Below are 139,402 nucleotides of genomic sequence, written 5' to 3'. Positions count from 1 at the left end.
TCATACGTCTGTAAGAGGAAATTTGTTCTTTATGATAATAAAAGATTTGTAAAATGGGTGTACAATTGAAAGTAAGATTCTGAGAAATTTTGTTTTCTATCAGCAGAAGCCAAAATAAATTACCTTATCAAAAATTAAATATTTCCAAAAATAAGGAGAAAAATTAAAAATTATCTTTGCTAAACGGAAGAATAATATGAAAAATGTCAGACACTCATAAGGCACTGTAATCCTTTTACTTTCTAATTCATCCTCTAACAATAAACTTTCTCCATTCTTCACGTTAATCCTTTATTTCATTAGATTTGTCACTGAAAGCATTTTCAAAATAACCACATAACGTAAGAAAGTGATATGAATAGATGTTCTCAAAAACTTCGTATCTTTAGACCTATGAATTACGCCACAATAATATTATTAAAATTTATGATTCAACTTTCATATAAATAGTGTCTGTTTGCGGCTTAAGTCCTTGTTATAAATTCAGCTTCTGTAGAATTTCAACATTAATTACCAGTAATGTCTATTTCATATATATTAGTCAAACTAAGTCATGAAAACAAAGTGGAAAAACTTCACATTAAAAGAACATATATTAAAAAATGTCAATTAAATCATTTTTCATTGCATCCTTTTGGTCTGATTTAATATCACATTTACGTACTTTATTTTACATAATTAGCCAAGTTAATTCTGTAATAATCAACTTAATTTTCCCATATACATAAAGCTATTTATTATTGTTAACAGCTCTAGTTTCAATTTTATACATTGATCAACGTTTTAAATAAAATAAATTGTCAACTGAAATTTTTCAAAGAACTTTTGTTCAACAACAATTTTCAAGCAAAATTTTTAAAACGACGAAAATTAATTTTCTCTGCAGTCATGGCATAAAAGCAAATCATTTTTTTTTTCAATAAAATATGAAACTCAAAGCTCTCATCTCTCTAAATACTTTTGTTCAAAACTTTAAAAATCCTATTTATGGAATTTTTATTAACAGGAAAAAATTAATTTTTTAATAAAATACTCCATTATTTTACTATTAATTTTTCTTAAAATAAATTATTTGCTCTTAGAATACTTGAATTGTAAAAATCCAAATAACACAAGGAAGTTAAATGAAATAAATGAATACGACATTTGTACTCGTATTTATATTACATAATTTGATTATAGCAAAAAAACTAGACTCACTTGTTCACCCTGACAGGTGCTTCCAAAAAGGATTTTCTGGAAGTATAGGCATGTTCTTACTCTTCAGGTGAAGAAAATGTGCTAGCCTCATACAGCAAAGCCATTCAACCACGCGCCATTTTCCCCGTGTGAAACGAACGTCCAGGCCAATTTCCTTTAGAAAGTCCTCCACGATATAAACGTTAAGCAGAAAGCCTTTGTATGCTTCGTCATAATCAAATAGACTAATGAATCACGCGTCGATAAAGGAACCAGGAACGAAATGCAAGCGTTCCCCCATAAATACAAGTCAACCTATTTTTATATAAGTTGTTTATAAATCGAAAGAGCATGGCTTGTTGACTAAAAAATCATTATACTAGAAATCATTACACTAGAAACGCAAAATAAAATTTAAAGAAAGTTGCGCACGTTATCAAACATATCAAAACTTATCACAAAAGTAAAATTTTGAGCTCAACTGTCGCTAAAACTTTTAATAAAATACATCAAAATAATGCAAGTTTTGGAAGAACGATCCCTAATGCATTAGTACCTCTGCATGTGGCCATTCTAAAATGCGCCCAATTTGATACATGTTCTGTTAGAACGCAAAATATCTGCTTAGTATATGATATTTGTTTCGAATACGACTAGAATTCGATGAGTCACAACCGCGCGCACTTCCAGTACCACTGAGAGCTTTTGAGACTTGTTAAGGTGGTCTACTACAGCAGCATTACAATACTAAAAATTTGTTTACACGCAGAATCGCTAATTAAGAAACTATATTGCGTGAAATTTGGCAGAAATATAAAGCAATAGGTCAGTTTTGGAATCAAAATGTTAGAATCAGGTTTGGAATGAAATTTACTTAAATATTATATTTTAAAAAAATTAGTTTGAAATACGTAATTTTAATGTGTAGTTTGGAAAGCCATCAATAGATGGCGCTACGAGTTAAAATTTAACATTGTAATCTTATTTCTGCAAAAATTCACGAAGTAATTGATTTTGATATCAGTTATAAATCATATTTTTTTCTAAATAATATTTAGAAGCGTTTCATATATTCCTTTATACACAGTTTTCACTAAACATTGTCAGCTGTCAGCAGAATGACGTTTACGGCAACCCTATTGCATTGCTATTCCGCACTCGTTTTGTTTACATTTATTTGTACTGTGGTCAGTTTGCAAAAAATATGCGAAAATATCAAGGACGACCGAAAAAACATCCTGGTTTTAATAAAAGATCCAGAATTCAGCGTAAACGTCGAGCTCAAGAAAAAAATATGAAATTAAATTCCCGAGATGTGGAAGATTCCGAACAAGCGGATGTTTTCGAAAGGTGAGAAATAATTTATTCTTTATATCGACTACCTCGTGTTTATGATTTCGTAGTAAGTTAATTCCGAAGTAAAATATGCGTATTTTTTTTTTATTGAAGGTCAGAAATTATTGATACGACTGCATCTGTGTCAAAGGAGAATCATTGCCCGGATGATTTTTTTACAAAGTAAGTTTTTTTTTTTTTTTTTTTGTATGTGTGTGTGTATGAGGGGATGCTAATAATTGTTCAATTCTGTTATAACAATTTATTCCTCCATTCACACTAAATTGTTGGGAAATATTGAAAGGGTAAATTCCAATTCACAAGGAATTGCTGAAATAATTGAATCTTTTCAAAAGTATGAGCATGTTCTTGCAATCTAAATTGAATTCACCATCATTACATGTATTATTGGAAATTTTATAGTCATATGTTTGCTACGAAATGCTTTGTCAGTTACCTATGGTATATTTTTACAGGTGTATGCACATTTATTCATGTGCTCGCTGTTCAACTTGCTTTTTTTTATTATGTCATTTACTTGGATGTTAAAACTTTCTTTTAGCGTTGGAACATTTTATGATCATTTAGTAAAATTTATATATAAATATATATTATTGCTTGTTTATTTATGGTTCTGTGTATTTGTCATGTATGCATGTTGCGAAGTGTAGGTTTTGAAAAATATGTCACAAATGGTAAATTCCACCAAAAGCTGAATTGAATTGATATTGGGATGCAGGTAATTAGAAAATATCTGCCGTGTATTTTGAGCGTAAACCAAACTAGTGCCAAGAATGGGACCAATACGCTCAGGCTTGCTTAGAATTTTTGCCTTTGTCCAAATTGAATTATCTCCAGTATAAAGGGAGTGAATGCTTTCTCTGTATAACAATAAAATATCTGTCTGATCAAAAATCTACCAATAAGAAACTTTTCATATGTTATGTGACAGACTTTCTGCAAACAGAAGTCCTCAGCTCTGTTCTTGTACATGTTTTTTAATTGTGGTTCAGATGTGTACTTCTCAAAGGAATTCTTCTCATAGGAAGATTATCTGAACATTTAAAAACTATATTCTGCTTTTAGGGGCCTAATATTTTAGGCCCCTAATATTAATATTGAAATTTCTAAAATGTTGAAAAATATGTCATCTGGATTCTGTGCAAAAAAATATAATCCCTTTTTCATTTCTGCATTTGCAATTCCTGCATTTTCTTTATTCCTACATTTTTTAATTGGAAGGAATTTCATTCGCAGAGCCCTCTAATTTATTCTTACAAATCATGTAGTAATGTACCATTTTAGATAGATATAAATAACACATTTTGTAATTTTTCTAAACTATACAGCATGATATAATAGCTACACAGGGTATGGCGAAACAGTATACAGCAATATCTGTCGCACTGTCTGAGATGGGTGGTAGTCATACATAGCTTAATGCTTAAATTTGTTATGTGTTATTTATTTATTCATGTTTTTTTTTTATTATTATTATTATTATGTTATAGCAGTTTATTTCTTTCATTCTTAGGTCCGGAAGTGAAAAATTTGACTTTTCTACGCCAGAAGTTACAGCTAATGTTCCTAAGACAAACCAGGCTTTCCTGAGGTAAGTTGGTTTATTTCTAAAATAGATATTAGCTGTGCATGATATTGAAACTCTTACAGCGACTTAATTATGGTTAACTAATTATGTATTAATTTAGAAGTCAAGCAACCAAAATCAGCATTATATTTTCAAATAGTGAATATTTCAAAATATGATGCTGATTTTTGTTGGTTGACTCTCAAATTAATACTTGGTCGGTGTGTTATTGTATCTTAAATAAACTAATTATGGTTCTTTTCTTCTCAGTTCTGATCTGGACATTTCAGTTATTGACTCTGACGTAGAAGGTAGAAATACAAGCTCTCTTTTGGGGTAAATATGTATTTCTCTATGCCAAAATTAAAATGTCATCATTTATGTTTTTCTTTTATGGTGTTACATTATGTTGTTTACATACTGATAGCTATTAAAACTGTTAAATATAATATTGTAGCTATCAAAAAGAGAGGGATGAATTTGATTTGTACCAAATTTGGGCGTTTTGCATGAAAGAACTTGAAAATAAAAGATTTTTTTAAAAATATATTCATTGAAATCAGTGAAATTTTCAGACGGGACACTGAAGCAAATGAAAATATTTTGGGGTTTGATTCTTTTGATGGGAGCCTCATCAATAAGCCTACTATCTTTTTTAAATATTGCTTCTTTTTCATTGTTTTCATGATGTTTTATGTTCCCTTCATGAAAGAGATTTTTAATAATTTAAATTTTGTTAATAAAATATAACAAAATGAAATCTGTGATTATGTGGCTATTATTTTTTCCATATATATTTATTTGAGGAAAACCAAAAATTTTATTATTTTACAGAATTTTTAAGAAAAATATAAGGATAAAATTTTTTAAATAATTCTGATTACTACCTTTGCTTTCCTCTCGTAATGTGCCTCAAATTAGAGCAATTAGACAACAAATTTAAGTCGTGATCTTTCTTTTCCAAGTTTTTTTTTAGGCTTAGGAGTATAAATTGCTTATCCCCACAAGACAGTGCATCTTCTTAGTATGCCATCCTAAGGCTCCGTTCACATGATGGTATAAATGTCATAGACGCATAATCATAAGGCACAAAATGTGGGAGTTCCATTCACACCTGCGAGAGAGGGTCTAAGCCATAGCCAATTAGAGAAGCTAAATTTGTGAATGCATGTATGTGTCTACAGCTTTCTCTCTCAATAGGCTTTATGTATATGCTCTGATTGGTTGACTGTTATATCAAGTCGGCACAAAGTTGAAAACTTCAAGCTTAATGCCCAAACTAGTTTTTGTGACACAGCAAGGTCTGAATACGAAGCGTTGTTAGTTGGGAATTATGACATTTATACAACGGCTTGAATAGAGCTTTAGAAAGCCATTTGGTAACTGAGTTATCCACCATGAAAGAGTTATTCTTGCCCCTCTGAATTCAGTGTTTACTGGAACACGAACATTTTATACTCAGGTGTAGAGGCCCTTCATGTGAAACCTCCGGCACACAAAGTACTGACTAATATTGCACGAGCAAATGACACTGCGAGCATGGAAGCAGCAGTTGTGAAGATGACTCATCTTCTTGTAGTAATATACTGGTAATCCAGTGTATTATTATTGTTAATTTATTTGCTATCTGTTGCCTAAATTTTTCTAAACCTAATTGCGAATGGGCTGCCTGCATGGGCGTTTTCATGGTTTTCCCCGTGTATAATGTGTATATGAGCCATTTCCCTTAGAAAGTCCTCCATGAAAGCATCCCTCCTCTTAGGAAGATCAAGTGCTTTGCTGTCATCAAATAAGCCAAATTTAAACCTAATTTGTAATATTTATATATATTAATTATATATATGTATATATATTGTGTGTATATATATATATATATATATGTCATAATAAAAACACAAGGAAAAGACGGAACACTGTAGATGCGTGATGAGACCCATATTGAAGAAGATTTTGATTGCGCAGTATGCTAGTAATGCTAACTTGGTAATATCTAAAGAACTTGGCAGTCGAAGCAGTTTTAATTCCATTTTTATTTCCAATTGATATTTGTGGCCACAATCACTTGGCACTAGTCGTGCCTTTCCACACAAGATTTGCATTTTTATATATTGTTAAGATAGAAAGCAAGCCAGCGAAATTACATCTTAGCAGAGCAGAGGGCAAAAGCTGAAGTGCGTAGTTATGAAAGATGGAAGTACGTGAAGAGAAAAGTTTTGGTTTACAATTCGGTGATTGGTTGTTAAGAGGCATCTGGTATTAACGGTTACGTAAGATCGCATGATTAATTTGAATGACGCAATGCAGATAAGTTATTACGATTTTAGAATAGAGAGGAAGAATTAATGTTTATAGTTATATTATAATTCTGATTCATATATTTTTATCTTACGTATATATATATATATATATTTTAGCTTGGAGTCTGAGCCTCTTCAGGAGGACCTTAATGATGAATTTCTGTGTCCTGATTCACCTTTAATTATCGAAAGGGAAGATCGACGAAAGGCAAATCCATTACTATCTGGCAGAACAATTTGCAATATGTCTTTTGTAATAGTGCAGGCTAGGACATTAGAGCGTATCATATATAATGATAACGTTTCAACTAAAGCATTAAAGTATGGCTTGGCTAACGAAGCAGTAGCCTTAAATCAATACAAGGAAAAGCATATGGGAAAAAACATCAGACGTTGTGGCCTTTTTATTGATCCTAAATATCCCTTTCTTTGTACTTCGCCAGATGGATTGATAGACGAAGATGGATTACTTGAAATAAAATGTCCTTATACAGCCAGATTCTCAGCAGACTTGTCAGACTTTTTCAGCAAGCCTAATTCTGTTGGTCTTCGGATGGATGCTGATAATAATCTTTATTTACCGAAAAGCCACAAATATTATTTTCAAATTCAAGGGCAGTTAGCCATAACAGAGAGGAATTGGTGTGATTTATATATATGGTGCAGAGAAGATGCAATCACATTAAGAATACCCGAAGACAAAACTTTCTGGATCAGTTTAGTTCCAAAACTCGAAAAATTTTACGTGAATTGTATTCTTCCTGAGCTTGTTGATCCAAGAGCACCAAGAAAAATGTCTCTTAGAGAACCGAAGTATATTGTTGATGCTAGAGCACAGAATGAGAAACAAAAACAGGCCACTGCTTCTGTAAAACAAACACAAGAAAAAAGAGAAATTGAAATTTCAGAAGCAGATAAAATTATTTCATTTCCTAGAAAGAATGCAGGAGAGAAAAGAATCAGGAAACCAAAAATTATTTTTGATTTGTAATCAGTAACAAGCCAAGCCAGCACACCGTAACATTTTCTATGTCTGAATAAAAACTATGCCTGCAACAAAGCATTATGATTAAATCCATACTTAATTAGAATATTACCCCATTTCTCTAAAAAAATATGTTCAAAAAGTCTCTGCTTTCAGTAATAGATACGTCTGATCAATTCTGCCATAATTCTGTAATCAATACTTGAAGCTAGAATCTCCTGTGCTGCACTACCATTGCATCTCTTTTCTGAATGTTTCATCATCCACTTCTCATTTAGTTCACGGAGCAGGGAAGCCTAAAACTTACTTACTTACCCAGCCTGACATGTACACTGACAACGATGCAACCCAGGAGAATCAAGATAGATTCTGCTACACCAAACAAGTGGCTTGCATTAATCCTATCACAATTCAGGACTCCTGATTCAGCTGGAAGGACATCCATACAATGATATTTGAGAAGAAGATATACAAAATTGAGTATCGTGGAAAGATGATTGCTTATATCTTGAACGTGGATGATCCACTTGTCTACAAAACTCATAACCATGCTAAAAAATAAGGACATCAAATTTCAGTGCATCCTGCTCTCACAAGAGAGAAAGGTGATCATTAGAAGCCTTCACAGCTCCACATGTTAATGCTGCCTCATGTTGCATAATATAATAATACACACACTGGCCAATCAATAAGAAACCTTTCAGATTTTCATCTGAATGCATGCTAGGGATGAAATATCCAAATTTTTTCTATGATGTGGATTATACTTGGTTAAAATGCTAGTATAAGTAAGGTGTAAGAGTGCTTTTCATGATGAATGAAGTAAAATGGGGAAAAAAAGGCGGCAGATCGTTCACCATTTGAAAAAGGGGCTTATTGTTGGTGCACATTTAGTGGGGGCATCGATTTCGAATCCTTCTCTAAAAAATGTAACTGCAGTTCGAGCATAGTTTTCAAAGACAGTGATCGGCGGTATCTCCGATGAATTGTACGGCAGAACACGGATTCAACTATCACAAATCGTCAACCAAGGCTCTTCCCAACAAATTTCAGCTAGAACTATGCGCAGCGAATTGCAGAGGGATAGGAATGCATAGTTTTGGTGCCTGTAAGAAAATCGCTCAGTTCTGCCGACATGCAAGACTTCATTTTCAGTGGTGTCGAGAAAAGACACTGGACATCTGAGGATTGGAAATGGGTAATGTGGTGGGATATTACATTATGTATTACATATTAAACATAAGTTATGGGTTACCTCATAACTACAGAAGGTTCCTGTTTGCTGCCGGAAAAGGTTGAAGTAATCTGCAATGTAAATTACCGACAATACATAGCTTTGTTCATTTATGGGCATGATAAAATTTTATCGATGCTTTTTGAAAAATGCTGCACAAACTCAAGGAGTCATACACGAAATGTTAAAGGGCGATAAAAAAAGATCATTGTAAAGTTCCATGCACAGATGAAGGTGTTTAGTGTATTTAATTATGGCAAAGCACACTAGGGCTATCTGCCTAAGAGGAGGGATGCCTTCGTGGAGGACTTTCTAAGGGAAACTGGCTCATATACACGTTACACATGGGGAAAACCACGAAAACGCCCATGCAGCCAGTCCGTTCGCGGGATTCGAACCTCGGACCGAACTACCAGTGTTCAGCGATTTTACCGCTCGGCCGCTGGTAGGCCTGCACAGATGAAGGAATTCACCAGTTTGAGAAGTGCAAATCTGATTTAGTCAATGGTGCCCTTTTGTGTTTCCCAATGGATTACTCTTTGTGTGCAGATGCATCAGACTTTCCTATAGGATCAGTATTGCAGCAATTGGAAGAACAAGAACAAGACTGAAAACCTATTGTGTTCTACTCTAAAACATTAAATAATGCACAGAAGGTTTATAGTACCTATGACAGAGAAGTCTTAGGAATATATCTTTCTGTCAAGCATTTTAAACATGTATCGGAAGGACGCAAATTCATCATACTTACTGATCACAATTCACTGTTGGATTTAAGGACTAATGTTTTGTATATTTTGCTATACTTCATCATTCCTCTGACATCATCTTCTAAATATTAGTAAATATATATCTGCATTAGTGATAATCAGCTGTGAGCACATAGTGCACCATCTTCAACTCATTTGGGTATAAACTATGCTAGTGATTATAATGTCCTTGCTTTTTCCCATATGCCATATGTTGCATGAAATTTTGTTATATGAATCTAGCTTCCTGTGAGGAATTTCTGTGATCTTTCTAGTATGTATGGTCAAGAATTAGGCTTGTGATATACTGTCATGATTTTGCCCACATGTTCCCTGAATATACTACCATTTCCTTAGGAAGACTTCCAAGAAGAATACTGTTGTGAGTTCTAAGCCTAACTATGGTTTGGAACTGTTTAAAATGAATTATTGGGATTCTGCACATGTAATGTGGATGCAATTCTATTTCCATTTAGAAGATTTTCTGCAAAGGCAATGCTTTAGCTGTGAGATAATTCTGTTTTGGAAATAAAACTGATATTTATTTAGATTTGTGGTATTTATAAGGCAGTTTATCAATAGCAGGTAGCATCTTGCCTCTTTGCTTTGATCAGGGCCTGTGCAACCAGTGGTAGTCAAAATTTTTAGAATTCAGAGAATAGTGCATAGCAAAATTTTATAATTTAGCAGAGGGCACTGAGCAGCAGAATTTAGAGGCAAAAAAATGTTCAGAACTTACGAAGACATCAGCCAGCAGAATTTAGGATATGCAGAGATTGCACTGAGTGGCAATAGTGTCATATGTTATATTTGCTATCTGCATTATTAATTTGTGAAACAATTTCAGCTGTTTGAAAATGCATTTTTCTGTTAGAAATTTGTATTTCTTGCAATTTCTTTTTTTGGGGGGGGGTCGAGAATATGGTGTTAAAAATATTTTATCATTTTCTTTTTTCTCTTTTTTTTCAGGTGAAAATTTTGTGCATGATTTGGCTTTCATTGAGACGTCTATGGGTCAGGAGTTACTAAGGAAGAGAAACTTAATGCAGGTTGAAGCATGCAGTGTCAAATATATAAGGAATATAAAAGATGCTGTATATTAGTATAAGTTTGAATATCCATAATAAAAAAATTTCTTGAAAATTGTGTTTTTTCTGCGAGTTATTAAAATTGGAAATAATTAATTACAATAGTTATGAAAATTTTCGAAAATAAAAATACAAGTAGTATTTAAAAAGTACTGCAAAACTCATTTTTAAGTAGAAAAATTATTCTCAGATGAAATTCTTTCGATTATGCAAAAGGACTTTTTTAGTATTTGAAAGGTTCATTTGAACCCAACAACTGAAACTAACGTCTCCCCAGTTTATTGATACCAACCATTTTGTTGGTATCAATGAACCCACTACTTTCTAAAAGCATTTCTGTCAATTACTAAGGGCTAATGAACAGGTGTTGAATTCTCAAGATGAATGTTGCCGAAACAGAAAAAAGTGTACTTCAGAACATTCTGCAGTAGCTCAAACAAAGTCACGGACCTCATCTATACTGTAGTCAGGGAGAAATTATTCCCCTTCCTTTTCTTTCAAAAGCTGAGTTTCCAAACGCACAACGGGAGGCCGTTGCTAAAAGCTGTGGAACCAGTTTTATAGCTATTTTTAGCAACTTGTGAGCTGTTTTTCAGATAACACAGTAAATCTCGGGGAGGGGGAATTTGAAATCATGATCACTGCCGGTACGGCAGAATTTAGGTACAGCAAAATTGTAAAATTCAGCGAAGCATCATGCAATAAAATTTTAGAATTTTGTGGGAAGGGCACTTGACAACAGAATTTATTGCGTACAAAGTCAGCAAAATGCATAGCGCCGTACCTGATTCATGATACAGCAGTATTCATTACCAATAGCAAACTTGTTTGAGGATAAGTTCGAAAAAATGTTTTCTAGTTGTTACCTAAAATCGGTAAACAATAATCTTTGAAAGATTATTCGATTATATCGTTACTAATATGGTAAAAATTTGAAAAGCAATCAGAAGCCGTATCTCTAGGGTCTTCACGTCACGATTTATTTTTATTTGTTCGAATATGATATTTATATCTCTCTTCCTACAAGTATGTATCTTCGTACGTATAAAGTATCAAAAATAATAAAAGTAATTAATAAATTTTCTCTAGTTGCCCTGAAAACTACATCTGAATATAAAGCTAAGAAAGACATCAGTAAATTGCTGTTGTTATTTGCTGATCATAATGGTAATCAACCGAACATGATCACATATACCATCTTCAAAACTTTGATTTTTATCAAGCTTCATATAAATACTAGGTTTTTGTTAGTCGCGTAATTTGACATCCTAAATTTAAGATGACAGATGAAATAATGACTAGTTCTGAATTAGCTCATTCAGGAAGTAAAATTTTCTCCTTCCCGTCAATATAGCATATTTATAGCTCCCAATGATGGCGATCACTAACTAAATATGTTATGGATTAGAACCCTATTGCACTCCATAAGTTTTTCTTTATTCGCTTTATGTGCATGCATGCTTGGTTGTGGAAGAAATTAAAAAGCCCCCCCTTTTTTTTTTACTTAGGTTATTCGAATGTATACGCCAGACATTTATTTGTTGAACTGTAATTATAATTTGGAACGTGGTGGTAGAGCTGTTGGAGCCGAACCGAACGTCAGTTTGTTTAGAATTATAGAGTTTGATTACGCCAAAGCAGGTGAATTTGGAAAACACCAAAATCGGTCATGCATCCAACTCGTTATCGAGGCTTGAACTCCGGATGAACTACCAGTGTTCGGCGGCTCGTTTGCTAGAATTGCGTTAGGCTCTTTGAATGTAGCAAAGCCACGAGGGTTACCTTCTTAAGATGGTAGGCCTTCGTGGAGTCATTTTCTGAAGGCTTAGATTAGGTTATTATGGCAAAGCACAGTAGGATGCCTTCATGTTGAACTTTCTTAGAGAAATTGACAACCCATACACGTTACACATACAGAAAATTATGAAAACGTCCATGCAGCCGGCCCGTTAGCCTTGATTCGAATCCAGGTCGAAACTACCAGTGTTCAGCGATTTAATTCCTCTACCGCGGGAGGGCCTAATTGCTGAAGGGAACTGGCTTGTATTCATGTTACACACGGGGAAAACAAACAATGCAACCAGCTGATTCGTCTTGCATCGAACCCAAACCAGTTCGAACTTCCAGTATTCAGTAGTTTTAACCACTCGGCCACTGGTGGCGTGTGGTAGGAGCCACAGATAATGTACTGAGTAGCAAAAATCCCTAATAGTGGCCCTGGTTACTAGTAGGATTGTAAGTATATTGGTAATCATCCAATATACAGCAAGGAAATTTCGGAGCTTAATTGTAAAGTCAAATGCGACACTCCGATAAACGTGGTATATGTAGAGATGGAAAAATTTATTATTTAAAATACTTGTATTTATTAGTAAACATTTTATAAAATTTATTCTTAATTTAGCGTTTAAGAATTCTAAGAGAGTTATCTGAGTATTTTTTCCTCCTTTGGTAATCCAATAAAATTGAGTAAATTTATGTTCTGTAATATCTTTGCGTGTTATATACATAGTTTTTTTTTTTTTTTTTTTTTTTTTCTTTCAAAGTTAGACAAGTTTACACAAACAATACAGGTCGAAAAGGCCCGGTGAGCCTGTCGGCAGCGTCGCAAAGCGTAATTTGACTAACGAAAAGATCATGCTTTGGATCTGGTGAGATTGCCGTGGTATTATCCATAAAAATGAATCTCTCCATTAGTCGCACTATGCATCACATAAACGTCAGCTGTGCGCCGCATGAGCTGACTCAAGCAGATAAGGTCAGACGTGTTCGAGCCTGTACTATTCTTCTCGAATATCAACGCAAAGTTAAAGTTCTGGACCAGATAGTCACTTGTGTTGAAAAATAAATTTATTTCAACAACATAGGCCAAAATTTAGTTGATCTGCGCCCGTGAGTCCGTCGGCAGCATCGTAAAGCGTAATTTGACTAACAAAAAGATCATTCTTTTGTATTTGGTGGGATTGCCGTGGTATTAATCACAAATAGTATATGGAAAAAGGTAAAACCCTTGACAGTAAAGGATACAACGAGATGCTAGTGCATGTTGACGCTGCTATCAAGGAAAAGAGTCGAATTGAGTTCCGGCGCAGAAAGGTAACGTTCCATCAAGATACGTGTCTGCCACCATACGTGTCTGCATTCACCGGCTGGCCTCTGTACGGACTCGAAAGGGATTTTTCACCACATCCACCATATAACCCCGACATCGCACGTTCGGACTTTCAGCTACATCTTGCTGATCCTATCTTCACTTCTGCACAAGACGTCCGAAATGAGGTTGACCTGTGTTTGAACTCGGGCCACCAAGTTTCCGAGCCGAAGGTTTTGAAAAACTACCAAAAAATTGGCAGAAAAGCATAGATTTTTGGTAGTGATTACTATCCGCACTAAAGGTACTGACTGCTTTTTTTTCATAACTTTATGAAGAACGTTCGTGCTTAAAATTTTCGTTACAACCATTAAATTCTGTAATTTATGAATTCCTTCCCACTTCTCATGTATTTATCAACTGTTCTTTATGAACCTGATATTCCTACAATTATCAGCTGTACTTTATAAATCTGATATGTAGAAACGCAATTTGATTTTATGCATTTCAGTATCAAGTGAAATCTTTAAACTAATCGTTCATTATAACACTTTATGTTGTTTTCATTCAAAGCTGAACTCAGATAATGTGCCGAGGTTGAACTACCAGTAATAGGCGACTTTAGCGCTCGCCCGCTAGAATTTAGAGAGGAACTGAGTGCTAGAATTGGGTTAGGCTCTTTGAATATAGCAAAGCCACGAGGTGGCAGATAGCAGATGCTTTCGTGGAGGAAGTTTCTGAAGGCTTAGTTTAGTTTATAGCAAAGCTCCCCATACACGTTACACACGGGGAAGATTATGAAAACGCCCATGTAGCCAGCCCGTTCGCCTTGATTCGAGCCCAGGTCGGAATTATCAGTGTTCAGCGATTTAACCGCTCGGCCGCGGGTGAGCCTAATTGCTGAAGGAAACTGGGTCGTATTCATGTTGCACAACAGGAAAACAAACCATGCAGCCAGCTGGTTCGCCTGGGATCGAACCGAAACCAGGTCGAACTTCCAGTAATCAATATTCTTAACCACTCAGCCACTGGCGGCGCGTGGCAGAAGTAAGAGCCACGGATATTATAGTGAGCATTATAGTGATAAGATATTGTAGTGAGCAGCAAAAACCTCTAATACTGGCTCTGGTTACTAGTAGAATTATATATTGGTAATAATCCAATCTACAGCAATGAAATTTCGGAGCATAATTGTGAAGTTAAATACGACACCCCGATAAACGTGATAAAGATGAAAAATTTTTTAAAAAAGGAAACTTACTATGCAAATACATGTATTCATTAGTAAACATTTTATAAAATTTATTCTTAATTTAGCGTTTATGAATTCTCAGAGAATTATCTCATCGAATTATTTTTTTCTCCTCTGGTAATCCAATATAATTGAGTAAATGTGCTGTTAATATCTTTGCCTGTTATGTACATAGTTTTTTTTTTTTTTTTTTTTTTTTTTTTTCCGTTCAAAGTTAGATAAAACTGAACGTACGTTACACTGAAATTACTTTGTCTAGAAAGTAAGCGCTTGAGTAGAAACGGATGTTGGGTTTTATTTTTAGAAGACATGAGATCGCTTTCTGTAAAGTAATGTTATAAAATTTTGAATTTGAAATAATCGTACTTCGTTTTTAGTAGCGCAGAATGATAAAGATTTAATGAGAATATCGCAAAGCATCTTTTTAGAGACGCTGTTATAATTTTGCTATTTTATTTTTTTATGGTAGGTCAAGGAAAAAGGCAGGCTGCTAAATACGGTAACAGCACATTACTCTGTTTCATATATAGCGAATCCGCTCTGAAATGAGGCACGAAGCGGTAAAGTAGCTGAACACCAGTATTTCGGTCCGAGTTTCGAATTCCGCGAAGGGACTGGTTGCGCTTTCGTGGTTTTACCCTGTGTAACGTGTCTAGGAGCCAATTTCCCTTAGAAAGTCTTCCACGAAGGCATCCTTTCCCTTAGGCAGATAGATCGTACCGGTGTTTATGTTATCAACAGTACTGGTTATTTTTAAAAATGATCATCCTAGAAAGGTGATTGCCAAAAAGTATTCACTTCGCATATTTATACGTTATGCATGAATATACTCTTTTTAGTCAATCTAATATATATAAATTACTAATGCTTTAAAAAAATTCAATTTTCAATATTCTGTTTCCTATTTGTTCCTGTTCAATGAAACAGATTCATACACAGCAAATCCAAATGCATCGCTACAGGAAGATGATAAACCAGCACAGTACGTAATTACAGTTACATCCGGAAAAGAGTAGATATACATATAAATACATAATATATATATATATACGGTATACAACGATATACAATATATATATATATATATATATGTCATATTAAAATAAAACTTGGCAGTAGAAGCGATTTTAATTCCATTTTTATTTCCAATTGATATTTGTGGCCACAATCACTTGGCACTCTAGTCGTGCCTTTCCACAGAAGATTTACATTTTTGATATTGTTGAGATAGAAAGCAAGCCAGCGAAGTTACATCTTAGCACAGTAGAGGGAAAAAGCTTAAGTGCGTAGTTATGAAAGATAGAAGCACGCGAAGAGAAAAGTTTTGGTTTACAATTCGGTGATTGGTCGTCAAGAGGCATCTGGTATTAACGGTTACGTAAGATCGCATGATTAATTTGAATGACGCAATGCAGATAAGTTATTACGATTTTAGAATAGAGAGGAAGAATTTATGTTTATAGTTATATTATAATTCTGATTCATACATTTTTATCTTACATATATATATTATCGTTTTTTAGGATGTATCTATAATATGTATCATTTTACTTTATTAAAATATAATATTCAATTTTGTAATTTAGGAATTTCTTCTCCCTTATCATGTATTATCAGCTTGTACTTTATAAACCTGATACCCCTTCAATTATCAGCTGTATTTTATAAACCTGAAACATAGAAACGCAATTTGATTTTATGCATTTCAGTATCAAGTGAAATATTAAAACTGATTGTTCATTATAACACTTTATGTATTCATTCAAAGCGGATCTCAGATAATGTGCCGCAAATTATTTCCACACTAAGTTTTTTGTGCAAATAATACGTCCTGCTAGTGTTTTTGTAATAAAATGCATGTTATTAATTGATTTCGAATTTTCGTTGCATCTTGATATTGCTGCCAAAAGATATTCAATCAACAATAGTATCTTTTACTACGTTTATGTGTGTGGATACAAAGACATTTCTCCGTGTACTAGAAAAATTTGATAATGATTTATCCACTTTTGAAGTAAAAAAATAATAGTTAGGAGTGTTATACGATTTTATAATACAAGTAAAAAATATATATAAAGCTCTGGAAAGTGCTAACACATATTTATGGAATATTATGGATGGTAATTTATGAAATATTATGGATGGATGAGTAAATGGAATATTATGTGCGTGCTATATATGTATACACATATCATCAAGTATAAAATCATTTATATATAATTTTTATGTCGCGATGAAATTTGTTTTCTTCCGCAAAATAACGGCAAATTATGAAACATTACGCAACATTGAAAAGCGTGATGAACAAATTTTGCGAAAAGAAATAGCGACTGCTGCACATATCTCACAGATATCTTTCATTCAACACAAAAGTGAAAAAGTTCTATTCCTGTTCAAAACATACTCTGCAGTCTGAGTCATAGACGGAAGAAATGACAGCAGGTCTTTTGTTCAACTGAGGGGATGTGTTTAAGTGTTTTATGGCTTACTCACTTTCCCGCCAAACGAGTACAGAGGAAGGAAGCGTCGTTGCCATAGTAACCAGGCTGTAGGTAGTCTTACAGATTTGAGTCTTTATCGCTCAACGTTCGTAGCGCCATCTGTTATTAAAAATCGACATGAGAAAGGGGTATTAAACGCTCTTAAGCTTTCGAGACAATGCTGCGACTGTTCATGACCATCAGTACCCCTGATTCTGCCTTTAGCCTCCGTGGTGAAGGTGGCTCTTCCTCTACTCTCATGGCGAGCCATGATCCTAAGTCGAACCATGATGTTCTTCCTCCGGACAAATGCTTTCCCAATCGGAGTGCGCCTAATGACGATTACACTGAATATGGACCCTCTGACTATGATGACGGACTCAACTATGAAGCACAATTTGATCAACTAAATACGGAAATTCGGGTATTGGACTCAAAAATTGAAACGACCAAGGAGACGAAAAAGCAATTCGATGCCGCCAGGCTCCGGATACATATACCGAAGTTTTTGCAAAAATGCTTCGAGAAGACAATTTACAGAAGGATTACCTCATAGGTAAGCGAAATCTTTTAATTTCTCAATCTGCTAAATCCTCCCCTTCTAATTCGGCCAGTAATGTTAACTTGCAACACTTAAAAAGAAAACAACTAGATAACTCTGATTTCTCTGATGATAATTTATCTCAATCATAATAATCAAAATGATGGATTCATTAAACCCACTCGCGTAGCGAAAATTGGTAAAAAAGAGCATGCAGCAAAAAATTCCATAACCACAAGTAATAAATTTAATGTCTTAAACGCAGATAATACCAAAAACAACTCAGATAACGAAAATATTCAAAACAGTAATCCTAAAGATCTTGAGGAAAAAACACCAACACCACCTAAGGAAAAATCTGTACCACCTGTCATGATAAAACCCCAAGCAACATCAAACAAAATGTCTATTTAAAGCAACTCGCCAATCAGTCATTCACCAAATTCGAAGTTAGCGGAGAATTTCTTAAAGTTTTTCCAAACACCTCTGACGACCACAGAACACTCACCACTTATCTTAAAAATCACTCAGTTGAACATTATCTCATCAACACACAACAGAAGAAACCAATCAAAGTTGTAATTCGAGGACTACCTATCGACATGGACACCACTGAAATTAGTGACATTTTAACAGAACAAGGTCACAAAGTAGTTCAAATGACACGATTACGCACACGCCAACCCATGCCATTATTCCAAGCACAATTTCTTCCGACACCCGACTTTGACTCTATCTATAATATCACTCACTTCTCATTATTCATACTCGAAATTCAAAGATACATAAATGAAAACCTCATTCCACAGGGCCACAACTGTCAAAATGGCACCACTCCTCAGAAAATCGTTTTCTATCCCCACGCTGCGTTAAGTGCGCAGGAGACCACAAAACTCCACTCTACCCTAAAAACGGTTTCCTAGAAAATCCCATCTGTGTAAATTGCAGTAATTCTCATCCCGCATCTTATCGCGGTTGTTTAAAGTTCCCTGAACCAAAAAATCCAAGCGCTAATCAACAAAAAAAAAAAAAAAAATCTTACTCAGAAGTAATGCTAAGTAAACCACAAAATCATAAGTCGCAGCAGCCAGAAACTAATTTAAGTCAGTCTAACCCTACTCCCACCATATCCAAGCCAAGCCATACTCCTCCTTGGCTCAAGACTACTCTGATTTCTTCCCAGTTTCAAGATCTCCTGGAATGGTCGATAGATGGCGCCAGGTATGCTGCTCTTCCTAAGCTCTCTACCCAGCTAAGCCTCAGGACTTACTCGGCACTCAATTTAGAACTCTTGTCAACAACATTGACTTGCCCGATCACATTAATCTTGGACTTGCATTTTATTTTTCCAGTGCTTTACTCGTCAACTTTCGAAAAAGAGAAAAACGCTGCTCTACTGGGATAGGTTTTTAACCGGGTGCCCATTTCACTGAACCTTCCGTTCACCGAGGCCGAGGCAGTAGCTCTGTTGCTACTATTCAGTAAACAACCTGCGCTAAAACTCTGAATTTTCAAATGCTTTTGTATTGTTTCGGTTAATTTTTTTGTAAATTCATTGGCGATGAGTTTTGGGAAAGTAAATGAGTAGAGTCGATAATGAAAAAATGTTATCAGGATCACAATGAAAGTGAGAAAAGAGGTTGTTGAAATGTATGAAGATAACATGCGTACCAAGGTCTTGGCTACTATATACTGTGTACCACCATGGTGTCTACGATTTCGGAAAACAGACATTGTTCAATCGACAATGTAGTGAAGAGTGTGAAATCGGTTACCAAACAAAGATCAAACAAGCTAGAGCGTTTTGAAAAATTACGGTTAGCAGAAAAATAATTATGTGTCACGTGTATTGCTTCATTCAAATACAGTACGTATTTCACCCACTACATTTGTATTTTAGTATTAAACAGAGTTCTAATAGTAATAAGATTTTTCTAATAATAACAGGCTAATTATTCACCTTTATTTCTTGCTTGAAAGGTTCGTTTGGTACACATCTAAGGGTCTGGTACGAATTGATGACATATACCGAAGTATCACTGCATTATACTACTATCTCTGCTCCTGAATTTTAGAAATTCCTTAGGAAATTATTTCAAGACATAAAAATAAGCATTTAATGGAAATTTCTCCTCTACAATATAAGAAATGTGGGCACATAAAGAATTTTAATTTTAAAAAACTAATTTTAAATAAAAAAAGACTTTGATGTCGAAGGCACGTACTCTCTGTTATAAAACAACTGTAGTATTCAATGATGTCCGGGATTTAGGCAGAGTTAAAAAGCTTAATCTAGGAGGATGCAGGTAGTTTTTTCGAAATCTCAGGTATACAGTGATTCTTCTCTTGTTTTGGTTCAAGGTTGACTTGTGCAAAGTTCTACCAAGCTCGAATAAAACTGTAGATTTTATTTAGATAGAAAACAAACAATATTTTTTTCGCAAGGCTTTAGTGTACACAAAGGTTTTTGTTTGTCGATCCGAAGCGTAAACAAACCAACTATCCAGAATGCGAACTTTTGATCAAGTTTGTCTCAATCAAGCCATTTTTCAAAGGCCAGTGATGCATGGCTAAGTTACTTAGTACTTCCAAGTTAATACCAGCTACAGGAAGTGACCCAGTGCCTCGTTGATTACCATAGCAAATGCGAGCCAGATGGGAAACTGCGATCGCTTGAAAACGAATGGTATATTTGAATCTCCGGATATCAATAGAAAGCGAGGAATGAATACAACTTCAACTGTGGCATATCTTTTGGTGACTTTTATGGCCTCTATGACGTTCGATAATATATTCTTTATGGTGAAACCTTTTCCATTGGGCAGCTTTGGCGAGTCAATGCTATAGAATAATAATCTGGCAGCGGATCCTTTATTTCAAGTCAATTTGCGTGGCGACATTCCTAGAGGCTCAAGACCATTTTTTAACCTTACCACAACAGGTTGTATTCTTGAGACTTGTAAATCTTTTAAAACATAGTTTAAATCACTACATTTAAAACAATAAATCAATGATAATTTGAAAATAATTACTTGTACAGAAAAAAATGTAAACAATAGTTTTAAACTGTATTTAAAAAACAAAATATTAAAATTAATATTTATAATACAGTTAAGAAAAGTATTAAAATAGTACTTTTAATTATATTATAAAAAAATTTATGAATGCATAGTTATCATATGATTAACAATTCATTAATGTGTGTATGTGATTATGGCAAAGCCTCGAGGGCTATCTGCCTAAAAGGAAGGATGCCTTCGTGGAGGATTTTCTAAGGGAAACTAGCTTGTATACACGATACACATGAGGAAAATCATAATTCATTAATAAGTTATCTCATTATTTATTGTAATTAGAAGGGTACATATTTTTAAAGTAATGTTTAAAAAAATTATTGTCATCGGTGGGGTTTTTAAGGCAATTTCTATTTGAAAAAGGAATGTACTTTTACGTGATCCTCCCATTATAGAGGGATGATTGCATAAGGGAGATGGCACATGTGTAGGATTTTCCAAAGAAATCTGTCTTAAAGAACAGGTAATATTATGTGGGAAGTATTCTTCAAAAGATGCTACATTAAGGATCTACACGGAGAACATTCTAAAGGAATTTGGCCTAAAAATGAAATGTCATTTTAAAGAGTATTTTATTACTTATATATGAGATAGCTCGATATTGTTCATTACACAAGTAGGCATAAAGCAAAACTTTAGTTCAGTCCTCAAGGAATGACAGGATATAGTAGTTCTTGATAGCACAGTGTAACAGCTTTAAATATTATTAAAATTTTGTAGTTTAAAATAAATAATTTAATTAGATGAACATTAAGGCATATGTGAATCGCAGTGTTTGAAACGCAGGCTCGAGTGCCACGTGCGACTCTTGCACGAAGAATGTAATTTATTTTTAAATGTCAATAAAATTAAAATGCTTTATTTTTTTTTTTTTTTAGTATGTCGCCCTTTTGAGTGCTAAATAAAGTTTTTTAGTATTAGTTCATCACTGAACGCAATATTAGCGATACCAGATTATTACTTCCTGTTAATATTGAATTGTCTTGTTTTATTTCCGTATTGGATATTATTTTTAATATTCATTTTAGTTGTCCAGACAGTAGATAGATATATTGCACTATGTTTTTATTCTTATTTTAGTCACAATTAATGTGGTAGAGAGTATGAACTTCATATAATTTAAATATTTCATTTTTGAGGTATAACGTATTTAACAGAGTACATTTAATTCCATGATTCCTGTTTTCACTAATTAAAGCAATTGATTTGAGCTATTTTGAGGAAGTGTAAAGAACACAGTGTTCGTTAATTTTAAACATAGAAACAATGTCTTATTTAGGAAGAGCTCGTTAGGAAGATTTGCAAAATCTTACTGCTGAACTGGGAGTTCATGTGACCGCAGATTTGAAAATAGTAGAGCAAACCCACAACTGCATCATTTTGGAAAGATAAAAATAAATATTTAAACCTTCAACATTTTTCAGAACAGAAATTTACACAATTGCTTTAATACTTCATTGCAGCTTGAATGCAGCGACCTGTAGCAAAACAAGCTCAGTATTTATTTATTTATTACGAAAAACAAGCGAAAGACTTGTTTTCCACTTCTTGAAAATAATGCCAGAATTTAAACGAAAAATAATTTTAACTATAAAAGACTTAAGGTTGTTCAGTGATGTTTAGTATAGTAATAAATAATAAGGATACAAAACTTGGAATTTAAGAAAAGTGTTTAATATTCACAATCAGTATCGTCAATAGAGGAAAAGAATAGGTTGGAACTTACAATTCTTTTTTTCTTTTCTGAAGTGTGAGATAAATTTTTGCGTGTCTTTTGCTGTAATTTTCGGGAATCTCGTAATATTTTGTTAATTCTACTGCAAGAAAATTATTAAATCTTTAAACATTTACAGATTGTTTTACAAGGCTTGTCTTGCATTTTGCCTATAATTCTTGGTAATCTACACCCCGCTTTTCCATTTTGGTGTTGAACATTCACAATCATTTATTGTTGATTATGAAGCTAGGCACAAACATTACGAAACACTTGATGAGGGGGATCCTGCATTTAGATTAATTAACTTGTCAGTTGCAGATGAGGTAAAATTATGTTGCTTCCAGCAAATAAAATACATTACTCATTAGAAGTCCATACACACTATCGTTAAAATGGTCAGCCTGTCATCAATGGGGAGAGTTTGAAGAAAGAAAGAAAAACAAAATTCCATTCTCTTCATCAAATGACTTAGAATGTTCCCTTAAACATTAAAAGGAATATTTTTTCACTTTTCGTTTTTGAATGGCATGTGAATCAAAGCCAGCAGATATTTACCAAACTGAAAACTTATTTCTCAGTTTTCGAATTTTTTTCCATCTTCAGGCTCGTGATTCAATGATTTGATAAATTAAGATATGAGGAAGAAAATAGAACACTGAAATTAAACTCTAAAAAAACTGGTAAAGATAAAATTACTAAAAATCATTCAAAGATGAATTTATAACGCTTCGAAATATATTTGTATGTATCGCATTTCAAGATATTTTCATAGCATAAGAGTTTTTCCTTTAATATTGCATAAAAGATAGTATTTAATTCTTCAACTCTTGCCATTAAGATACAAAAAATTGCAATCTGTATATTTACAAAATATAAAAAGTGATACTTATTTAAGAAACAAATTAAAATTGGCAGAATAAATTGATTTTGGGGGATTATTGTGTTATGCCTTGGCGAGCATAAAGGTGTACTAATATATGAGCGAAAAAGAATATTTAAATATTTTACTTTTCAACGCATTCTCATAGCCTAAATTTCCATGATGAAATACAAGCTTCAGATTTTGGATTTTTAATATCTTTGGTTACAAAATGGTATATAGTGGTTTTACTCAAGAATTAAGCCTCGTCGCACGAGTTCTCCATACGTCTTATTAGAATGTTGTCTTCGTCAATTTTCAATTTTTCTCTGAAAGATGTGGGTAGTAAATATACTTCTTTTTGAGGAACCAGATAATTTTACTATAAAACTACTTTTATTTACATCAAAATGTGATTTTTCACCTATTAAATGAATATTTTCAATATTATTTACCTATTTAGTGCATTTTAAATTGTGTAACGTATATATATATATGTAAGATAAAATTGTATGAATCAGAATTATAATATAACTATAAACATAAATTCTTCCTCTCTATTCTAAAATCATAATAACCTATCTGCATTGCGTCATTCAAATTAATCATGCGATCTTACGTAACCGTTAATACCAGATGCCTCTTGACAACCAATCACCGAATTGTAAACCAAAACTTTTCTCTTTGCCGTGCTTCCATCTTTCATAACGACGCACTTCAGCTCTTGCTCGCTACTGTGCTAAGATGTAATTTCGCTGGCTTGCTTTCTATCTCAACAATATCAAAAATGTAAATCTTCTGTGGAAAGGCACGACTAGAGTGTCAAGTGATTGTGGCCACAAATATCAATTGGAAATAAAAATGGAATTAAAATCGCTTCTACTGCAAAGTTTTATTTACGAAGTCAACACATTAGCTTACGACGCAATCAGATTACTTCCTCTTCAATATAGGATAACTACGCATCTACAGTGTTCCGTTTTTCCTTTGCTTTTATTATGACATATATATTGTGCAACACTAGTTTTATCCTGTTAAATCATTTTCTCCCCTAATTTTATTGAAGAGTGCATTCTGGTACCAGAATTTAGGAATTTCGCTTTTACAATATCGAAACTTAATTCACTAAAGTGCCTTTATATCAGATATATTTTATTTTCAAAATTAATTATTTTCCCAGGCTAAAGGATAAATTAAAGGAAATTAATCGGTGAATCTTTAGATTATGATAACTTGGCGATTTTTTGGCGAAAATTTGGCCACCAAGCCTGCTACAGCAACCTGCTAGTTTTGTTTTGGACGCCATTTTGTTTTCACGAAGTAAAGGTATGTTTTCTTTTTTTACTCAACATTTTTTCCAACAATCTGCTAGCCGAATTACTCTTATACTAGAACCTTTATGGAATAAAAATGCTTAACCATGACGAAGATTAGGTGCGAAATTGGGAGAAAGTGCAGAATCGCAAACTGCTTGCCGCGTTTTTAAGAATTGCACATACACGGTATGTACACGTCAACCTATTTTCACTTTAAAAAAAATATCTCAGAATTGCACAAAAATGGCATTGCGCACACTCTTGACTTTTATCTATGTACACATCGACCTATTTTCACTTAAAAAGTCAAAGAAAATTGACAAAAATCCAATTCTTCTTACTGTTGTAAAAAGCGCCGAACAAATAAGTGGGCGATTCTGCTTTTTAGCAGCGAAATTGTTTCCAAGAATTGCTAAAATCAAGATCGGAATTTTCCGGAAAATGTCACATCACATGTCTCATGATCTCTCATTTCTCTGAGACAAAATAATCTGTGATTCGAACTGTGTACTTCTCAGATTATTGCTAAAGCCCTAGCTAGTAACCTTTATCGCCTTACAAAAATGTCGTCAAACTACCTGTTACCATATTCTAAAGATTAGCCAATTAATCCCTTCAAACGAATACTTGCAGACATATGCACAATTTAAAGAACCTTAAATTGCTTCACTAAAAATCATAATCATGTTTTATAATTTCAAGCTACAATTTAAAAATATACTTAAATGATTCACGACTTATTTTTTAACTTTTACTGGCATAAAAGGTATAATTTTTACAGATTTTGGAACTGCCAATATATCTCGGATCTTTCAAATCTCATTTTAATATAAACTTAAGTACATTTATAAAAGGACTATTTGAAGACAACTCTGCTTTGGAAAGTTTACATAGCTCTAAAGAACAATTTTCATCATGCAGCGTTTTTAAATTTAAAAAAAAAAAAATGTATGCTTACAGGTATCAAAAACAATGCTTAAAAACTGAAATCTATATATCAAAAAATATTTCAAATTCATCTCCTGTTAAAGAACTTAAAGTCTATTGTAATATTTTGTAAATATTTGTGTTTATTTGGCTTTGTATAAGTTTCATGCATTATATTATCTATTTAGTACATTTTATGCCCCGATTTTGTTTAATCGAGTTTCTAACAACTTACTCGTCTGTAAATTTTTATTTCATGTTTAATATTTTAGATGCTTTAATTTTGAATCAGCCGATGTTTGAATTGTAAAGAGAACTTAATTAGAAGAGGAATTATCGGCAAAAGCCCTTCTACATGTGTTCACGATCCTTTTTTTACCGCCAGGTTGGTAATTATTTGGCTATTTTCTCGCCAGCTTGGTAAGATCCAGATAGTCTCTAATTCTGAATCGATTGAATTGCATAAATCTAGCTTGATTAGAACTGGAATTATTAGAAAAAATCCTCTTACATGTGTTCGAGACAATTATTTACACGAGGCTGGTAATATTTGGTGATTTTCGAACCAACCTGGCAACATCCTGAAACTAACTGTTCAAACAATTTCAAAGCCTTAGAATGTATTTAGACAGTATTTAGTATTTGGTAGATTAGTTTAGTATTTAGAGATTTCTAAATAATGGCTGTCTTGGAGCTTTTACTTGTTAAAGGAAAATCCGCCATTCTGTCTCTGTTCCTTGAATTATTTCTAGAGTTTAATTTCCATTCGCATTGTTCAAGATGTTATATTTTAGCATCCTCACTAACAGATTGTTATTAAAGTATTAGCTATATCATTAATAGACATATAACATAAACTTAAAACTTTTATTAAAAATATAGACATTTTCCTAAAACTTTCACATTTTGTAGCATTCTAATAAATTTAATATTTGACCTAGGTCAATTGTCTTCACAAATCCTTAAGTATGATCTTAGCATTTTAGGTAAACCTAATGCTGCAATACCTGCAGGTAGCTGAAAGTTCCTATGCAATACATCTCTTACTTTGCATCGAGCCAAATGCTTTAAGTTCCTGGGTTTCGTCCGGTAAGAATCCACTTGTAAAATACAATCCCTATATGAACCACATAATTGCAAAAAACTTCTACTAAAAGAAAAACCACATATCTCAAGCAAAGTAGCGTACATTTCTTCGATGGTAATGTAAGGATCCGGAATGGAATTCCAGACTAGCTCTAGACATTCAGCAAATCTGTCGAAAGCACCTGGGATGGCCTGCCCACTATAAATTACTGCAAATATTTGAAGAACAAGAATAGACCGCCTTCGTCCCCAGTGTCCTTGTTGTGAGAGATAATTATTGACACAGCAGTAGTGTACAGTTACTGATTCTGCATTGCTGACCCTAAAAGTAGAAACATAATTAAAATACGAAAAAAATGTATTCGTAATTGTAACACATTTTTAATTAGTTAAAGAAGAAAGCTCATAATTAGAAATGTTGAGTACGTTAAATTGAATTAGTCTTAACTGAACTGAAATTAGCTAAACTGGCGGACGTTAAGTTACTTGTAAAGGAAAGTTAATTGTTATACTTAAGTAGTGTGATTATTCTAGATGGTAACTTTTTGTGTTAGGAATGTTTGAAGACCTAGTCATTTTGACAAAATCTACCAGCGCATATTATAAAATGCCATCCTTCAAAATTGGAGGATTAGCTTCTATAACACCAAGTGTTCGCATATTTTCATATAATAATGGTAAGAGTTTTTTTCAAAACAAAACCTGCTTTATACAGACGAAAGCACAGAACATGACAAGTTGACAGTTTCAAAAAGAAGAGCACGTTTGTGATTTTATTTCTATGAAGACAGAATTAGTGAAATATTTTGAAAACTTTCATGATATATGTATTATAATTAAAGATTCGCAATTCGCTTTCTTTCAAGAATTTGTTTTTTTAAACGCGGAAGTTTTACAATAAGAGTAAATATGGTATGAAACAGCCCACAAATATACGTTGGGAAATAAATGTGATATAAGTTTAAAATAACTCATTACGGTACCTCACAGAAACCTACAGAGTGAGTTTAAAGCCATTCAAAAACAAACACTAGGGAAAAGAGAAAAAGGCTATTTCCGGATAATCCTTAATGCTTATCTAAATCCCGAGTAAATAAATTTCCACTTATACTTAAGGCTCATCTAAATAACCAACAGTTCATAATCCAATTAGTACTAATTGTTACCTTTTGACCTAGGAATAGCCTTTTAAAATTTATTTTTGCATATGGAAAGAAATTTTTGTTAAATTTCTTATCGTTGACTCAACTCTACACAGTTAACTGAAGCGTGGAAGTCTATTCGTCACTAAACGAAGAAGGTTACCATGCTTTAGTCTGAAAAATGTATACTGCGCATGCGTGAAGCCTTTTCCACTTGTTTACAGCATGACGCTTCTCAAGTATTATAAAGTCTCACAGCACTAACTTGTGAGTTCCTCAAAATTTTGATAGCGAATGCTTGCTTCTCCATGCCCCTCATCATCTAATACCAAACCTTTCAATACCAACGATAAGGTAGAAAGCATCGCTAAGTAATGTCCCGATTAAGGTGGCTCCCACATACACAGAAATAGTTTATTAAAGACTAGTGTTAACTTTTTTATAAGTCGAATTATTTTATCAGGAAATATCTGATAAGTCAAACCTTTTTCCCTAATGGCCTTGAAATTATCTTATTTATTTTTCTGTCTCAGTAACACAGATATCCTTAAACTACTTTGAATGACAGTCATAACTCCACTCAACATCCATCTAAATGGTGAAGGCATGGTGATCAGACGGCTGATAAATTGGCTAAAAAGAGTAGCCTTACGGATATACCAAATCTTAGTGCTCTTTCTTAGGCAGAACCTTCTTCTAGGTTGAAGTCGAAATCACCTCATTCTGGAGAGCTGGCCTTGATCATGGACTGCTACACTTGCTAACAGCCTGGTGCCGTGCCCCAAGTGCATCTCTTCACATCGCATATTCACACAAGCACTGGCTGTCTTAAAGATGAAATTTACTCTAATCAAGATTTAATTCTGAATATCTCAGGTCTCAAGAACTCATGGAGTTGATCTGATTGACAAACAAGTAAGATAAGCCTCAAAAGCATAACGAAAATCTTCGTACGATTTCCACCTTACCCATATCTCAGCACAATTCGGCAAGTAGAAATTTCGATTGATTGCAATTCTTGTTAATTTACTCATCCCGAATTTACATAAGAAAATATTTGGAATTAATATAGCCCCCTAGAAAAAGACAAATTTAATTCACAAACCCTAAGTGTGTATTTTAGTTTAAAACTGGATAAAAACTGAAATCTTATTTTCCGTGTAGATTTTCAATACAAAAATTTACCGAAAGGCAAGAGAGGAGACACAGGTCTCTCTATTTTAAAAACTAATTTTTTTCTTGCAAAAGCGGAGAAGTGACAAGAGTTTCATATCAAAAGTAATAACCTGAGATAAGCGAATAGTTCATTATTTTTCAATTTTAGGAAAATATTGATGGAACCATTCAGTCTATCGAAGAAAACAATGATGAAACGTGATAAACTATGGTATTAGAATTCTGAAAGCATCAGTAAGACTATATCGGAATTAATAATCATTAACTAAAAATATCCGTTTCTGTAAATGTGGATAGATTCAATTAAATCCAATTTATCATATGAAGAAGCCATATGAATCATTTTTGCAATAGTGAATTTGCAATTTGTTAAAACTCTGATTAAGTGTGCAGCTATAATTAACTTTAGAAGATCTGTTCAATTTAAAACCCTTATCACATACGATATTTGTTGCCGAAACAAAACATTTGGTGGAACAGTTCTGAGAAACGCTCTTTGGCGAAATAGGGTTACCATCTTCACTTGGTAAACAGGCTGAAAGCCAAACAACAATCAGTTATCGCTCAGATTGGCGAAAGAGACGTTTTCTTTCAAGTGACGTTTGCTTCATCGTGTTGTTTTGTATCGCTCACACTCTTTTCCTTTTAAACTTTATTGTTAGTAATGGAAGATAATAAAAAGGTGATTGCTATCATGTTAATCACTTTGAACTCCAATCTGGCTCTTCAAGTAACAGATAAACACACTTCTGTTTATAGCAATCAATTACATCAGTAATAGCCAAATTCTGTATACACTAAGAATAGTTTAAAACGTGTGCTGGATAAGTCTATTTATCAGACATTATTTATGTGTATTTTCTGTTGTCTGCATTCCAATGAAAATTTGATGGATCACTGAAAAATTTGTGACCTAGTGAAAGCATTTTCTTGACTAACTTTATGGCTCATAATTACTATTCTGTCCATTCAAACAAACAGACTAAAAAAAAAAAAAAAAAAAAAGAAGAAGAAAAGCAGATTCTATTCAGCAAAATGAAGATCAAATAAAGCATATGAATACATGAGCAATCAAACATGTGCGAGATGTTTACTGTCCCATAGAACACTCGGTAATATACCTAAAACACACTAATTATACCGACTCTAGAAATTAGGTGGTGCACATCATGAGTTTGTTTTGTGTGATTACGGCAAAGCCTCGAGGTATATCTGCCTAACAGGAGGGATCCCTTTAAAGAAGATTTTTTAAAACTGACTCGTATACCAGTTACAAATGGGGAAAACCAAGAAAACGCCCATGTAGCCAGCCCGTTCGCGGCATTCTAACCTGAGACGGAACTACCAGGATTCAACGACGTTTCGGCCACTAGTAGGCCCGTGCACTTAATTGGAAAGTACAATTCATTATGTAAACAGACATGAAGATGATAATCAGTTGTGCACTGTTTTAAGTAATCAAATGTTATAAATGCATAGCTGTTACATTTCTTATTATTTATTAGTCCTGTTTATATTACATAGATCATACATATGATATAATTATAAATTAATTTAATAACAAAATGTGTACAATCTTTAGTACTCAAATGCTCATCAATTATTTTTCAACTGATTATTACATATCCATAATAATAGGAAAGAACTGATGACTACAGTTGCTGCCAATTACATGATCGTTATATGAATTAAAAGTGATTCAAATAAACTTTTTGGCAATGTTCATTTTTGTATTCATACATACATATATATACACATCTAATAAGTCATATATTTACATACAGAATAGAGAGATGCGATGGTTTAGAAGTTGTTAATATATATTTATTAGTATTAATGTAGAGTTTTAGTTTGGTTTATTTTAATTACGGAAAAGCACACTAGGGCTATATGCCTAAGGGGAGGGATGCCTTCGTAGAGGACTTTCTAAGGAAAACTGGCTCGTATACACGTTACACATGGGGAAAACCCCGAAAACGCCCATGCAGCCAGCTCGTTTGCGGGATTCGAAACTCGGAACGAACTACCAGTGTTCAGCGACTTTAACGCTCGGCCGCTGGTGGGACTATTAATGTAGAGAATAAGATTTATATTAATGAATGTATATACAAATGTTTTTCATCATGCATAATAATAAATCCATAAATTTCCAATGTTTCAATATGTAGCATTTACAATTAAAGTAATTATAATGCAAAATAATGTAATATTTATAATGCAAAAAGTATTTTATTAATAACAGGAAAATAATTGACAAATTTAATCAGTATTCTCATTATTACATAAGCTATGCTTTTCTTTTTTTATGCATCTTTTATGCTGTTTAAAATGTGTCACTGATTATGCAATTAACAATTTAAAAAAAGTAATTAGGAGAAAAGCCGCTCATATACAAACGGATTTTAAAAAATTATTCAACTTAAATTTAAGAAATAAAATTCTATTATATAACAGTGATAATACACGATCAGCACGAAATACGACAAATTTGGCGAACTTTTGGCGCCGAAAAATTTGTAAACAAATCCGAACTGCAAAAGAACGTCGTAAAATACTGTCGACTCTGAAATTTCCACAATTATATATTTAATGAATGTATAAACATTTTAAAAATGACTCAGGCGATTATATTTCAACAAAACAGCAATAATTAAATCGGCCTCTATTTCCACCGTCCATGACTTCACAGTGAGAGCCATCGCCATATTGAAAGTTACCCGTGATCCTTCAGAAGCAGAACTTTCGTCTGATTGGTTTAACGTTCAAGGAACACGTCTCCAGCCGGAACATTTTCGGACAAGTTTTAAAATGTTGCTCGTAGCCGGGACATGTTCCTCCTAGCTAGACGAAACATTTCTCGGAAGCCTCCCGCTTAAAGCAGTGCTACTAGAATCTCGTTTCTCGGAATTGTCCCGGGTAAGCGCGCGCGTCCCTAGAAGTGATAGCCACTTTAGCTTATTTCATTTGCTCAATGTTTAGCAAACCACACAGAAAAGACAGGCTATGAATTTCCTAAGAATTAAATTCAGAGATGGGATTTAAGAATCCAACAACGAATTTAACTGATAAAGGAGAAAAAGTTGAGCTTCTGAAGAATCCGAGCGATTTTGTAACTGATGTAAGGATGACATGAGTTATCGATACGGTTATTGTGGTTACTTCTAATAGCGGAAAGTCTTTTTTGATGGCAAAAGAGCATTTGTTAAAGGATTTATAAATGACTAAGTTAGTTTAGATTATTTGAATACGGCTAAGTACGCGAGTGTTATATACGTAAGGAAAGGGATGCCTTCGTGGAGGTCTTTCGAACGAAAAGTGTTGTTGTTACTGATCTTAACTGGTTATCCATTAGGCTAGATCAAGTCTACTAAGAACCGTCAATAAATCCAAAGCGAAAGTGGGTTTTTTCAATAGGTCCTCTTTTACAAGTTCGAAACAGATGAGATGCTCAGGAGTGAAATTATCAGTATTACATTTCCCACAGAAAAGTAGATCTTATTTCCCTGGTCTTTAAGACACTTCAGGTGTTCACTGAAGAAGCCTCGTCAAAGTAGTCTGCTGAGCATGATTAGGATAGATATTTTAAAAACTCAGCTCTAAAATTTTAAGCACCTGACAGCCTCGCTGTATAGGCTGATATGTCACCTGGCTTAGGTTTGTCTTTCCTTTCCACTAAATGTTGGTACGCTATTTCGCTAGCGGTGCTCGCATTCTCGTCCGAAAGCTTTTTCACGTTAACCAATAGGAAACAATTTTGCTCACTATGTTCTGCTGTGTAAATGTTACTTAATTTGATTAAAATTAATTTTAGTAACTGATTAGTTCTGTTAATCTTTCTTAACTTAATGGTGAATCTGAATTAACTCATGTGTGAATATTTTTTATAAATTCTTAAAAACCTGTCACTTTTAAGTTTTTCAATACTACATTTTAAAATATTTTTTGCACATGACGTCGTATGTATAACCACAAAATATAACCTGAAGTTAGAACATTTCAGTAGTTTGTTTTCTATGTACAAGTAAGTTGTTTTTATTAATTTAACATTTCATCAATGATTTATTAACACATTAAATATTGAATTGGTCCTAGGAACCAACCTTAAAAACTAAGCAACATAGACTTGCCCTTTAACATGTTGGTTATTGTGATAACATTAGTGTAAACCATTGTAAAACAATAAATGAATGTTAATTATGTAACTAAATGCAGACTTATCCTCAGATACCTCCAGTATTCAGATTCTCTGAATTATCACTGGATTTCTATATTTCAGTAGGAGCTATTGTTAGTACAATTTTGCCTAAGGAAAAATACACGAAAGAGAGATTTCTAAAATCAGGTTATTTTTAAGGGAAACATTTTTTTTTTTTTTTTTTTTTTTTTTTTTCCCCTAAATTTTACGATGTTTACAGTACATGAAATAATAAGGACCCAGAGCATATCAAATATAAAGCACCAAGCATTTTCAAATATACATAAAGAGAAAAAATTTCACAATACAATATTACCAATGTTTAAATAAAGGTGATTCGCTGTCGAAAGAGCAAATTGAATAGGATATAAAGCTACTGTATTTGTTTTAGAAATTCAAATATAAATTAGTCGCGATAAATATTTGACTTATCACCACTGCAGTATATTAAATATTAATCATATCAGCATACCACAAAATAACCAAAACGAAACCTAAGAAGAGTTACCATAATATTTTGTGTATCTAAAAAATAAACACTGTCTTGTTTACCAGTGTTGCACAAAAATTGTGTTTGACGAACGGAAAATGACGGCAAAAGTCCCTACACAGCGACCCGTTCCGATTGGTTGAACTGCTCCGTTTCATGGTGGGGTTCGCTCGTCACTTTTCAACACGCTTGACAGCATCAATTCTGTCTTCTTAGCGTTACTTTAAGCTGAATCGAATCCCACAGGTACCATAGAGAAGAAACTTTTGTATCAAAGATGGCTTTAAAAAACCCATTAAATATTGCATTATTCTCAGAAAGGAATATAAGGCTTTTGCTGTCAAACACCTCTTAGTGGGAGGACATCAAAAGAAGCTCATTATGTTATCACCGTAAAAGTACGATCAAGATTTTGCCCAAGCCGCAAACAAAAGAATGCTTCCCCCTCCCTGTCCTTTGCCTCTGTGGAAAGACCTTACTTTACGAATGTTAGTGCTTTGTCATTTATCCTATTCACCTAATTGTAACCCAGAATTTGCCAGTTATAAAATAATTTACCAAAAAAATGCGTATGCAGAGATACGATATCTGGTTAGAGAATGAAAATCAGGTGAAAAATCACAGGTGGCACATGGCCAAAACACAATAAAACAAGTTACTGTCAAGTTTACAAATTCGAGTACCTACTCGAGAGTCCTGTAAATGGTTTCTGTCTTCTGCGCTTAGCTGTTGAGATTTATCTTTCTTTATATCTTTGACACGAGTAATCTTGCATTTCTGATATCAAAGTGAAAGTTTCCTCATCAATGAATTGTAATACTTTGCCGTTCAGAATAAAGTGGAGGTACTATTCCGTTTTGAGGACCGTAAAAAATCGCCTAATGTTGATGCCAGCCAGTGCTGCCAAAAATAATTCCGGCAACCCTTAACGCAAGAAAGGAAGTATAATAGTAAATAACTATTTAAGATTGTTGTTTTAATTTAGGTGAAAGGTTAATTTCATGTAATACTTTTTTATTATTATAATTTATATAAAAAAGTTAAACATAACTGAATGGAAGCATAAGAGTAAATAACTGTTTTAGATCATTATTATAATTTAGTATATAAAAATTGCCAAACATAACTGAATGGATGCCTGCATCGCTTTTTCGCTACCGAGTTATCGTTAAAGCATAATTTCATCTCGTTGGTTGTTCAAACATAATTTTCTATAATGAATGATGCCTTTTCTTTGAAAAAATTCTATTGCAGACTTTTCCACATGGACAGTTCTCAAACTAAATCCATAGGATATCAAAAAGGATTTAAAAATTCAACTAGTATTTCAATGGTGTCTTAAGAAATATAGAGCTATCTAAACTTACACAATTTGAAATCAGCGCGTACGCTAGATTTGGCGCGCTGGTAAATGGGTGCGTTTGCTAGATTTGGCGCTTTTGTGCATACAATTTCGTTGCACATACAATTTTTTTACGGTCCTCAAAACGGAATAGCACCAAATTAGATTTTAGAATTTTATGTTTTGCGGTGTTGAACATTTAATTGTAATGGAGATATTTAGTCCAATACTAACTTGATATGTTAAAATGTCTGTGACAGTGATTTGTAATATTCTGTCATCCAGAATAATGAGGGTTTGTATCTTGTGTTACAGATTTAAGCATTTAATTCTAAGAATTTCCATGACAATGATTTGTAATTAATATTTTACCATTGAGAATAATAATATGAATTTTATGTTTTACAGAATTGAGCATTTAATTCTAGTAGAGATATTTAAGCCAACAATCTAATAAAGCAGTTTGTTAACATTTTTCTAACAATGGTTTGTAACATTCTAGTGTTCAGAACAATGCTGATTTTTAGAACTTTATGTTTTACAGTATACGAGAACTAAATATATAACTCGGTTTAATCCTAGTATTCGGTGCACACGGGATTTGGCGACTTTATGATGAGCAGTAAAAACGGGACATATACGATGAGTAGTAAACGGGTCATTCAAAAGAATATATATAGTTATACATAGTATAATACTATGTATATAGTGTATATACACACATAGTATATAGTGTATAGTCTATATACATAGACGTTCTTTAGATCATTTTTGGTGTTGGCGATAATTTTCAAAATCGCGCCAAGGCTGCACCGTATACTAGGATTTTACCTATAACTCTAATGGAGATATTTAGGTCAAAAATGTAATAACACAATACGTTAAAATTATCTGAAATAAATAATATTTATACTTGAAGATATGCTTTACAAAACAGTAACTTATTTTGGCGTGAATTTTCAGCCAAATTAAGGCTGCTATTTTACCTAATTTTAAATTTTACATTGGTGTGTTTCTCTTCCAAATAAAATATATCTCTTAAGTGAGTTACGTGAATTAAAAAAAATTATATACTTTAAAAACTTTTACCGAAAATACTTATTTTGAAAACAGAAGTACACTGTTATATGATAGGTTTAAAATAATGCATTTGATTTAACGGTTGCTAATAGACAACGTTGGCGCAAATGTAGTTTTGTAGAGCATTACTTTGGCGCATGTTGCCAAGTAACGGTATAGTTTATTTAATTATAGAAAAGCATTTTCGGTCTATCTGCCTAAGGGAATGGATGCCTTCGTGGAAGACTTTCTAAAGAAACTGGCTCCTATAAACGTTACAAATAGGGAAAAGCCACGAAACATTTATGCAATCAACCCGTTTACGGGATTCGAACCTCGGACCTAACTACCAGTATTCAATCGGTAGTGGTTTTCCATAGACAAACACTGAAAATGCTTTACTCTTTTTCCCAATAAGCGGTCAAATTATAAAAATACTAATTATGATTAACATCAAAGCTTCATAATTTATAGGCAATAAAGTTAACAGTTTGTTATATAAACTTTTTTTACTTTCATCGGTATTTTTAAATACTGAATATATATGTACACATGGTCGATCCTCTTAGTACGAAAAATCAGCGGAAACTAGAGCCACCAAATTTTGAGCACACGAAATGCTCCACACTAACATATGCATCTCGAACCCTGAATTTTGAATTTCGATTTGTTTTTCATGTATTTCACGTTCTGTGAGAATTTAATGAATTTTTAATTAAAAAACTCAGAATTGAAAGAAATATATGTCAACACATTGCTTTTAATCGTAGCGTAATAAATAATTATTTTCAAATTTATCACAAAACTCAGCAATTTAAAAGAGATGTATTAAAATATTTTTATCTTTAAAGGACGACTGTGTTACCATTCGGCAAAGCGTAAGGTGTTTGATCTTTCTTTGAGATTTAATCTATCTGTTATTGATCAACAACTGTGAGATTTAAAACTAATAAATGCAGTTCTCCATCTCCATTATTATTAACTGCTAGCTGTAACCATGAAATTAATTCAGGCTGACTCATTAAAATCCTTAGATAATTTTCTCTTTTTTTTTTTTTTTTTTTTTTTTTGTAATAATTATTTTAAGCGGATAGTCATTGGGACATAAACGTAAACTAAACAATTTAAGAAGAAATAAATAAAATTGTTTTAGTTTATTTATTTAGTTATGACAAAGCACTCGATGGCTATTTGCCTGAGAAGAGAGCGGTCTTCTTGGAGGTCTTTCTAAGGAAAACTGTCCAATAAAACTGGAAATAACAAATTTGACGAGACTAATTTAATGCTAGAATAAAATTTTTCTTCAAAGCAGATTCCTGAATGTGAAAAACGTAAAAAAAATTTTATTCAAACAGCTTTGTTTTCGGTGGAGGGATTGCAGTTTATATATGTTTTTATTGCTCCCTCCTCAACTCTTCTAAATTAGATTCAAAATAATTTACTTATCATCCAGCATTAATATTGAAATTTGCCTTAATTCCATTATGTTTTAGGAATTAGTAATATCTTTATACAGAACTGCCTGATATTTTTAATCTATGCAATTCGGTTGATACAGAAGAAACAAATACAACAGCGATTGAAGCGCCTTACATGGGCTGAATTTTACGGAATTTTTTGTGATAGAAAATACAAAATTGTTTTATTGAGATCATAAATTGATCTTTAAAAATTTACTCCATTTAATCTACGCAACCTCGCCAAGTTATTTCCACCAGTGCCTGTGAAGTAAAAGCAATGAACGCTGGTAGTTTGCTTTCAGATCCCAAAAAAGCGCTGCTTAATGAGGTTTTCATGTTTTTTTCCCCTGTGCAATAGTCAGTTTCCCTCAGAAAGTCCTTCACAAAACCCTTCCTAATCATTAACAAATGTATTATTTTAGGGCTCTTGTTTCCAAATCTAACATTTTCGAAATGCAGCCACTCTAGTAAAAAACTTGTAAGGATAGAGTTAGAATGCATTTTGTTAATAAAATGCATTTGTTTATTAATTTAAACGCTAATTATAATATTATTAAAATGTACTTACACTACAAATGTCTACAAACAGATAGTCTGAATTTATTTATTTAATAATTGTCTATTTTTTATCATGGAAATTTTTATTTTCCTTGGACTTTCGTTCTTTGTGTAATATAAGTCCAAAATATCTAACCCACAAAACTTGGAGATAGAAATTCGCAATTGAACTCCAGTTTGAAAACTTACAGCTGATTCTATGTTTTGAAAAAAGTACACTGTCCTTTAATATTAGTGGCTAAATTTCTACAAACAATCCAACAAAATATTAAATGAAATTTTTCATCATCATAGGTGAATGTTTTTGATAAACTTTAGCATCATTTTAAAATATCGGAAAGGCCCAAAACAATGCTGCACTGCGCAATCATGACATTTCTCATGTATACGTATTTTAACAGCAAATTTACTCTGGTTTTGTAGCTTCTTATTAGTATTGTGGCTTTCTAGGTCAGCATGGTCTTTAGCAAGTTGTTGCGCATTGCTTACGTATGAATGCAATTTATAATATTTCTGGTTGCGAATAATTTCTGCTATACAATTTACACTTAAATGATCGAATTGTTTACGCTTTAATTACATTAGTGTTTGTTTATTAAAAACTGATGTACATTTACAGAAAATAAATTGTTGCTATAATTGCGTTTGGATTGCAATTCGCAAATTGCAATTTTTATTTAATTCGTTACGTATAGATAGTAAAACATTGTTTTGATCATTTCTTCACTATACATCCCACTTATGCAATAAATTTAATCCAATACACGCTAGTTGGCATGTAGAATGTGCATTTTTTCATACAACACAAATATGCAATGTAAAGCACCTTCATACCATAGGATAATTTTCAGAATTTCCCAAATTCATACATCTCTTTTCGCTTGGAATTTCCCAAATTCCGCTCGCAATTTCCAAGAATTGAATTTATTCCATCTATTTAGTCTTCTTAAATTATTCTCATTGGCAGAAAGAGTGCATGTTATTTTGTGTGAACTTTTGCAAAAGTGTGAATTAATATTCTGAGAGGAAATCAGGAGCTAATGGTTTGGTTTGTTTGATTACGGCAAAGCCTCGATCGAAGGCTATCTGCCTAAGAGAAGGGATGCCTTCGTAGAGGATATTTTAAGGGTTTGGTTTGGTTTGCTTTATTAGATTACGGCAAAGCATTCGAGGGCTATCTGCTTTAAGGCAGGGATGCCTTCATGGAGGACTTTTTAAGGGAAACTGGCTCGTATACATGTTACGCATGGGGAAAACCACGAAAACACTCATGCAGCCAGCCTGTTCGCAGGATTCGAACCTCGAATCGAACTATCAGTGTTCAGCGACGTTACCACTCGGCCGGATATGTTAAGGGAAACTGGCTCGTATACGCGTTACGCATTAGGAAAACCACGAAAACGCTCATGCTGCCAGCCCGTCCGTATTCAAGCCTCGAACCGAACTACTAGTGTTCAGCGACTTTAACCGCTTAGCCGCTGGTGAGCCTCAGGAGCTAATAAATATTATATAAATGAATAACACTAGTAATTGTATAGGCTTGTGCAAAGTAGATTCTGTATGTTATTTATTTCTTTTTTATATTATTTCGTGCCAATAATAGATATCTGAGGCTTGGAGAATAGTATACTGAAATCTCGGAAGACTACAAATTGAGTTCTTTTGCCACGTATTATTTCTTTTCGTATTTTTATTTGCTAATACATAGCGTTTTAATATATGATTATATATGATTTTAGTAGCATGTATTTTTAAATAAGAAAACTCAAATACATTTTGCTCGAAATACTAATAGTACAACACTGAAAATTATTTTTTGTTGTAAAGGCATACGTGAAGCATAAAAAATTTTATTGTTAGGGAAAAAGCTCGTAATTTCACAATACTATTCAGGCTTTATATAATTATTTATACTACTTTTGTATAAAACTTCTTTTCCGTTTTTCTTAAACTTTTACATTATATACCTGCTTTATTATACTTAATTCATCTCCTTAGTATGAAATCTCACATTCTGGAATGACTATCGTAAATAGTGACTTTTAACTGGCATTCTATTTAAAATTTTTATAGTGGGATCCTACAAATGCAAAAGTAAAATTATACTATTCGGTATAATTTTACTTTTCAAATAAACTTTACTGAAATGACTAGCATCTAGTTTAAAATATCTTGGCGAATCTTTTTTGACGCCAAGATCGGCGCTAGGAAGGCACAAATTCAAGATGGTTCCGCTACACAAAACCAAAATAAGAAGTCAAAGAATTGCACAAACTCGGTGTCATGTACACATCGATCTATTTTCACTTAAAAATATGAAAGAATTGCACAAACTAGGCATTGCGCACTGCTTTAACTTTGCCCATGTACACATCGATCTATTTTCAGACAAATTTTAATAATCATATCAATTAATTTATATAAAAAAATCAGGAAGCTAAAACAAAGTTAAAACTATCATGGGAACCAGAAATAGGGATTCATTGCCAAAAGTGAACAAAATTTTTCGCTAATCGAAGGGGCACCCAATCCTACACTAGAGCTTGTAAATTTAATGCGCAAAATTCCTGTACTTTCAAGTCATATCTTGCAGCTGTTCCTCTAACATAAATTTTCTTTCTTTGCTTTTTGAATGTGTAACATAAACTAACCAAGAATTATTATTTGAAATTAAAAACGGGGTTGAAATCTTTTTGTTTGGTAAATAATCAATCATTTAGGCGCCGATTTACATTCAAATTGCAGACTTTTCATATTATTTAAACAATTAATTTACTATTTTCGTCAAAACTCGATTTCAGATTTGATACTATACTAATTCTAATAAAGCATACAAGTAAATATTTATAATGATAATATAATGTTAAAAAAAAAAAAAAAAAAAAAAAAAAAAGAGAGAGAGAGAGAGAGAGAGCGAGAGAGAGAAAGAGAAACCACTCATCTCTTATTTTCTTAGTGCATAAAAAAGGAAAACTAATATGAGTACTTACAAAAAATACTGAAGCATTGTAGTAAAATTATTCATTTGCCTCTTTGATGGTGCAGTAAGCTGAAATCCGTATTTAAGAAGCATTTTTAAGCTATTCAGCCTGCCATAGATGAGTGAAGTCAAAACAGGAGGATGATCGAAAGTCGTTTCTTGATGGCAAGTTGCCGTATACCAACCCCACCAATCAAAGTGGCATTTCATGGACAGCTGTAAAATGTAATCTGTTCGAAAAGTCAAATTATCTCCAATTAGCACATACTCCTTCGTCGCAGTACGAACACAAACTGTATTTAGCAAGTCTGCAACAATATCATCATCCTGGCAGTTCCAGTAGTAAAGGATGTTTACTACCATGTGGTATATCCGAGTCGCATGAGAAACTAAATTACATATTCCAACCCTTCTGCACAAATGTAAATAATTACTAATAGAACTTTTATCAAATATGAATATCGTACGCATCAACATTAATTTCTCAGCTTCTTTGAGAAAATCCAATAGATTCTGCTGCCTGGAATTCAAAACATCTCTGGCAAGGAATATTTGTGCACGTCTCTCGTCAAAAAATCCAGTGGGAAATTCCATTGCTGAATACTGACATACTCTTGACCACTACTACAGCAGCCTACCATAAATGAGTTATCTTAAAGGCAACAGACCTACTGAGCATGTTCTTCTTCCATATCAAGAACATCTTTAGCAAGTTCAGGGTGAGGGCGCTGACAATGGAACTAATTGAATGTTTGACACCACAACGTGAGGTTGATTATCTCCGGCAGAATTTCCCACTTCTTTTCAATCCTAAAACTTTCAGGCTGTTAGGTTTACTGCTTCCGGGAATATCAAGATGGACAAATGACATGGTCTTATTGTAGGAACTTTTCAGTTTTTCCCAGGCTTACCCTTTTGCACGGTTCTTACAGAGAATCACGTTCCACAGAATGACACATTTATTTAAATGAGAGAGTATACTTTCGTCATTTACAATAAAAAGCCAATCATATTTAATTCTTAGAAAAAAATGAATAATTTCTGTTTCGTTTTTCTGGCCGACTAGATATTTAATATAACTGTATCCTTGGATCCCCAACACATCATGATATTTGTTGCGTGTAAATTTTTCACCATATCAGTTTAAAGGTTAACTTTAGCACATGAACCTGAATCCTCATAAATATTAAAAAAATTATAACATCCTTTAAGTGATTCAACGTAAAATGCCATTTCTAGGTTAATATCCCATTCCGGTCTAAAATTCCTTTCGGGTTAATAATTCAGAATGGAACTTTTTTCCTTTATTGGTTCACTTAATAAATTATCTTATCTGACTGTTATAAATTTAGTAAAACCTCAAATAGAATGTTTTATAATTCTAAAAATATAAAAATATTACAAAAGCTATTAAAGACATGCAAATAAAAATACTTATCTCTTTAATACTGACTCAATATTCAGCAACTAGGAGCTCCAATAATACTAAATAACCTCTTTGGATAAGAAAGCATGCACTTTTAGAATCATTGTATCAACTGTATTTTTTCTTCTAGAAAAATCCAGTCATTTCAAACGATTTTTAATTAGTGAAATATAACGGTACGAGATCATAGCTCGAACACAGAAATATCATTATTAATTTTATTTGTTACCAACATAATAGCCAAATGTTTTCAAACTTTTCATAAGTAATTTTTATAAAGATTGAAACAATATTGTTTTCTTAGTCATATCAAAACTGCGCCCAAAGGTGTGGCAGCTAGGATCCCTAACCATTATACCGATTAGGACAGCTTACGTGTTTATTTATTATTATTATTTACGTGTTCCGCCCTAAGGCACTACATGGAAGGGAGAGATGCTTTGTAGAGGACTTTCTAACAGAAACGTTTCGTATTAACACATTACACAGGGGGGAAAACCATGAAGACGCTTATGCAGCCAGTCCGTTCGAACCTCCGACCGAACTACCAGCGTTCACCGTATATTCCTTAGGAATGAATTTCTTGGAAACAATTCCTTACCTATCAAAAGTAGTTCATCAAGAAGTTGGTACCTGTGATATTAGAGTTTCCCCTAGTTTCAACATCAAAGTTTTCTTCTGTTGGGAGTGTTGGTGATTTTACTTGTTTTCTAATCCTGGTAAAACGGCTGAATGCATGGGTGTTTTCGTCGCTTTGCCTTGCGTGATGCAAGTATGAGATAGTTTCCTTTAGAAAGCCCTCCGCGAAGACATTCTTCCCCTTAGTCAAACAGCTCTTGTGTGTTTTGTTATACTCAACTAAGTATTTACTAACTGCGTTTACTCTGGTCTGCTAGCACAAAATGCAGAAATTCCAAAAAATACTTAAGTAAAATGGATACAGTTTCTGCTAGATCAAAACTTATTTCACTCCTTGCTTTAAGTACGCGGAGAAGCTGAATATAATAAATTAGACCAATATGTGAGAGCTGATTTCAGCAAAAAGAGGCAAATGATTTAATTGAGGAAATGCTCTTAAACGACATTGAGAACTTTTTTAATTATTTTTGCATCACGCCTCATCAGTTCGATGAATTTAAAGCCCTTCTTGAATCCCTTATTCAAAAACAGAACACTAGTTTTCCTCAAAATGTTTCGGAAAAGCATCGTATGGGGATAAAAAAAATATGTCCCAGAAAAGATCGTTGTATATGCCTAATTTATTATATTTTAGAATTTTATTGAACGATAATTAAAATTTCTTAATTGCGTATTTTGATTTTAGAGACTGAGGTTTTTATAAAGAAAGACACTAAATTTTTTAGGTTATCTATGTAGTAATTTCCTTAATAAAACTGGTTTAATTGATGTAATAAAAGATTATATTTTTATATAACGTGTAGAGTCATTAGGTGTTTTATGCTTGAGTAGTGAAAAATATGCAATGTTCTCCCCGGAATTCGAACCTTGGACTTCTCGAATACGTGCCGAGTATGTTTCCAAGTACACCACGAAGGTATGCGGAAATGCCTTATATATTCCCCCTTTTTTAACGGGCGACTAGGGATTAGGGGCCTCAATAACTAATCCTGGTGGTAATGAATTATCGTCCATTACCACCACAGTTCGGGCGCCACTTATAAAGTCATTAGGACTTTTTGAAGCATGAGACGTGAAAAATGTGCATTGCCCTCGTCGGGACTCAAATCTTGGACCTCTGGAATACGCGTCGAGTAGACTTCCAATTATACTACGAAGGCATGCGGAGAGAAGGGAGAAAATACCTTATAAATGTATGTAAGATTTGAAGGCTTACCAAATATCGAACATTAAAAAAAGAAGCAAGTTAAAAAAAAATAGCCAAATAAAGAAGAAAAATTTCTAAAAACTTTTAAAATATATTTTCTGCCTTATGTACATATTTTTTAACACTTAAATGTAACTGTAATCACTTCAATTAGTCATTCATGTATTAGCGAAGAGTTGCTGTCTAGCTTTATTTTATAAAGTCACTTTTGTAGAAAACTCATTGAAGTAACTACATTTTGTGTAGTATTTCTTTCTGTTTTGAAAACCTAATTCCACAATTAGTAAATTTGTTAGTGCTCACTCAATTAGTAAGTTTACTAGTGTTCTTTAAACTAATGAAAAATTATTATCAAGTTTAAATCTTTGTTAAAATTTGTGTGGAGAATGGCCACTTGAGAAAAACAAACATAGAGCTTTTAAAATGTCCAGAAATATTTCATAAAATCAAGTTCAATTTAAGGTTGAATTTTGCCTTTATTTAAATGCGATATATTAGCAAGCTTCTGTTAAATATTTGCATAGTCACCTGTAGTAACGGCAACCGCCGGCAATAAAAGGAGGTGCTTTCCTTAGTGGCACCGCAGTTCCTTTTAGTTTGAGCCAGAATAGACCTGCCCGGGAAGAAGCCAGGGGATGAGAGATTCCGGTTTCCGCCCTGTTTCCGGTTCCCGTCCGGTTTCCGCCCTGTTTCCGGTTCCCGTCTTGTTGCGGATCCAGTCCTGTTCCGGTTCCCGTCTTGTTCCAGTCCAGTTCCGGTCCTGATCCAGTCCTATTCCAGTTCCAGCCGTGGCCGTTTAAGTCCAAAATACGTAGGAGCGGATGTCTGAATTCAGTGAAAGGGAGATATACGCCGAAAGGGCTAGATGGATTCTGTCTTTTAAAGGAAAGTGTTCTTCACCGTGCCGGCATAGCTGTTACTTTAAAGCACTTTGAATGTTTTCCACCCAAGATGTTAAGTTTTTGTTTGTGATGTTAAGTTTTCATCAGTGTTGAAGTTTCAGTTAAATAAACCTTTAAGTTTTAGACAAGGTTTTTGTGTTCTTCAGAAAATTTTAGATTCGAAGTCAGATACAGCACATAGGATTATTATCGGAAAAATCAACATTTGGCATCAAGCGACAGGATATTGTCTGCAAGGTAAGCGACTTTTTTACTTTTGAATCATGGAAGCTTTAAAATTAGCAAGAACTCAGTATAGAAGACTATTCAGTAAAGCTTGTAATGAATTTGACAATGAAGAAACTAAATTTAATCAGGAAGAAAAATTAATTAAAATAAAAGTTATTTCCGAGAAAGCTAAAGTTTTGTTTGATACTGAAATGAAAATACGAGAATTAATGTTTAAAGAAATTACAGATGAGACTTTACTTATTAAGGAAATAGATGAATCTGAATTCTATTTTGATAGGTGGAGACTTCTGGAAAGTAAAGTAAAAGATCTTACTTCTGGAACCCCGAATGTAACTTTAATTGATCCGTCCTTTATTCAGAATAAAATGTTACATTATCCGAAGATTAAATTGCCTATCTTTGACGGCAACGTGAAGAAATGGCTAGGATTTTGGGGGCAATTCCAAAAGATTGGTAAAGATCCTACATTAGATAATAATGATAAATTTGCTTATTTAGCACAGGCTATGGAGAAGAATTCTCCTGCAGAGGAAATAGTTAAAAGCTTTCCGCCAACTGGCGATAGTTACAAGAGCGCAATCGAAGCATTGCAAACGCGTTTTGGTAACAAAGAATTACTAACGGAGATTTATATTCGTGATTTGCTAACCCTTGTTATTCAAAAACAAGGTACACACTCTTTGCGGAAACTATACGATGAACTGGAATCTAATCTAAGAGCCTTGGAGATATTGGGAATAACTAGAGGCAAATATTGCGCGATATTATATCCATTGGTAGAATCAGCATTGCCGAATGAAGTCTTAAAAACGTGGGAGAGACTTAGGTTTTCGCGTAAAGGATCAGAAAGTTTAACCGGCGAAAACGCCCAGTTAAGAGAAAGGGAATCTGACCTTGAGCGCCTTTTATCTTTCTTGCGCGGTGAAGTTGAAAGTGAGGAAAGAATTTCTTTAGCAGCTAAATCTTTCAATGTTTTCGATCGATTGGCTCACGGTAATAAGAAAGGGAATTCGGGTTTAAAGATAAGAGAACCTCGCTTAAAACCTACGGCAGCTGAACTGTTTACTTCTTCTAATGAAGTTAGAAAAGGCTGCATATTTTGTTCCAGTATAAATCATGGTTCTGCGGAATGTTTTCAGGCGCGTAACTTATCGTTGTCAGAAAGAGAAGTTTTGGTCCAAAGGACACGCTCTTGTTATCTGTGTCTGAAATCTGGACATTCTGTCAGGAGGTGTAGATTAAAAACAGTTTGTTTTACATGCGGCAAAAGGCATCATATTTTTCTATGTAAGGGCCATTCACAAATGAGTGAGACAAGGGCAACGGAACAGCCTCCAAATCAGGCTGAAACACTCGCCAACATTTCTTCAAGGTCTCCTAAAGTTTTGCTGCAAACAATAAGAGTAATAATTAAAGGAGATAAAAAATCTCGTTCGGCTCGAGCTATAATTGATACTGGTTCTCAAAGGTCGTATATTCTACAAAACGCAGCTCAAGATATGGGTTACAGGTATACGGTAAAGGAATACCTTAGCCACGCATTATTTGGCGGTACGACGACCAGTTTGTGTGAACATAAAGTTTACAAAATTCATTTATCTAGTACGTCTGGCTCGTACAGTTGTAATTTTGATGCGTTAAGTCAGCCTGTTATTTGTAATAATATACCTTCTATTGGAAAAGGAATATGGCTTAAAGAGCTTGCTGACTGTGGAATAAGTTTAACAGATCGTTTAGAAGGACCTATAGAAATTTTAATAGGAGCCGATGTTGCAGGACGATTATTAACGGGGAATCGTAAACAAATTTCAAACGGTCTTGTAGCTATTGAGACAAAGTTAGGATGGACGGTTATGGGAAAAACCGGGGAGTTGAATAGTGAAGGTTCAACATTCTTAGTTACTTCAATGTTGAATAAAGAGGCTTGTATTTCTGATTTATGGGCCCTCGACTCGCTTGGTATTACGGACCCATCCGAACAAAAGAGTAAATTGGAATTGTATGAGGCTACCAGGCAACATTTTCTTGATACTGTAAAAATAGAAGATGACCGCTTTGTAGTGTCTTTGCCTTGGTTGGAAGGGCACCCTCCCCTGTCGGATAATTTTGAGTTATCACTTAAAAGGTTGCACGGTACGATTAGGCAACTTGAAATCGATAATCTTCGCCAAGAGTATGAAAATATATTCCAAGAATGGCTCAAAGAAGGCATAATAGAGGAAGTACCCGTAAATGAATTAGATTTACCCCATCATTATTTGCCACATAGACATGTTGTTAAGGAACATAGTACTACGAAGTTACGGCCAGTATTTGACGCTTCGTCTAAAGTAAAGGGTTCTCCGAGTCTCAACGATTGTCTTGAAAAGGGATTAAACCTTATTTCATTTATTCCTACAATCTTAAATAGATTTCGCCAAGAAAAAAATAGGGGTGATTTCTGATATTCGTAAGGCCTTTCTACAAATTGGCCTGAATTTTAGTGACAGAAACTTCCTCCGATTTCTTTGGATAAAGGGTGAAGATGGCTTGAAGCATTTTCGTCATTGTCGAGTCGTATTTGGTGTAACCAGTAGTCCATTTTTACTTGGAGCCGTTATTCAATATCACCTAAATTCAATTTTGGAGAAAAATGATGCAGATGTAAAATATTCTTCCAACATTATTGTTAAATTAATGAATAGTTTCTATGTTGATAACTGTGTAACAAGTGTTGGAAGTGAAGATGAATTACAGCGCTTCATGAAAGTATCTTCAGATGTTATGGCAGAACGAAAATTTGAATTACGGGGTTGGGAATATACCGACTGTAGTTCAGAAACAGAATCTATTGCGAATGTATTAGGTTTGTTATGGGAAAGACAAGGCGATACTCTTCAAATAAATGTTGCTAATTTACAAAATCTTTGTTTCGAGAAAGTTACGAAAAGAAGTATTTTGGCAATAGCCCATAAAGTATTTGATCCCATCGGTATAGCATGTCCAGTTCTTATATTACCTAAGATGTTATTACAGCGTACATGGGAAACAAAAGTAAAATGGGACGAAGAAGTTAACACCGAAATTAAAAGTAAATTTTTGAAATGGGTAAAGGACATTTTTCTTTTGAAAAACATTAAAATTCCAAGGTGGATACGATATCAGCCAAAACAGTGTTCAATCCATGTTTTTTGTGACGCCAGTCAAGCAGCGTATGCGGCAGTAGTTTTTATTCGTGTAGAAGAACCTGAATCAGTTAAAGTCCAGTTGCTTCAGGCTAGGTCTAGAGTTTCCCCTTGTGGTAAAAAGGAAACGACTATTGTAAGATTAGAATTGTTAGCAGCAACTATTGCATCTCGTCTTGCTGCAGACGTTCTAAAAGACTTTGAGGCCAGAAGTATATTTTTCTGGACAGATTCAACTACTGTCCTTGCATGGATAAAAAGGGAAGAACAATGGGGGACATTTGTAGAAAATAGAGTACAGGAAATAAGGCTTTTGACACGTGTGGAGGATTGGAGGCATATACCTGGTCACCTTAACCCTGCAGATCTTCCAAGTAGAGGGTGTTCAGTTCGCCAACTCTCCCGGTCAAAATGGTGGGAGGGTCCGAGCTGGCTTTTAAAATCGCAAGAAAATTGGCCGAGTGCCGAATTTATAACTGATGAAGCGGAAATAGCCAGCGAGAAAAAAAAGGCAGTGGTTTCATCTCTAGTGTCTACTGAAAGGTTTAGTTTGAAGGAGCGATTTTCTAGCTATCGAAAAACAGTTGTTGGTTGGATTCAACGATTTTTCTTTAATTGCAGAAATAAGAAAAAAGGAAAGGTGAACTCACTGTTGGTGAAATTGATTTTGCAGAAAAGGTTGTTATTCGCTTGATTCAATCGGAATCGTTTCAGGATATAGAAGACGCACGCTTACGAACTCTTAGTCCATTTTATGATGTGGGAATTGTAAGAATTAAAACTGGTGCGTTTCGAAGAGATGACACGTTAGAGTTTAGAACACCTATAATATTACCAGGAGAACATCCATTAGTTAGGAATTTAATTATGGAAGAACATAAAAAGAAAAAAAGAAAGGACATGCAGGTGTACAATATATACTGAATACCTTAAGGGAAAGGTTTTGGTTGTTATCTGGCAGAAGAACGGTGCGTTCTGTTTTGAGTAAATGCATTACTTGCAAGAGATATTCTGCTGCACCTGTTGACCACATATCAGCCCCACCGCCAATAGAGCGAGTAAATGATTCAGCAGTATTTCAAGTAACGGGTATAGACCTTTGTGGTCCTTTATTGTTGAGAAACAAAGAAAAGGCGTGGATTTGTGTTTTTACATGCGCCGTTTATAGAGCGGTCCATTTGGAGTTGCTGACTTCTCTATCTACAGAAGTGTTTCTTCAGGCTTTTCATCGGTTCGTGTCACGAAGAGGTAAACCCACAACTGTGTACAGTGATAATGGAACTAATTTTGTAGGAGCTTCAAATGCATTTAAATTAATAGATTTTGAACAAATTAATCGGCAGGCAGCCAATGAGCGGATAACATGGAAATTTATTCCCCCTGGTGCTCCATGGTGGGGTGGTTGGTGGGAACGTCTGATCGGAATGATGAAGCAAGTCCTTAAAAAAGTTCTTAAACATGCTTGTTTAAATTATGAAGAAATGTACACGATACTGTGTGACTGTGAAGCGATTCTTAATGACCGACCGTTGACAGTAATTCCTTCCGATCCCGAATTTAAAGCTTTAACTCCTGTCGACTTTTTAAAAGAAATTAGAACTAGTAGTTTGCGGGATATAAAATACGGTATTAAATCAAGCAATTTACAAAGAAGATTTCAGTATATTCAAACTGTACGAGAAGTATTTAAAAATAGATTTCGTAAAGAATATTTGGGAATTCTCAAGGTTTCGCATAAAAGAGCTGAAAGGAAAGTTACTATTAAATTAGATGATATTGTTTTGATCGGTAGTAGTGACAAAAGACTTTTTTGGCAACTTGGTCGTGTCATAAAACTACTTCCAGGACCTGATGGAATAAATCGACTTGCAAGAGTAAAGACCCGAAATGGAATTTTGCTTAGAGCAGTTCGAACTCTGTATCCTTTAGAGGTAGCGCAAAATGATGTACCCGTGAAGCTGCAGAATGAAAAACAAGATTCTTTGTCTGAACTTAAACTCAACATAGATGATAAATCTGTCAGGCCTGTAACACGATCTGGTAGAACTGTAACTCCGCCGGACAGACTGGTATACTAAGGCTCTTTGGCATTGTTTTACTTTCATGTGAAAGTTCACTTTTTTTTTTCCCCTTAGGTGGAAGGATGTTAAATACTTGCATAGTCACCTGTAGTAACGGCAACCGCCGGCAATAAAAGGAGGTGCTTTCCTTAGTGGCACCGCAGTTCCTTTTAGTTTGAGCCAGAATAGACCTGCCCGGGAAGAAGCCAGGAGATGAGAGATTCCGGTTTCCGCCCTGTTTCCGGTTCCCGTCTTGTTGCGGATCCAGTCCTGTTCCGGTTCCCGTCTTGTTCCAGTCCAGTTACGGTCCTGATCCAGTCCTATTCCAGTTCCAGTCGTGGCCGTTTAAGTCCAAAACACGTAGGAGCGGATGTCTGAATTCAGCGAAAGGGAGATATACACCGAAAGGGCTAGATGGATTCTGTCTTTTAAAGGAAAGTGTTCTTCACCGTGCCGGCATAGCTGTTACTTTAAAGCACTTTGAATGTTTTCCACCCAAGATGTTAAGTTTTTGTTTGTGATAAGTTTTCATCAGTGTTGAAGTTTCAGTTAAATAAACCTTTAAGTTTTAGACAAGGTTTTTGTGTTCTTCAGAAAATTTTAGATTCGAAGTCAGATACAGCACATAGGATTATTATCGGAAAAATCAACACTTCCTTTCTGTATAAATAATAGTTTTGAAAGACAAAAATCATGTTTGTAGTTATTGAAAAAAAAAAAAAATACAAACTCCTTGTGAGGGTCGAGGTTGATAAAAATATATGGAATATGCACTATCATCAAAGGAAGGGAAAAGCAAAGCAGAAACCTGTTATTAAGTATTAGTTTAATTTTCATCTTAACGTGTTACCTCAACGCTAGGGTGTAGCCATGGAAATACTGATTTTTAATCTTATCTTTTGGGAATAAGTATCTGTGCTCTCCTGAAGTTAGCGATAAACTTTGTAGAGTTTTTAGGTTATTTTGAAGCAGGAGATGTAAAATATGTGCAATGCCCTCTCGGGAACTCGCACTCAGGACCTATGCTTCTAATTGCACCAAGAAGGAAGAAAATACCTTATAACAACTTAAAATACCTAACTTTCCTATAAATAATTTTTTTATAATACCAAGTTGGTTACAACACCGGCCTTTGTGGAGCTTGAACTTGCAATCTTTGGCTCCAGAAGCCAACTCTTTATCCGTGTATACGAGTCAAGTTCCCTTAGAAAGTCCTCCACGAAGGCATCCCTGCTTATTCACATAGCCTACAAACCGTTTCTATTGCTGTTTGCTCTGGTTGGTTAAAACAGAAAACGTAGGGTTACAGAACCTAGTGCTTGGCGACTTTTGATTCATCACCTTTACAATTTGTGTTTGAGCCTGGTGTATCAAAAAGTGTGCACAATCCCCAAAAAAATCCGCAGCTCAGCGGTAACGAGCGCGGAAAAAAAGTCCCAGACCTCAGATCGCCGGTTCTATCCCCCCTCGCAGCTTTCATCAATTCTGCTCTACACGTATTTATTTTTAACTTTATTATTATCTGTCTTTTCGCCTTCGGGTGCGGTGTTAAAAATTAAACGCCTTTATTTTCTCTATTTTTGTTAATTTTTCTTATTTTTATTTACTGGTTTGTACTCTTTGTAGTAGATAGCTGTGGCAAGATTACGATCCAAGATCCCGAAAAGCGTTTCAATAGAAATAGCGCAGAATGGAATAAAATATAATTTTAGTTATATTAATTTAGGTAAAAAAGAATAGGTATCCGACGCCCTTAAATGTTTACTGAATGTTTTCATTTGGTTTATTTTTAACATTCCTTTATTTGTATAAATGAATGCGCTATGGAAATTTACACATCAGACTCTTTCTAACAGAAATGACGAAAAAGGGCATATGCTATCTCCATGTAAACACCCTTTTCTTGTAAAACAATTACGTACTTTTTTCACTTGTTGATGAAATATGTTTAACATCTTTCCTTTATGTGTAATGGAGAAGATTCAAAGAAGAATTTTAGAAATAGAAATTCCGACTATAAAACATGATAAAAGAGAAGTTGTCTTATGTAAGAATATGTCCTTCATTAGGATCGCGATTTGTATATAAGTTTAAATTTAAATACAAATAAACTATTAGTAAGATCAGTAAGTTATTTAAAATATATTCCACACAATTTCTCCAAGCTTTCATTCACAAACTAAAAAAATACCGAATGAAATAAACGCTGTTTCCGTTTGTTTGGCGTTAATTACTACGCCTACACGGCGATAACTCGCATTCCAAATATGACCGCGAAACATGTTTCATCCAATGAGAGCAGACCGTAGTGAAATGGTCTGTAGGCTTTGTGAATATGCGGCATCCCTCCCGTTAGGCAGATAGCTCTAGTGTGCTTTGCCGTAATCTCAATAAATCAAACCAAACCAACTCTTTATCCACTAGGCAACAGGAGCTAGTAAAAGCAACCAACCTGAAATTGGTGCTGATTCTAAGTAAAATTCAAAATATAGGATTTCGCAATCTATCATTATTTTCTCGCAATTAATCTCTTACCTTGGATTATTGTGTAAGAATTATCAACATTTCATATTTGTGGTTGGTAATTATAATTTATTACTCTTTTATGAATTTGGAATTTTCTTTTAATAACTGTATTAACTTATACATTTTAATTATTAACTGAACTTTTTATTAAGATTATTCGATTTGATTTCATATTTTTCTAAAGCAGAATTTTTGAAAGTATATTCATTCTGTGTATTGCTGTAATTATTTACATTCATTATGTCACTATGTTCTCTGTTTTTATATTATATTGTCATTAAATCTAATTCTACTGTCTATATTTTACTCATTGTATATTATTGGGCTGCCCAACATCAGACTGTACTTTAGCTTATGTATATTCTATATTTGTGTGTATTACACCTTTGTAAAATTTTTGCTTATTGTCAAAACTCGCTCTTGTTTGGCCCTGTATGCTTTTGTTATTTTATTTAATAAATTTGGGGCCTGGGCGGTTGTTGGGACTGTCTTTCGTGGGCATTTGGTCTGTTGGGCTGCCCTCGAGTTGAATTTGGCTCTGGGTTTGGGCGCCCGGTGCGTGGCGTATTGCGATTCCTCTTTAGGCTCTAGATATAGGTGGACGTGGTGCTATACCGATTAACCTTTTGGTAAAGGGACAGTGCCCACGTCCTCCGTTGCTTATCGCTTATAGTATTAAAAAAATGAGAGTCTGCAGCCATATCAACTTGTAACGACATAGAAAGTACAAGGTGAGCAAAAAATCTTTCCCGGACTGCAAATATAAAGCTATTATAATTAGGCATATGTGGTTTTCTTGAAAGGGTAACTATAACAGTACCATGTCACTTAATTTCAACTTATGTCCCATTTGCAATTTGAAGAATGTCAAATCTGTATTCCAGTTTTCGTCACGTGTTCTTCAACATTTGCTTTATAACATTTCACATAGTATTTGTTATTCTGATCTAAAATATATCAGTGTCAGAAACTGGTTTCAGAAATTACCTGGTCACAATGATCAATCTTTGATATTATACCCTGCCCGATTCCCGATGGAGTTAACAGACTCAGCACTCACTGTTATTTCTTGGAAGCTCACCAATACTGCCAGCAGCAGACTTTTGGTGCTGATTCCTGATGCTCTTTATCTGTAGGATTTTCTCCATATAAACTTCTAAACAACCACTGATTGGAAATTTAAATTTATAATAGCCCAGTTTATATAGATATATACTTTTTTTCATCGATATCATTTGGTTAGTATCCATTCCTTGGTACCATCAACTACTGTTTAAAAATATTACTATAACTATAGGACTATGTCATGATAAAAATTTCGCATTTCTGTTTTCTTAAAATAACAATTGAAACTGCTGTACTCAAATGTTGACAATTCATTCAGTAGTCTCTTTTACGAAAAGGACAGCTAAAGTTAGAATTTTCTTTTCTCTATCAGAGCATCTGGATAAAAAGAATGGCTCACCAAAATTTTCGAGATGAAGAAGTAAAATCAAGCCTGAAATAGTGAAATAGAAGTAGAAGAGTTATATTCAGAACTCATCTTGGTAAAACAGAGGAAGAGAGGGGGGAAGAAAAGAAGTTTTATTTTAATCTTCCGGTAAATTTTAAAATGGAGAATGTAGTCAAAACATTTTAAGTGCCAATTGCAATATAAACAAGAAACTATTTTTCAAACATAAAAACGTTCAGTTTTATTATATACATGACATAATTCGTGCTAAAGTGTTAAAATAGTTTAATAAATTCATTATTTACTTATGATGCATTTAAAAACTTGCAAATAGAATTAATTACGTTTTAGCGTATACTTTGTTTTGTTTCAAGAATTCCTGTGATCATCTATCTGTTCCAATTTGAATAGAAGGCTTTATAATTTATTACTTATTTACACGAATAAAACTGAAAAGAAGTCTATGTATAGTATATGTAGAAGTATACACAAATAATATAAATATACAAAGTCATTCTCCTGTCATTACTTTTAAATAAATACAGGAAAGATGTCGTTGCCAATAAAATCGTTTATCTTCGTGATTTTCATCGCAGCTTTTATGAAAGGCTTAAGAATTTCCTGAAAAATTGCAAATAAAAACATCAAAATTTCATTCAAGTTATAAAATTACAAAGTGTTAAATATAATTCGCACAATAAGCATCTTTCATCAGCTAAAAATTGCAATATATTTAGAAATCTACAAAACTGGCGATGACTGATTTAATATTTAGAGATATTGTCTGCAAAATATGGCTAAATAAGAATTCCATGTATTAAAAATTACGAATTTAAAACTACATGAATTATATTTTTTACATGTGTTATATATTTACATCTTAAGAATTTATTAATGTTACAGCGTAAGGAATTCAAGATACTCCAAAAGCGTTTAGTATATGACGTGTGCACAAAACTCATTACAAGGCCTTTATTATTACAAGCAGTAGACATATACTTACACTTACTAAGTGTTTAAATGACGCAGAAAAAGTTGTTTTAAATGATGCAAAGTTTTTCGTTTCGGCATTTTTACATTTAAAGAAATCAGTTCTGTTAAAACCACGAAATCTAGCTTTTATACGTTCCTCTGGTCACTATATTAATATTTAGGAAAACTTTATACTCATAAAGAATAAAACACAAAAAGTCTGGCTTGAGTAATACAAAAATTGACCGATATATTTGATATTAAATTCGAACATCATATTTACAGCTGCACATAATTTGAAGAGTAAGATGTTTGTATTTGTGTGTAACTAAAGCAAAATATTAGTTTATAAAAAAGTTCCTGATTAAGCTGTATATTATCCTGATTAAGTTCTGTATATTTCTAGGCAAATTATTGTGAAAAGTATTGATCGACATTTTTTTTTTTTTTTTTTCAAAATGGAGATGGAAACAGCAGAATGTTATACAGTTCGTGCTCTAAAAAGCTCTTGACAGTCTTCAGTATTGACACGCAGACAGCCACTAATAGTAAAATTTGTATTAATTAGACATGAAAAACGATTATGATAAAAAGTTTAATTAGTAAAGAAAAAAGTTTTTTAAGATACCGGGTTGTGGTACTAAAGCAATAAAACTTCTTGAGAATGCTAATAACATATTTCTAGGCTTATAAATTATTTGTGTGAAAATTATTTCGGCATACCTAATGTAGCAAAATTATGAAAACAATATTAATATACGAAAGGATATCAATGAATAGTATATAAGCAGGAAAAATCAAACTCGAATTATTTTAACATATTTTTTACCCGACCCTTCAATGCAAATTCAAAATTACGTCAGATATCGCAAATTTTGAAAATAAATATTTCGGTTAAATTTTTCGTGAGTCAAACTTTTGTGTTCTATATTTCATAAATAGTACACATTATTTTTTTAATAGCTAACCCAAAATGAACTTTTCAAAAATTCTTTTACAGTATTTTTCACCTTGTTATAGTTTTATTTGCTTTAAATAGGTAATATAAAAAATACGAAATATTTTTTTAAAAAAGAAACAAAGAACGAAAGCGATAGAAAATTCTAACTGTAACTGAATTTTTAGAGTTAAGAGTTAGTTTCCTTATTTTCATTCAGCACTGACCGCTTCTAGGACTCTACGTTTGGTGGTTTCATAAAACTACCATGAACTCGCATTCTTCTCATAAATAACATCTTTCATGGCATTGTACAAATATTTATCTGTTTTCCTAGTCTATGATGTTAATTATGAAATAGATTTTTCTCGTAACAAACTGCTACATCAATTACATTAATGGACAGCTCAGTCGTTTCAAAATATTCATTGTTCGTGATCGGACTGCGGTTGCGTGTCGTAAAAGTATCTTTTACCCATGAAAAATTAAAATAGGAAATTGCGAATTGATAATCAAAAGGCTATTTTATTACCATCAAAAGTTATTTAACTATCGCCATACACTTACGGATAGAATTTTAAATGTTAAATTTTTAGTTAGTTCACGAGTCTAAGAATAGTTAGTTAATCTTGCAATAGCTAGTTACTGAGTCTTAAAAAGAGAGTTGCTATAAATGCTCAAGAAACACTATACTTAAACATATTCCTGACTGACTTTATAATGATTTGAGTTTCGTTATTATATATTTAAACTGATTAAATATCATTAAATTATTATTTACCCAAAATCAGTTTTTTAAATATCATGAACTCTCACACAATAATTAATACTGAGTTATATCATGAATTAGTATATTTTTTTAGCTTTGTTTTGCACGTTTTATTGGTTGAACAGTAACCGTAATTCTAATGTACTGCAAGAAATAAAAATGCATGTGTTATTGTTATTTTTACTTCCTTGTACGAAGTAAAATGGAAGTATTGTAACCACGAAAAGTTTCAGGCATCATATTTCAACGCAAATATCCATTTTCACCGCTATCTAATTCAATCAAGTTAATTTACTGAAGCGGTGAAATTAGAATTAGATATCTATCTAATATCTAATTCTAATTTCACCGCTTCAGTAAATTAACCTAATTCGAATCTCATTATGGACTCTTCAGGGAAAATGCACAATGAGTTTCGAATTTTGCTAATTCCATATCGCGTTTCGTCAAAACAGAAGAATTGAGACTATACACGAAATAATTTTTTGACTATTAAACCGACAAAATTATCTATTATAACTTAAGTCTCAATTCCGCTGCTTCTAAAAGTAAATGAGAAACACATTAATAGTGCAAGAAAAAACTTTATAAACTAACTTGGTTAGGCAAATGCACAAAATAAAATAAATAGCGAATTGCTATTAGTTAATTTATACATGCTTTTAAAGTAGGATCTACTTAGCTTGAAGAGTTAAAACTTTGCAATTTAACGATGTTTTTGCTTGACATCTGTACGTAAGGACAGAATAAAGGACTCTTTTCTCCCAAAATATTTGTAAAGCTAATTTAAAATGTATTCTGAAAAGAAATTTTCGTGGCGTCTGTGCGGCGAAGTGACTAGAACGTCGCGCAGCTGCACCACAGGTCCCGGCTTCGATCCCCGTGCTGGGCAAGGTTGACTCAGCCTAATAAGTGGATCGATAAAATGAGTACCCCAAGTTCGCTTGGGGACTGGACATTTCCGAGAAACGAGATTCTAGTAGTGAGATTCTGAAGGATCACGGGTAATTTTTCAATGTGGCGAGAGCTCTTGTTGTGAAATCATGGACGGTGGAAATAGATGCTGATTTAATTGAAGAAATGCGGAAAAAGCCAGATATATATATATATAGCTGCTTTGTTGTAGTATAACTGTCTAAGTCATTTCTAAATGTTATATTCATTAAATTTATAATCGTGGAAATTTCAGAATAGACAATATTTTATGACGTGTTATTTCTGATGATTTGTTTACAGATTATTCTTCACCAAATTTGTCGTTTTTTGGGCTGATCGTGTGAAAAGAATGTTATTGTTATATATAATAGAATTTTTTTATTAAGGGGAATAATTTTTTAAATAATAGATATATGATCGACGTTACTTTTCTGCTAATAACATTTATTACTTTTAAATTTCAATTGCATAATCAGCGACTATGTTAAAATCAGCAATTATGTATGTCTATTAAAACATAGATTATTTAAAAATGAAGCTACACATTAAATTTGTATGCTATTATCTTAAGGTTATTAATGAAATGCTTTTTAGATAATAAACACATTAAGAACTATATTTTTATAGTAAATGCTACATATTGAAACATTGGAAATTTATGAATTTATTATTATGAATGTTGAAAAACATTTGTATATACATTCATTAACAAAAATCTTATTCATTGCATTAATACTAATAAACATACATCAACCACTTCTAAACCATGGCATCTCTCTCGCTATGTGTAAGTAAGTATATGACTTATTTTTTTCTGGTCACTAACTACTAAAGAATTTTCTCCAGTAGATCGCATTAAAGTGCAGTAGGAAAAGATATTTCCAAATAAATGGTACTAGGGAATATATTAGATGTGTGTGTGTATATATATATATACATTTCTTAAATTGTATATATATATATATATATATATATACATACAATTTAAGAAAGGAGAACAAACTAAAAAAGGCCTGTGCGGTCAAGAATTTTGCGCATTGAGCTGCAAAATTAGAAAACAAGGTAAAAAGGAAATTCTTCATGCTATTGCTTTAAAGCAAATGTTCCCGTGAATAGTTTTTAACACTAAGTTAAAATAAATTGCAATTATAAAAAGATTAAATACAATAAAGATGAAATTATAACGAGAAAACTGACGAATAAAAAGTGAATGTAAAACTCAAATCAAATTTGAATGTTAAAAAATGTTGATTAAAGTTTAAACAATCCTGCAACATTTTAACATAAACACAAAAGTTATTTAAGACACAAGCAAAATTACAAAGAAGCGATAAATGGTAAATTAACCTAATTCGAATCTCATTATGGACTCTTCAGGGAAAATGCACAATGAGTTTCGAATCTTGCTAATTCCATATCGCGTTTCGTCAAAACAGAAGAATTGAGACTATACACGAAATAATTTTTTGACTATTAAACCGACAAAATTATCTATTATAACTTAAGTCTCAATTCCGCTGCTTCATTTCCTGGCGTCCGCTGGTTAAAAGTAAATGAGAAACACATTAATGGTGCAAGAAAAAACTTTATAAACTAACTTGGTTAGGCAAATGCACAAAATAAAATAAATAGCGAATTGCTATTAGTTAATTTATACATGCTTTTAAAGTAGGATCTACTTAGCTTGAAGAGTTAAAACTTTGGAAAATAAGGAAAAAACTTTAAAATCAGCAATCAACTTTTAAATTTAAACTATAAAGTGCATCAAATTAGGTCTCGCTATGACCAAAATTAAAAAATCTTAAACATGTATCTGTGACTCCTTCTGTGAAAAGCTATTAGCTAAAAATTGCCGTTTGCCTCCAGAAAAGCTAAGATTTCAGCTCACCAATAAGGTGGGACGACGTAAAAAGGAAAGAAACGTCATTAAGCTATGACCAATTAAACGTAACAGACAGTGAGCACAACTTGCCTCAAAAAGTGGGGATATATATAAAATGAACATTGCCAAAAAGTTTATTTGAAGTTACTTCTAATTCATATAACGATTATGTAACTAAGACACTATAACACGTCGAATAAATACTAATTCAGAAGTCAAAGAACAAAAATCAGCGTTATATTTACAAAATTTTCACAGGACTAGTTTCGATGATTTTACGGAACCACCATCCTCAGCTGCAAAACCGCAAAATGAATCGAAACTAGCAGGGTTTAATTTGAATTACTCATGAGATATATCACATGAGTCATTCCAGTTTGCAGAATTATCCACAAAAAAACCTGAAAGTTAGTGTTTACCGTATTCTCTGAACTGTAACCCCCCCACACACTTTTTTCAGAAAAAGCATATGAAATTCAGGGGTGCGGCTTTTACATGCAAGTGAATAGAAATAGATGCATACAAACAGCTGGCAACACAACAAAATGTATTTAATCATTGAGCATAAAATACATTGTTGTGTGAACGATTAGTATTGTACAAGTTTAGTTGACGTTGCTGGTCATGGTGTCCAGTTGTGAGATACTAGTGCTAGCAATAATTGATACTGGTAGTGCAGCCAACTACTGTAGTGATCGACAGTGACAGTGAATAAGGGGTACTGAGCACAGAAAAATGTTCCTTTTAATTGAAAATTAAAAAAAAATAATAATAATTAATGTATGGTAAGTACTGTTTTCCGTTTAACTGCTTTCACACCTGCAAAATGGAAAAATATTGTATACAGGATATCTGTCGCTTATTCTCAAGTTCATTTTTAATTAGGCGCATTTAGAATCTCCTATTTCTCCTAAATTACATATAAAAATTGAAGGTTTTATATATATAAATATGAATGTGCATGTTTATAGTATAGAGAGTACTACAGTGTAATACAGAAATATTCCATGCAGCTTTGTACAGAAATATGAGCCAACCAAGTATTGGTCTTTCCAAAAAAAAAAATATCTCTAGAGCATTTTGTTCTTTTTCTTCTTTTACCTTCTTCCGTTGCCTCTAGGCTAATAAGAAGGGCAGATAAAAGAGCATTCTGTTGAGTCAGTAAAACTTAATGGTGAGCTGAAAAAGACATGACACAAAATAATGAAAACAAGCAGAGCGAACGCGAGAAATCAATCGAGCGGGAAGACAGCGCGCGAAAGTTGAGACATATCCACGCATGCGCAAATTTAGCTTCTCTCTTCTTGGCCACAACTTAGACCCTCGTCTCGCAGGTGTGAACGGAACTGCCGTATTTTATGACCTTATGACAATGGCTCTATGCCCTTTATGCCGCCGTGTAAAAGCAGTCATAGGGCTGTTGCGCCACTGAGTTTAGTTTTTAAGGACATTTGTGCGAATTGTGTACGCATAATATAACGCCCCTCCCTTTTTTTTTTTTTTTTTTTTTTCGAAAGAGATATTTGTAGGAAAGAAAATCGCTTCTAAAGTCTCTATTTATTTCAAATATTATACTCTCCATATTCCCTTTAAAATTTTTGGGAACTTTAAACTGAAATGTCAAATGAGTAAAATAAATTCTTTCATTCAAATGACTATCAAATGTGGCTTAGCTGAATATATTTTCAATAATTCGTAATTTTAATTAATAACAACGTTATCACGTAATTTATATCACTTTCCATATTGCACATATCAATAATCAAAGCTCGAAAGGCAAATTATATGCATGTTTATTGACAGAAAAGAATAAATTGCATTTAAATATCATTGCATATTAAACTTTCCATGGCAGGCCTTTGTCTCTTTTCAATGAAACACTTTCTAATGCTCCTCGCTTCTTTCTCTTAATTTATAACCAGAAACCATATTTTCATTCTTAATCTACTTTTCGAGTGTACTATTACTACATTCTTATTATAACACAATGGGAAGCTGAAGACTATCTGCATTTTCACGTATCTATTTCACAATTCTCGGTGTTCTGCAAGATCTTCCCTGTTTCTAATTAACCTTTAAGAAATATCTTGCATTTTCCGATTACCACGGGAGTTTTGCCAGGCTATGTCTGTGTTTCTGTTCCCATTTCACTCTAGCGATGATTCTGGTTTCGGAATATAATATATCAAGGTTAAAAGTAGTTTATCTTCCAAACTGGTTTGTTTTTTAATTTCCAACGGGCTATACATAAGCTTTAGTCCAATGTATATTTATCGTACCATTGCTACGTATTAACAGAGCTCGTTTTTCATGCATTTCTGAATGGGGTATGGCTCAATATGAGTTTTGACAACTTGTGGTGCATTATGTTACTGTCTTCCAGAATGCAGAATGCATTTGAAGTTCCCGAGCCGTCCGTGGAAATGCTGACATGAAAGAGCTATTCAGCGTGTTCGCTCGTGGAACTATCATGCGCTTAGTAGGAGCAATTGGTCAATACACATACATTCAGCTTCTCGGATAAAAGTCTAGGTATATCATTGTTACTTACTGCACTTTTGTAGGAGTCTCAGAAACGCTTGCTATTATTGCGCTTTCTAGATTAGCAAGGGCCATCATACTATATATGGCTGCGAGTGCTTGGCAATGAGTAAAATAATTAAAAGTAAACTACTGATCTTTGAACGTAAAATACTAAGAAAAATATTTTTCGCTCTTTGTGAAAATGGTGTTTGGAGATCAATGTATAATCATGAAATCTGTCAAAAATTTAAACGCTTTGAAAAATTAAAACGCTTTGTCAAAAATTAAACGCTTTGTCATAAAAAGCCATAGGATTCGATGGTTGGGTCGTTTATACAGAACTGAGGACACAAACACAGTAAAACAACTTATATTTACCAAACTTATGGAAGTTAGAAAGCGTAGAAGGCCACCATTTAGGTAGCTTGATGCTGTTGAGGACGACATTAATACTATGCATAGGAGAGACTAGAGGAATATTGCCATGAATAGGTCCAGATAGCGTAGAATGAGTCGGCCTTGGCCAGCAGTAGGCTGCTGCCTCAGAAGAACAAGAAGATTAGCAGGGGCAGGGATTTCATATCTGCCAGATTTATAGCAGTTGATTCTATACGTATCAGTAGGTTGATGCAGTCTTAGAGTTATTCAAGATTAGTAATTCCAGTTTCTTTTGAAGGCTAAAACTGCTCTTAACTTTATGTCAGGCAAAGCTGATGGTGCATGCCAAGCTATATGCTTAGTGACAGCACTGTACCATATTCTGAGTAGTTCATAAAACAATCCCGAAGTCTTATCTGTGATCAACAGAAGTTTATTGTAATATGCAATGATATTTTGTAACAGCTGACCTAAAAGACCAGGCAAATGAACAACTAAAATTATTCTAGATATTTTAAAGTGTTTTTGAAACTATACCTTACGAAGATTTTTCCAGAATAATTTGTGACGGTGATGCCATCTATCAATGAAATTTGAAAATGCCGTAGTTTAGTTAGCCAATATCGAAGTAAAGACCATCAGATTCATAGGCGACTATTTCAGTAACTTAAAATAAGTCATATCTTCTCTGTAGTCGTTACATCTTATTTAGATATTTTGTTGCTAAAAGCCTTTCTTCAGTTTAAAGTTTTAATGCTTTTACTTTATTTCTTAAAAACGTTTTTAAATGTTATAAGTCGGTCACGCATTCTTAGCATCTCAAATCCGTTTCAATAATATGATTGCTGTTTGAGGTTTAAAAATGTGTTAACTTTGTTGTGCTCACTAGTAGCAGAGTGTGCGATAGTTATTCAGGTACCAATTAATCAGCGGCAATGTGTGTGATAATCATCAGCAGTGTGAATGGTAATTTTTAATAGTGTCAAGTTTCCTTTTTCAGTTAATGAAAGTGTTCAATTTGTGCATAGTGTCTCTGCATTTTGCTTTTGCAAAGTGTGCATTACGTGTTTTTGTGCTTGTGAATCTCAACCTAATTGGATTACTAAAGTCACAGATGAAACGCATATAAAAACTGGCTGCTAAGTATAGTTATGTTTGGATTACACACATGTTCTTCTCTATTGAAGTAGACGAAGCATGGTAGGACATTAATATCTTTTAGCTGCTTTTTATTATTATTATTATTATTTTATAGTTGCTTTAATATATTAACTGAATTAATCATATGTTCCGTAGTTTCTTTTTGTGTTCTATCCATCAGTATATAATCATATTCATGCTGTGGTGTTTAGAGTTTTAATTGTATATTAAAGCACACTGTATTATCATTTAATAGTTTTCCCCCCTTTTTTTATATAATTTTTAAATATTTCTTTATTAATATTTATCCTCATCTGTCACCAGCATTCTAAAGTATTGACACCGCATTTTACCCTTATTTGTTTGGTTATTAGTTGTTAAAGCTTATGTTAATCATGCACAAGTGACCTAACATTTTATAACAGTAACTCAATTCTTATCCTATAATTGATTGTATTTCACATTCTCAGTCCGTGATAATTTTGTTATTTGTTTGTTATTGTGTTTAGTTAATGGGATTTCCAAGTGTTTAGTTCTTAAGTTTACTTACGTAAAGGAGTCTAGGTTCTTTACGGTCTAGATTCTGTACCTTACTGAGAGGATTTTCTTAGTGCAAATGTGTTAAAGCTCACTTGACAATTCTATAACTATAAATGTATAATTTAGTTTTCGGCACATAGCGCAAGCATACTACTTAGTTTCTCACTTCAACGTGAACTCTGCCCTTTCACAGTGTGCGTACATTAACGGTAAATGTATTATTATTATTATAATTATAGTTCACACATTGTGTTTGATATTATAATTGATCTGTATCCTTTTATTTACATTTAAGTAACTTATCTATATTAATTGTATCATTTATTTGTATTGCTTTACTTGGAATTCATTTATGTGTATGTATCTGTTAGCTACATCAAAATCATAACTTTTTATTGTTATTAGGATATAAGAATTATCTGTATCACTATCGTCTTTAAATTAGTTAGTAACACTGAGCATGGTCCAGTTTCATTCCATTCTTACACCAGTGTTCTCAGAGTGACTCTAATAACAGTACTAAGCACTCAGCATACCTGTTATGATCTCAGTCCTCTCAATCCTATTTTACATTAGTGATATTAAATGATTTATAGTTTCATGTTAAAAGCACAGTACTTTTGAGTTCCCTCACAGCATTAATGCACGTTATTTAGCATGGCATCTATCGTAGCATCCCCTGCCAACTCCGCTTCCTCAGCAGGAACCTGCCTCTCGACTGCTACCTCACAGATCTCCGCTATTGTACAAGAAACTGACTCCGACTCCTCTAGTAGGGAAGTTATATTTAATAAGCACTGTGATAAGATCTTAGCGTTGCTGACGGCCAAAAACACATCGAAAAAATTTAATAAGGCAGATACTACCATACTGCGAAATAGCCTCAGCAAGCTAAGGAGCTTACTAACAGAGCAAGAGCTTACGATAGCAAGACTAGAAGGGCAATTAGAGGAGACCAGATCAAGTGTCACTCTAAAGTGCACTCACCAGAACACGGGACATTCAAAAGACGAGAATAATCAAGTTCCTGAAGAGGAGGACGAAGCTAACTTGTCACTTTATACAGAAGTAGTTAAAAGAGGTAGAAGAAAAGGAATAAAAGGTAAATCCACAGCAGACAACTGTCAGAACGATTTTCATAGAAAAGCAGAGCCTGTACTTCTGATGAAAGGTAAGGACGAAGATAGAACACCGGACAGTATTAGGGCACAGCTCATTGATACCATTAAGCCTCAGAAACTGGGAATCTCGATAACACTTGTACGCCCTACCAGATCAAAGGAATTGTTAATTCGTTGCAGAGAGAAAGCACATCTCCAAAGGCTCCAGAGCGTTATCCTGAATTCCACTAGTCTTAGAGAGTCTCTCAGTGTTAGAATTCCCAAACCGATAAGGAAATCACTTATAGTCTTTGGAGTGCCGCAGGACACCACGGCTGAGGAGGTAACTACAGCATTTGAGCAGCTTATTCCTCAAGAGTCCCGAGATATTGCTTTCCCTAGAAGACCTCTGCCCAGAACAGACGGTTACAGTAACTGGTTGGTAGAAATCGCCTCGGAACATTTTGTCAGAATTCTGAACTGCAAGAGGATATTCATAGGCCTTAATTCTTGCTCTTTCAAAGAATACTTCCAGGTTCAGCGCTGTTATAACTGCCAAGAATTCGGGCACTTGGGAAGAAACTGCAAGTCAACTCCAAATTGTGCAAGGTGCAGCAAAGGACATCTCACAAAAGAGTGTACAACAGACACAGAAAGTTGTGTTAACTGTCAAAATTCTAACCAGGCAAAAGGAACTTCTCACGACTTCCATCACCCAGCCAACTTTTCGAAATATCCTTGTTACCGAGAAGAATTGGAACGTCTCAGCTTGAACAGAACCCTCCCAATGTAAATTCGCATAGTTTGACTCAAGAGTCTGATGCGTCGCGCTCAGGCGAACAATTAACATCTCTATTTGCTAACGAATTGCAAGGTATGATATTCGCCCAATGCAATCTGCAAAGGGCGCGAGCAGCTACATTAAATTTTGCTGATCTATTGGTAAGATTTAAGGCCACAGTCTCATTTATACAGGAGTTTTATACTAGTGGGGAATACATACTTGGTCTGCCAAGCACAGCTAAAATCTACTTGTCAACTTTAAAACTCGCAGGTTTGATTTATCATGGTCCATTGTCACCAGTTCTAATCCGACAAACCGGACATACAGTTACAATCCTTTTAGAACTACACACTTCCTCGCTAGCCCTCACGAGCGTCTATATGCCTCCCAGTGGTTCTATGGATGATCTTCTGCAGGAACTGAATCCTGATTTTCTTGCCAGATATCCGTTTCACATTATAGCAGGGGATTTTAATGTCTCGAGTTCTCTTTGGGGAGCACGGGGAGAAAATGAGAGAGGCCGGAAGGTTCTAGACTTTATCTCGGAAAGTCGGCTAGTTCTGATCAACTCTGAGGAGTCCCCTCCCACTTTCTTTAACATTAGGGCGGAGGGTTGGCCTGATCTGACTTTAGCTTCATCCCCACTAGCACATCTTATCAGCAATTGGAGAGTCAGTGATACGCCGACGTTCAGTGATCACAGGCTGATTCTCTTTGAACTGAAATTGCCGAGCATATATTACACACAGTATCGCTTAAAGACGAAATATGGCGGACATTCCAAGTTCATGCAACAGTGCAGGCTGATTTTGCCCCAGTACCTCAAAGGACTAGACAACTGTACATCTGGTATCGATTTGGACAGGATCTACGATAAATTAATACATGATCTAATGGCAGTTGCTCGGATGTCATACAAAAGGAAGAGATTGAAAATATCTGACTCTTTATCCTGGTGGAACGGCAAACTTACGGAGCAGAGGAGTAGAGTTAGGGCTTTACGCAGAAGAGCGCAGGCGGAAATAGACCCTGCCGCCAGGCAAAGTAGAAGGCAACTTTACAGAATGGAACACGCCAGTTACAAAAAACTAATCATTAATAGCAAACTGGAAGCGTGGCAAAACCATTGCAGCAGAGTCATAGAGCATTATGGCAAGGTACAGAAAGTAGCCTGAGCGAAAGTATTTCGTCCACTACAGTTAGCAGCTTCGCAGCTTGGCACTACTAGCGAAGAAATTTTGGGCAACATACTTGAAGCTATCTTTCGCAATGACACACAGGATACAGACTCAGCACGACAGGCGGACATCAGAAAACACTATGATAACTGTAATTGGACTACCACTGAAAGTGACTCGAAGCTGCCAGCGCCAAAAGAATTGCACAGAATAGTCAAGGCCCTAGTCAATAACAAGGCACCGGGCCCAGACGGCCTTGACAACATCTTAATCAAGGTTGTGCATCAAGCATGCCCAAAGCTCTTGGTTAAATTATGCGGCACATGTTGGAGACTGGGTCATTTCCCAACAACTATGAAAATAGCCGAGATAGTTCTCTTTCTGAAGGTCGGGAGGGGCCCCGATGATCCAAGATCCTACAGGCCTGTCAGTCTGCTACCAGCCATTAGTAAAGTAGTTGAACGGGTAATACTGAGCAGACTCAATCATTTCTTAAGCAAAAGAAATATAATACACCAAGCTCAGTTTGGTTTTAAACAGGGTACTTCAACAGAGCATGCTCTGACCAGTCTGTTGGACACAATCAAGGATAACCGAAATAAAGATCTGCACACAGCAGTCGTGTCAGTCGACATCCAAGGGGCATTCGATTCACTCTGGTGGCCAGATGTGATCGAATGTCTAGACCGAATTCAGTGCCCGATTGAAATCCTCAGGATTATTCGCAGCTATTTGTCTGATCGGCAAATACAGATAACAATGCCAAATGGCCAACTTCAACGACGACTGGTGCGTGGCTGTCCCCAGGGTTCATGCCTGGGCCCAGTCTTATGGAACCTGGTTGCCAACACGATATTTGATTATTACAATGGTGATGAGACTGTCAAAGTCCAGGCATTTGCCGACGACTTTCTGCTTTTGGTCACTGGAAGACACAGACTGCAGGAGAATGTACAGCGAGCACTGAACCTCTTTGCACAATGGGCAGCCGATCACAAACTGGAAATTTCAGCGTCCAAAACTAACATTTTACTCATAGGGCGTAAAGGTCCACTGAGGCGGAATCCAACTATAAGATTATTAGGTCATCCAGTTAGGACTGTTTCCCAGTTGAAATATCTAGGTGTCATCATAGACAACCGCCTCAACTGGATTCCACATTTGCATCATATACACCAGAAAGTAGTATCTCTTACCAATAACATGAGACGAACTACTGGCATGTATTGGGGCATTAGACCAGACATGTTGAAGATCTGGTATCGTACAATAACAGCGAGGGTGATTTTGTACGGGTCTTCAGCATGGGGTATTCATCTCAATGGAAACCTGAGAAGGAAACTCAATTCTATTCAGCGTCTCCAACTCCTCATGATTACTAAAGCTTATAGGACCACTTCTACAGATTCATTGCAGGTGCTCGCTGGGTTACCACCATTGGATCTTGTCGTGGAGAGAGAGGCTGGACAAGCACGGATCCTACGCATAAAGGAAGATTTTATCTTGTGGGGTACCAATTACCGCGCTCTTGATTACGAGGATCATTCCCCTCGTTCTCTAGGACATCCGGCGGACATAAATTATGATGACAAAGTCACCATAGAGCCCTTAATTCCGGCTAGGCACGAAATTTGTCTTTATACGGATGGTTCCAAAACGGAGCTTGGCACAGGTAGCGGCTTCTGCGTCATGCGAGGCAATACTATCTGCTACACTTGGTCACAGAGGCTGTCAGATTACAATAGTGTATATCAGGCGGAACTTGTAGCAATAAAGGCAGCATTAGATTATATTAAGCAAAATCTAACAGGACCAGTCAGAATACTGAGTGATTCAGCATCGAGCCTACTGGCCATTAAAGAACTCAACAGCAAAGCGGATTCTGTCCACATTATTAGGGATGCTCTACTTCAGATTCCCGAGTCCCAACGACCGTACTTGAGCTGGGTTCCAGCGCATGTAGGCATTGCTGGAAACGAAGAGGCCGATAGGCTTGCTAAGCTAGCAGCTAACGACTTGAATATGCCTGTAACACCCCTAAAAGCACCAGTTTCCTATTTAAAAAAGATTACCGAACTTAAAATGTTAGAAATTTGGCAACAGAGATGGAACAACTCCACCACAGGCCGCAGAACCTTTCGTTTCTTGCCCAAAGTTGGTCTGAATCTGGTCACTAGTAGTGCTCATCTTACACATTTCTTTACTGGATACGGACCATTTCCAAGCTATTTACGGCGCTTCAGATTAGCTACTTCAGACAGTTGTAGATGTGGAACACTAGGTGATCCGGATCACTTTGCTTTCGAATGCTCTCTCACGATACCATTTCATTTAAAAAAACCCTCTGAAGCACACTGGTCCGGGTGGTCAGACACCCTCAAGAGAAGTAAGCTCGCATTTAAACAGATTCATCGAGTAATGGACATCTGTGCTCGTGAATTCTGTTGAACAGAAGCGGTGTCAACAGCAGCTACAGCAGGCAATTCTATACCAACAACTTTCATAATTCTTACCTTACAAATTTGGTATCTTATTATATACGATAATATTCAACTACTGAAATTAGGACAATTTCAGAGACTAATGGCATGCCATTGTACCTATGTTACGTACATGCATGACAGCCATGTTTAGTGCAGTACATGAATAACTTTGCTGGAACATGTTACCTCCTAGATGCAGATTACCACAATCAATGTCTGTCTATTTGTACCTCAGTGTCGCTTCTATCCATTATTAATCTTTAAATTTTATTGTGTTTACTTAATTTTTGTATTGTATTCTGTGTATTTCAATTTACATATTGTCTTAGTGTATTGACCTGTTAAGTAGTAAGTGCGTTGTGTTATGTTTTCAATTAAGTTTGCGGTATAATAGTAAATACATATATAGAGCTCTCGGCTAGTACCATGAAATATTGTGTGCAAATGTTTTGTAACAGTTTCTAGTACTGTGCAAAATGCAACAGTTTATAACAAATATTCGTGGCCGCAGAACCAACTTTCTGATAAGCACATTGTATATTGATTGTTATTTTGTAGTATTCGCCATTTTATTTCAATGTATGTACAGTATTCCATTAAGTATCTTGAATAATTTTTTCTATTAATGTGGAGTATAATAGTTTAGGGTCGTATAATGATAAGTAAGTGTGATGTATAATAGTAGTATTGAATCAGACTTTCTTGGTTGTAGAACTTTGTAAATATGTATTGAAATATTTTGCTGGATTTAATGTTTTGAAATGACTCGTATTCTAACTCTGCTAGAATATATTATATTCCTAATTTCACTGTGACTGTTTCCAAAGGTTATTGTCTAGTGTTCTTTAGTTTTAGCGTTACAGTACAGCATCATGTACAGAATTGTCTACTTTTCTGATACGAGCAGTGTATATGTTGTGTTTTATTTGTAATATCAGCTTTACTATGTCAGTGTGTACTTTTCTGGTACGAACAGTGTATATAGTGTGTTTTATTTGTAGTATCAGTTTTACTATGTTAGTGTGTTTTTCAGTCTTATAGTAATATATTGCATAATATGTTGTAATGTGCGGAATTATAGTAAGTGTATAATAGTACGTCAGTGTGATGTATAACTGCAGGCTTGAAATTCCAATGTTAGTCTTAAATTTTACTGTTTTTGTTTTACCATTACCAGTTTTGTATCAATGCAGCTTTGTACTTCTAAGTTTTTTTTTTTTATTTTTATTTTTTTTTTTATTTTTTTTTATTTTATTTATTTTTTTTTTTTTTTTTGTAACCTATACTATCAGGAATGTCATATGTATTCAAGGTAGTCCTTTGTATTCCCTATCTAGATGTGACTCTGTACTCTTTTTTTTTTTTTTTTTTTAATTTAGACTTAATAAATGTCTGCAGGGCGGACATCATACTGCAAGGGCTTGTTCCCGGTCAGTAGTCCTCCTTAGCAGTGTAAAAGTAAAAAGTAAAAGTTTGTCCAGTTTCAGAGATTCAAAATGAACAATTCCGCGAATACTCCATCAAACACCCAGAAGCGCCTTTTCGGGATGTAGCCCTTTGTAACCCCTATTAAAACTGCCTTTTGAGTTTTGGGTTATTATATAGGACTTAATTTTTTGTCTCCACTAATCAAACGATCAAAAAAACGGTTCTGTATGGTGCCGTTGAAGCAATATGTTGCATGTGATGGATAGGTTGGCTTTGTTCTTTTCGGACAAATTATGGGGGACTCAAACACCTGCTTTGCTTATTTTTCCATTCTGTTTGAAATGTTCTTGGATGGTCGACCAAGGTTGGTTAAGAGTATTTGACATGGATTTGCTTCCACTTCTGCACTTAACATGTTGTTGTCGACATGCGCAGAAACGACAATACTTTCCGGTCGCCCTATTATTTTAAACCTATTTTTGTAGCTTTCGCCTTGGTTCGCAAGTAATGCTCACAGATTTCGAAGACAAAATGCATCTGCAAAGTGGTAAAAGAACCGGGCTTGCATACCTACAGTTTCCAATTTTCCACCATGAAAATATGTTTTAATATTCCTCTTACTTATTTATAACAAACAATAAAAGAAAATTAATATTCTACCTCTCTGTCAGCAAGAAGATCTGGATCATTCGGCTCCATACTGTATTCTATATAAAATCGGAGTATAGAAGCATTTTCACAACTTTCACTTTTTCGGATAATAAGCCTTGCATTTTCAGTCATAGAAATTTGGTAAACCTAAAATAAGACACCATTGTTAGTTCAATAAAGTACTTAGATGAAACTGTAAAACAACGACTGTCTAAAACGATCAAAAATTGATAGTTACATACAGATAAATATTTTGCATATGCAGTATTTCAAGGAAATAAATCACAGTAATCTTAATAAGACGAAACAAAGCCTTGGATGCTGGTTTTCTAACAAAACGTTTTCCAAGAAAAAAAGAGTTAAAGGCTTTGAAAATTATTTCAATTCGGTTCCTCAGACCAATATTATAGCCTTAGAAACAATGCTTTCAGTAAATTTAAACTTACATTTCTTATCATTTCTGTTTCAGGAAAAAATCAGTATATTAATATATATATTCATTAATGTATTCATTTTTACTATGCTTGAGACATCATGAATTCAGGTCATTTTTACCAGCCTCGCTTTCGTCAACAATTTAAACAACGTAGTTCAAGGTTTACACAAGTAACTCAGAAACCATTAAGATTTTCAACGAATACTGAGATTCAATACCTTAGCTATATAAAAATAAGTACTTAATTTTGAACCTCGAAATTCATTCCTCTCCAGCCAAAATTAATTTTGCTCCCTATTTTAGAAAATTACTTGATGTACTTTTGAGGTGCATGAACTATTTGAAATAGCTGCCTTTTAGCCATTCGGCCTCATTATGTGCTATTTAAATTTAGTGTGATTACATATGCTATACTAAGTCAAACGGCGACAGCGTTTGATCCTTCGGGCTAGCACAGTCTGCTCTCAACTATTTGTAAATTATCTGCCATAAGAAACGTCAAGGAAAATGAACCAACTTTAGACTACAAGAATAATTAAAGACCATCATTCTAAACTATATACAACGATTTCAAAAGTTATCATCTAACTCGAATGCAAAACACTTTTTCCCCTTAAGAAAACAGCTCTATGTAGACTTGTAAGCCTTGTAAGCCGATTTCAAATCAATGTTACGATGCTGTTCACGTAAGAAGGAGTGTTGTGTTTCTGTTAACATATAAAATCAAGGGACATAACATGATTGAAAATTAAAATGAATTTTTCATAAGCTTCACGAAAAAAGGAAGAACATAAGTATTCTGCGTAAAGACAAGTATTATATCGCTTTTCAGAAAACTTTAAAGTTTTAAACTAATGCAGTATAGTTTAATGTCTAATGAGAAAAGATGTCTTCCTGATAAGCATACGGCTTATTTCAATACCCTTCAAAATTAGCTTCAAAACCACTGCAACTAAAGCATTGTTCTGTTGACATCTTTAAAATAAAAATAATGTTGTAACATGGGAAGATTTACGTTTACAAAATAGAAATTTACTTCCAAGTTTCTTTCTAAAGCAGTTTATTATACACTTCCAGCCGACAGTTCAGGATGGAAAAAAAAATTGGCTTAATATTTGTCACCTGTCTGAAACTTTTAGCATCAATTAGAACTTTCCCCAAAATAACAATTTTAGCTTTAGAAATCTTAATTCTTTTTAAAGAACTTTTCATATTAAATCATTGATTTATTGCAGCAAATTAGTTTTATTTTAGAAGTTCATCGATTCGGCAAAAAACACTGAATAGAAAATTTTAATATCTTTTCACTTTATTCCTGAGACGGATTATTTGTCCATATGCTAAATTTCAAAGTCTGAAAACTTTTGTATTGTTCACCAACTCGCTCATCAATCTAAACTTTAGATAATATCTTTTAACTTGACGGCATTTGAATCTCTTTCACTTTATGAAAATCATGTTCCCTTTTTCGACGCACAAAAGATGCTGGAAAGTGCATTTTCCTTTAATGCCGTTGTTTTATTTTTGACTAACTCTTAAGAATCTATTTAAAGTGTTGCTTAATTTTTGGCTTCCATTTTCTGAGGCATTATTAGTTTCGCATTAAATTTCTCTATTATAAATTGCATGTCAAAAATAAAATGTTACAGCATTCAGATTTGCTTACACATTAATTTCAAGGCCTTCTTCAAATATTTGAAATTTTGTATGAAGAACATTATGGATTAAATGCTTTACAAACAATCCTTTGATCAAAAGAAAACTTTACCAGAACACAATTAGGAGATAGCACAACATGTTTTATTTATACAATAGGAATGTAATTCAGGTTAATATAAATCAATTCAGAGGACATAGACCCAGATGAATATTCTAAAATTCTTAATTTTATGTTTAAATTCATTGAAAGAGGAATAAATTTGAGCGAAAACTTAAAAAATGCTCTCTCTTAATAGGTTCCTTTAATAAGAGGAGAAATAACAGCTTAAATAAGATTTAGCTTTTTGTTGAAAATTGTATGAAGATCTATTTAAGAAAGAAAGATAAATTTATAAAGATTTGTCAAAAACGGGGAAAAAAATCAATTTTATAAATAGTAAGCCAAGCTTTCTGAAACCTGAAATGCAAATGCCTCAAAAAAATTTCACGAAATGAATGTACATTTCAGAAAAGAATGAGAAAGTCTCAAAAATCTTCTCAGAAAGTATTCGCTTTTAATTCATTTTCTTAGTCGGCTGTTTGCTTGAATATAACGAAGTACACAAGGGCTATCTGCCTAAGGTGAGGGCTGGTTTCGCGGAGGACTTTCCAAGATAAACTGCCTTCTATTCATGTTATACACTGCTGGCCATTAAAATTGCATCCCCAGGAAGGAATGATCACACCAACCTCAAAATCGTATGAAAGGAAGAAGAAGTTGGGATATGCAAATGATTAGGAGTTCAGCACATTTAGATGAAGCAGGAGGGAGAAACGACATCCGAACACTGCATAAAAGAAAAGTTGTGTAGTGGATTTCTCATTCGGAAGGTGCTTTGTAAGGTTGGAGTTTGCTCAGAATATCGTGTTTTGCCTTGAATAAGAAAAAGGAAATGCTTACTAGCAAGTTTCGAAATTCGATAGAGGCAGGATCATCGCCTACCGAAAGTGTAGATTATCGTTCCGTGATATCGCCGGTCACACTGGTAGACATCCAATCACTGTCTTACGAATATGAAATCAATAGATTGCTCACCTTCTCCCATGACTAACGCCGGAGAGGACATATATATTGTAAGGTCAGTCCTACAAAACCGCGCGACCACATCACGGACAATTAGTCAGGAAAAGGGCATGTTTCTAGCACGCCCAGTATCAGCTCGTAAGGTGCGTCGACAATTCGAGCAGCGTGGACTATCAGCAGGATAACCATTACTTCTGCTTCCCTCGACAATACAGCATACAGTCTGGAGTGTCAGAGGAGACCGCACGTCATCTGCTTGTATTCGATATCGGCATAGGGGCCCTGCACCCGGTGTGATGGTTTGGGAAGCCCAATTTCATATCTTTTTTAACTTGAACGAATTTTTGATTAAGAAACTCAACGATTTCAGAGCAAGCAGTTGCAACACACTATGCGAAATAAAATGTTTTTATCTCCAGCTCGCGAACTGCCTATCGGAAACTCTAAAGCTATGCTGTTTTTAAATATTTTGAGCCCAAACACTCTCGAAGCGTGTATGTATGGGTAAATGAAAACAACGCCTCTTTGGATGTAATACAAATTCTGAAATCTTTCAGATTTTTTTAGCCCAAAGGGGCGTTTGCCCAGAAGGGCTATTAGACTCGGAAAGGCATTTTCCTTCGAATCATTATAAGCCTCTGTATCATTTTTTCAAATTGTTATCTTAGTTCTTACTCTGTATTATTATATAAATTATCACAGTGTATTTTTGTTAAGGTTTACTTTATGGCCTTTTGTTTCATCTCCTTTTCTCTAAAAAAGGAAATTCATAAAGATATTTGAGCGCAATCAGCAGATAAAAAGTTCCAGTTCTAACTGCAAAGCTTCAATCAGTTGTTCTTAATTTGCATTTTTCTAATCCCAGTTCTCACTACGTGACTGAGTATCATCCTTCCAAGTTTTTTAAACATTTCATATAATATCTAAAGCTATTTTAGTATGTTCTAATGATATAAATAAATTTAAGGCTTAATATATTTATTAAGTTAACAAGGGAACGTTTTTATTGCTAGTTGTTTTTTAGTGTGAACTTTGGTTATAGTTTTTGTCTATCAATGAGATAGAATTTTATTGCCCCTGAGAGAACCCAAAACATAGCGGCAAAAACGTGGCGAACGAAAATTTCGAGCAGAGAACAACGCAAGGGGAAAATGTCGTTGTAAAAATATCACGGGAAAAAAAAAAAAGAAAGTATAGAGGAAACATCGCAGATCTAAAACATTGGGGCCTAAGATATCACCGTAGAAAGACAAAGTACATTCTCCTCGGATTATAAATTCCTGGTTTAGGTAGGAAATCTCCAGAGCTTTTGCAGAGCGAACATAGTTTTTTGCTTATGGCATACAACTACGTTATTTAAGTAATAGTTTTAAGCTAATACATTTTACATTTTAGCAACAGTAATACGTTAACAGTTTTTCATGCGCTCTATATCACAATAATTACGTTGTACAGTCATTAAGTTATGTGAAAAATATGCAATGCCATTGCCGGGGCTCGAATCTGGACCTCTCAAATACGCGCAGAATGTGCTACCATAACACCACAAAATCATGCTGGAAGGAGGGACAAAATACTTTATAACATATTTGCCTAACTCTTAAACTAGGCACATTTCACATTTGGTTAAGTCGGATGGGCTTAAAGCTCATATCAATTATTACACCTTTGAACCTGAAACGCATTAGGGAACTTTTCCTACAAACTCGTTCTCGCAGAAATAGTTTGAATAGCAGAAGGAAATTTCCAAGTTCCACAGGATGCGCCGCTGATTAACTTACAGGATTTGCAAGTTTTGTTCCGGCTGTCTGAGTTAGTTGCTATAGAGCGCTGAAAGTAGGAGAATGCATGAGTGATACCTTTAGTCAGGATTGCAGATGTTGAGAGGGCGTGACTACCTTGTCAAGTGAGGTGTGAAGTAGTCGTTGATACGTTGCGATATTTCAGGTTAGAAAAGCTGAAGAAAATATTAAATATACAAAATAACAGAAATAATTACATAAAAGGGAAATTTTTCTTGTAATAATCAGAGTAACAACTTATGGAATAAACCAAATTTCATCACTTAATACAGTCTAGCAGTCCTGTAAGTTGAAGTTCGGAATCCATGGTAACGTGATGGGGGTGGTGTAAACAGAATCATATTTTCATTGTAACATTCGAAGATGTTTCAGGAAAGCAAATATGCAATTATTTTAGTTAGAGTTACAAAATAACAGAATAAATGCACAACAAATATTAGCACAAAATACATATATACAAATTCAAGATGTCTATCCCACGAAAAATCACTATTTTCTCCATGTTCTTCAATATGATAGGTATAAGGAACATCAGAAATTTCAGTCCTAAAAATGCAGAAAGTCCTACAACAAGGCTGAACATAGAACTCAAGTTCTTAGGTCATGTGGGAGGTCATCCTCCCATGTGCAGACTTTTAGAAATGCTTCTTGACTATTGAAGAAACGCAGTATTCTGGAGTAAAAGAAAATAAGAGTAAAATCACTATGTACAGATCAAAATTTCCACTAGGTATTAGGTGGGGAAATTTTCGTTTCCACTAAGTATGCATGCTGCGAAAGGTCGAAGAAATCGATCGTCGGTGAGAACTTCATAGTGAAACATGTTAAAGTGATTCATGAAGTTACACTCCCGAGCATTTTTGAAAAATTTATCGTTAAGTTTTCGCAGATGCTCCGCGATGGTATCGATTTGAGGTCCTCATGGAGGGTCTTGTTGCTGACATAATAATGTCAGTTCGTGATAATACGCAGGAGTTTATTTTGAACGATTTGGAGTTTGTTTACATCTGAGTCTTTGGCTGCCGCCCAGACAGGAGATGCATAAGTCAAAATAGGTCTAATTGTGGAGAGATAAACAAGTCTCTTCTTCCCCAAATCCCAGGGATAAATAGAAGGGCTAGCTCATTTCTTTGTTCGACTCCTCGCCGACGCGAGCCTAATGGGGGGACGTAACAGGCAATAATCTGACGTCACTGTGATGCCACCTGTCCTGATTTCCCGCGTTTAAAACAGTAGTTTCATTGAGTTGCGAGACGATTTTCTAGAGGTTACATATCCCAAATTAATTTTAATAATATATATATCTGTTTTCTAATAATGTATATATTTAAAATAATTTATATATATGTAATTTTAGTCAGTTTTTATTTTAAATTCTATATTGTAAAGTATCGTTTACGTAATATGGCTTTTTGCGCTGCAGTAACGTGCCGTAGCACTTACAGAAGTATGAAAGGATGAGATATTTTATTTCATGGGACCAAAGGATCCAAATGAGAGTTTGCTTTTGACGAAAGAATGGATACACAAATGTCAAAGAGAAGATTCTTTTAATGTGAAGAGCGGAAAAATCTGCAGCGATCATTTTCTATGCAGTGTTTATGAAGATGATATGAAAAATCGCTTGTTTGGATAGCCACAAAAAGAAACTGTTGAAATGGAATGCTGTGCCGAAAGTAAATTATTATGACAATAATAAATCGAAATTGATGATGACAATAATAAATCAAATTTTAATGATTTTGAAATAAAACTCACAAATGAAAATGTAGATCATCCTGAATGTTTAAGGATAAACAAGAATTGAAAAAGAGAAAAGAAAAATTTTAGAATGTTTGTTCAGCGACAAAGAAGGTGGACGACATCTAGACAGAAATTGGTCTCAGAAATTAAAATCTCAAATAGCGAAATTTGGGGGGGGGAGCACAAATCGGAGAATTTGGAAAAATGTCTAAAGCCTATTTTTATAAAGACGCAGATTAATGCATTACTGAAAAAGAAGAAAAAAATCAGGTGGACTAGTGAAAATATTTCACGTTGCATCGTCATAAGAGCTCTGTCATCTTAAAGCTATGATTTTTGGAAAGAAAAAAAAATTAAGAAAAAATTGGAATATCTTTACCTAGTATTATCAAATTAAAGAAATGGTGTTTATTTTATTTTTTAGTGTTTTCTAAATTTGAGTGTAGTCCAAGAATTCAAAGTAATGTTCTTACTCTAAAGAAGGAAAGAGGCGAATATTTGTATTCTGTAGAAAAAATATGCGTTCTCAGTTTCGACGAAATGCATATAGATTGAAAACTCTGCTATGACTCTAAACTGGACTAAGTTGGTTCTTTTCAAAATGTGCAGTTTGTTTTAATCAGAGGTCTCATTTCGCGCTCTGCCTCAAATTACTGAGAAACCGCGTTTTAGATAGAGGATTTGTTTAGAAGATGTAACTGTTTTAAATTTTGATATTATTAAAAAGGTTTTAAATAGAGATTGAGAAGAAATCAAATTGTGTCACAAACTAAAACCAAATTATTTAATGGTCAAGGGAAACGAGAGACAAAAAGTCGCTCCAGAGAAAACATTATTTTCAAAAAGTACCGCAAAAGGTATACTCTACCCCACAAGAAATCAGAAAGCATCTGACTTCTATGAATTAATCGATAATATCTTCGGTATTATGAATTGTACCAACAAGAATAACAAGTATTTAACAAACTAATTAAGTACTTGTTAAAGTTATTCTTATTGTATCCTTTGTAACTAATTATTGATTAGATTTTGTGCTAGATGAGCACTCTAGATAAAATATAATAGTGTTACGAATTTGGTATTTAAAAAGCTAATGTTAGTTTAATTATAAATTAAATGGTTTTATTTCTCGCGCAGTGCAGCGCGTGACGAATATTAAAAGAAAGCTAAGCCGGAAAATTGAAAATACAAGAGCGCGTGCATTAAATAAATAAATATCTCTTTTTTTGATTTCGAGAAAGTACTGGAAAATTCTAGCGCGTGATTTTAAAATCTTATAAAAGGAGGAAAACATCTCAGTTTGTAGTAGTTGCTTAGTTTGTTGTTGTTTAGAAAACTGCTCTTGCTGATTGTAGCGAATTCGCAGATTAGCGTTCTTTAGCTGTTTTGAATGACGTTCTATTGGACATTTGAGTAGTTAAAAGATAACTACTGTGAGATATTGTAATACTGCATGATAATTTGAGAAAATTTAAGCATTTTTGTTGTGATAATAATAAATTTTTGTTCATTTTTCATCGGACTTGTGCATTCATTTCATAACGAACCCGTACGCACGCAACAATTTTTGGTGGCAGCGGTGGGATTTGAATGCCAATAACAAGAGCGATGGAAGAACAATTCAGGCAAATGATGACTGCATTTGCTGCTTTCCAAGAAAAGATGGAAAGAGCCGTCAACTCCGTTAAAGAAGAAATTAAAGGCGAGATGAAATTAAGCCAAGAATCCGTTGAGGAAGAGATGAAGGCCATTCAAGCTGGTCAATTAACTTTTAAAGACGAAATAAAAGCCGTACAAGTAAAGATTGAAGAAAGTCAATACGAAATGAAAAGAGAAATTGCCTGCATAATAGAAACCAAATTCGATGCTATGGAAGGTAGAATAGATGTGGTTGAAAATAAAGTTGGGCAAATTGAAGAAAAGGTTTCTTCTGTCAAAGATGAAATAGCCCTCTGAGCGTTATGACCGGGTTTAGGCGGTCAAGACGGCCTACCTCGAAAGCGTTACGGACGCTTCTAGGCGGTCACTGGAAAAGCGTTCGAAAGCGTTACTGACGGTTCTAGGCGGTCAGTGGTGAAGACCTCGAAAGCGTTATGACCGCCTTAAAGCGGCCGTGCAGATGTCTCCTGCCCCCCTTATTTCTGGAACCCTGGAGATCTCTAAATGACAGTTCTCAGTAGGAGGCAAAGAGGGTTGCTCTTTTTCGTTTTAGACCGATATGTTTAATCGCCAAGAAAACGCTTGAGCATGTAGTGGTTTATAAAAACAAACAAACTTGGACATTCTTTGCGAAATAAAAAAGTAGCATGTAAGCATGTTTCTTCAATACTCTCTTTAAACAGATAACATTTTCATAAAATATCCTTTAGTTTTTAAATTGAATGTTCAGAAATATGCGAAATGCTCGTGAATTCAATTAAAAAATAGCATTAGGAAATATTTAAACATATTTACTTATGGATATATAGATACATAATTAAAACCGATAAGTTATAAATTTTAATTATTCGAGCGAAACGAAGCGCATTTAATTACTGCATTTAATATGAATTATATATAATTACATGTAAAGAATAACATAATTAAGCAATAATTCAAATAAAAATTAGCCATCAACAGTAATTTATAATAAGCTTATTTTGAACGGGTTTATGAAGCATAATCTAATTTGATAGTAAAAATAATAATGGCGAATTATTTATTCATTTTGGAAAAATATTCGTGGCTTATACTGGTTTGATGAAGTTCTGTTCAAATTCATTTCAAATATTCCAAATCTTTTTATGTACAATGATTTCAATGCGATTTTTATTAGAAAAAAATTCAATGAGTTTGATTTTCTTACATAATTGTAATTACATTGTTCAACGCAAAATAACTACAAGCAGAAAGGCAAAGGTGTGTTAAAATTTCTGTATTTTGCTATATAAATTATTAAAATAACCAACCTACAGCCTAACAACTGAATGTCCGAAATATAACCCGCAACTTTTCTAAAAGTAACAAATTTCAGTTAAAAAAAAAACCGCAGTAAATAAATAAAACGAAATACTATTAAGAAAAGAAGCACGAAAATTTATTTTTTTATATTTACTTACTTTATTTTTAGTTCAAAGGGGCAATTTGCCCTGAAGGACTTTTAATTTCGCTTTGGCATTTTTCATTGAAAACTATAAACGGCGAATCACTTTTCAAATTGTTGCCACTAAATATTATCGCTCTGTATTATACTTAAAGAAATTAAATATTGAAGAATCTGCATGAATGTACGCATGTTTCTCGCATTGTGATAAAACAACGGTACCTAGAGCTATCAAAATTTAAATAACGTAATCTTCCATACAATATGGGCATGTGGAAGCCCTAATTTGAATTTGAAATTTGTTTTATTATCGATTTCATATTTTATAACACTTCAACGAATTTTTGATTAAAAAACTATACGATTTCAAAGCGACTAATGTCAACACCGTACGAAAAAAATCCTATTTTTATCTCCAGCGCGAGAGACTCTAAGATACGGTCATTCTAAAATAATTTTGAGATATTGCTGTTGAACTGAACTTTATGGTTTGAGTACGTAGAACATGCTATTTAATGAGGTAACACACAAAACGTTAAAAACGCTCCTTTGGACGTAGTTTAAAATCTGAAACCTTTCATATTTTTATTTATTAGTCCAAAGGGACGTATTAGTATTTAAAACAATAGTCCGTGAGAGACTATTGTTTTAAATACAAATACAGTTTTCGTTTTTGCGATTTTGCGTTGAATCACTAGAAACGGCGAATCGCTTTTCAGACTGTTGCCACCAAATGTTATTAGTCCCGCATTACATTTGAAGTAATTAAATAATGAAAATCTGCGTAAATGTATGTATATTTCTCGCATTGTGATAAAAAAAAGGTTTGAAAAAAGGCCATCCAAGTTTGAATGACGTAATCCTCCTACGAATATGGGCATGTGGAAGACCAAATTTGAAATTTGGAATTTGTTTTATTATCTATTTCATATTTCGTGAAACTTTAACGAATTTTTGAGTAACAATCTCAAAGATTTCAAACCAAGCAATAGCAACACTCTACGGGGGTGGAAACCTTTTTATCTCTAGCGCGCGGAATTGTGTACCGGAAATTCTAAATATATGCTCATTTTAAAATTATCGACATTGCTATTGAACTGAATTTTATGGTGTAAGTGCAAAGAACATTGTATTTAATAAATAAAGGTAGCACGGAAAACGTTAAAGAAATGTCCTTTTGGACGTATTTTTTTTTTTTAATTTATTTATTTTTATTTTTTTTTATTTTTATTGTTTTTTGAATATAAGTTGTTGGCGAATGACGCAGTAGTCGTATATAATCTGAATATATAATAATTATTTGTGCTATTTTTTATTTGAAATGCATAGAATTCTCTAAAATACTAGCATTCTTAGATTGAATATTGTCTAAGCAGGTGCAATGATATTTTAACTTCATTACCATATCAAATACAGTTTCTTTTTAATTTAAAAACTTCGGTCTGAAGCACCTTTTTGAATCATAGTATGAGTTTTAATAAAATTTGTAGTAGTCCGAATTTTTAAAAGTATTTAGAATTACTGAAATAAAAAAAGCTAACCTTTTTAGAATTTCTTTATCAAAGTATTACATCTTAGGCCAGCAAGACTTGATTAGTAAAATCTGGGAAAGGATCTATGATTGTTTAGTAAGAAGTAAAAAAAAAGTACTCTAGGTCTAAGCAGTAAAAAAAAAGCTTGTCCCTCTATAGAAAATTGTCACGTATGTTAGAAAAGATTTTGCAAGACATTAATATTTTAGCTTAAACATGATTTTTTTTTAAATTTAGTCTCTTGTTTTGGAGATGGTGTTCAAGCATTTTACCATAATTTTATTTTCACATGTGCAGAATTTTTATATTTTTTATTGACTGCTGTATTTTTAACTTCCATAACATAAATTAAAGAAATACACATAGCAACTTCAGCCATAAACAGATGACTTAAGAGAAATTTGTTTTGACATATTATGTGAAAGACTAAATAAATATTAAATGCTTTTGCATTTATGTTACATGACAGTAATTAGAAAACAATAACTGTAGATGCGCAAAAAACCTGTACTTATAACCTTCTGCATTTTTAAAGAAAGTACAAAATAGTTCAGAATAGCAGATGGCTTTCAGATCATTCAGTAATGTCATCGTAAGTATATTCTCTTCACGTTTCGGAAGAACTGCAGTAGTTCAGATTTGTCGTAAAAGACTAATTACACCCCTGGGGATTGGCGTACTTAGGGAACGGAAAAACAAGCTTTGAAACATACTCATACAAAAGTCCTACCTTTTCTTCGACAGATAAATGACAGATGTGATATTTGAACACATGCTTTCAATCAGTTGTTTCCTTCTAACAAAGCGTCTTGCGCGGCTAGCAGGATCCTAGCAAAGTCTTGTAATAGTCTCTTGTTTTAAATATGCTGTGTTCGAACTCAGACTCAAAACGGCATTTAAAGATTTTATTAATGCTTTCTTTTACATTCGGCGACTCAATATTTATTAAAATAAACACATAAATAAACTTGCATAGCAGATGAAAATTATATTGCTGTGGAAATGTTTCATCAACAGTTATTAGTAGTTATAACAGCATAACTAAATAAGCCCATTTCGAAATATGGATGATATTGCATTCATTATTTTTAATCTGAAACAATATCATGTTGTTATTACTAGATAAAATGGCTTAAAATAAGCTGACACATTATAAGAAAATTTTTTTAAATGAAAATTGGATTCACTTTCTTTCACATAATTTATGACCAGTTCTTCCAAAATATTTTAAAGCTTACTTTACTACATAATAGAAATGTCTCCACGTTTGTTGTTTTTAGTTAGCAATTTTAATTGGGGCTGTTATATAAGAAGGCTATTTATCGTTGTTGTTGTGTTACAGTATTTATTTTATTGTATAATGCAAATTTTGATCAATTGGTTAATTTTATAATGTATAGAGGAACTTCAAAAAGAAAAAAAGTAATTTCCACCGTTATAATATGTCCTTAAATGGTTCCCCCAATAAAAACATAGTTAACTAAGTAGTATACTACATTATATTAATTAATTTACTAACCAAATAGCAAAAACATTTCAAATTCGAAATCCATCTTTTTACTAAGTACTTTTTGCAAAGTAACAAAAATTCTAATACCTTTGCTGTTTAAATTGAAGATAAACAAAAAATGTTTTTTTTTTTTTTTTTTTTTTTTTTTTTCCCATGAAATGCTAATTTTATGTTATTTGATAAAAACTGGGAAGTGCAAAATCAAAATCCTGGCGAAATACATATATTTATGAATGAACACAGCACACAAACATTTCTTCACCCTAAGCACGAACACAAATAATATTTTAAACAGCTTAAAATGAATCCAATTTCAAGGTATTTAATTTGTGATAGATAATGACAGTTGAAAACATTTTCCAATATTACAAGATAAAATGAGGTTATTTCTCACATAGTTTCACAAATAAGCTCACAAAATAAAGAACGCTTTTTTAAATTTTTAATTTGCAGTATGTTAGATGCTTTATTGAAGAATTTGCAATAATATCGTTCTGATTTTCATTTTATCCAAGATTGCCATTATTTTTTCCTGATGAGCAATTTGCTAATTATTAGTCCAACGTAGAGTCCTCCTTCTGTTTTCTCATAAAATCGCCTTTGTAAATTTAGAGTTTAATTTAGCAAAACGTTTTCCACCTATGTGGTAAAATGTCTTCGTAAAGGATTCCCTAAAGAAATCTGCCTTGTATTTATGTTGCATTTAGGGATATTTTCAAAAACACACGCTGCTGATTGTTATTTTGAATAGGTGAACAAAAGAAATATATTTTTAAGAAAGAATATAACTTAACTGCAGCGCTATATCTTATTCCTAGATAGCGAAGCTTGATTACAAACTCAATTTTTAAAATACATTTAATTATCTTTATGCTTTAAAAAATGCCTTGTGTGGTAATTTTAAATGCATAAATCACTTGTTTTTTAAAACTAAGTGATCCACTCTAAGTTGAATAATTACAAATAGCATAATATGAACGATTAATGAAGCTAGAACCGCCAGTTTATTCTTATGTAATTGAAAAAAATTTCATTGTTTCAGCATCCTAGTATCTTTCTTCTTCCATACTAAAGCTCACATAGAAAATAATCATATTTCTTTCAATTACCATCCCTCAGTCGAAACTGATGAATAAGAGTTTTCACGCATAACAAAGGTGTTTACTGGGTATTCGGATAGAAAAAAAAGTTCTCGAAAAATCTGAGTTGTTAATATATTTTTGGATAACATCCTGAGTGGAATTCATTAATAATAGTAAAGCCATGAAACAGGTAAACTCAAAACGTCCTTGGAAGGATCAAAATCATGATCGATTCAGTTATTTAAATAACGCAAAGCTGCGAGGACTACCTGCTTATGAGGAAGGATGCCTTCGTGGAGGACATTCTGAGAGAAACTAGTATATTATACAGGGGGAAAACCACAAGAACCAAACATGCAGCCGGTCAGTTCGCTTGTGATCGAACCCAAAACAGGTCGAACTGCCATTATTCAGAGGTGTATCTTAACCACTGATGAGGCTTGGAGCACAATCATGAATCTTCAAGCTTATTCATCTAGACGTGCTGTCAATTTACCTTACAAGGGCACCCCCCCCCAAAAAAAAGATCATTCCTTATATTCTCCTTCCTTAAGGACCGGGATTCGAACCACAGATCTTCCAATTTTACTAGCTGGATCTGCTACTACTTGCACCACCACAGGACGCAAAGTAAACCAGTAAGTCTTTATAAATGTACTAGCACAATAGCATTAATTATATGAATTGTTGGGCATTTTAACTTCGAAAATTAGATAGAATAGTATTTGAAAATGAATATTATGTTCAATTATTTTTAAGTTTGTTTGTAAACTGATCGTTGCCTTTCCAATTCAAAAAAATTTCGAATCATATCTAGATGCTAGATATATCATTAAAACATTTACTTGATTTGGCCACCCACTTAACTTACACGTTGACCATTTAAATAGAGCACTACCAATTGGCACATTCGCATCTCTTTTCTGTTTCGCATCTCTTTCTCGGAAACAAATATACCTCTGTAGTAGATTAATGTATAGGTAGCAGACATTCTGTCACTGTCAGCCGAGCGGTAAAGTCGCTGAATAGTCGCAGAATACCGAGTTCTGACTTAAGTTCGATTCTAGGAGAACGGGCTGGCTGCATGGGCGTTTTCATAGTTTTCCGCATATACACTGCTCAAAACAATGAAAGGATATTGCGGTTTTAGGTAGATCTTGTGGCTGGGAAACGTTTTAGCTGATTGATACATGGTCGACAGACGTAGTAGGTTATACGACCTACTACGTAGTAGTAGTTGCTACTACTACTACTACTACTATAACCTACTACTACTACGTACTACGTACTACTATAACCTACTACTACTACGTACTACGTAGTAGTAGGTTATACGTAGTAGGTTATACGACCTACCATGCAGACCTACACCATAGAGTCGGTTTCGGACAGTCTGAGTTGAAACCGTGGTGCCAGTAGCCGAGCGAAGGTGTTGTTGGAGAAGAGTAGCATTCATATTTCGGTGTCTCCGAGTCGTTAACACTAAATAACGATCTTCATTGGGCGTTGTTGCCCGTCTACGACCTTGCCCTGGTCTTCGGCCTGCAGTTCCAGTTTCTAAAAAACGGTTCCAGATCCTGGAAATCACACTTTCTGACACTCCAATGGCTTGCGCTACTTCGGCTTGAGTTTGGCCCCCTTCTAACCTACCAACAACTCTCCAAGCTTCTAAATCCGTTAAATGACTTCGCTGAGACATCGTACTCATCGAAAAAAAGCAATCACTGAATGCCGATCATCCTTGTCTTCATTGTCTTTTGTTCAGTTGAAAGTCAAATTTCATTCGCTGCCGCTGAAGCGACATTTTTGACGTCGAACTCAAAATTAGCATGCTCCACAGATTGAAAATCAGAAAAATTTGCATTTGTGATTCTCTTCTTCCATTTTCGGCAAAAAAAAATTTCGCTTATATCTTTATTTTATATAAAACTTACAATATCCTTTAATTGTTTTGAGCAGTGTATAACATATATACGAGCAGTTTTTTTAAAAAGTCCTGGGGCCCACCAGCGGCCGAGCGGTAAAGTCGCTGAACAACACTGGTAGTTCGGTCCGAGGTTCGAATCCCGCGAACGGGCTGGCTGCATGGCTGTTTTCGTGGTTTTCACCATGTGTAACGTGTATACGAGCCAGTTTCCCTTAGAAAGTCCTCCACAAAGCCATCCTTCCCCTTAGGCAGATAGCCCTCGAGGCTTTGCCGTAATTAAATAACCTAACCTTTAAAAAGTCCTCCACGAAGAGACCCTCCTCTTAGGCAGGCAGCTCTGGCATGCTTTGATGTAGTCAAATAAGCCAAAACATTCTGTTGGCGAAAAAGCAAGATTGCATTTATCGTGAATAATTTCTAATGCAAAAGTTATACTTGTTACTAAGGAAAGAATTTATTTTTGTGTAAAATTCAGATTGCCTGAATTTTAACAATTCTCAGTAACGAAACACAAATAACAAGAAACTAAAAAAATATTTATAATTAATTAGGATATATAAACGATGTAATCATTAAGCATATTTTTAGTAAGAAAGAATATTTTGTAATAAATAAATGAAAAATATATTCAATATTAAAGAATCCTCTATACATCTCTACAAAGTATAAAAATTACAAATATTTTTCAAGGTGCATGTGTATATGTACCTGATAAAAAGATTTACATTGTTTATTATTCTAGCGATATTTTTAACCAGATGCATATTTTCCGTGAGGCATTTTCCGGAGATTTTTTCACCGATATACATTTTCAGGATATTTTCTTGGCATTCGTTTTACTCAAGTGGTTAGATTAAAGTGTTATTTTGTATGCTGTGAAACCTAACTAGAATTTATTTTCATTCCATAGTTGCTTCACATAAATTTTCGATTTCATGTAATATTCAGTTTCATAATGGCATTTTGAGATTTACTATACTTTTCAGTTTTTTTTTATTAAATGTCGTCTACAACTACTTTCAATAAAATACTGATATATAATAGGGAAATATAACATACACGCGCACTCATGCTCACAAACATACATCACCATATGTATACACAGTGTTTTGTTCTGTGTGTTTACATATATATATATATAGTTTACATACAAAACCGTTTTAATAATTCCTACGAAAAATGTGATAAATTTTCACGAAATAAACTGCTTGCGCTTTCTATAGTTTAACATAGATGAAGATTTTAAAGTCTGAATTTAAATAATGATATTGTGTTTATATGTACTGTAATTACTGATGAAAGGATGTTTCTGAATTTAAAGCCAGGGTAGCTTAAATTACTAACAGACGGCAAATATACAACTTGAAATCAGAGTCTTTGGAAGAAGCAATAAATTTAGAATTTACGGCAGCTCCATTTCTCGTCATAGTTAACAAAAGGAACAAACTGAGAAAGATCAGAATTATAGATTGTCCTTGCACAAAGGTAATGGTCTCCCATACAAAGTAGAAAATGTACAAGGTGGTAAGCTTTTAGTTCAGTACCCCCTGGAGGTATATTTACGTTGAAGTCAACTTGAAGATTCCGCTATTAGGTGTTTTCTTTGAAAAGGGCTTCTTTCTTTGAAAGGGGGTTCTTTTTCAGCACATAACCAGAAATAAGAGTTTATGTTTTCATTACTTAATCTTCAAAGCTGTATAATTTGGAGCATCTGCTCGGAAAACTGTTAACTTATTTTTCATCGTTTATGAAAAGAATACACACCTGCGTAAATGTCTTGGGAAAATAATATCGTTAACAAGTTTGCTACAAAGAATTTTTTTTTTTTTTTTTGGTTTCTATTAACATCTCGATAATGCACGTAGTATATAAATACTTGCATTGTAACTCTTATATAGTTAATTACAGGGAAATTGCATTGTAACTCAAACTATAAAATTCAGTTCAACAGAAATATCTCAAATTACATATCTTTAGAATTTCCGATACAGAGCCTCGCGCTGGAGATAATTTTTTTTCCCCGTACAGTGTTGCTATTGCTCGCTTTAAAATCGTTTCGTTTTTTTTAATCAAAAATTCGTTGATGTGTTACAAATCTGAAATCTATAATAAAATAAATTTCAAATTCAAATTAGGGCTTCCACGTGCCCATATTCTATGGAAAATTATGTTATTCAAATTTGGGTGGCTCTAGGTACCGTTGTTTTATCACAATGCGAGAAACATACGTACATTTATTGAGATTCTTCATTATTTAATTTTTTAAATATAAGACAGGGCGATAATACATGGTGGCAACGATTTCAAAAGTGATTCAGCCTCTTAGCAAAATGCCAAAACGAAATTAATAGTCCTTCAGAGCCAACCCGTACTTTTGGACTTAAAAAAAAAAAAAAAAAAAGACCGAATGGATGTAAAATGCACAATTTAAGGGAAATTTCCTTGCGTGACAAAGTATTCCAGATTACCTCAACTTAAAGGTAATAATTTTATCAGATTTTAAATAATGAGAAAAGGGAATTTAGACTCCCAGGTATATGATATACCGATGAGACAAATAATATGTACGTATGTCTGATCTGTAACAGAACTGCTATAGGCAAATATTAAGTTGCATTATACATAAAGTTTCGCTTAATTTAATAACATGTATAGTGAGACATCAGATAAATAAACAGTTAATGAGCAATATATCGAACAACTAAGCAGTGAAGAAAATCACTTCATATCATATGCTCCTTTTTTAGAAGGTGGCTGAAAAACCGGCAAAAATATTTTGTAATTATGTTATTACATTAAAATTGCATAATTGAAACGGCGATAACCGAAGAATCGAATTATCGCAGTTAATTTTATATACAGTTTTAATTTAGCTGTATTAAAATTTTTAATACTTATAAATTTCATTACATTATAAGGTATTTCTCCAGCCTTCGTGGTGTGGTGGTCTGCACGCTCAGCGCGTAATTGAGAGGTCCGGGGTTCGATTCAAGGCAAAAGCGTTGCATATTTTTCATCACTCCTGCTTTCCAAAAATTACCTAATTTCTCTACAGTGGCACCCGAACTAAAAGGGTGTTGGATGATGATTCTCCTTCCTCTGGATTAGGCGACCTAAAAACCCAGTAGCCAAATCCCACCTTCTTGGTATGCCTTCGTGGTGTGGTAGTCTGCACGCTCAGCGCATAATTGAAAGGTCCATGGTTCGCTTCCCGGCATTGCTTATTTTTCATTTTTTCTGCTTCCAAAATACCTAATGTCTCTAGAACGTAAAAAATAACAAAAATTGTGTTTATGATTTCTCATTCATGAATAAGTTTTTTGATAAAATTATTCAAGCTAATTTGTTTTAAGTTTATTCTGCACTCTGATTTATCCCAGTTTGGAAAGTGTGTCTAGAAGCAAAATATTGTTTGCATTTTATTCTCCTTCGAAAAAAGTTTCAACACTTCAAATGTATTTACTGCCTTTTTTTATGTCATACTTTCTCTGTGTATGTATATCGTACTTCCTCAGAACGATATATGTATATAGAGGACTGTCGTACTTCGTCGGTCCTACTTTTACATCGCACTTTATCGGAAGCTCATTTGATTTAACTGTAAGCGATGAAAAATACTAAGGTTATCTGCCTAAAGAGCGTAATGCTTTCGTGAAGGATTCTGTAAGGAAACCTACCTCCCATTTGTACTCCCTATGGAGAAATCCACAAATGCAGCCAGGCATTTGCCATGATTCTGGCCCAGGTCGAAAACTCAAATTCTTTGGGATTATCCAATCGGCCACCAGAAGGCCCAGTTTTATAGAAAATTACTTGAATCAAGTCATTGAGAATTTAGTAATTTGTTGTTACTTAGTATCTGCTAAATAACTTAAAGATGACATAGATTTAAAATGCTAACATAGTACAACGGTAATATCTCTGAACACTGGTACTTCGAGCCAGTGTCTAGTTCTGGCGAACAGGCTGAGTCCATGGAGGCTTTCATGGTTTTCCTTATGTGTTAACGTCAGTGCCAACCAGTTTTCCTTAAGCAGTTCTCCACGAAAGCATGCCTTCATTAGGCAGATAGTACTTACGAATACTTGTTTTGCCGCAATCAAATAAATAAAACTAAACTTAAAACACTTTAAGTTTAGTTAAAGTGTTTTTGCCACCTTTTAAAGGACGTTTTACACACAACATCCTCCTGTAACAGCAATGAGATAATTTTACTTGATCGCATATTTCATATTGATATATTTTACCCGTTCCAATATTCAAAAGGATAATTATAACACTATTTTGCCTGATTATAGAGTTAGAAATAGATTATAGAACAGATGGACATAGATGATAGAAATCGATCTTTACACAGAGCTTGTATCATTGTTACATTGTAGTTGAACTGACTGCTTATATTATATACAGGTAGATAACACAAATTTAAGCATACCAAATTTATGAGTAAAAATATTACTTTATAATGAATATTACACAAATATTTTTCAGAAAAACAATTTAAGGTGGAAATATTGTGCGATATGCATTCTAAAACAATATTTTCCTCATTAAATTGTCTTTCTGAAAACCGTAACTGGTTTTATATGTAATATTTTATAAAAGGATTTAAAGAAAATTTAATCAGTTATTCTTTCAAATTTCAAATTTCCTTGAAAAGAAAATGTATTTAATGTGTTTCTTCTCAAGGTATGCTATTTAGATTATTTCTTGACTTCCTTGTAGAATATTTACAAACAAATAAAGCTGATACATTTGAGATAATTTGATATTCAAACCATATATTTATTTATTTTGAAACATCTTAAAAAATCTGATGCGGACACCACATGACTTCCTTGTACGACAAATAAATGAAACGCAATTTTTGCTAAACTTCATTTAAACCTATTTCGTTTGAAAATGAGATATGATCTTCCATTTCAAAATGCTCCTTTGGCACTGCCGAAAGCAATAAAAAAGGGAGGTGCACAATTAGATGTTATACAGATGCCCCATACAGAAACTTTCAACATTCTACGGTTAACCGTTTTTGAGTTATGCGATATACATGCATACATACGTACAGACATACGTCGCGCTAAAACTAGTCATAAGTCCCAAACATAAAATTTCAACATTTTATGTTAAGTTATGCGTCATACGTACGTGTAAACGTCATGATGGAACTATTCAAAAGGGAAATTTCCTTTGAAATATGAAAATCGAAATGTTTCGCGATTACAATACTTTATTTATTTCTCACAAGTCAAAACGGTGTCATAAATAACTAACTACTAATAAATTTATGATGCAATCTAAAGAATCATTTAAATCTAACACTTTAAACTGGAATAAACTTATAATATTTGAAAATTAAATATAAACATAATACTAAAATAAGTTGTGAATAATTTGTATTCGAAAAATTGGAACACGAGAGAAAAAAATTCTCACAAATTCCCTTTGTATATTAAAAAGTATTTCCTCAGAAAATAAGGATAAAAAAATGCAAGATTAATTTTTCACCATTATCGAAGCAATTCCTTAAAGAAACTGAAAATTTAAAGCATTTTACGTAGTTTCTCTTACTGATGTATATTGACTAACTTTCTGTATTCGGCACACATCTTGATTTAAGGTACGAGTAATATATAGCATATGTGTTAGTGTGTAAATTATAAAGTAGCCAAATAGGAGATAAAATACTATTTTAGCAACCAGTCTCGTGACGAAGATACCATAGGAAGAAGAACTAATTTCACTCGCTAAATTCAACGGAGGGGAGAATTAGCTTAATTATATCCACGTGGTAAGGGGGGCCCGCTTTTGAAGCAGTTTGAGTAAAAATGCTTACCGCTTTTGCGACAGTCCTGGTAAGAAAACACGATTATTTTTACGTCGTTTTCTGAAAAAACCCGTAACGCTCGGGGGGATAGAAGATAGAGTGTCGGCTGTGGAGCGACAAGTCGAAGGAAGAGTTTCGGCCTTCCAACAACAAATTGAAGAAAGAGTTTCTGCCGTCCAAGGACATATTGAACAACAAATCGAAGACAGAATTTCTGCTGTCGTCGCCAAAGAAGTTGACACTTTAAAGAAATTCGTAGCGACGGCAGGGAGCACTTCGGATGGTTTAAAAATTCTACCCATGCCTGCTCGTCCCTCTCTGAAGTTATCCACTTATGATGGGAAGACCTCCTGGCAAGTGTATAAAACACAATTTTCTATAGTGGCGGATGCGAATGGATGGGATTCCCAAACTAAGGCCTGTCATCTCGCCGCTTCGCTGAGAGCAGACGCAGCGGATATCCTGCAGACGCTTCCTGAAAACCAAAGACTTGACTTCGAAGCTCTATCTGGCGCATTGGAGCTGCGCTTTGACAAGAAATGTTTAAAAGACTACAGCAGGCTTCAATTAAAATCCCGTCAACAGAAGCCCACCGAATCACTCCAGGAACTCGCCACGGATGTTGAAAGGCTGTCCCACCTCGCCTTTACGGAGTGCCCGAGAGAAACGAGGGAAATCCTGTCGCTGCAATATTTCGTCGATGGCATCCGGGACCCTGAAATACAGAAAGCACTGCGAATGGCGAATGTTAAAGATTTGAAAAGCGCTTTAGTGTACGCCATGAAATTGGAAGCAGCCCAGCAAGCAACTCTTAGGGATCGCTACCCAGTCAGAGCTGTGCGAGTTCACGACCCAGGGGACCAATTGATGGCTCGTTTAGATGATTTATCCAGACAAGTCGATGCTTTGATACGGAGTAGCAGTGAGAACAAAGTGGCTGTAAGATGTTGGAGATGTGGTTCTGAAGGTCACCTACGACGGCATTGCAGAACACCCCAGGGCACGGATAATGAAACGGATGAGTTGACAAGACCAGTGAATGCTTTAAGACGGAATAGTGGTGAAGCAAAACCGATCCTAAAGTGCTGGAATTGCGGTGTTGAAGGCCACCTACGAAGGAACTGCAGAACTCCCCAGAGCACGGAAAATAAGGCATACGATTTAAACAGACAATTAAATGCCACGGGAAGGAAAAGGACTGACAAGAAACCAAAATGCTGGAACTGTGCAGCTGAAGGCCACGTACGAAAGAATTGCAGAACACCCCAGGGTACGAAAATTGAGACAATTTCTGAGCAACGACGCAGGAAACAAATTAATGACCATATCAAGGAACGGAGGTTGCCAGATAATGAAAAACCCTGTTTTAAAGCGCTTAAGATCTCTATAGTGAGTGGCAACAATAACGGACTGTCCATCAATGGGAATATCGATGGAGTTCCTTGCAATATGATCATTGACACAGGAGCTAATGTTACCATCATTAGGAAAGATTTAGCTGAACAGTTTAAAGATAAACTTATTTGGACGCCATCCTGTATTACCCTTCAGACTGCGTCTGGTGACAAGATCGACATAACTGGGAAGTTAAACGTAAACATCACGTTTGGAAGTGCCGCCTACCATCACACGGCATATGTGGCGGATATTACAGATCCATGCATACTCGGATTGGACTTTTTAAGGAAATACAATTTTTCCTTAGATTTCAAAAACAATAAGCTGCTTTCAGCATCTGATGGCATGACTATCCATCCTCAAAAGGGATCCTCGCCTGGAAATGTGGACGCCTTGTCCGAAAGATCGAGCTCGGGAAGCTGCCGAAATCATACCAGGGTCGAAAAGAAACTCAAGACTACCAGCTATTCTCCATCCCAGAAGCTCTTCGGTCGAGACCTTCGTCTGCCTTGTGACCGCCTGTTTAGTCGCCCTACGGATGCGCCTTCATCGCCTGAGGAACACATCCAAGATGCCCAGGCCCGGTTTGAGGGGATGCACCGTTCTGCACGAAAGCGAGTCAACTTGGCGACGGAGAAAATGAAGACCAGATGCGACACAAGAGCTACTAGACAGAGATCCAACAAAGGAGACAAGGTGTGGTTGTGGAACCCAATTCAACGAAAAGGACTGAGTCCTAAATTACAGTCACCTTCGGATGGTCCATATACAGTGCTGAACACGAATGACGTCGTGGTTCGGATCCGTGAGTCTTCGAACTCTTACGACAGGTTAGCTTATTACTATGGCCATAGTACGTAATGTAAATAATTGTAATTAGTATCAGACCATGGTCCTTTTTGTTTTTTTAAATGTGTATTTGATTTGATTTGTATTTAGTATTTGATAGCATTTGATTTGTTTAAGTTAGTTATTGCATTTATTGTTCATGTTGTTTGATATTGTAATGTAATGTTTATGCCACAGTTGTAAGTTTAGCTTCCTGTCCAGGGATTGTACTGCCCGGGACGTGCAGTCCTTGGGAAGGGGGCAGTGTTACGAATTTGGTATTTAAAAAGCTAATGTTAGTTTAATTATAAATTAAATGGTTTTATTTCTCGCGCAGTGCAGCGCGTGACGAATATTAAAAGAAAGCTAAGCCGGAAAATTGAAAATACAAGAGCGCGTGCATTAAATAAATAAATATCTCTTTTTTTGATTTCGAGAAAGTACTGGAAAATTCTAGCGCGTGATTTTAAAATCTTATAAAAGGAGGAAAACATCTCAGTTTAGTTGCTTAGTTTGTTGTTGTTTAGAAAACTGCTCTTGTTGATTGTAGCGAATTCGCGGATTAGCGTTCTTTAGCTGTTTTGAATGACGTTCTATTGGACATTTGAGTAGTTAAAAGATAACTACTGTGAGATATTGTAATACTGCATGATAATTTGAGAAAATTTAAGTATTTTTGTTGTGATAATAATAAATTTTTGTTCATTTTTCATCAGACTTGTGCATTCATTTCATAACGAACCCGTACGCACGCAACAATAGTATAAAACATCAAAGTAATTGGCATAAAAAGACCTGCTTCCTTTACTCACATTTTTGAAAAATTAAATAACTGTTTTAGGTACTCTGAATAAAGCTATTTTGTCAAAATTAAGGTCACAATCTTATATACATTTATTTAATTGTAATATAGATATAAGTATAAATTACAAAATTATTTAAAAAATATCTATTATATTGAATCGGAAGAGAATTATAACAATGTAAAATTTACAATTAGGCAAAAAATCAAACGTAGGTTAGCAGAAATGTTGCCATATATGTCATATATGTTTAAACCTATGTCAATGTAAAGTTGTTTTTGAGTAAATTTAAATAGCTGTTATTATAGTTATCTTAGAAGCAGTATAAAAATTCTCTCAGTTAGCATGCAAATACAGAAATGATCAGAAATAAACGTGCATTAAATAAAAAAAAAAAAAAAACCACGGAACTTTATGTTAAAAGAGTAGCACATTTTATCTGTTATTAGTCCAAAGGGATTTGAATCCCGAAGGACTATTAGTTTCGTTTTGGCATTTTGCGTCGGACTCATAAATGTCGGTTCACTTTTCAAACTGTTGCCACAAAATGTTAGAGTCCTGCATTATATTTGAAGAAATTAAATAATGAAAAATCTGCATAAATGTATGTATATTTCTCGTATTGTGATAAAACAACGGTACATAGAGTCATCGAATTTTGAATAACGTAATCCTCCAACGAATATGAGCATGTGGAAGACCAAATTTGAAATTTGAAATTTGTTTTATGATCGATTTCCTATTTTTTAAAACTTTGACGAATTTTTGATTAACAAACTCAAGGATTTCAAAGCGAGCAATGGCAACGTTGTGCAGAAAAAACATTTTTATCTCCAGCGCGTGAGTCTCTGTATCGGAAATTCTAAAGATATGCTCGTTTTAAAACTATTTTGCGATATTGCTGTTGCACTGGATCTTATGGTTTAAGTGCGAGGAACATGATATTTAATAGAGAAAGGTAACACACAAAATGTTAAAAAACGCCCCTTTGGACGTAATTTAAAATCTGAAACATTTCAGATTTTGTTTATTTTTTAAATTGAGTAAGCATTATTAAATTTTTTAATGGTTCAGTCTAAAATGCATAAAGCAGTAACATTGCTTCTTCCAAATTATAGCTATCTTTCACACACAGCTCATTTTAAACGTTGGTTCAAAAACGCTAATTTCCAATCTGTGAATTATATTGGCGCGCTCAGTGTCATGATGGCTACGTCATCACTTCTCACTTCTGCTTCAAGGGGAAAAGCTCTATGAGCTAGCCCTTCTCTTCTAAGTCCTGCCCAAATCCAGTCTAGAGTATTTACTGAGTATAGGAAGCAAACACTTGATAATTTTCAGTGCAGTGGTTCGAACATTGTTAATATGCTCAGTCCATGTAAGACGATCATTAAGAGTGACTCCTAGATATTTGGCACTTTTCAGTATAGGAACTCTTTCATTAAAGAGAAGAAGGTGATTCTTCACTTGCTTATTTCTTTTTCTTCTGTGAATGATCAATAATTGAGATTTTTTAGCCTTAAACTTCACTTTCCAATTCGCACACCATGACTGGATACTTGGAATGAAAGCTTGTAGTTTCTTGATAGCGAAGTTAATGTTCGCAGATTTAACTGCCAGGGCAGTATCGTCTGCGTAACATGCAAAGATAAAGTTGTTAATGTTGGGTTTAGGGAAGTCTCCAGCATAAAATAAATAGAGTATAGGGCCTAAAAAAGACCCTTGCGGTAGTCCACTTTGCACGTTACGTTCTGAGGAGTAAGCTCCTTTAACGTACACTTTAAAAGTCTTGTTCGATATAAACGAAAGGATGATCAGAAGAATTTCTCTTTCAAAATTAAGGTTGATCAGTTTTGCAATGAGTCCCTCATGCCAGACGCGGTCGAAAGCTTTCGCTACGTCCAAGCCCGAGGATAATAACATTCAATTTATTATGTAAAGCAGTCCATAATACTCCGTAATACGAAGAAGCTGTTTTGCAGTTGAGAGTTCTCTCTAAAGCTAAACTGCTCCGGTGGAAGAAGTTGAAGATAATTTGTCATTCGGGATGAGAATAATTCTTTTAAATATTTTACTTAATACAGGCAGTAAACTAATACGCTTGTATCCGTCAGCTTGTGAGTGGTTTTTCCCAGGTTTTGATATTAAGATGACCTTAGCAGTTTTCCATAATTTCGGGAAGTATGAGGATGAAAGGCAAGCATTAAAAATACTTGCTATCATTTCGATAATGTTTCTGGGAAGGCATTTCATAGCTTTATTTGGGATGGCATCTATTCCCGGTGCTTTCCTGGGATGGAGTTTCTTGATAATTTCTTTAATCTCAGCTGGGTTGGGGAATTTAATTTAGTTTCTTCTAGTGGGGGAATTTAACCAGTCTTTGACATGAGTCAATGTGCTATGTTCAAAGTCCTTATTATTTGGCTATTCATTAGGTGAAAATTATTCCTCTAGATAAGTCGCAAGTACATTTGCTTTATCCTGATGAGTGACTGCGAGAGCTCCATTATGGGTAAGAGAAAGATTCGTAATATAGTGAGATTTAAGATTCTTAATTAATGTCCATAATGACCCATCTCTAGTGTCAATATTAATTAATTTCTCGCACCATAATTCTTCTCAATATTTTTTATGTCCTTCTGAATTTCTTTACTAAGTTTATTGATTTCGCGTTTCATTCGTGGATCCCAGGTCACGTGATAGGATTTTCTCATTCTGTTGCGTTGTCTAATTTTGATGCGAATGTAATTAGGGAGTCAAAGGTTATTATCTTTATGTGGTTTAATGTCACTTGCTTCTGCAATAGCAATTTTAATGTTTTCAGTAAGTGTAGAAACCGCATTTTCAATCGCTTGCACTGTATTAAGGTTATAGAGACGAATAATACGATCACTCATAAGATTTTCAAAAAGAGACCAGCCAGTAGTTGTGTTAAGAGTACGAGTTTCAGTTTTAGTAATTCCCAGATAAGCGATAACGGGCAGGTGGTCAGATGAAAGTTCTTGAAGTACTTCAGTAGTAATGGGAATAGTAGTGGTAGACAAAGCGATGTCTAACATATCAGAGTACTCGAGTCTATCTGGACGATAGTATAATCATTCGGTGCATGAATTACAATAGGATTATTAAGTATGTAATTATATAAAATTTTGCCATTTGCATTGAATCGTCGACAGTTCCAGGCAGTATTCTTTGCAATTAAGGACGATCGGGATATCACTTGGCAAAAAAGCATTTAATAAGTTATCACTAAGCCTGTTATTAGGCGGGTTGTATAGAGCACTGAAATAAATATTTTTAAAAACTGGTAAAGTCACACAAACTGTAATTAGTTCACAGTTAAAGTCTCTGCTTTCCTTAATTAAACATGATTGTAACGTGCATTTAATGTACATACAAAAACCTCCACCACGATGACTAATTCTATCACATCTGTAAAGTAAATAATTTGCAATCCTGAGACAGTGACACTGTTGTGCATGGGTTTCGGTAATCACAGCAATATCTATATCACGATACTGTAGAAAATTAGGAAGTTCGTATAAACGGTTCTGGAGGCCATTGGCATTCCAGATGACGAAACGGATGGGATTCACAGTTCTGGTAGTTTTATCTATGTTCCTGGGTTTTGCCAGGAAGTGAAGCTTTATCAGTAGTTAATTGCTTGAAGATTTGAGTGATTCCAGATTCCTGGATGATGGAAACGATGGCCCGTAAGTCACTAAGCACTTTTTTAGCTTCAATGAGAGATTCAGGGGCTAATCCAGAAGGCTTCAGCGTATGATTTGTTTGTGATGACTCGATCTGTGAATGGTTTCGGTTGGGAGAAAGTTTTCGTCTTAGGAAATCTTTCATATCCTCTGTAGTTTGCCACAGTCACAAGGAACAGTAGAAGGAAATTTCTACTAATCGCAACCATTTGTATTCCGTTCAACGCGTGTTTTACATAGGTCATCCAATCAGAAAAAAAGGAGGCTCAGAGGTGCTAACCCTATAAAATTCCTAGAAGCAAAGATTTATCGAAAAGCTCCACTCGAGAATTTGTTGAGAAAATTTGTTATCTGGTCTGATAGCAATTAAGAAATCTTAGTCAATAATATAAAATACATACAAAATAGACTCATGTTGCGTAATTCTGTAAGGAAAATATCTTTCATGAATTCATTTCATGCTGTGAATATGATGAATTAAAAAGCGTCATTGATGTAATAACACCCATTTCCTTACAACATAGTGAAAAACTGAAATATTGGAATACGAAAAATTCTTTATCTTTCCACTGATAGTTACAACAAAATAAAGTCCATCCCTAATAATGGCAAGAATTTACTTAGAAACATGTCCCATAAATAAAATTCCCACTTTATTGATAAAACTGAAAATAAACTACCTTGAAAGGGAATCGGATTTGATTTCACATGCATTCTTCAATTTGGCTGTTTCTGAAAGTGATTTATGGCATAGTGAGTGATACTGAAAGACAAACTCAAATCTTGCTTTCAGTTCTGAAAATAAAAAGGTAAGAGCGAAGCTAATCCTTTTTATTTTAAGTAAGTGTTGAGTTTTTAGATTATTTTTAAAAAGCTGGCACATATTTCAGACGATTTACTTTTATGTTATCTTTGTAATTACACCACTGTTATTTGAAGTAAATGTAAACAGGTTCATGTTCTTTTCATTTCAATAAGAATAGAAATAAATTATGAAATAATTAAGTAATAAATAATATAGTATTAATATAAATAATTAAGTATGCCGCCAACGGGTGTACAGTTCTATTGCACATTATCTTAAATTCACCGTTATTGGACTTAAAGCAAAATAACGAACTACTCTTAAAAACGCATAGAAGTTCAGGTCAGAAGTAAAGTGATGATCCCAGATCCCGTAAAATGCATTTTCTTCATGGTTTCGCAGCCAATTCGAAGAGTACTACAGAAAGCATATTGACAGACCAGTAGTATATGTGGGCTTTTTAGGGTTTTAAAGTAACGAAAAATGTACTGTTCTTTTATCTTTTCTCTCATCTTTTTCCGTGTTCGAAGCAAAAGGCGACGTGAGGCACGTGTATCACTCAATTCTTGGAAAACCAGGACACCCAATTAAACATACTTTAGGAAATCCTATTCAGTCCAAAAGCCATTCAGACAAACAGCTGGAGCCAGTTCTTTGATTCCATTCGAGTTCTTTTGTTGAACTGTCAGACAACACTTAAGACAGCACTCTCTATATCTGTTGTAAATGTTTATTTTAAATGGAAGTATGCAACTGGGGGGGGAGGGATAAGCATGAATGTCATGCTAAGTAACTCTTTATGTAAAATTATTAACATATGGTGAAACTGAAAACAACAAAAAACGAGTCTAATTGCACATAATAATAATTCTAATTAAGCTTTAATTACATGGTTAATAAAATGAATAAGTTAATTTTATTTAACTTTTAATTATTAAAATTACTATTAACAGCTGCTGGAAGATGTGATTTAACTAATCACTCTTTTTCTGTGGTTCATAAATCAATTTTTTACACTATTTTGTGATATTATCCAATTTTTTTTATCAGATCGGGTACAGCGAGCGAAATTTTTGGTCCCTTGAAATATGTTATAATGGACTTCGACTGTATATCAAATAAATCAACTTTTGGAATCACAGTGAGTAAAGTTCCTTATTTAGACAACCCTTATATCAGAAGAGAATATAAAAGTGTTTCATAAGTAAATTACGAATGAAATGTGTAATAACTTGTTTTATATTTCTTATCTTTATTAAAAATTCGTTAAACTTTTAAGTGTTGTTTGCACAGATTTAGTTTAGAGAGGATTGAATATCATAGACTATCTCAGTACTTTTGTATAATGCCGAAAAATTCATAGCAGATAGGATGATAGTGATATAATTAAATAGTGAATGGATATATTTGAATGGTCTTTGTCTAACATACGTACTTTGATACTGAGCGCCGCCTGAGATAACCACTGACCTAACTTTGTTGTAAAAGTCTTACAGTGTTAGTAGTCATCCTGGCAGAAGGGAAAATTTCCTCCGTGTAAGAATATACATATAAATATTACATGGGCATACAAGGCCTGTGAATAAGCATAGATATGTTGATTACAATCATTGTCTTGTACAAGTTACATATGACAGATACATAAAATCATGACAGCTATGTGTACATTTAGACATTATATGAATTCATATTTACAATACTTTTACTGAGATAATCAAAATTAAAATTGTAATTCATTTACACATTGACTGGATTTTCAATATCATTTAAACTGCTTTACAATATTATTTTTATCAAGTACATATAAACTGGATAGTAATATGCTTACATTACAATAGTTTTGCTCTTATATTCTACGGGGTGAGCTATTTTCCTAGTGTTGGTGTTCAGTTGTTGTAGTATTTTGAATTGCTATTAAAATTATGCTGCAAAGATACAATTCTCAAGAGAGGGGGAGAATTTCTTAGAATCTTGCTGAGCAAAGCCTGATTACCTCCTCTATTTTAGTTTTCGTCTGCTTGTTGCCGCGGGTATTCTCTGCCCATTGCGGCCAGTATTCACTGCTTGGCATTTTTAAATGCAGTTTATTGGTTTGTGGGCAGTTGAAGAGGAAGTGATCTGCATCACCTACCGCACCACATTCACACAAATCTGATGTACTTTGATACTGTGCGATGAAGTCTTTTTAGGTATTATGCAAAGTAACTAGGTCTACGTAATCGTTAATCTTTGAGACTTGAATACAACAGGGAAGAGTGTAAAAGACCCTTTTATTAAACACAATATTTTACAGACAGCACGGACCAAGTGCTTACGGTCATCGACCACTTGCGGCGAGAAACTTAAAAGATAACATAACACTAAACATAAACTTAAAGAGTAGTACAAGACTACACAATTCAGCTTAATCTAACAGGTTGACTCAAAACCTACACCGGAATTATAATAATTCGGCGGCAAGAATGCGTAAACGATATTTAAAGTTTACAGCTGGCAGAAATAACAACATGCTCTCACAATAGCGAAACCTCGCTGTGACTAAACTTTTCGCTATATCAGTTTTAATACACTCGTTCACCATATGTAATTTACATACTGGTAAGGAAACGCGAGGGGAATAAGAGAAAACAAAAAAGGCTAACAAATTAAAATAACTATTATTAAAAGTAACCGAAATCCTACAAAACTTAAATACTTAATTTCAGGCAGATGTCAGCATGAATTTCATAACCTTATTGGCGTCACAGGCAACCCCGATTTGGGGACACCACGCGTAATTTACCTCGGGTAACCAAAAAAGTTCAAGATAACCAGAAACATACCTACAAGACTTGATTTTCATTTTACTTTCAGTTTGTATCCTTTCTGGGACTGCTTGCATCATGTCTTGATTTTGATACTCCTCGACGTTTTTTGTTATTAATGTCACATTTTATGAGATACATATGGCATTTTATGAAATGCAATAAATCATATATTCAGGCGTATAAAGCTGCGTTCAGACAGGGGCGTAAAGGGCATAAGTAGTTAAAGCCGAGCTCCGTTGCCAAAGCAACCAGTCTGTACTATGTCACAAAATCTGGTTTAGAGCTCGTGGCATAGGGTTCAAAGTTTTCAACTTTACGCGTAGTTTGGGCAAAGAATATTTTCTTTGGTTTGGGATAAGCGTCGACCAATCAGAGCGAAGCTAAAACGAAGCGGCGTTCTACAGAAGATTTCGCTGTCACAAAACAAGGAGAGCGAACGCGGGAAATCAATCGAGCAGGAGAACAGCGCGGGAAAGTTGTAGACACATTCACGCATGCGCAAATTTAGCTTCTCTCATTGGCCACAGCTTACACCCCATTCTCGCAGGTGTGAACGGAATTCCTTCTTTTATGCCCTTATGACTATGCCACTATGCCCTTTACGCCGCCGTCTGAACGCAGCCTTAAGCGCACTTTTAATACAAAAAATAGGACCGAAATTAACAGGTGTGCGTTATACGCCGGCCATAAAAATGGTAGCTTAAAAACAAAGACAAAATTACATTTTTATATGCCAAAATGCTGATTCTTTAAAAGAAATGACATACCTAATGAAATTAAATATTTCCGTTATCAGATAACATGAAGAATTTGTCATAATCATCTTACGTTATATGTTCAGGCGTATCATCGAATTTTGTTTCATCTTCACCATCATTGTTATGTTGATCCATAAATAAATAATCATTATCCGTTCCATCTTTCATCAATACCAAACATCCTTGCTGCAGCGGGATTTCCATTTTCTCTCGCAAAATAAATGGCTTTGTATTTGAAGCCAGCGCTGTGTTTGTTTCTTTTTCGTGTCTGTTTTTTTTTCGCTTTCTTTTTTCTAAAACTATATTTACTACTAAAAGGAGCACTAGATCAACTGCAGTTCAACTCAAATGCGATTTACTAAAGCCTTCGGTTTTCACTTCAAAATCACTTCTTCAAATGACTACAGAAAGTAAAAACATCTAACTCCTAATTTCACAAACTAATTTAGCTTGGAAGTGCTCTACAATAGCATTCTTTTTGGATAGCTGCATTGAATACAATCCCCCCCCCCTCTTGGCCGGAATATTTACTCCCTCAAGCATTTAACCCACACGCATATTGTGAACCTTATCGCTTGTCAATGTGGTTTACGATTGTTCGAAATGCTAGTACAAATGTTCGAATGAATGACCTCAAAAGATAAGAGCATCGTACATGTATCTTTTAAGTTCCCTTTTGAAGAATTGGGTGCACGTTATACAGCGAATATACCTAAAAATGTAAAATTATAGATGCGCCATGTACACCGCTGTGTACATGGCGTCATGTACGCCGGCAAATGCGATACATATTTTAAAGGGAATCCATGAAGCAATATATTTTTTCACATGTATCTACTGATCGAATATAAAATACCAATTCAGAACTGTATTTGTTGTGTAAAACCGTATCAAAAAATATGCTTTTTTTTTCCTTACCTCATTAGTTTTATCACTGATCAAAGTTTTCTTTATAAATCCATAGGGCTGTACATAATTTTCAACATCAAAGACGACTTCCGTATTCCTTTTCTGAGGGAAAAATATGAAATATTGTGTTGAAAAAAAGAACAAAAAATGCTACATGAAATACATAAAATTTCTTTTCACGATAACAAGTGCCGTTGAAATAAAAATGAAGCTCCCACATTCGGATTTTAAATGCACTAGGAAATGATTTGAAGTTAAGGATGATTTGAAGTTAAGGAGAATTCATTTATACCCAATGTAGGGGGGAAAAAAAAAAGTTTAAAAGAAATTTTACCAGTCGGGAGAAGGGAAGAGAAACAAATTTTACTAAAAACCATTTGTCAAAAAGAAAGAAAATTAAATGGCATTTATGCTTAATCCAACTGCAGAACTTCATAATAACTGTATTATGTTTCATTAATATAATTTTCAAACTTTATGAAGACGAAGAGGATTAATTTCAAAAAAGCTAAACTGATTTCGAAAGTTCAAGAGAAATTAATTAAAAATCCCTTTTTTTTTTTTAAATTTTAAAGATGAAAAATTTCATTTAAGAATTAATTAATATTATAGTATAGGTAATGGCTTCAGATGTATTTGGATAAATGTCTGCATGCAGCAAAAGAAACTTTTAAAGAAATTTAAATTTCTTACATTATTTCAATTAAAGGCTTATCACACGCGACAACTTTTGCCCCTGCTTATAAAGTCAAGTAAGTGACAGTTACATGTAATCTATCAGACAAATTAGATTCTAAATCATCAATCCCACGATTTCTAAATGTGACCTTTTTTTTTTTCCTTGATTAATGAAGTTAAGTCTAAGTTAGTTTACCTTACCGTCAGAAGTGATATTTTGGATCGGGAAAAGAAATTGTTCTAGTTAGGAAAATTCATTATAGTTGTAAGTTTTTAAGTTTTTTTTAAGTAAAAGCTCTTAAATAATCATAAAAGTATTCTCTGCTTTAAAGTATCTTGAATATTACCGAATCATTATATTTATAATATACTGAAAATACGATCCTTCTTTTCATTTTAAAGTACCTTGAATAGTAAACAAAGTTTTTATTCGAAAATTGGTTCCCTGAAAGTAGTAAATTATTTATAATAAATATTTTACCATAATAAAAAGCTGAGAAAGGGGTGAGACATATTTAAAAAATAACATGTTTGATTTCCACGTTAAGCGTAACTAGCGTAGTTGATAGTTGATAGTTGACGGGGGACGTGTGCACCATCCCCTTTACCGTAATGGTTAATTGGCATACGCAACACGTCCACCTCTATCTTGAGCCCAGATGGGCCACACAGGCGCCTCGCACCATACACCGAAACCCAGCGACCAGGCCATCCAGGTGGCAGTCCAAAAGACCAAAGAAGCCCCCAGAAGCATGTTCACACCAACCGCCCGGGCCTAGTATTTATTGAGTCAAAGTTCAACAAATACATGGCCAGACAAGGGCTCAAAAAAAATAAATAAATAAATAGATAGATAAATAAAGGGTACATTTGAAGTTTTGACAAAGCATAAGATTACAAAGGTGCAAGTGCCAGTTTTGAATAAATACTAGAATCACATAGACATAATTAGAACAAAACACATACAGATAGCGATAACAATAGAAAAACCAAAGGAGTAAACACCATTACAAAACTACTACTGCTACATACTACAATACTACAAAACTACTACTAGAATACTTACAAACAGTACTACAAACTGATACAATGCTAAATATTACAAAACTGCTACTGCTGCTACATACTAGGCTGATAATAATGCTGATAGTATGATATCGATGATGTAATGATCTTATACTGATGGTAAGTTCAATACAATAGTTAGTGTACAAAGCAAGGATACAATACATAAATACATTATGAAACTATATAAATACCAATGCAAGGTAAAGAGGATACATTATACAACTATATATACACGCATACACACATATAACATACATACACATATACAGATATATACCAATACAAGGTAAAACGATACTAATGATTCTGTACGAGATGCAAGACAAGATTGATAATTCAATATAAGATCAATAAGCCATATTGTTCAATACAATAGTTAATGCAAAGTTAATAAAACACTATTTATATTACTATACCAACTGTATATTTCCTATATTAGTGCAATTTTATACGACGCATATCTATACGATGCTCACAATTTAATATATTATTACACAGTACTGTATTGCAGGGAACTTATAATTCAATTTTATACAAGATGATACGTATCTATACTATGCTCACAATTTAATGTATATATTATATAATCAGTATACAGTACAATATGATTTACAACTAATACGTAAGATAATGGATGCTATATCATTCAATTACAAAAGTTAATGCAAAATTAATGATACATTATTTATATTACGATACCTACATTATTTATATTACGATACCTACATTATTTATATTACGATACCAACTACACATTTCCTGTATTGCAGGGGACTTATAGTGCAATTTTATTATGTATACGATGCTCACAACATTGCAATTTCATATAAGATGAAACATATCCATACGAAGCTCACAATTTAATATATATATTATACAATACGGTTATACGATATAATATAATGTACTGCAAATACGTAAGATATGTGATACAATAGGTAAATTAACATGCTTACAGGGTTAGTATACAAGACACAACAATAGGTACAATACAATACTAAGAGTAAATAAATAGAGTATGCTGACAGTATATAGACAAATGCAATGTAGAAAAATACATATTGTCAAGTAATTGGTAATAATTCTATGCAATATGCAATACAAGACATATGATACAGTATAAAATCGATAAGCTACGTCTATGATACTATTTATAATTTAATGGAATATTTAAAGCAAAAAGAGACCAAAATACTACTTTAACTTTCATACAGTATTTTAACACAATTGCTAGTTCAGTAAAATAATTAATACAATATTTAATTCAGTACGTATCTCAGGGTATAAAAAGAAGTGCAATATATATATTCTTAATAGTATGATGCCTATAAGGCAATGTTCTTAATAACTAAAGCGAATTAAATGCAATACTTTGTATACAATACACAAGAGCAACACTTCAGTACAATACTGAGGATAAAAAGACATATTTAGCAACAGTATAAATATACAAATGCAATGTATAAAAATACCTATGATCAATTCAATATTATTAATTCTGTGCAATATGCGATACAATGCAACAATATAGTTATACCAATATCTAAAATCTAAAGTCTAAAATTCTGCATGTAATTCAATAAAATAGTTAATGCCAAGTTGAATGAAGACTACTTATAACGTTATGCTAATAATCCAGCTAATAATCCAGTTTCTGTATTGCAAAGAATTTAATTTACAGTTCCATACTAAAGCATACATAGCGATACGATGTTCATAATTTCAATATGTTGCATCACATATTCTTAGGGTAGAGCTTATAACTCAACATAATATTACATAACTACCAGTTATTACAATGCTCGATACAATATTTTTGATATATAACCAGATTAGAATACTTAATATGTAGCTTGTAATTCAGTAAGATAGTAATACCATATCTATAGTTTGAGGTTGCGAGTATAATACTTATTGTGCAATATCTTATAGTGCATTTAAAATACAATACAATTTTTAATAATATTTGTAACAACTGGGACTATTAAAAAGAAAGAATATAGTTATAATATGTAAATAGACAAGAATGCAACTGGAGTGTACAAAAATACAATTGTATTATGAAAACACTATGTAAACAGACAAGAATGCAACTGGAGTGTACAAGAATACAGTTGTATTATGAAAACAGGACAAAACCATTAACATTAGACAACCTGACATAGATCAGATCCATAACTGTGGAGAATGTCCATAATTTTTTAGAGTTTTCTGATAAGGTACTTCTGCTTAATTAAAAATTTACTAAATGCTAGTTGATTATCCACAGGGAAAGGAATGTGAAATTCCTCCGTTAACGGGCATGTAGTAATATAATGTTCAGGTATGCCTAGAGTTCCGCAGACACAATATTCACTATTTGCAATTCCATGCTTGTAAAAGTAGCTTGGAAATGGACCATGCCCCGAGATATATCTTACTAGTTGATGATTTGTTATCTGACGACATTGATCCACATACGTAATATGATTGTACGTTCGTCGACCGGTTTCATCAGTATCCTATTCTAGTTGCCATTGGGATATAACTTTTAAAAGAAGAGCTCGTTTTAAGTGAGATGTTGGCCACTTAAGAATCACTTCTTCAGCCTCGGCATCGGTATTTTCGGCAGCTGATTTGGCTAACTTATCTGCCAAAGTATTACCGTGATCCCCAGCATGGCCCTTAGTCCAAGCTAGCGTGATGTTATTTCCCACTTGATTACGAAGTTCACATTGGATGTCCGAGATAAGCGAAGAAGAATGTCTGGGGTTTTGAATCGCTTGAAGCGACGAAAGACTATCAGTGATAATTATCGCCTCCATAGCACCACTTGTTTTACAGTGTTGAACTGCTTTGAGGATGGCTAGGGCCTCCGCTTGAAATACACTATTATTTCCATGGAGATGACCCAGCCACTGATAAATTGACTGACCATTATGAAAGGCTACAAGGGCACAGCCTGTCTGTTGATCTATTTTAGATCCATCAGTGTAATATTGAATGCTTGGGATAGGTGGCAGTGTTACGTCCTTAAGGAAAATCCGAAGTCCTGTTCCTTGAAGGACTGGATGCACATCCAAATGTTGTGAGGGTTGTTCATAGTGCAATGGTGTGAAAAGTTCATCAAATAGAATGAAAGGTTTTTTCAAAACCTTGACGGATTGTATTGCTGCTTCCTGCAGAATACGTAGATGAAGAGGGATCAGTCCCGCCATGACATTTAATGCACTGGATGAGGTAGTACGAAACGCCCTAGTTATCTGTAAGGCAAATTGACGCTGGAGACTTTGCAAGTGGCGCACTTTGCGACCCTGCATGGGTTCAGCCCATATAGCAGCCGCATAGGTGACCATTCTCTCGATAACGGTGAGATAAAGAACCTTTTGTATATAGGTACTAATTCCCCATCCACGACCCTGCATTTGACGCAATTTACATGCAATTATAACAGTTCGTCTCTTTAGTTCCAAAACATGCGGCATCCAGTTCAGTTTCTCGTCAAAGATAACGCCGAGAAATTTGAGCTGCGGTTTGATAGGTAAACGTGTACCATGAATGGTGATTCGAGGCCGTCGAACCAAAGATCCTCCTTTTTTAAGGATTAATAAAATTTGCGATTTTGGTTCGGAAATTGTTAATTTAATTCTAGAACATAAGTTATAAAAGAGATCACAGGTTTCAATAGCATTTCTTTGCAACTCTTCTCGAGTTCGTCCTTGAATGATAAAAACTGTATCATCTGCATACGCATATGCCCGGGTATGTGCTGGCCAGTTTGCGGCAATAACAGAATTAAATGTTATATTCCATAAATCAGGGCCAGCACAAGAACCCTGCGGACAGCCTCTGTTTTGTTGTCTTGTAATAATGCCATGATTAGTGGAGTAGATAATTTTTCTTTCCGACAAGTAACTTTGAAATGCAAGAAATAAATTCTGAGGACAATCAGCTTGTCGAAGTGCCTCCAGTATTGCAGGCCACCACAGTGAGTCAAAAGCATTCTTAAGATCTATACTGATGAAAGCACTGTGGTGACCATTGTTGCGATTACGATGTATATCTTCTGTAATTTTTGATAATACTTGTAGGGTAGACCTACCTGGTCTAAAGCCATATTGGTGATCACTTAAAAAGTGAATTTTGTGAAGATAATGTTTTAAACGGTAGACAATAATTCTTTCATAAACTTTCCCCAGAGCAGATAATAGACATATAGGTCGATAAGATGTGGATAATTGCGGATCTTTGCCTTTTTTGAGAAAAAGAACCACTCTTCCAGCTTTGAAGATACGAGGAAATACACCATTAAGAAATAACTTATTAAAATAATCACAGAAGAAGAAGATGTGGGAATTAATGATTACACGAATTATAGAATAGTCAATCCCGTCGGGGCCTGGGGCCCGTTTTTTTGGAATACTTCGAAGAGTGGTTTTAATTTCTGTAATTGTAATCTGTGGATCATCCTCTGTGTTAGGAATAGAAGTTTGCTGCCTAATTGACAAGTGCTCTGGGGAGTCATCTGTAATATCATCCTGAGGAAGAACTGATGCTAGAATATCATTAATAGTATTTTCTATTGGGCTAGACCCAGCAAGTGATGATTCTGAAAGATACGTTGATGCAGGCTGGAAAAGCTTATCTCGAGCGATCTTATAGGGTAAGCCAAATATTTCTCTATTTGATGTGCAGTATTTTCTCCAAGCTTCTATTTTGCTCTGCATAATCATCCGTTTATACAGAGCACGCTCTCTTTGAAAAACTTGAAGAGTATTAGATGTTATTCCATTGCGTCGTTCAGATTTTAATCGTCGCCTAAACGCACGACACTTCCGCTGCTGTATGCGAAGATCAGAGTTCCACCAATGTAAAGTATGGAGCTGCTTGGTAGTTTTCTTTGGAAGTATTTCGTGACAAATATCTTGAAGATTTTGCATTAAGGACTCTGAAAAACGTTCAATATCTTCAGATATGGTTAAAGAGTTGATTTGGGGACGAAGACGATTAAGAGTTCCACGAACTTTTCGACTAAACTGATTAATTTTCCTGCCAGGAAGATTATAACGAGGTAAGATAGGTAAAGAACTATGTTGTGTTACTTCAAAAGTGATATATTTATGGTCAGATAATGAAATCTCATCTCTGACCGTCCAATTACTTGTTAAGTGAGAGGTATTGGCGGATGTAAAGGTCAGGTCCGGCCAACCCACAGCATATAGTCTGTCGAAAGTAGGAATTGTATTCGTGGCATTGAGTAATACATAATTTTTAGAAGATAAGAAGTCTTCTAACAGACGGCCTTTGGGGTCTGTTGTTCGATAGCCCCAAGCAACAGAGTGAGCGTTAAAATCGCCGCTGATAATCTGATGTTTATTACCAAGAACTCTTGTACAGTGTTCCAGGAAAGAGATTGTAGTGCTGATATCATCTGAGGGACTGGAGTAGATCGAAAATAATGCTATAGTAAAATTTTCTAATTCTAATAAAAGTGCTACTTGATCTTTAGTAATAGTAATAATTGATGGAGAGAATTGAGGGTTACAATTAATTATTGCTGAGCGTGGAGGATCTTCTGAATTTTCTTGATGATATACAGTCCATAATAAAGGAAAACCAACCACTTTGCCATGTCTAGTATATGGCTCTTGAACGAGAAGAAAATCAATTTTGTTGCTTAACGCCTGGGCAGTTGCAACTTGAGCTTTATGAAGATTAATTTGCAAGTATTTGATGTTAGGAATAGATTTACATGAAACATTATACTGGGCATCTCTACTCATAGGTGGTGATGCTTCGGATTCTGTCAATATTACTTTGGTAGCAGTAACAGGTGTTGGAGTTTGCTGCGTGGTCAATCGGGACTTGATATCTGCTGCCGTTGTTATAATCGATGCAATTGATGCATGCTGCTGTATCAGCATCGGCCGAACAGTCCTTGGTATCGTGTTGTCCAGCACACAATGCGCAATAGTGGACGCTGCGGCAGTCTTTTTGCATTGGCCCAAAACGTTGGCACTTGAAACATCTTTTGACATTAAAGTGCTCAGTGATAAGGTGGCCTTGCCAGCCGATGTAGATGCGAGGGTTGCACATGAAGGTTTGATATGCCCTTGGGCTGCACTCGGCAACCCACTTGACATTGCGTCGCTGCTTTAGACGAAATATAAGTTTAACTTCGTCACTAGTGAGGCCAAAGTCTTCTTGTATGGTAAGCTGTAAATCCTCCTGTGTCAGATCTGGGAATAAATTATGAATTGCAATAAGGGGTTTTTTTGTTGTGGGATTCTTTACGTTAACAAATGTAGCTGCGTGATCAGACGTTAAAGTAGCTGCTAATTTTTTCCGATCTTCTTCCGACTGGCAGACCACCGAAAGTCCACCCCGTTGGATAGGTTTGATCCGTTTAACTTGGACTCCAAGTTTCGGCAAAGGAAATTCCTGGGAAAGTTTATCTCTAAGCTTCCTGCTAGTTGTGTTCTCTTTTGGATATATTAGTAAAGTAGGTGTAAGAGCTGGCGGAAGGGATTGCTGTAATGCAGATGCGTAAGAGTGTCCAGGAGCTGGAGAAGGCAAAGCAGAGGGATTTGGAACTAAAGGAACTTGCTGCAGAGATGAAATAATAGGTGAGTTATGAATAACTTCACAGCAGACGACTGTTGATGTATTCACCTCAGCCTCAACTGTGGCTGGTTTCGGGATGTAATCCGGGCCCTGAAGAGCCAATTGCCGTAACGCATCTAATGAATGGAGCAATTTTTCTCGTGGTTCGAAAGGAAGTGTATACTTTCCTCCTCGATAGAGAGTTGCAATGGCACGAATATGTTCGTATAACAAATTAACTTTGTCACTATAATTGTTATCAGTTGCAAGCAATGCAGTAGGATCAAAGTTGTCATTCACTGGGTCATCCGTAAACGAAACTGATTGTTGAGGCATAGCGATGCGTGAATATTACATAAGCTCACACTAGGTAATTAATTTCCCATAAGAAACAGACTGGTATAATATAATTACAAACGACGTTAATATGCTTTATATCAGTAAAACATAATGAATGTTCAATATAAACAGAGAAATAATATATTATTAAATAAAATAATATATAATCAATCAAAAATATGTATACGATATGTAAAGGCACACAGAAAAGGCTCAGAAAGATATAACACAGTTAAAATAACAGTAAACAGTCTTAAAAACTATGGAGAATACACTATAAGGAGTTTGTCGAAATTGCACTCGACGACGTGAAGGAGTTGTGTCGAAATTCACAACGTTTCGACAAAATCAAGTATCATGTTTAAACTAGTATTCCGAGCCCAATGAACAGACCCTTTGGTGTTACTAGCATATTTAATAAAGTTTCAGAGAGCAATCAGCAAATTAAGTTTATTTGGGTCCAGATTTTAGCTAGGTTCCAGAAAAGGTTAGTCTTAAAATACTAATATCGAAGATAATGCAGTTATAGCCATATTGAAAATATAATATAATAGTATATGAAGAACTTACCAATTTGCCGAAAACCCGGTAATCCTAAGTGCATTAATTACGAAGATATTGATTTTTGAAAAGAAATCACAGAATTTTTTCGACGGACTGCCTAAGCCTAGTACGGCAACCACGTGGTGGCCGGGCGGCACCCTTCCGTTACAATGACGGCATATGAGGTGAACAAAATTATTGAACACACTTTTTCACAAATTTTTTGAAAACTACGATGCACACATACTAATGCGATGTATCCCTGGAATCAGCTCGCATTCATGCACAATTTGATTTATCACACGCACTTCGCACTGTGAAACTTCCACTTGAAAAATCGAAAAATAGCAGGAGCGCAACGCAGCGTGGTCTTCACAGGTCGACTGTCCAAACCGGCTCTCGCGTAACTAGCGTAGATGACAAATATTAATTATTGTTACGAATTTGATATTTAAAAAGCTAATGTTAGTTCAATTATAAATTAAATGGTTTTATTTCTCGCGCAGTGCAGCGCGTGACGAATATTAAAAGAAAGCTAAGCCAGAAAATTGAAAATACAAAGCGCGTGCATTAAATAAATAAATATCTCTTTTTGATTTCGAGAAAGTACTGGAAAATTCTAGCGCGTGATTTTAAAATCTTATAAAAGGAGGAAAACATCTCAGTTTGTTGTAGTATGTAGTCGAATTTGAGTTGATACGAATGTTGTTTGAGTTCGTATTATTATTTTGCTCTACGAGTGTGATCCTAAAATTTAGGAAGTGAAGGAAATTTATTTATAAATAGTAAGTGTTTTTCGTTGGTCTCTTTCGAGAGGTGTACTTGGAGTAGCTCATCTGGACAAGTTCGTGAGTATATTTTTGATTTCTACGCTTTCATTATGGACATTGTCTTGTACATCGATAGGATAGCTTGACTTGGTAAATATGGATGAGATAAATGATTTAGCAATCCTTAATAAGCGCGATATTGTTGAGAATATTCTTAAACATGGCACGATTGACGATTGTAGGCAGATTATGTCTGAGTTTAACTTAGCGTTTAACACGCTTAGAAATGGCTTACGGAAAATCACCCCAGAAATGGAGCAATGGCTCCAAAAAACCTATGCAGAGCTTGAGAAGTGTGTAGCGATTAAACAAGCTGCAGGAGATTCAGTGCAAAATATCTGCGGTAGCATCCCGTTAGTAATAATATATTATTTTATAATATATAAAATAATATATATTATAAAATAATATATTATTATTAAATAATATATTATTAAATAAAATAATATATTATTAAATAAAATAATTATTAAATAAAATAATTATATTAATACTAGCAATGATTCGACATCTAATCAAACTACAAAGCAACCCAAACCAGTTTCAAATGTTATTCAGGAAAAAAGCAAAATAAATAATTATAATGAAAAATGGATTACACCCAAAAAATAAACACCCATTGAAACCACTGCGATCGTTGTGCATTCGCGGACAAATGAGCCGATTGTCATCATCTCGGCTTATAATCCCCCCAGAAACTTTCTCACCAACAATGACTTGCAAATTTTTAACAATATCACTCACCCTGTTATTATAGCAGGGGACCTGAATTCTAAACATCATAGCTGGAATTCTCAAAGAAATAACACAAATGGCAACAAACTTTACAACTATGCTCTTACGAATGACCTTAGAATTTTTGGACCAACGGAACCTACCAGGTATCATCATACAGGCAGCTCGGATGTTCTCGACATTGTTATTACAAAAAATATCCAGCAAATCCCTTTCTTACAGGTGATTAATCAATTAACCTCTGACCATCTCCCTGTTAAATTTACTTACCATGGCTTTGAGAAGACCTTGCCTTTAAAGAAAATTATAAACTGGCAGAAATTCAGTAATTCTCTAGAACAATTACCTGCACACCCGGCTCTTGCCGATATTGAGACATTGAGTACAATATCACTAAGATCAATAGTAAAATTAAGAAAGCCCTTGATGATTCCACCAAATTCAAAGATTATAAGAAAGATAAGCTCCCCGACCACATCATTGAGAAAATAAAAGACAAAAACCGCACAGCAAAAATCTGGCGAAGAACAGGCGATCCCACTGTTAAAAGAAATCTGAACAGAAAAATTAGGAACATCAAGACCCTCCTCCTAGAGTACAGATCAAATTGTTGGGACGATTTCTTAGACTCCATGGATTTCTCTCCGAATACAGTCTGGCGTATTGGAAATTCCTTAAGGAATACTAATAACAGAAATATTGGTCCTCTCCACACCAGTAGTGGAATTGCTTATTCTGAACATGACATGGCTGAAGCCCTTGCGCAGCATCTAGAAAAGACGTTCACCAATCATGCCTCTAATAATGATGAGACAGATGAAGAAGTCGATAATTTCATTAACCACCTAGCTGACAGAAATTGTAATAATCACTTCAACCCAACTTCTCCAGCAGAAATAAGTAATATAATTAGCAACTTAAAGTCCAGGAAAGCTCCCGGCTACGATAGCATCACCAATACGGTTCTCAAAGCTCTCCCAAGAACCTACATAGTCCTCATTACAAACATAGTCAATGCTTGTATGAGGCTCAATTACTTTCCGCAACAGTGGAAGCACGCGCAGATAATTACGTTTGTCAAGCCGGGGAAAAACCCAAAGGACTTAAACTCCTACCGTCCGATCAGCCTTCTCCCCAGTTTGGGAAAGGTATTTGAGCGTGTGCTCGAAAAGAGATTAACTCGACATCTAGAGGATAAGGAAATTATATGTAAAGAGCAATTTGGTTTTAGAGCCGGTCATAGTACCGTGCACCAACTACTGAACGTTACAGAATTTATTGCAGACTCCTTCGCAAAAAAGAATACAATCGCCAGCTGCTTTCTAGACCTAGAAAAAGCATTTGACAAGGTGTGGCATGAGGGTCTCCTCTACAAGCTGCACCTTGTTCATCTGCCCATCAGTTTTATTAAGCTCATGAAAAGTTATCTTAAAAACAGGACCTTTCAGGTAAAAATTAATGACTCTCTCTCTTCAAGAAAAAGAATTAAAAGCGGAGTGGCTCAAGGAAGCGTTCTGGGACCGCTTCTGTTTAATATCTACGCGAATGATATGCCGGTTCCTTTGAATGCAAAAGTAGTGAAATATGCCGACGACACAGCAATTTTAACCAAGTCGCTAAAACCTCAGCTCACTGTAGATAAACTTGAAAGCGCAGTAAATATCATAGCACACTATTATGATTCATGGAAATTAAAAGTAAATCCGTCAAAGAGCCAAATTCTCCTTTTCAGACGTCATCGGAAGTTCACTCCTGTAAATGTAAATATAAAAATTAATGATCAAGCCCTAGCAATTGTTTCAAGTACCAAGTATCTAGGAGTGGTCTTCGACTCACAGCTGTTATTCAAAGAACACACGGAGTATGCCTTGCGCAAAGCCACCGCTGCTAAAATGTCTCTTTACCCTTTAATAAGAAGAAATGCTAAATTAAATATGTCTCAAGAAGAAGATCTATACCAGCTTAATAAGACCCACCCTACTTTATGCAGTGCCTATCTGGGCCACTGTGTACAAGACTTATAGACACAAACTACAGGTCTTTCAGAACAAAATACTCAGACAAATTGTTGACTCCCCATGGTTCGTACGTAACCTGCAGATACATAAAGAACTAAAAATAAGACTCATAGATGATCAAATTCTCACCACGAGCCACAATTTCTATGCTAAAATAGAACTTTCTCAATACGAACATATCCGTAATCTGATAAATTATGATCCTACTATAGAAATTGCAGCAAAGCGCCCAAGAGGCATCTTCCATAACAGCAAATGGTGAAATGTGTATATATTGTACATAGTACTATTATCTTTATTTTATCTTCATTGTGTCATTTTACCAGTGTCTTTGAAACTTTATAGACTTATGGACATGATCCGTGTACCTGGATCTTCAAAGCTCTGATTATTTATTGCTAGTGTAAAATGTTTTTCACCATTTGCCACTTCGCTCAAATACCGCCGTCCCTATATGTACATAGTGTATAGTTACAGTAACTCATGTGCCTCAGTGTTGTACAAGAACTTTAGTGTTTAATTTCTCAGACCAAGACTTCACTGAATTGTGATATCTACTATTTCAAGATGCATTGGGCTGTGGACAGTTCACGGGAGGGTGACTCCCACGTGACTACCACTGTCCAATCTGTGTTTTACAGAAAGGATGAATTTGAATATTTTGTTTAGCTAATCTGTTGCACTTAGTTGTGCCATTTGTCTTCATTTAGATCGTGATATTAGTTTAATTATTCCAATCTAGATAACCTGTTTCAAAACTTGATAATTATTAATATTTCCAATATTTCTCATTGTACGCGTAAGCTGGTGACCACCCGCGTGACAGGCTCCTGCCAATCATCTCCCTTACTCCACCTACATTTCACAAAATTTGACAAGTTTCGCCTAGCTGGCGCGGCGTAAATCGCCTTAATTAAAAACTTAAGTACCAGCGCCTTAGGGCAATTTACCAACAGAGACGGTTAAAGTAGCGGTTGGCTACTAATTGCCGCCTAGCCATTGACTCGATTTCGATTTCGATTTCAGTTTGTTGTAGTTGCTTAGTTTGTTGTTGTTGTTTAGAAAACTGCTCTTGTTGATTGTAGCGAATTCGCGGATTAGCTTTCTTTAGCTGTTTTGAATTACGTTCTATTGGACATTTGAGTAGTTAAAAGATAACTACTGTGAGATATCGTAATACTGCATGATAATTTGAGAAGATTTAAGCATTTTTGTTGTGATAATAATAAATTTTTTTCATTTTTCATCGGACTTGTGCATTCATTTCGTAACGAACCCGTACAAAGTCACCGTATAAAGTCAAGCACGCAACATTATTCTTTTTTACTTTCTTGTACGAAGTAAAGGAAGTAATAAAAATCGCGAAAAATTTCGGGAATTATATTTTAACCAAAATACCCACTTTAACTGTTCTCGAATCCATTTGAACTATTTTTTTTTCATAATATCTGTACTTACGGACAGAATAAAGAACTCTTTTTTCCAAAACAGAATGTAAAATGGATTCGGAACGGCTCATTTTCGTGACATACTCACGTAAGTCTGTAGGTATCTTCCATAACTCAGAAATGATTAGCCGTAGAACGTTGGAATTTTGTATATGGGACTGGCATAACATCTAGTTGTGCACCTCTCTTTTTTGTTGAAATTGGCCTCACCATATGTATATATATATATCTCCATCCTCTTCCCCGGTTCGGTGAGCTCATTTTTTATTCTTATATGTTGGTAAATTATGCACTTTTGCGTTAAGTGTTTGAATTATGTTATTCTTATCTCCCGGTTAAGATTTTTATGCCTCTAGTTAATCTGTATGAAATAGTATTAGAATTATCAACAGTTTAAAAGTGGAGCTAGGCCTAACGAGGCCGCTCATTTGTTCATATTTGAAACTCTTAGTAGAATAATGAATTACGTCAGTAGGTGCACCAACTTCATATCTTTTTGCTTAGTGGAACCCAACGTAAACTTTGAATTTTTATGCATCGAAAATGTCGTCTTTCTGCCCGTTGACCGAATTGCTTGTTTTTCTCCACAAACTTTAATTTTAATTACAAAATTCGCTTTTTAAAAACTGGTTTTAATTAAATTTAGTGTTTTAGTTCATTCTGTATATTACATTTTTTTAATAAAGATGTTTTACGTTTTTATGCATTTTTGTCTTGCCGCGATGTGAGAACTCACTTGATTAAACAAGAAATATACCTCTAATGAAATCTGAAGAAATGATTTACGAAGTGCAGCAAAAAAATTCATATAACTTAATAGGCCGTGCAGGAAGTCATGTGGTGTCCACATCAGATTTTTTAACTTAGAGCAACGGAATATTTAATTCATGTATCATATTACATTTGAATACTTAATTCCCATACTTTCTGTCTTCTCTGTTAATGTGTCCTTAGATTATTTCCTTTATTATTGTGTTGTTACAAACGAAATGGCCGATTTTAAGTGCGACTAAAAAAGAAGAGAATAAAAAAATTACACTACTTAGTAGCCTCAAGCACTACTGCCAACATGTGGCAAGGTCAAGTATACCACCATTTTAAAAATCAGTGTCTTTGAGAATGAAAACGTTTATTAATTGCGGAAGCTGGCAAAACAGTTCTTGAACAAAGATAACTCTAATGCTGAAAATATGGTAATCTCTCCAGGAAATGTCATGAGAGCCTTAAAGATGAAACGCAATTTTGTATCTCAATTTTTTTTGATTTGTTGTATGCATTGACACTGAAGTATGTTGACGTGATCGTTATCCTAAAGCAAAAGGATTCCATACCTGATTACAGGAGCTGGTTGCTTAGAGCAAACTTTTTCATGCTTTTGCCGCATATTTGTGCAATGTCAAGCTGTCTTTATCGCTCTAACTCATGGAAGGAATGAGTATTGAATAACACCTTTAAAAACACTATACAATAAACAAATATATTCTTTAGATTCAAAGGTGCCAGTGAAGTCCTTCCTGGAGTGTGTTTCATTCCCAAGAGCTGCGACAAATGAGTACGATTGCAGCGGTATAATCCACTTTCAGCAACAGTTAAAATTCACCGCAAGAATCTTTCATTTTCACATCTTCTTAAGGAGTGCACATCCAAACCCTGTGTTCTGTTTTCAACAACGAGTTCGTGGGGTACCCAACTGTCGAGCTTCCTAACTTACATATTAATGCAAAATGCCGTGAAACATTTGAAAAATGTACAGTTAGTATCTGGAATCTCTCGTATAGTTAATTAATGGATATTGCTGAATTAAATCAATCGGCTAAAGGAAGAATGATGGTCATTGGTTTCATTTTGCAGCTGAAAATCTTCTGAGCGAAATTTTGTAAACCAACGGCAAGCGGATTTTTTTTTTTTTTTTTTTTTTTGTGTGTGTGTGTGTGTGTGTGTATTTACCAATTTCTCTCTTTCTGCACGAGCTGTGATTGAATAAATCACGACTAGGAAAATGTTGCGCATGGAAATCTAATTTTTGTCTAATCTGGTTCTTTTTCCACATTTATAGACGAAAGGGAATGTTACGTTCAAATGAATATGAGACGGTCATTTTCACAATCCTCTTTAAAGAGCAAGAAATACTTTTAAAACTAAAAATAGTATCTTTTGAATGCTTTTAATTCATTGTTTGTTTAATTTGCTTAATGTGTTCGCTAAGTGTTCACCTTACACTGGAATTCTAAGAATTGAAGAAAAAATTCTTACTTCAATGATTTTTCATATACCTTTGCTTCCTTGGTCTGTAGTTTAGGGTCAATTCCAATTGGATCAATGTATTCGATGTTCGCGAAATTTCCAGATTTTATCTTCTCAAATCGCAAAGTACTTTTATCTCGGAAATACGACATAATCTCTTCCAGCGCAGAAGTCGGAATGTTCATGAAATCCAATCTAAAAATTTCAGATTTTATTCCAGCTGTTTAACAGGAGATTAGCGAGTATTTTACGTAATATTAACGAGTATTTAATGCCATTATTATAATTTATTTTTTCTTAATATACAGGTTAAGAAAACTCAGTATTTTGAGACTTTGTGAATCCGAATCGAATTCGGTCTAAAATACTAAGTCCGAATTCTGGATAGAAAACACTTTAAATAAGCAGTTTTTAACATTAGTTTACAAATGGTATTTGGTAATAAACTGGTACTGTGTGCAGTCATAGTCTGCGTTTTATTTATATCGTTATTACGAATTAATTACATTTTATTTAAAATACACAATGTAATTCTAAAATACCTGACAAAGATATCAGAAGGCAACCAAAATAAACAGAGTTTGTAATGAATTGTGTGCGCAAAAATGGCGCATTGAGAAGGAAGAGGACGCTTTTGAAACTGATAGGTGAATGTAGTCCATTAATATAAATCGCCATTCCCAATGTGGATTTCGAGTGGTATGGGTCATTACATGAACTCGGAGCTTATCAACAGTCATTCTTATGAAGCTGTGGTTAGCTGCGTGTGGCAGTTGCTAGAAGGATGCACAAAGAACGACTACCGAGCAGCCAAATCGCCATACATTTGAGCATATTAACCGGAATGTGTCCGAGAGTTAATCTTTTGTTACTGTTGATGGTCACCCTTTCGAGCACCTATTGAACAAGTAATATAAAAAAAATTAATTCCTTCTTAGGTCAACAAAGAAAATTTTATTTTAGTTACTTTTTATTAACATTATTAAATTTTTTTCGTTTTTAATTTATGAAACTGATGGTCTATAATTTCTCATTCTATTCATCTTTTGTAATGCTTCATTACTGCAAGGAACTTCTCCAGGGAGTTTCGAGCAGTCCAGTTCTTCACTTAATATTCCATCTAATGATTTCACACGATTCAAGGCGACATATGCTTGACCTGCTCCTAAGAGATTTCGTACTAGATGTATTACTGCATAATCTACAGTGCTAGCTTGCATTTTATTTACTGTTATTGCCCATGATAGTATTGAATAAATTGACTTTAAAAATATTTTTATTAGAGTTGAGAGAATTGATTTAATATGCGGAAAAACTGTATTAACATCAAGTGTCATCCATTACAAGTTTAAAAAAATTTATTTGAACTCGAGTGGATGAATAAAAAGTATTTGATTAACGACTCAAAATTTGAGCAAGATACAGGGAGAGTGCGAGATAAAAGTAGGAATTTAATAATAATAAAAAAAGTTTGAATGATAACAAGCTTTGTTTCTTTTGACCTTTCCTATCTTTCTCACCTTGCTGTTAATAGTTTCCACAAGCTTCAGCACTTAAATGCGCTGATTCCGCACACACATTCCTCAAAAAATTTTCAGTCCCTTCTACATACCTTTACATTTGGCAAAGTGAATAATTATACAATTATTAATTACAATTACAAGATTATTTATTTACAAATAACGATGTTGAGACCTCAGGAATTCTTTGGAAAGAGGTCATAACGGAGAGCATAAAAAATGAATATAAGACATGTTTAAATGTATATGATACTCTACGAAGCGGATTTCAGTTTGAAGAAAATGTACTCGAAAACGCTTCCTGTGCATTAAAGATGTGAGATTTCTTATGGCATCAAATGTTGTTTCCAACAATCAAATCAAACTAAAATAACTGACTATTTTTTTAATGAATTTGTGTAATTTTCATACATAACTGTGATCGAATGGATACATTACCGTATGTAATTTTGTTAGAATGCTGTGCTAGAATAAAAATATCAAAAGAGCAAGGTGAGATATTCTCTTCAGTGTTATATAACTGTTGCATATTTTATTAAGTTTTGATTCCACATAGTTTGTTTTTAATTATAAGAGGAAAAAGAGCATTTAAATGCTTAACATTATTTTAAGTATAGCAAAAATATTTTATTTTAAGAAACAATGTGATAGAAATACAGGAGGAATTTAAAATATTTAATTTGTATGCAGGCGTGTCTCTAAATAAATCTATTGTAAGAATTTTTTTTTTTTTAAACATCAAGCGGAAAGAATAGAGTGTAAATATCGAAGACTACTTGCTTGAAGAAGAAGTTGCTTTTCTATTTTATACATATCTATGTAATATGTTTTTGCTTTGAGGTCGTTTTTCAATTTTATACATATCTATATAATTTTAAAAAAGGCATTTATTGATATATCAAATAATGTAAAATTTATTCTTAAGAAGAAAATTACCTCTTTATTTAAAATTCATCAACACTTCAAATTACATCAATTCATGCATATGTATGCAATCGTATGTTATAATTCTTATTGTATACTTATATATTATCTAATTTACGAAAAAAGAAAAAATACAAGAATAAATTAATGACAAAATTTAATCTAGCTTAGAGAGAAAACGAAGCAATCCCAAATACTAGAGTTCAGAATGTATAGAATCCGGGTAACTAGCATTCTACCTCAAACATATGAAAGTCTTACATTGCTTTAAACAACTTTCAACAGATCTTAAAAAACTGCATATCTGTAATTTTAGAACATCTCTGCTTTAAGAAAGAAAAAAGAAAGAAGTCCCAAAGAATAAATATTCTTTTTGATTTATTTAGATAAGATTTATTTATTTTGTTGTATTTAGAGAAAGTTTTATGTTACCTGCCAAAAACGAATCTTCCAAACATCTTCCAGTGTTCTTCAACAAGCATCCTTACGCTTTTTCCTGTCTGAGCCATAATAGCCAACCAAGCCAAAGTAGCCCATACACCGTCCCGATCGCTGCTGAAACTAATTAAATTGTCATGTATTAGCACAGATTTTTGTGCTGAATTTTAGCAATAAAAATAACTATTTATAATTTTAATTTATTGCCACTTAAAATATTTAATTTTTGTTGTTTTCCAATTTCATTAATCCTTTAACCCTCTCAGCGTTAAGGCCAGAAAATTCCGTACAGATGGTTGCCTTCCACATTCATTATACATGAAAATTTCTGCTAGCTTTTAATGTATCTGATTTCAGTTTGGATGTATATTGGAAGAAAAAGGAATCAAGATACAAAATGAAAGAGTCATTTTTTAATCAAAATCAAGAAAATATCACTTATTCATCACATTTTGAGGAACTTTGAAATTTCAAGGCTAAACCCGTAACGCTCAGAGGGATGAAAAGTAAATCATATCAATTGACAGTATTCCAAACACATTAACTGCCACTTCATTTAAGTTTTAGAATTTTAAAATATAAAGGATGTCTGAGTTACTATTTAAGTGAAATTCCTTTAATCATTAATGCTTTAAGAATAATAAGATAATGTTTACTTGTAGAGACATTAGGTATTTTGTTGTAGATATTAGGTATAAGTTGTCTGAACTTCGTAAATATAAAAAACTTCTGCGCCTGTCTTTCTAAGAAGATCCGGCAGTATTTGCATTGTGCATTTCACAGATAAAGATGTCTAATTTAAAATGTTAGTTAGATTTTAGTTATAAATATATTTACTTCATACATACTCGAAAACTATTTGAAAATCCATTGTTTTTAGTAGTCAGAAATCTGACCTTAGAATATGGCCAAAGGCTTTGTAGATTTTCTTCATTTCCGGATGCCAAATGCTTATTATTGATTTAAAAAAACTCATGCCATATTTTTAATTCGCGGTACTTCTGGTGTAAATGTTACTATTATACTTAGCATAAAGTAAAGTACCCAATTACAACGCAAATATTTATTCAGATTTTGTATGCAAAACGTTATTTTTCATTTAAAGATCTTAAATTTTCCAACTTATATAGCAAACTACAGAAATTGGCTTAGAACAACTGAGATTATGCTAGTATTAAAGGTAAAGTTTTAAAACTGCTTCTGTTTTCTTTTCCCGGTATTAGACATGAAAATCGTATATTGGATTTATGAATGTCATACATTAACAATAAATTGCCCAAGGAAGTCATTTTGACTGCTTTTTAAATGCAATTAGAAAAACAATTATGAATATAATGACACAATTTCTTAGAATTTTGTGACTTTTTTTACAACATATAAATGCGTTTATTAATAATTATAGTTACTTCCCCCTCTTTCATTTCCGGTATATATTATATATATATGTTATACCTATATTTCCCAAAAGCAGTCAAAATGACTGCTTGGGAAATTTTAAATAATTAAATGACTCTTATTATTGAATTGAGTAAATTTCTTATATGACCAATTCGGCTCTGTATTGAAATAACAGTTTTCATTTTTTTTTATTATCGTCATATGATAACACACAAGTTCATGATAAATTGTCGATTTGGGCGTATACTTGATAAGTTGCAGTTCCTCAATAAGCTAAAGTAGTATTTGTTAGTCGAATGAGTGAACACGTTGTTCTGAAAGTTGTCGAGCCATATACAAGCTGTAGAAAAAATATCACGACCGATAATGTTTTCACTAGCATGTTACTCGCGAAAAAACTGTCGGAAAAACAAACAACTCTAGTTGGAACTATTATAGGAAACAAAAGAGAACTACCCAAATCAGCCAAACAAACGAAGGATAACATGCCTCATCAAAAAATTGTGTTCTTACAATATACAAAAGCAAACCAAATAAAAGAGTAGCTGTTCTAAGTTCTAAGCATAAATTTGTGAAAATTGATAAAAGTAATAAAAAACTGTTACTGGAATCTATTCAAATTTATAACAGCACAAAATTTGGAGTTGATATGAGGCATCAAATGGCCAGAAAATATACAGTAAAAGCTAGTTCTCGTAGATGGTCCCTCCAAATATTTTTCAATATTTTAGATTTGGCTGCTATAAATGCTTAGATCCTTTACAAAGAAACGACAGGAATACAAATCCACTACCTAATACAGAGCTGCAAGACAGAACAAGTCATCAATCAGATCATGAAGACCCACAAAGATAAGGTGCAACATCATCAAATGCAACCCATTCCGACAAACGCAAAATTTTTCAAGAACGACTTTCCCACAACAACAACAAAACAAATAAGATATATCAAAAGTATGTTTGCGGAAGATGTATCCATAAAAAGATTTCCATTTTCAATTGCAAAAAATGAACAAACAATAATGCATAAATTATTTTTGCCAAGCGAAGTAATTTTTTCTTGTTAATATTTACTTGTAGAGACATTAGGTATTTTGAGAAGCAGGCAAGATGAAAAACGAGCAAACGCCTTCGCCGGGAATCGAACCACGGACCTCTGGATTACTAGGCCAACGTGCAGAACCACTATGCCATGCCACGAAGGCACGCTAGGAAGGCGAGAGAAATACCTTGTAACTTGCTATATAATTGTAAAAAATATTAAAAATTAATTTTAAACAAATTTCTTTAGACAGTAGTTATTCTTTCACAATGCAGTTCATTTTGACTGCTTTTGGGCAATATAGGTATATACTAAGTTTCAATCTTTCTAGTGTTAATGCAGCGATCTCAGATTCAAATTACATGCGAAGCAGTGCATGACAGTGCAGGTAAGAGACAGAATTTTTTTTTAACAAAATTAGAGTGTGTGTCTAATAGTTTAGGAGATGAGAGAGGATGCAGATATTACATTCCTAGCCGATGTTGTGAATTGTGCTGGCATGTAGAATGCGTAATTCCGTCATAGAATGATGAAACTGTTAGACAAACGCAACCATAGACAAAAAAAAAAAAAAAAAAAAAAAAAAAAAATTCAGGAAAAAGCAATTCTTGAGACGCATATTCTGGTTCACACATCATTATGGGCGCAACCTGCTTCCAAATTTCATTACAATTTTGGAAGTTTACTACATTTTAAGACAAATGCACTGGATTTCAGAGAGAAGAGAAGTTGAGGACATAAATACCCAAAATAGCATGAACTGTTCGGTTGTGCTTCCTGCTAACCAATTCGAGGTTGACTCGAGGAAAGTATACATCAGGAGCACTAAATCGATAGAAAAATCAGGGACACGTCAGAATACTGGCGAGCCACTACCTGAGGTTGGCGAACTAAATATACCGATTATACCTGCCTGAAAGTGCGCCCACCTTACGACAGTCACATGGCTCAGCATACATACAGTGGATGGACAAAAATATGGAAACACCTTGTGAAATGCATGTTTGAAAAGAAAGATTGATTTTAATGAAATATGTAGGTGGTGCTGGCGTTTTTGACTACTGATGCCACCTATACAACTTCGTAAATGTGCTAAACAGTTCAGTTGTTGTCGGAGTACTGTTATGTGAGGTTGTCATTGCATTATGTCAGAGTTAACAGACTTCGAACGTGGGCAAATAGTTGGAGCACGTATGGTAGGTGCTTCCGTAAGCAAGGTAGCCGAGGTGTTTAGTGTTTCAAGAGGTACTGTATCGAAGATTTATTCCGCATATTTGAAAAGCGGAAAAACATCATCTGCTAAATCACAGCGCGGACGAAAGTGTGTCCTGAGTGATCGTGATAGACGATCATTAAGGGCAATTGTGACGAAAAATAAGAAGATCACAGCTGCAAAAGTTACTGCTGAAATGAATGTTGTGTTACCGAACCCTGTGAGTACCAAAACAATTAGAAGGGAGCTTCATAAACAGGGAACTGCTGGCCGTGCTGCAATCGAGAAGCCACTCATAAGTGATGCTAATGCCCGTAACAGGAAAAGGTGGTGTTTAAGTCATAAAGCCTGGACTATAGAGCAGTGGAAGCGAGTAATATGGTCTGACGAGTCTTCTTTCACATTGTTTCCCACTTCTGGCCGAGTTTACGTCTGGAGAACGCCATCTCAAGCCTATAATACAGACTGCTTGTTGCCAAGAGTGAAACATGGCGGGGGTTCTGTTATGGTTTGGGCAGCCATATCGTGGTTCTCTGCTAGCGCCATGATAACTGTGTCAGGGCACATGACTGCCAAGACTTATGTGAACATTTTGGCCGATCAAGTTCATCTCATGGTACAAACTTTGTTCCCCGATGATGTTGGTGTCTTCCAAGACGATAAAGCCCCTGTTCACACAGCTCACATTGTCCAGGACTGGTTTTCTGAGCACGAGGATGAGTTGTCCCATCTCCCCTGGCCACCACAGTCACCAGACCTGAAAATTATCGAACCTTTGTGGTCTACATTGGAACGGAAAGTGCGTTCTCGTTATCCACCGCCAACATCGTTATCTGAACTTGCCACCGTTTTGCAGGAAGAATGGTATAATATTCCCTTGGCAAGCATACAGGAACTGTATTTATCCATTCCGAGTAGACTGCAAGCTGTTTTGGATGCCAACGGGTTTCCTACACCATATTAAGCAAAGAAACATGTTTTTTTAAAGGTGTTTCCATATTTTTGTCCAACCCCTATACATACAATGACAAAAACAGAACCTTAGTTCATTCATTCTTTCTTCATTCAGTAATAGTGTGTACACAAGGTTAATCCACATTTATGATGTCTCTAGAACTATAAAAACTGTATTTACAGGAAATGCATACTTGAAATCTGTTCGCGGGTTGTGCAAATTTGCTTGTTGCAGCCAGTTTGAGACCACTCCCTTAATGTATCTGCGAATAGTCATGAAGTTCGGTTTTCGGCTATAACGGGTGAAAACTATACGCATTATAGCGAAGGTTAAGAAATGCTACCTGTAAAAGTATGGCAGAACATTATTTAATTTTTTGTTAAATTTAGGAAGTGCAGTAAAGAAAACTTAAAGTGTTACTGCATGATTATATTAGTGGAATATTTTACCGTGCTCCAGTACATGATTAAATACTGGAAACACTCCAAAGTTTCGGGAACCCACGGGCAGACAATGAAGAATGACTCTTATGCAAATGTCTTGAAAATCCATTTGCGTTGAGTCATGAGGAAGCAAAGACTAGAATTAATCAATAATCAACAATTTTGCTAAAGGACAATACTGGTTACATGTTGCTGTTGTGGAGCTGCTAAGACTGTCTAAAGGTAAATTCTAGAGGTGTCGATGAGACACCTCTAGAATACTGGCCATACAGCTGAACTCCAGGTAGTTTTTATGCATGTTCAACACTGAAAATAAAATTAAGCGGACTGAAGAAGCAAAAAAAAAAAAAAAAGTATTTTAATGCCGATGTTCCGAAGAAAGTAATTTGCTGTTGATAAGATATATTACAAAACTTATGGTGGCAGTAAAACTCTTTACAAACTTCTCTACCAGATGAAGAGAGAAACAGCAAGGCCACAATGCTAAAAACGCTTTAGAAAAATAATTTATTTTATGTTTTTGAACCTTTCATAACATTCTCTCGAAAATGCAATGTGTGAAGAAAGGGAAAAATACGGAACTTTTAGAGTCACACGATATGGAATTAAAGCAAAAATCAGTCTTAAAAATTTTCACCTGTCCTATATTGTTAATTTTAATTTAGTCTGAAGTCTAATAGTAACTGCAGTGATGTAAGTAAGTGTAATAAAAATTAACAAACATCAGATTAATAAAAAATAACAGATATCATTCCAGGAAGTAAAATTTAATTGCTCATTTACAATTTACTCCAGGATTCATAATTTGGGCGAGGGCATAAGTAGCAAAACACATCAAAAATCATCTGGAGGTAAATTTAAAGATCTAAGATAAATATCTTTCTAAATTTTTAATCGTTTTATCTTTAATTTTATTTTTCAAATGGAGTAATATCTAAAGAAAAGTATTACAACTCGAAATTGTTTTTCACACATACTTATTTCCATAAACGTTCGAATAACATTACTTATGTCTTGTACGTATTTATATAAAAAATTATTACTATTGAAAAAGAAACGCAGTAATGCAAAAATTCTTAGCTCTAAAAAAAGAATACTGACGATTTCATAAGGGCCGTTACCACTGGGGTTTATCTGAGCTAACGAACACAATTGACGTAGCCGACCCATCTCCAAAACCAGTTTTTTCCCACTGGACAGCAAATCTGAACTGCGGGCACAGCGGAGCTAGTCGACACATGGAACTGACTCCGTTAGCTCAGATAAACCCCAATGGGAACGGGCCTATAAAGAAAGTACTTCCAAAGAATATGTACATAGACGTTCTTTGGTACTTCCTTTAAAGAGTGTTTTAAAGATGTCGCTTTTACTAGACAATTTTACATTAGCAATTTTTCCAATAGCAGAAAGAAAATGATTTTCGCTGTTATAAAAAAGCTGAGAACAGAAAAAGAATTCAGCCTTTGTATTATTTAAAGATTAAGAAGAGTAAGATTTTAATTCGAAAAAAAAAATAAAAAATGAACGAAGCAAATATGTGATTTTAGTGAGCGAAGCAAAAGATGAAAAACTGTAAGCATGCCCTGTCGAATAAAAGCGATGATAAAATTATTATTAATATGTGATCTTCATCTTGCATCTGCCTTTTGCCTACTGACGATGACTAAGCTTAATATATATTTGTTATTTTACCACTTCTGAGGTGGTAAAATGTGCATTTATCAATTTTAAGAAGTTAAACTGCGCTCCCGATGTATTACTTCCATTTCGAAAGGCATTTCTTTTTCTTTCTTTTTGGCATCGAGTGGACATTTGCTCCTTTGACGATGCTTATCAGTCCATTCGACAGACTGTAACTATACCCATGAAGGAACTTCATGACTCTACTTTCTTAATTACCGCAAGATACAAAGAACTGATACAGGTTCTATATCCTCATGCTAAGGCATCAGTGTTGTGGAGACAGAATTCGGTAAAAGAAATTCAGGGTGCAGGTTGTGACTTGATGTCGTAAAGTTATTTTGGGACGCAACAAAGCACTTTAGACAACAACAGTAAATAAATAAATAAAAATAGGAAAAAAAGAAAGGAAGAAAATCTAAAATGATTCAGATTTTAATTTCGCATCAGACGATTTGCTAAATTTTAAAATGCTCTCGCTCAACTTGGACTTACTCCTTCTAACACAGTTTTTTTTTAGCTTTGTTACTAAGCAACACTGCCTTCGCACTTATGCAAATGCAAACAGGAAATATTAAAAGCAAGATCAGAAAATATTTAAAAACAGCACAGCTTTAGAATTCCCGATAGTGTGTGTAAGGGATTGACACATAGTTTTTTTCATATTTACTATATTATTTCTTTGGAAACTAGCCGCCTAAAAGAATTCTCATAAAAAAGAAAAGGTGTGTAATAACTTTAACGAGGCCAACTACTGTCATTTCATAAAAACATTTAAGATCTCTAATTAGACATCTCATGATTTAAATGCATTTTTATTTAAATCAATCAGATTAAAAAGTAGTCAAAATATTTTTAATAGTCGCTTTTATTGCTTTTCAATCACTTCGTTTGCTTCTAGGTAACAGAAAGTTTAAATTTGAAAATTAAATATCTTATACTGAACTAAATAGCAACACCTTGGTGCGAGAGAATAATAAATGTGTATTGGGACAGTGGCAACATATTGCTTTCAAACAGCAAAATATTTAGATAAAAATTGAAAGATAAACATCTTACGTTTTTACGAATGGCTACAAATTGGCGCGTTAGAGATAAATGCTTTTTTTCTTCTTCTTCTTCTTCTTCTACAAACACCGTAATGAGAGTTTACCGCTTAATATCTGACATGATATTAAGTGGTAAATTAACTTCCACCTTCGCCTGAATAATTTAAACTTGAAGTTAATCCTAGCTCAGTCTACAACCCCCACCTTTTAGTCAGTCTCCTTCCCCCGTTCCCTCATCTCTATAACCCCCTATGCCGATGATACCGCGTTATGCCATTAGCTAGAAACTAGGGGCAGCCTGGCCCGCCGAGCGAACATGAATTCCCTACATAACCAAAAAATGGACTGCACCCGAGAGAACACAAAGAGAGAAAAAAGGAGAGGAATTAAGAAAACAAATACCAAACAGAATAAAACAGAGTAAAAGGAAAAAGTAATGGCAAGCAAGAACAAATCATACCAACGCACAAAAAAGGACAAGTCACCTAATTTGAATTCTTATCTCATCCTTATTATTGTTTATAATTCTCATAATATCCTGTGCGATTTTTATATTTCTCTTAGAGTAATAATGACGTTCACTGGCAATTTCAAAATCTTCTCTGAGACCAGCTGTTAATTCACTTGATTCCAGAAAGTGCATAGTATCACCTGTTATATTATAACTTTTACATAATAGACTGTCCTAGACGCGAAAACTTTAAAAAACGTTAAGAGATCTTTACTTCTATTAGACTTTATCCAACATGTATTCCAAGATTGCAGTATATTTTTAAACATAATAGGAAGAACCTTTTGCCTCGAACCCGGAACATCGATCTCATAATCATCGACAACATGTGTGGCTAAAGCATCCGCCCTCTCGTTGCCAGGGAAACCTGTGTATTCCTTGATCCATGAAAAAACAATATGATTGTACTCTTTTAATTTTAGATATAAATCCGTATGTCACCGAAGGTTTGATTATAGTTATGAAAGCCTGAAGCGCAGGAAGATAATCAGATTATGTAAAAATTGTATGTCTGCCCACCTTTCAAATGTCTATTTATTCATCACAAGGCATAAAGAATGTCCTGGATTTAGCCTGAAGTACTGAGTTATGTATTTGGAATTTAATCCTTATATTATTCATTTCTGCACCATAGTAGAAGACAACAAAAGTGGGACCTGTGCATTCTCCAAATCTGGAGGTATCAGTGTAAATGTCACTGCCGCGTTACACCGGATTTCCTCACAAATTCTCCCCCCCCCTTTTTTTTTTTTTTTTTTTTTTTTTTTTTTGCTAATTTCATTACACGGAATTCGAGAGAAAGCCCGAAGGAGGGTGGTGTTACAATAAGAACATCACAAAAATTAGTTATAAAAAATGAAAAGTAGTTATGGATAAACTACAGGAAACTATCGCAATATTATTTCTTTAGGAAATCCACATTCCAATAAGAATACATACGTAATAATATTAATATTACAATATCTGATAAGATATCTGCATTTCTACTTCCCTGTTATTTCCCTTTTGGTAGTTTTTGAAACTCACCCGTTCTTATTAGTGTTTCTGCTACTTCTTAAGCGTCAATTCATCTGTAAATTAATTAGAGAAAGTGAATGTGCAGCTCATTCAGCAAAATCTTAAACTGCATGTCAGTTCATGTTATTTTACTGTGATTGGTCGGTATTTGTATTAGGCTGGCATAAACCTCAACAGTTACGAAAGTTTGGGTATTACCTTTCCAGGTAGTTTGCGACGGTTTGTCTGTTAGTAAGTCGAAAACAATCACTACCTTAACGAATCCATTTTTAAAATTTAGGGAAGCTCGTTCTCATGCATTGAGGAACGGGAAACTTACCCGAATACTTTTATTTCTATTATTTAACATAACTTACTCGAATATTCTTACTGGAATAAGTTTTCAGAACCTAACGTTAAAATATTAGTGGGAGGAAATACGTACGAAATAAATTAATTATAGATTTACAGCTGGTCCTTTGAAATATTAATTCTCATATATCTGAGAATAATGTTTGTAACGGGAAGGAACTTCTTATTTTTAACTTAACAAAGCATAATGAATATCCTACGAAGTGGAATTTTTCTCTATATTAGGTACACAAGATAGTGTACTTTATATGTAGAGTTCTCTCTCACCTGCAGAATTGAAACTATACATAAAATTCCGTATTTCATTTTACGAATGTTTTCGGAATTACGTAATTGGAACCGTTATTTAAGCAAATAAAACCAATATCAATCTTCTCCTAACACACTCTATAAATAATTATGATAGAATATGGGTCGTGTATGCCAAAGAGCAGTGGATAAATACAAGTACTTATCTTTCGTTTATAATCAGAGAATAAATTTGAGCATTTTCGTCCTCGAAATTCCTGATCCTGTGTTTATCGGGATCAAAGCGATTCTTTAGTCTGAAGAATCTTGCTCTGAATATCATTATTCTTGTTTCCGGCAATCAGTTTTGATGAATTAAAGAACAATATGTTATTAGCTATTCTCATCGAATGCCGTGTGTAAACAACTGTGATTAAGGATTGGACATTTATACGAAGAGAGGTGGCTAAATATTGATACTCGTCAGAGCAGAATCTGTGAACATCTTTGAGCTTTTGTGATGTCGGAGTTCCACATCTTGTATTTACCGAGATCAAAGCGATTTCCTCATTTCCAAAGATCATTTGCGATGTATTAGAGAATAAGCGAGTTATTCAGAATAGTTGGAGATTCTAATGAATAATGTATTTTCAATCGTCGAATAAATTAAGGTTTCCTGTTGTTTTCCTTTAGGAAAGTATATGAACAAGATGAAAAACAAACAATATTATTTTTATAATGCAGGCAGCATTTAATTTTACAATTAGGAGGATATTGCTGTAACTTTTATTGAAGAAAATTGTCAACAAAGAGGAGTACTGATGTTTTCAAGTTACGGAAATAGTCGCTATTTGTTGCCAATCTTAGCCTGTTTAGATCTTTTATTTGTCATTTGTAATATAACTACACCTTACTTATCAGTGCAATAAAGAGAAACATTTAACACAAAATAATATTTTGGTAGTTTTTGAACGCAATAATATTTATTAATGAAAATATTTTTGCTTGAGTAGAAGTTCATTGTAATGATTTCATTATTATTCATCAGAAGAAAACTTACTTTTGGTAAGATAATTTTTGAAACTTTTACCTCACTACTATAAGTAATAAAATATAATCCCAAACCATATATTATGTACAATAGGGACAGAATCTAACTATCTCATATAAAAGTATCGCCAGCACTGAGAATAACATATATGTAGATATATATGTATAATAAATATCTTTTAGATTTGAATTAAAAGATAAAATTTGATTTTAGTAGATGGCAGTAATGAATGCTATTTTTGTTTAAATGAAGAAGGAAACTTTTTCTGAGGTTTTCTGTCCAACTTACATTATACATGTAATTACATTACATTATACATGGATAAATATTTTTCATCATGGATAAAAAAAGATCGATTTTGTTTATCCGATAAACTCACAGATTCAGACTGCAATGCTAATATTTATAATTCTGGTCTAAAACTCAAATTCCATGCAGACCGAATGCGCGACTAAGGATATGACTGAAACTGAATGACAAAATTATATATGAAAATTAGTACTTCTAAATTCAGACGAAACAAAAGCTTGGGAAATTTAATTACATTTAGAGCTTTCGCAACTGATATTTTTATTTCGTTTCTGTAAAAGAAATGATAAATAGATCATAGCTAAGCTTCATATGTGATACGTCGCTGACTTTTCCCTTTGGGCGTAGCCCAAGATATTTCAACTGATAAGAATTAGAATCTTAATACTCAGTGCAGTTCGTGACAACTGAACTGCGATATTCTACATGTGCGATATCATTCGAATACTGCATTGTAATGTCACAATTCGTGTTTTGAAATTTCTAACAACATATTTCTATTTTTTTCAATATATTAATAATACTGCATTTTACTATTTTTACTTATATGGGTACTGTTATATTATTTTATACATGTATGGTATTTATTTCGAATTTATTGTAATTTAGTTTTTGTAAAAGTAATAAGAACATACATGTTGAAGTAAGGATGGCACTTTTGCATTCTCCAAAGAATATCGAGAATCGCCATGCCTTGCTATTTCCGTCCCATATTTTAACGGAGAACACAAACTATGAAACAGACAATAAAACAAATTCGAAATTCCGTCTTCGGGATTCCAGGTGACCATATGATGTATGGGTGACGTCAACCAACGAGATGTATAGAAGGCGCTAACTCTCAGTCTGGAGAGGCACCAAAAGTTTAGTTTCCAAGAGGGAGACCGACAGAGAGGTCATAGGGAAGGCTCGTGGGATCCATTAATGAAAACGAAATTAACTTGTATTACTTTATATATTTCAGTTATTAGTATTGTAGTTTAGTATTAGTTTTGTGTTTGTGAAATAAATATTTAAAATACGAGAAGGTGGAGTTATTTCTCTATGAGGCGGTGGACGAAGAAAGGGATGATATCACAAGGACTACGCTATTCAAAATTTAATTCAAAATTCGTTGTTTATTCACAATGTGAGAAACATGCATATATTCATGCAGATTCTTCATTATGTAATTTATTTAAATATAATACAGGATGATACCATTTGGAGGCAATAATTTGAAAAGGAAACGAACATTTATAGTGAACCGACGCAAAATGCGGTATTGAGACTAACGCCCATTCGTGCTAAAAATAAGTTTAAGTTTTCAATAAAATATTATGCAAAATTTTTTATAATTAGTAATTTATTATAGGGGTTTAATATGAGTATTTGTTTAAAAAATTATTGGTTTATAATTATATGTTTATAATTTATATGTTTATCAGACATCCCGGTTTGCTGGGGATTGTCCCAGTCTGAACGTATCGTTCCAGCGTCTTGGCCAATTTGTCATTTTTACCTGGTTATTTGTTAAATATTTATAATTGTTTCCAACAATGTATATCATACAATCAAACTGCAAATCTCAACTTTAAATTAATATTTTGATGACTGCTTATGAGCGAGAATGTCATCACATTCTCTTAATTATGAAGCAATGGACTGTGAAATACCAAACATCACAAAATTTTGTCTGCACTATTTAGTAATTATTTATTTTGCATATTTTTTTTGCATATTCTATATACTATTAAATATGTAAATCTATAAATTTACCTTGAAAGAATAAATATACCCGCCACACCGATTTTAGAATGTGCTGTAAAGTACAAAAAGAATGGGGATCCTTGCCATTGATAAATAACCCTCACGCGTTTTGCGGTAAAAACTGATTTTGCCACAATCCAGTAGCCCATGCCATGACACTATGTTGGACTAGGTGGGGATATCTCTTTAGGAAATGGCCAGCTACCCTATTCTTGTTCAATATTCAGGCTAGTGAGAGCCCCTCAGTTTTTTTCAATGGCATTTATTATAGCTATATGCATGAAGACTCTATCAGTTACAACTAGAGCAACCACAAGTCCGGTTCTTCAATTCCTATCCTTTGCTATGCATAGTTTTGCAGTAAACTCATTCTTACCATTCCAGAAAGTAAGTACAGGTTACATGTGAACTAGTTTGATTTGTAAAAAAAGATAATTCAGAGCAGAGTAGCCATTGGGGCAATAACTCCTGAAGTATTAAAAAGGCCTTTATCCTAGATAAAGGCAGACGGAAGAGTTCTATGTAATTTTGAGACTCAGAAGAAAGCTTTGACCTCAGTATGAAAAGGAATAAATATTCCAGTTGAGCAGCTAGCCGATGAATCGTTCTTCACTCCAAATCTGGATTAGAGATCTCAGCTCCGTTGGGTGTACAATATCTAACGGATGAGCCGGAATTTGACGGATATCTGCTAGTAAAACCCTAGCCTTGTAAAGTTTCGTTCTTGAGAGCACCTCACATGAATGAATCTTGGCCACAGTTCCGAAGAGGGACATCCAACGAACGAAGGAGAAGGCCGCCGAACAAAATAACCGGATATCAGCAGCAAATAAGACTACAATAAACTGAA

The 139,402-nt window shown here is 34.1% G+C and overlaps 1 protein-coding gene and 2 long non-coding RNA genes across 3 annotated transcripts; 1 reads left to right on the top strand and 2 right to left on the bottom strand.

Annotated features, from left to right (window-relative positions):
- The first annotated feature begins 1,919 nt into the window (after window positions 1-1,919).
- LOC146996357 (uncharacterized) lies at window positions 1,920-10,426 on the top strand. Its single transcript, XR_015041912.1, has 4 exons — window positions 1,920-2,697; window positions 4,049-4,126; window positions 4,373-4,438; window positions 10,337-10,426. It is a non-coding gene; the product is annotated as an uncharacterized LOC146996357 (long non-coding RNA).
- A 16,139-nt stretch (window positions 10,427-26,565) lies between these two features.
- LOC146996356 (uncharacterized) lies at window positions 26,566-41,957 on the bottom strand. Its single transcript, XM_085819781.1, has 2 exons — window positions 41,211-41,957; window positions 26,566-27,120 (listed from the first exon to the last, which is right to left on the bottom strand). The coding sequence occupies exons 1-2, from the start codon at window positions 41,792-41,794 to the stop codon at window positions 26,655-26,657; spliced, it is 1,050 nt and encodes a 349-aa protein (XP_085675907.1). The 5' UTR covers window positions 41,795-41,957; the 3' UTR covers window positions 26,566-26,654.
- A 13,085-nt stretch (window positions 41,958-55,042) lies between these two features.
- Window positions 55,043-115,778, bottom strand: LOC146996355 (uncharacterized). The gene is made up of 4 exons (XR_015041911.1): window positions 115,428-115,778; window positions 106,200-106,292; window positions 72,519-72,656; window positions 55,043-55,429 (listed from the first exon to the last, which is right to left on the bottom strand). It is a non-coding gene; the product is annotated as an uncharacterized LOC146996355 (long non-coding RNA).
- Window positions 115,779-139,402: the final 23,624 nt, after the last annotated feature.

Source organism: Stegodyphus dumicola, chromosome 7 (genome assembly GCF_044657685.1).
Source record: "Stegodyphus dumicola isolate Sdum_Otavi_A_Nest chromosome 7, ASM4465768v1".
NCBI lineage: Eukaryota > Metazoa > Arthropoda > Arachnida > Araneae > Eresidae > Stegodyphus > Stegodyphus dumicola.
Note: the sequence above shows the minus strand (reverse complement) of the source record. Positions and strands in the feature narration are given on the sequence as shown.

What these genes read in the sequence shown, in the direction of transcription:
- LOC146996356 (XM_085819781.1), bottom strand. Translation starts at nt 41,794, where the DNA reads ATGGAATTTCCCACTGGATTTTTTGACGAGAGACGTGCACAAATATTC. An exon ending in ACAATGCTTCAGTATTTTTT is followed by an intron (nt 27,121 to 41,210) that starts GTAAGTACTCAT and finishes TTCTACTTTTAG; the next exon opens with GGTCAGCAATGCAGAATCAG.